General features: G+C 39.8%; 3 protein-coding genes across 7 annotated transcripts; 1 reads left to right on the top strand and 2 right to left on the bottom strand.

Moving 5' to 3' along the window:
- Positions 1-61239: 61239 nt before the first annotated feature.
- On the bottom strand, positions 61240-72793 carry LOC125390476 (uncharacterized). Its single transcript, XM_048419504.3, has 9 exons — positions 72593-72793; positions 71575-71793; positions 70110-70316; positions 67306-67539; positions 65873-66026; positions 65116-65225; positions 63927-64040; positions 62500-62646; positions 61240-61788 (listed from the first exon to the last, which is right to left on the bottom strand). Exons 1-9 carry the CDS (start codon positions 72674-72676, stop codon positions 61654-61656), a joined length of 1404 nt encoding a protein of 467 aa, XP_048275461.3. The 5' UTR covers positions 72677-72793; the 3' UTR covers positions 61240-61653.
- Positions 72794-92391: 19598 nt separating this feature from the next.
- Positions 92392-113524, bottom strand: C13H18orf54 (chromosome 13 C18orf54 homolog). 3 transcript variants are annotated; one of them, XR_007228720.3, is made up of 10 exons: positions 113388-113524; positions 112951-113224; positions 110866-111185; positions 109169-109957; positions 108746-108896; positions 105435-105537; positions 99259-99390; positions 97762-97931; positions 97243-97313; positions 93333-93441 (listed from the first exon to the last, which is right to left on the bottom strand). XR_007228720.3 is itself a non-coding variant. In XM_048419393.3 (9 exons), exons 3-9 carry the CDS (start codon positions 111146-111148, stop codon positions 93369-93371), a joined length of 1602 nt encoding a protein of 533 aa, XP_048275350.1. In that variant the 5' UTR covers positions 111149-111185; positions 112951-113224; positions 113388-113524; the 3' UTR covers positions 92392-93368. The 3 variants fall into 3 exon arrangements, 2 of the variants coding, with proteins under 2 accessions (XP_048275350.1, XP_048275352.1); XM_048419393.3 differs by lacking the exon at positions 97762-97931 and having other exon boundaries at positions 92392-93441; XM_048419395.3 differs by lacking the exon at positions 97762-97931 and having other exon boundaries at positions 92392-93441; positions 109772-109957.
- Positions 113525-113588: 64 nt separating this feature from the next.
- On the top strand, positions 113589-135163 carry Stard6 (StAR related lipid transfer domain containing 6). Of its 3 annotated transcripts, none has more exons than XM_048419399.3 (9): positions 113589-113703; positions 114202-114374; positions 115649-115732; positions 117605-117698; positions 117896-117945; positions 125132-125258; positions 129521-129638; positions 132130-132223; positions 134924-135163. In XM_048419399.3, the coding sequence occupies exons 4-9, from the start codon at positions 117609-117611 to the stop codon at positions 135123-135125; spliced, it is 681 nt and encodes a 226-aa protein (XP_048275356.1). In that variant the 5' UTR covers positions 113589-113703; positions 114202-114374; positions 115649-115732; positions 117605-117608; the 3' UTR covers positions 135126-135163. The 3 variants fall into 3 exon arrangements, with proteins under 3 accessions (XP_048275356.1, XP_085532574.1, XP_085532573.1); XM_085676448.2 differs by having other exon boundaries at positions 113593-113703; positions 117902-117945; XM_085676447.2 differs by lacking the exon at positions 113589-113703 and adding an exon at positions 113726-113941.
- The last annotated feature ends 9016 nt before the right edge of the window (positions 135164-144179 follow it).

Here is a 144179-nt window from a genome sequence, read left to right as displayed (position 1 = left end):
TTACTTCACTGCCAAAGCCCTTACACTCCTTGTAGGCTTCGAATGAGAGTGCAGACGCTGACCGTGGAGCTCTCTAGCTGGGTAGATATTAGATTATATTCTCAAATCATCACAGGGGAGTCCATCTTAGAAAGAATCTCCTTCAACTAAGATATCTCTTTCTGCAGGACCTAAGGACTGGATAAATCACCTAGTAGAATCATTTGTAGACTCTGCAGGTACAGCACCACCTGTCAAAGACACGACTTATTTTAAAATTCTAAATAATTTTTCGCAGTAGTGATGGTTGTCATTTTAGTGGGTGCTTGTTGTGGGTCAATGGTCTGTACACTGTCAGTTGCATTTTAATAAAATGATGATTGGCCAGTAGCCAGGCAGGAAGTAGAGGTGGAAAGAGGAAATTTAAATTTGCATTTGTGACCCAGACGCAGAGGAAGCAAGATGTGACTGCCTCACCCAATAAGGTACCGAGCCACTTAGCTAACATAGACAAGAATAATGGGATAATATATGTTATAAGAGTTAAAAGAAGCCTGATCTAATAGGCCAGTCAGTTTTAAAAGTAATGTAGTCCTCTGTGTATTCCTTTGGGACTGAACAACTGAAGGACCAGGTGGGACAGAAGTTTCGGTCAACAGGCGCTGCTGTTCTGATAGAAGGCGGAGCTGAAGCTGATGTGAGCATGGTAGCTGTAGGTTTAAAACTCAAAGGAAACTTTGGAGTAGTATATGAAGGTGTCCCATGGCTCTGGGGAAGTTTGGACAGTAATGGGAGCATTTTTCCTGTTATATACTAAGAACACTCACTATATTGCTGTTGTTATCACAATTGCTTCAATTACTGTTTTTATTATAGAGGCTAAGAGACAGAGTAGGAAGGATTTCCACAGAGAACCATCACTGAAGAGTTTCCATGCCACCTGGAAAAGATTATATTATTACTAAAGACAAAGACAATATCCAAGAAAAGCTAATGCCATTGATCATTCTTTGTAAATTAGATTTCCTCTAGTTATACTTCTAGATATTACTTTTAAGTTTTTATCCATTCTCTGGTGGTTTTGTAAATGCCATAAGATGAAAGTTTAATTTATTATTTCGTGCACAGTATGCCTAGGTTTCTTAGCAATTTTTATCAAAGATATTATTTTTCCAGTTGTGAATATTTGATATCTTGTGACTATTGACCATAATAGGAGGATTTGATATTTGAATTGGGGATCTTTCAGCCAATGGTGTATGTATGTGCGCATGTGTGTGAGAATACATGTGTGTGTGAGCATGTGTGTATGTGTGTGTATATGTGTATGAGGGTGTGTGTCAATGTGTGTACCTATGTGTGTGTGTGTATATGTGAGTGTGGGTGTACATGCATGTGTGTGAGAATGCATGTGTGTGTATGTGAGTATGTGTGTGTGAGCATGTGTGTGTCTGTATGTGTGTGTGTGTGTGTGTGTGTGTGTGTGTGTGTGTGTGTGTGCGGGGCTGTGTATGCTAGCAAACACTATAAAGCTGAGCTAAACCTGCAGCCCTTTATGTGTCTTTGTAAATTCCATTGTCACCCTGCTTTGATTTCTAAAGCTTTCTGGTAGACTATTGAAATAGCTCATTTCATTAAAATAATTTGTAGAAATGAAAACTAGCTTAAGAGTCTTACATAACAAATATTGGGTTCAAATTTCCATTTTCGTTCAGAAAGGCTTTTTCTTTACATTTTTTAATATTAGAAAAAGACATTTTCAGAAATGTCTCATGATTTCTCATTTTATGTCTATATTTCAAAGTTTAAAGATCATAAATTTCTTTGGATATAAAACCTCTTTACCTCTGATACCTCCTACTACCAAAGGAAGCATCTGGACGTGTGGGGAATGACTGTTGGATTCAGTTATTTAAGAGAATTAAATATCAAATGACTACAAGTTTCTTCCTGTCAGGCCTGCCAGCTCCCAGAAATTCGACTTCTCGGTTAGCTGCTTTAGTGCCCTCCACGTTCACTACACTGGTTAATGGCTTGTCAAACTGTCTAACCGTCCTTCATCCCAGCTCCCTAATCAACAACATGAAACACAGAGTCTGAAAACACATGCTGAAGTCCAGTTTCTGCCACAATCAGCTATTTTAATTAAGCAAGACTATTACTGAAAATAGATTTTAATATATTCTGATTATGGTTTTCATTTCCCTCTTCAATGTGTATCAAAAAGCCATCAGCATTCAAAATCAATTCTCTATATATTTTTAAAAAATAAAATTCATAAGTAGTTAGTCTGAAACCAACCTAAGGATTTATTACAACATTCACTTCCTCGGGCTTACTTTACTGACAGCACTGACTTCTGGCCTTATTTTTCATAGAAATTATTGAATTCAAAGAAGTCTGTATATTACTCTATAAATGCAGTCAACGGGTCGCATTCTCAAAGCAATTTCAATGCAACCAAAGCCAAATTCATCGGCTGCAACTTGAATTGTAACTGAATATTATTATTTAAAATTGTTGTTAAACTTCCATCACACAATTGTTGATATCTTAGATTACTGGTTTTTAAATTTTTAAATGTTTTCCATGCATGTATTCATATGTAAAACAATTCTAATCTTTAAGTAGTGGTAAAATAGATAAAACTGTCCTTAATGTAAGAATTTGATTAAAAGCTTCCTTTGGAGAACTGAGTTGTAATTTTTAAAAAAATTATATATATAATACATAAAATATTTATTTTGTATATAATATATATATATATATATATATATATATATATATATGGACAAGCCTTTCTTTGTGCTATTGGAATATGCCCCAATGTCCTGGTGATGTTGCACATATCCACTGGCTGCAATACAGTACACTCAATATTTGCTATGCATTTTCTGGCCATGCTTGAGCTGCCAGCATCTCATTCTTAATACCAGACACATTTTTCTGATTGTTCATCACACTTTCTACCTGTAATTTTGGGAAATACTTCAGTCGATTATATCCCACTGTGGGACATAGGTACCAGTGTAGATTAGATGAAGCATGAAATAATTATTGCTTATAAGAGATCAAGCTTAAGGGGAGATGTGAGCAAGGTGTTAACAATCATTTAAAACACAAGACGGCAAATCCCACCTTAGCGACTAGACTCCTTATACTCCACCAAGCAGCCTGTCCACTAACTGGGATCATGTGTGGCTTCCTAACATTGGTGCAGGTTCTCACTTCAATAACAGTCCAGTGCAGAATTCTGAAATAAGTGGAAATTTCATTTTGCCAGCTAGATGTGACTGACTTTTTATATGTTTGCAGCTAGCAACTTTTAGACACATCTTAGGGTTCCATCTAAACCTTCTCTAAGCTATGTCCCCGCCTTCCTTTCCCTCATCTACTCATTTTCCCTCTCCTACACTCTGATCTCCATTTGGGAAAATAATTAACCTAACTTGGTGTATAATTCCACAGACCCCAAGACAACACAGATAGTCAATGCAGTGAAGAAATCTCTGCGACTATATCCACATTCTGTGATTATACATTACTCATAATGAATCACTGCCCTTCCCTTCTTGAGGGCTCATGTTGTTTTATTAACAGGGTGGTTCTTTCAAATTTTCCGAGCTATGGTCTAAAGTAGAGGGTTTTGCTTGTTTGTAATTTTTGTAGAAATGTCTTTAGCTGGATTTTAAATGACAAGAGTTAAATCATTTTTAATCTTTGAAATAAAAGAATCATCCCTGATTAGTTTCCAAACATGGATCTAGGGAATTCCAAATAAAATGGATGCACACAACTTTTTAAGAAGCATAGGGCTTGACTAATTTGAATCTGTCTAAAATTATCCCATTAGTAGTTAATACACAGATACTTGTAAACGAAATAACAAAGCAAAAGTACTTTTGTTTTTTGGTTCAAAAGTAATTTGTCTTAGGAAGCACTGATTTGCTGACCAGACATTGATGAGATTTCACAGACCAGAATCACCCAATAGCAGAATCACAAGGTGTCTGAGTGACCTTACCCCAGATAGAGCATTTTCTAGTCAAGAAAATGTATAACCAAAGAGATGAAGAGGTAAAATCAGTTGTGGGGCAGAACCATCCTAATAGCTCACTGCAAAGAATGGTAACTCATAGTGGCATTTTACCGAGATGGATAGCCTACTAGGAAATCAAGGAAACAAACGGAGTGATGGATTTCAAATAGCTGGGATTAGAAATGATCCTTTACTGAGCCTATAATGCACCTGGGGCCGACTCAGGATGAATCAGACGCTGATAACCAGGAAGTCTGACTCTTAGTCCAAATGCCAATTGACAGGTGAAAAATATACAAAAATCGGGAGGGTGATTGTGGGGTGTTTTAATGTCTTTAGGGGAAATGTATTTGTGGAAGAAAAAACTCTAATTTTTCTAAATTTAAAAGTGATGGAGTTGCTTATTTCCTCAGTAAGCAGTGATTCTCTACTACATTCAGTCGGGATGCAAAGAGCTGGGAGGTGTGTGCGCAGCTGCATTGTTCAGTGGGGCAGAAGAGTCAGCATCCATGCCCTCCCAGAGAGTATTCCTTCAGTTTTTTATTTTTACTCTTTCGTGTTCTTTTCAGTAAACATTTTAGATTAAAGATTTTTGTTTTCAAGGCATAGTTTCTCTGTATAACAGTCTTAGTTGTCTTGAAACTAGCTCTCGTAGACCAGGCTAACCTCGAACTCATAGAGATCTGCCTGCCAAGTGCTGGGATTAAAGGTGTCTGTCACCACTGACCAACTAGATTAAAGTTTTTACTGAAATGCAATGAAGCAAAATAAAATAGCCTTGGATCTTCAGCACAGAAGGAATATTTTTTAAAAAATCCCAAGAAGAGACTTTTGTTCCCATAAAATAGCAATTTAATAAGTGATTTCATAAAGTCAATGAACAATACAATATGCTATTCAGATTGCAAGATTTCACTGTCAGGAGGCATGACCACTAAATAGGACAATGGATGGACAACTTATATGTAACTCTAGAAACCCACATGTCAGTTGGACAGAAATACGCAGTTTGTTTCAGTTTTTCTTTCTTTTAACTTTTGAAACTGTATTTTAATTACAGCATTTCTCCCTTCCCTCCTCCATCTAAACCTATGTTTGGATGTACCCCTACCCACACTCCTTCAAATTCACGGTCTTGTTTTTCAACAGTTGTTATTGCATACATATAGATATTCCTGAATATAACCCATTAAGTCTGTATAATGTCACTTGCATGTATATTTTCAGAACTGACCATATGGCTATGGACAGTCAATTGCTGGGCTCCTCCCTGGGTCCTAGTAGCTTTACTCAGCTGCCCAGAGTTCTTTGTGTAGGGTTGGGGCCTCTTGGGCTGTTACCCATCCAGTTTATCACATTTGTTGGTGTGATCCTTGTTCAGGTTCGGCAGTCATGTTAGCGGGACATTATGGGTGTAGCTTCTGATATTAGCAGGAGACAAAATCTCACAGTGAAGACCCTGATTCTCGGACCCTCACAGTCCTTCTGGCTTCTCTTCGGCAACATTCCCTGAGTCATCAAAGTGGGAATGTTTTGTAGAGTTATCCCCTGGGACTGGGATCCATAGTTCTGAATATTGATGAATTTGAGTCTTTCGTTAACCCCTATATCCTTATAGGGGTTAAACAAACACTTTGAAATAATTCACTGACAGTTAGGTAGCCATTAAGTGTGTGAAGCTTAGGTGATGACTCTTTATTTCTATAGCATGTGGCATTGAGAGCCAGGCTTATCCAGGGCTTTCTCAGAGGCCCTGAAGAGAAGACAAAAGGAACTTGGCAAGGCTAATCTGGGGTTACAGCCAGGGCATCAAAGAACTTAAGATTTTGATTCCTGGGAACTTGACTTTTTCACGGAAGAGAATGGAGCTATTAGTCCCAAGATCACTGGGTGCTCAGTTTTTAATGCTCTTGAGGTACTCTGTGTCCCCTTTATGAAAATGCTTCATGATACTTTTGCTTAGTTCATCCCATTGTATGATGGTTTCTTCTGACTGTCCCATTTCTCCCCAGAAATTGTATATAAGATGCTGTACTTCTTAATAAGTTTGCTTGCTATAAAACTTCTCAATTCCAAACCTGTCTAGCCCCTCATCTTTGGTCCTCTCTCTTAAGACCCTGTCACTGAAAAACAGCATACTAATCCAGGTCGCTATGGCATGTTTATGATCCTCTGAGTAGCAAAATGTTGTCAAGGTGCAGAATTCACTGCCTTTAATCAATGAACATTTACAAGAGTCACAACAGAATTGCAAAATAAATTACCATATGCATAACTGTTTAGTATAGAATTAAATCTTTATTTTCCAAAATATTTGTATTTGCTGCCTTACCGAACAGCAACTAGTATGCAGTGCACCTTCATTTCACAGTGTGGCTAGAAACTGCAGACATCTCTCATTGGTATGCCGCATATATCCAAGGAAACTTTTTATGTCTGCAGAATTTTAAACCGGAAAACTCTGAAAGTCTGTATTAATTGAGAATGGTTGGCACTCTTTTAACAACTAATAATTTTTTGAGACAAAAGAATTCATAATCTGTCAGTGCACGCCATCTGTCTTTCTAAAAGGAACCGTACTGTACTCTCAAAGATTGTAACACAATTGATTTGTGGGTCATGTTACCCATATTCCACAGTTGAAATTTCACCATGTTCTGATACTAATTAAGATGTCTTTGTACCTCTCCTTTGGTCTTCTTAAACGATGAAAGCCAGGATGACAGCTCCAAGTCTCTCATCTTTAACAATTTCTCAGACCTGAGTTTTTAGCTCATCCTGTTGTGTTGAGAGATTAATTAGTAACCAAGTAAATAGATATCGAAAATCGGAGACTTCAGTACCGTAGTTACACTGGGTCATTTTCATTCATTCAAACTGGAAAAGATGTTGGTTCAAAAGGTGGAGTAATTTGTAAATATCTAATCAAAATCTAAACAATCCCACATTATATGAAAAAAATTGATAAGGTAGAAGACTGGAAAACCTAATTGAACTCAACAAGAACAAAAATGGGCTTAACCCCACTGTCCTTGGCATATGGAGAAGGGTAACTGTTCACATGTAGGTGACATGCAGAGAGACAGAAGTTGCATCCCTTGCTGGAGAACATGCTGGGTCACACAAAGGTGCTGCTTCACACTAGAGGCTCGGACTCAGCCGGGACTTGTCATCCGTCGTCCTATTGGCATCTCTGTGCGGAGACGCCTGCTTCAATACATACCACATCAATCACTTATAATCCTCCTAAATCCTTCCTGAATTATCATTTCCCCGTTTGCCTCATTTAAAAAAAATTCCATAGTATTTAAAAATATTTGATCACCCCCAAGTTGGTGCCCCCCCCATTTATTCCCCAAGAAATGAAGTAAAATTCCTACCCTGGTCACTGAGCGACGTTAAATGCTTAGAAATTTTAGACGCAGATGAGAGAGAGAGAGATAGAAACTTGATTACATATGGATAAAACGTAAATCAAGAAACTCTATATTTTAATTATGTGCTCCAAGATTTATCGGAGACGCATGAATAAGAAACCTAGCCTTGTAGTCACCAATCACAGCGATGTTCAGGAGGCTTAGTAAAGCAGCAATATCTACATATCCATACTAATACAGGGACCCAAAGGGTCCCCGTCGGAGCATCAGACTTCATCAACTCAAGGACACGAACCTGTTGTCAGGGCAAAGTAGACAACGTGAGACTCTAGCATCCCAATATTCAAAATCAAGGATTTAGCTCTAGAGTCTACTTACAATCTCAGTCATGGAGGCGTTGGGATTAGAAGTCACTCTAAGGGGCTAGAATATGTTCCGGCTGGAGAGACAGAATTAAAATAACAGTAAACATGCCAAGGAGGACTCATTCATGGAGTTGGTCCTCTGTATCTACAGGTTGTACGTCATCTGATTCAAACAACCATTCCTAAAAACAATTCATTAACATCTATACTAAATATATGCACCTTATAAAATCTTACCATTATTTCCTTAAAAATACATTATTATCTGGAGGGCCATAAGAAGACGGTTCTGTGAGTGCAGTGCTTGTGTCTGTACTTATATGAGGGCCTGGGTTTGGATCATTCAAGTAAAATTTGGGCAGCCAGAATGCATGTGCTAGAACTAGAGGGAGCAGAGACAGGGGAATCCCTGGGTTTTACTGGCCACCAGTCTAGTGGAATTAATTTTGACACCAGGTTCAGTGAGAGACAATACATATGCGTGCACGCACACATATACCATGCAAATACATACATATTCACACACTCACACACTTACACACACACACACACACATACACACACACACACAAAAGCCATTTACACTGAATTAAATATTAGGAATAATCTAGAGATGGTTGCTTCTGGAGATGATTTAAAATGCTTAACATAATTTAAGAGGGATATTCTGTATGAGTTTTACGTAGCTACGATACTGTTTCATACAAAATACTTGAGTATCTTTCTTAAATGAGGTGTTTCTGTAACCACCACCACTACCCAGTCAGCCAGCCACAAATACTGATACGCATTTACACAGAGCAAAGCCAGTGACTGGAAGCTGCTTTGAGGTTGTAAATCCAGAGTCAGTCATTAAAGGGTGTCAACAATTGCGTAAGAGAAACCAAGAGCCTTTGAGACAATAGAATAGACAAACAAGGATGCTTTGGACAGAGATGCTGCAGAATACCTGGTGGCAGCGGATTACCAGCATGAGGCAGGAGCCCACTCCTGGCCTGTGCTAGGGTCTACAGCAGTTCTTTCTCTGACAACTGCAGGAGTCTCCTGCATGGCCTCCCCAGTCTATGACTCTCTTTGGAGACAGGATGATCCTTAGATGTCCTCATGTGATAGCACACAGCTCAATGCTGATTTACAAAACCTTCAAGGAAAAAAAAAATTGACAAATTCCAAAAAGCCCTTTAAAAATTTACAAAATCAACAGGTATCTACTTAGAATGCCTGTGCGCACACACACACACACACTCCTACCACCTCAGGCAGGTTCCTAAAAGTAAGGACCCTCTGGAAGAGACCCGGTTCCCAACCTTCACTAGTCCTTACACAGCAGGGGCATCATGACTACAGAAAGAGGATGTGGTTGATTGGCTGCTCTGTAAACAGAGAGATTCTCCCATGTGGTCCCAGTGACTGCACCTGTAGCCGCGGAAATCTTCAGAAGAGAAAAGAAGGGCAGGTGGCCCACAAAATGGGTCACTGTGAAAATGGTCAAAGACATGAAATCTTGCTGGATTTGCAGATGGCATTAAGAGGCTGTGAACTAAGGGATGCAGGCAGACTCAATATAGGTAAAGCAAAAAAACAGGTTCACATTTTGAGCTTCCAGGTATTCCCAGATACATTGATTTTATTTGGGTGGAATGCTGATGCCGCAGGGCAATCGGTAGTGAAAAGTCCCCAGACTATCTTACAAAAGATACAGCTTTAATAAAACAGAAGGAAGAACTTACACAGAGTCCCACCCGTCTGAAACGCTGGATCCAGGCCAGGTTGAGAGGGAGAGAGAGGGTAGTGGCTTTCACCAGTCAGGTTTATAGGTAAACTTTTGCCTAAGGGCGACACGCCCCACGAACAGAATGTGATTGGCTGAACTCCTCTATCAAAATGCTAAGGTATACTTAGGACTTCTTATCTTTAGAAAATGATGTCTGTGTTTTTGAAGTCACTAAGCTAGTGGTTTTTGCAGGAATGGCACATCATCCCTCTGGTCTTACTTCCAACCGCATTTTCCAGTTTAATCACCTTGCTTTTTATAACCTCCTAGTACTTTGTTTTTTCTTAGGGCTTATCAATTAATCAATACATATTTATTTTATGATTATTTATATAACATCTATAATTCTTTTGGTACTAAAAACATTCACAGTTAGGGACTTTGTAGTTTTTACTTTTATCTCCAGGACCTGGCACAAGGCCAGCTTACACTTAGTATCTATTGAATAAGCACGTTAAACTATTTTCCATGCCTTCAATGTATTTTATATGAAAAATAAACTGAAGTTCAGAAGTGTTCCATAATCTACTTAAGGCACAAAACAATGTCATTGCTACTTGAGAATTCAAACACCAGTAGGTCTTGTGATAACCTTCCCTCAGGGACAGTTGAACCAGACAGGATCCAATTCTTAGCATACCTCCACACACCTCCATCTCTGGGACTACTTCCCACAGCAGTCACTCTCTCTTTGAGAATAGTGTTGTCCTCAATAGTTGGCTTTTAAAGGCGACTGGGAGGTCTGCAGTCACTCAGTATCATCCAGAACTGACTGAGACCCACTGACTACAGCATCTAAACTGGGACCAAAGTCAGGTGAGGCAAATTCGGTGATTATCCACGAGGCAAAAATAGGTCATAGAATGTAAGACAACCAAAAGTCTTAGCATTTTTAAAGTGTGACTTTAAAGAAAAAAAGATAAATATTGGAAACTTTTATCATTATTTTAATTTAATGGATAGGGGCTGATCAGCCAAACAGTAATCAGTGTCTCCCAATTATCACTTGTGCATGACCTTTCCTGATTCTGAGGCTATGCATGCTCCCATCCATGCATGCATGCATCTCACAAGCATCTGCTGATCCTTCTGCACCAGGCCAGTATGGTTTAGATTCGGTATCATAAGTACTTTCTCACTTAATGCTCACAGCTGCATTTAGGAGCCTGTAAAACTTCATCCCCATGGAGCGCAGAAGCAAATGAGCTCCTAAAGTACAAGAGCCTGCCTGAAGTCACACAGCCAATGGGCAATGGATTCCAAATATCCTCCTGCCAGGCTTCTATGCTTCCCTTCCCCGCACCCCTCCCACAAAGACCAGCCTAAAAGCCACCCCTGTGCCTAGTCTCTCCATGCGCCTTCAGGAAGTCCCTCTCCTGTCTTCTGCTGGGAGCATGGTGTCATACTCACTTCCAAGTGACTCTTGAACCTGTGACTTGTAAATATTCAGGTTTCTACTTTCCCTCTCGGGAAAGAATGGTAGACTAAGGCTTTGTTGCATTTTTCGCCGTTGTTCAATAATTCAAAAACAGTATGTCATGCACACAGGAAGATGTAAGAGGGAGGACAGGTCATACAAACAGGAAAATATGAAGGGGGAACAGAAGGAAAGGAAGAAAGATGAGAAGGGGTGACGGGCTGAAAACAACTAAGTGCTTTATATATCTGAAAGTGTCAAATCCAAGCCAAAAAGTAAATAAATAAATAAAAGAAAACTTGGAAATAAGTAGCCAACCCTGCCAATAGTTCCTGGAATATTACCAATGCCACAAAAAGCTTTAAAATAAAATCTTTCTTATTGAAAAAGCGAAAGTAAAAGCTGAATATGTACAAATTCCAAGCATCTCTAAGACAAGGTATTATCTCCCTCTCCTCCCTCTATCTCTACCCCCATTCCTTCTCCTTATTGTTTCCTTCCCACCACCACACCTCCACATCTTTGTCTCCATCTTTCTGCTTTGTTTTCTCTCCCAGGGTTAGGGATGCACTTTAGACTTGAGTTATTAATGCAGTTAAATAATGAGAATGTTAAAATTAGGGAGTAAGAAAAATCTTCCTCACCTGGCACATAGTTAAAGTAAATCAGGGTTCACACTTTGCTTTCTCCACACAGAGGGCCCCAGGCAAGTACTGCATCATTACAGACCACACCCTCATCCGCAAGAAACAAGCAAAGAGAAATAGAGACAATAAAGAAAAGACAAACTGAGGGACTTATAGAAATGAGCATTATAAGAAAACAATCAGAACCACACATGCAAGCATCAACAGCAGAATGTAAGAGGTGGAAGAGAGAATCTCAAGGGCTAAAGATACAATAGAGGAAATAGATTCAATCAAAAAACACTAAATCTAAAAAAAAACCTTAACACAAAATATCCAAGACATATGGAACGCCATGAAAATACCAAACCAAAGAATAACAGGTATAAAAGAAGTCAACCTCAAAAAAAAAAAAAATCAACAAAGTCATAGAAGAAAACATTCCCAACCTAAAGAAAGATATGCATATGAAGATACAAGAAGCTTACAGAACACCAAATAGACTGGATCAGAAAAGGTTCCCCCACTACATAACAATCAAAACACTAAACATACAGAATAAAGAAAGAATATTAAGAGCTGCAAAGGAAAAAGGTCGAGTAACATATACAGGCAGACCTATCAGAATTGCACTTGATTTCTCAATTGAAACAATGAAAGCCAGAAGGTCCTTGTCAAGCATTATGCAGATATTAAGAGACCATGGTTGCCAACCCAGACTACTATACCCTGCAAAATTTTCAGTAACTATGGAAAGACAAAACAAAATATTCCATGACAGAACCAATTAACCAATACCTAGTCACAAACCCATCGCTACACAAACACCTAGAAGAAAAAATCCAGCCCAAAGAAGCTGGCTACATCCACAAAAACACAGACAATAGATGATCTCAGAGCAGCAAATCCCAAAGAAAGGAAAAACACACACGCAATAACATCACCAACAACGAAAACTAAAATAACAGGAGCTAACAATCACTAATCATTAATATCCCTTAATATAAATGGACTCAACTCATCTATAAAAAGATACAGGCTAACAGATTGGATACAAAAATAGAATTCATCCTTCTGTTGCATACAAGAAACACATCTCAACCTCGAAGCCAGACATCGCCTCAGAGTAAAGGGTTGGAAAAATTTTTTCCAATCAAATGGACCTAAGAAACATGCTGGTGTAGCTATCCTAATACCTAATAAGATAGACTTCAAACTAAAATCAAAAGAGACAAAGAAGGACATTTTATAATAGCCACAGGAAAAATTCATCAAGAGGAAATCTCAATACTGAAATCTATGCTCCTAATACAAGGACACCTTTATATATAAAAGAAACACTTATAAAGCTTAAATCACACATTATACCCCCACACTAATAGTAGGAGACTTCAACACTCCACTCTCACCACTGGACAGGTCTGTCAGACAGAAAGTTAACAAAGAAATAAAGGAATTAACAGATGTTATGACTCAAATGAACTTAACAGACATGATCTATAGAACATTCCATCCAAACATAAAAGATTATACCTTCTTTTCAGAACCTCATGAAACTTTCTCAAAATTGACCACGTACTAAGTAACAAAACAAACCTCAACAGATACAAAAACAAAATGGAATAACCCCATGTGTATTACCAGATCATCATGGCTTAAAATTAGAATTCAATAACAACACTAATTCCAGAAAGCCCACAAACACATGGAAACTAAATAATGCTCACCTGAATCACCAATGGGTCAAGGAAGAAATAAAAAAAGAAATTAAAGACTTCCTAAAATTCAATGAAAATGACCACACAACATACCAAAATTTATGGGACAGAATGAATGCAGTGTTAAGAGCAAAATTCATAACACTAAATGCTTACATAAAGGAGCTGGGAAAATTTTACACTAGTGAATTAACAGAACACCTGAAAACTCTAGAACAAAAAGAAGCAAACTCACCCAGGAGAACTAGATGGCATGAAATAATCAAAAGGAGAGCTGAAATCAACAAAATAGAAACAAAGAAAACAATACAAAAAAATCAATAAAGCAAAGACTTGGTTCTTCAAGAAAAATCAACAAAATAGACAAACCTTTACCCAAACTAACCAAAAGACAGAGAGAAAGTTATCCAAATTAACAAAATCAGAAATAAAACTGGAGACATAACAGTGGACACGAAGAAAATCCAGAGAATCATTATGTCATATTTTGAAAACCTGTACTCCACAAAATTGGAAAACTTAAAGGAAATAAACAATTTTCCAGATAAATATCACTTACCAAAATTAAATCAAGACCAGATAAGCAAATTAAACAGACGTGTAACTGCTAAAGAAATAGAAACAGTCATCAAAACTCTCTCCCTTCAAAAAAAGCCCTGGACCAACTGTTTTCAGGGCAAATTTTTACAAAATATTCATAGAAGAACGAATACCAATACTCCTCAAATTGATTCACATAATAGAAACAGAAGAAATATTGCCAATTTTTTTTTATGAAGCTACAATTACCCTGATACCCAAACTACAAGAAGACATTACTAAGAAAGAGAATCACAGACCAATCTCACTCATGAAGATTAATGCAAAAATACTCAATAAAATACTGGCAAACCAAATCCAAAAACACATAAGAAAAATCATCCACCATGATCAAGTCAACTTCATCCCAGAGATGCAGAGATGGTTCAACATATGAAAATTTGTCAATTTAGTCCACCATATAAACAAACTTTAAAAAAAAGAATTATTATCTCATTAGATGCTGAAAAAGTTTTCAACAACAACAACAAAAAAAATCCCTTCATGATAAAGGTCTTTGAAAGGGCAGGGATATAAGGAACATACCTAAACATAATAAAGGCAATAGACAGCAAACCAACAGCCAACATCAAACTAAATGGAGAGAAACTCAAAGCAATCCCACTGAAATTCGGAACAAGACAAGTTGCCTGTTCTCTCCTTATGTATTTGATATAATTCTTGAGGTTCTAGCTAGAGCAATAGGACAACAAAAGATCAATAGGATACAAATAGGAAAATAAGAAATCAAACTCTCACTATTTGCTGATTATATGATAGTTTACATAAGTAATCCCAAAAATCCTACCAAGGAACTTCTACAACTCATAAACACCTTCAGTAATGTAGTAGAATACGAGATTAATGGAAAAAAATTCAGTAGCCCTCCTTTACACAGATGATAAATAGGCTGACAAAGAAATCAGAGAAACATAACCCTTTACAATAGCCACAAATAGCATAAAATATCTTGGAATAACTCTAACCAAACAAGTGGAAGACCAATATGACAAAAACTTTAAATCTTTGAAGAAAAAATTGAAGACACCAGAAAATGGAAAGATCGCCCATGCTCTTGGGTAGGTAGAATTAACATAGGAAAAATGGCAATCTAACAAAAAGCACTCTACAGAATCAGTGCAATGCCCAGCAAAATTCTTCACAGACTTCGAAAGAAAAATACTCAACTTCATATAGAAAAGCAAAAAACCCAGGATAGCCAAGACAGTCCTGTACAATAAAGGAACTTCTGGAGACATCACAATCCCAGACTTTAAACTCTACTACAGAGCTACAGTGCTGAAAACAGCCTGGTATTGGCATAAAAATAGACAGGAGGACCAGTGGAATCAAATCAAAGACCCATATATCAATCCACACACCTATAAACACCTGATTTTTTGACAAAGAAGCAAAAAGTAAAAAATGGAAAAAGGGAAGCATATTCAACAAATGGTGCTGGCATAATTGAATATCAACATGTAGGGGAATGAAAATAGATCCATATCTATCACCATGCACAAAACTCAAGTCCAAATGGATCAAATATCTCAACATAAAACCAATCACACTGAACCTCATAGAAGAGAAAGTGGAAAGTACACTTGAATGCATTGGTTCAGGAGACTACTTCCTAAGTATAACCCCAGTAACACAGACACTGAGAGAAACAATTAATAAATGGGACCCTCCTGAAACTGAGAAGCTTCTATAAAGCCAAGGACACAGTCAACAAGACAAAATGGCAGTCTACAGAATGAGAAAAGATCTTCACCAACCCCACATCGGACAGAGAACCGATATCCATATTATACAAAGAACTCAAGAAATTGGTCATCAAAAGAACAAATAATCCAATAACAAAATGTACAGACCTAAACATAGAACTCTCAACAGAGAAATCTAATATGACATAAAGACACTTAAGGAAATGTTCAACATCCTTAGTTGTAGCACACCACACCCATCTATGCTCTATGCACTACCATACAGTTTGTGAACCAGGCAAGGGGCTGGAGATTGAAACACAAAAAGACTCACAGACAGAGACAGATCATCCTTGATGCCAGAATGCCCCTTTATTGTGTCCAGGGGCAGCTTATATAGGGATCCTTAAATGATAGCCATGCCCCAGCAAAACACACCAGAAACCTCTCCCCTGCCATCAGGAACTCCTGAGGGTCTCGTGCTCAGTGCAGCTGCAAGCTTTACAAGTTGTTTACCAGAAATTCAGGACCTGGGTGATCCACAGCTCCCAACACTTAGTCAGTCATCAGAGAAACGCAAATCAAAACAACTCTGAGCTTCCATTTTACACCTGTAAGAATGGCCAAGATCAAAAACACTGATGACAACTTATGTTGGAGAGATTGTGGGGAAAAGGAAACACTTCTGCATTGCTGGTGGGAATGCAAGCTGGTACAGCCCCTTTGGATACCACTATGGCAATTTCTCAGAAAATTAGGAAACAACCCTCCTCAAGAACCACTAATACCACTTTTAGGTATATATCCAAAGGGTACTCAATTGTACAACAAGGACATGTGCTTAACTATGTTCATAGCAGCATTGTTTGTCATAGCCAGAACCTGGAAAAACACTAAATTCCCCTCAACAAAAGAATGGATAAGGAAAATGTGTGGTACAATTACACAATGGAGTACTATACACCAGAAAAAAATAATGACATTTTGAATTTTGCAGGGAAATGGATGGGGCTAGAAAACATCATATTGAGTGAAGTAACCCAGGCCAAGAAAGACAAATATCATATGTATTCACTAATAAATAGCTTTTAGACAGAAAGCAAAGAAAACCAGCATACAATTCACAATCCCAGAGAACCTAGACAACAATGAGACATAAGAGAGACATGCATGGATCTAATGTACATGGGAAGCAGAAAAGGACAAGATCTCCTGACTAAACTGGGAGCATGGGAACCATGGGAGAGGGTTGAAGTGGAGGGGGGAGGCCAGGGAGGGGAGCAGAGAAAAATGTAGATCTCAATTTGAAGAATTCTCAAAAATAATTAAACTAGAATGACTGATGACCCAGGCAACCCCCTCTGAACATACACCGCACACAACGAGCACAGGTTTACCACAGAGATACCTGAATACACGCGTGTTCATCAGTGTCGCGCTCACAGCAGACACGTGTACATCAAAGATAACGGATAAAGGAAATGTGGCGCATAGACACAGTGGAGGTTTATTTAGATGTTAAGAAAGACCAAATGGATCAAAGGGGTGACCAGGTTAAGCCAAATAATCCAGACTAAAAAAAAAAAAGGATCATATTTTCTTTCATATATCTAATTTAGGAGATAAAAGAAAATGGCACAAAAATAAAAGAACTGTTAAAGGTGTAATGTGAGGAAAAGGAGGCAGAAGACAGACAGGTAAGGGTGAGAGGCAGCAAACATAATCAAACTACACTGTGCCCCCGAATGAAAACAGAATGAAACTCTGTAATTGGTGTAGTTAATATATGCTAATAAAATAGATGAATCAGAGCAAGACAGTTCCCATGTTCCAAAATCATACACATTTACAAAGCGCTTTTTTACATTTCTCTCTCCTCCCTTCCTTCCTGCTTCCAGTGTGTGTCTATTGTGTGTATATGTGTGCTTCTATGTGTGTGCGTGTGTGTATGTGTGTGTGTGTGTTTCTGTGTAAAGGCATGTGCCATGCATGCCTGTCGTGGTTATCAGGCATTACAGCAAATACTTTTCTTCACTGAGGCCTCTGGTTGGCCCCAAAACACTGGCATTTTTTACTGGGGCTTTTAATCAAGCTAAGTTATCAGATGATGTAAGACACCTTTCCCGGCCTTTGCCCTAACAGTCCCCCAATATGTCAATACATTATTGAAATCTATCTTAAAATCTTTTCTCAAGTGTTAGATCTTTCCTAAATGATTCTCCCACACAGCCATGGTAGAGGGTCTCTGATGTGGGGAGTTTCTGGGAGTTCATCTCGTTGTTCTTTGGTCTCTGGTATGAGGGTTCTCTGGTGTTCATCTCATTGTTCTCTGGTTAGTCATGACTTTAAGGTATCTTGTCAAATAGTTGTTAATTTGTTATGTTTTTTTCTTCAGGAAATTTTGTATTCTCTATGTGTAGTGACCCTGCTATTACAGTCCTTTAGCACCTGCACCACGAGACAGTTTGCGAGTCGGGCAAGGATTTGGAGATTTAAACCCAAGACAGAGACAAACAGAGAAATGGGCCATCCTTGAAGCTAAGCAAGAATACCCCTTTTATTGTGTTCCAGGGTAGCTTATATAGGAATCCTTAACTGATAACCATGCCCCAGCCAAACCCACCAGAAACCACTCCCTAGCCATTAGAACTCCTGAGGGTCTGGTGCTCAGAGCAGCTGCAAACATAAGAAAACAAATTGTTTTGCTCAGAGCAGCTGCAAGCAAGCATAGCAAGTTGTTTACAGGAAATTCAGGGTCTGGGGGTCTACAGTCCCCAGCACCTATGCATTTGTATGACTTCAGGCACGTTAAAATGATCAAATACAATGGTGTCAGTGAGATGGCTCACTGAATAAATGTGCCCGCCATTTAAACCTAGTGCTTTAAATTCAATTCCTAAAACCCATGAAAGGAGGCGAGAATCGTCTCCCAAGAATTACCCTCTGGCATCTACAGTATGGCACACGTATGCCCACACTCACACAGTAAATATACAATGATAATAACACTCAAAAATAAATAAATATATGTGTGAAGGAGAAAAAGCAGGCAGACTGAAGTATGCACCAGCACAGGCAAGGACAGTATTAGGGTCAGCAATCGTGGGAATGGGAATCTTGTCATTGTATCAGGCTCTGGTTCTTGAAACGCCCCTGCTGGAAACCCACTGCCCCTCCCCCAGGCCCTGCTCTCAGAGACTTTATTCAGTCCAGCTGCCCAGGCAGGGCCCATGTACACCTCCATCTCTAGTCTGGCTCTCTGGGTATGATGCCTTGCCCAGAATCTGGTGCCAACCTCTAGGAGGTGAGCTTGGCAACTGTGACCGTGGTGGCTGTCATCTCTGACTAGCAGCTGGCAGAAACCAGATCCTGTCCTTGGCATCATATGTCACAGATTCCTGTACACAAGTGTCAGACAAAGAACACTAGGCATCTGCAGGTGAGCTAGCAAGGTCTTATCTTTAACCTCCTTGCCCAGCAGACAGCCTGCCTGCTGCTCTAGTTAGGAGTTCAAAGGTTCACAGCCGATCTGGCTAAGTGAACAGAGACTGGGACTCCCAGGGCAAATGTGTTAAAATCCACAGGGACATTGAAGTAAATGATTCAGTTCTGTGTCCTGCTTATACACACAATGTACCAGGGCTCTGGCACACATCATCTCCGGGAAACTGGTAGGAATATTTCCTAATGTGAGCTCTCTGCCTATGCAAAATCCCAACCAAGCAAATCAAAACAAGCCAAATTAAGAAATATCCAAGTTTAATTAATGAGAGTTCTGTACTCTCCGGTGACCCCAAGGTCCAGAACGTGACCACCAGGAGGAAGGAAAAGAGACCACGTGTTCCTCTTTTGGGAGTTCATTTAAATACTCTTGAGAGTGGTCCTGACCCCCCTCACCCAAGGAGGGGTCAGGACCTGGCCTGCTGGGAGTTGGAGTCCAGACCAATACAAACTCTCAGGCCTGGAGGCTGGGATGGATGCAAGGGTGTACGCTCCCAACTTAACAGAAACTACCAGAATCCATAACCATACCTGAGACCTGGTCCCCCAAAGAGGGAATAACAACAAACTTTTGAGATGAACATTTGAAACATATAAAATTGACTACACTTTGAATCATAAAACCATATCTCATGTGGTTAAATTCTAATGTGCCTGATAGAATGGAAAACAGGGCCTCTAAGGAGTGGCTGCCTCAGGCTCACAAGCAAATGCACCTAGAAAATCTGTATGCTAAGAGGGGATCAAAGTCACGCTGAAGTAGCAGGTTTTCTTTCCTAGGTACTCACCTGGAAGAAATATTAGAAAAATTATCCTGAAAGAATGATGCAAAAACATCACTGTCGCTATGAGTACCAGCTCACTTCTCAACCCTGATTGCAATCATCCAACAAAGAGAAGATCCCGAGTGACTCTACCAGTAATCAGCCACTTGTCTCGTAGGAAATGACTGGATAGGAAATGGTTTGACCTTTGTATAGGTTGAGAAGGTCCAAGAAAATAATTTGAAGTTTGTAAACACAAGTTGCAAAGGTCTAAGGAAGCGATTTTAGGCTCAGCAAATCTCTCCCTTTCTCTGGTTCCTGGAGCCTACTGTGCCCTCCAGGACTTTCAGTAGGGTGTAGCAGGCTCCAGGAGCCAGAAAGATCCAGAAATGTGCTAAGTCACAGTGAAGAAGCGTAGCAGGTAGAGAAAAGGAGCAGCTGAAGAGTCAGACTCTAGAATTTAAAGAATACGGTGGATGGCAGGAGCCAGCAGAGGCAAACAATCCGTACACACCTTAGGATAGTCAAACCAGCAGCTTGGTTCAGAGAGGCCAAGGCCCTTGGAAGAGAGCTCATCTATACCCCTCCTGGTTTTCAGCACCAGATACATAAAGTAAGGACATAACCACTCCAAGGTATGGTAAAGGGGAAGGTTTTTACTGTCGATGTGAGGGAGACTACAGCCACAGGCATCTGGAAAAGGCTAGAGCAGGGTGAGAAAGCAGTACGCTGCACAGGGGCAGCAGAATGGAGCAGGCCGTGGATGGGGTCAGAGAGCAAGAAAGAGGAAGAATGTGAGAGAGTGAAAAGGAAAGAAAGCCAAGAGAGGGAGAGAAAGGACAAAAGGAGCCAGGAAAGCTAAGAGAGAGCCAGAAGGACCAAGAGGGTGCATGACCAAAATGACAGGGTGATACCGGGGAAAGGGAAGTCCATGAGCTGGAGAGGTTTTGGGTAGAGAGTGGGGTGGGAACAGCTGAGAGGAGTCACTGGTACTGAGTGAGCCTGGAAGCACCATAGTTAGCCATTTGTCCTGAGTTCCTTCAGGTATTCACATCCTGATACATGAATTGGACAAGAAAAGAACCTTGATAATGCCTTTGAACAAATAAAAGCTAGTCCCAAAATATTAAATGTCAAAGAAATCGATAATAATATGAAGAAAATCAAAAGTAATATTTTTCATATGCTTCAAAATATTAAAACATTAAATGCATCCCATTAAAACTGTTTAGAATACAGAGCCACCAGTAGTCTACTGGACACTTGTCCTGTTGTTAATGCAGGGTAAATATCAGGATTTAATGGTATGGTGTTTCCAGCTCTCTCTAAGCCTAAAGCTCCTGGACTGAAATGAAATGTTTCTGTCCTACCCCTTACAAGCCACAGCACTGTAATTTAGAACTGTTAAGACTTTAATTCTGGCAAAACACCAATATCTTTCTTTATGAGAGACTAGATGATAAATATATTTATTTCTCAGGAGAAGAAGCACAGTTGGACTTCTGTGGCAGAGATTGTGGGGTTCAGAGGGGAATGAGGTGAGAGATTAGATCAAAACTCCAGAGCCAATAGGAAACACATCATGTCTCAACAGTGTCAAGGCTGCGACGAGATGTCAGAAAGCAGAAAGGGAGAAAAAAATCACTGCTAAACATGAGAAGAGTTAGAAACTGAAAGCCCCTACAGACTTCCCAGAGGTTAGGTTACACATGTGGCAATCTGTCTTTCTGCTTCCAGTCATGATGAACGGTGTGTAAAACTGGAGTAAAGAGTTGGAACAAACTCATGTCCCTTGAGCCCTCTGCATGTGTGGTAGACACTAAGATGCATCCAAGGATCTGTCGGATCCTTAAGTATTTGACAGTGATAATAAAAATTTAGGCTCTTTCACATCCATAATTATGAAAATAGTCTATCTTTTAAGTCAAAAGAACTATATATTTAACTTCTACTTGTACATTTTAGACATCAAGAAATCACTTTTCATAAAGTATGAAATTGCTCTCCCAATAAGAGAGCTGACTCTTTCTTGCCTGATTTGTGCTTCTCTTTTGTTTCCTTTCAAACTTCCATAAGCTCAAAGAATGTATTGTAAGAGATTGTTGTCATTCCAACTTATAATATATTTTCTTTAAAGTCAAAGATTATGATGCAGAAAATATCAACTTAACACTTAATAGTAAATGGAATAGCAATACACTACCCAATGGTCATCTTTTTATCAGTTTCTGAACATCAAAGAATATTGTTCACAGAAAAAGGATTCATTATCAATTCCACAGCACAGGTGCCTCAGAAAATAGAAGGTGCCCAACGAATGTTTACAAAAGAAATAATCAATTCTACTGAGAAACACTACATATCACAGTGGACTTAGAGTCAAGGTTCCCAAATTTCCCCTCTAGGAATTTTGTTTAGCAAGCAGTATTTTTGAAGTTAGACAAAAATTGTTAGCACTAACTGGTATAGTGTGTGAAAGGTGATCTTGGTATGTTTTGCATTTTATATCATATGGTTTCTCTCTATAAATGAAATGAGCTATAGTGTTAATTTTGACGGGCTCCTAGAGGCCATATGTTAAAGGCTTGATCACCAGGATGGGTGGTGGTAGAGGTTACGAGGTATTTCCTACTGGGAGGTCTCTGCATCACTAGGATCACCGACTGGGTGGGAAACTTGGGAGCCCCCAGTCCATTCCTCTTTCGGTCACTACCTGGAAGTCCAGTGAGTGGGTTCCCCTGGGATGCAGTCCCGCTATGATGCGCTCTCTCATCACAAGCCCAAACAACTGAGCCAACAGACCATGGACTAAAAATGCAAAACTATGAGTCGAAACAAGCCTGTCTCTTTGTAAGTTGATTGTCTCGTCTATCTATTACAGAGGCAGAGCAAGTCGAGAAATATTAATTGCTTATAATTTAACTATAATTTGGGGACTTGGGGACTTTTTAGTTTTTTGTTGTTTTCTTGATTGTTTTGGTTATTTGTGTATGTGTGATGAGATCTTGCCTTGGAGCACAGATCAGCTTCCCAAGTACTCAAGCTGTAGACTGTGCCTCTACAACCTGTCTTAATTTAAACTCTGACTAGGCCAGCCACAATATATCAGGTTCTAGCCTGTAGGTACTTAATCTCGCCAGTTTAATTTCACAATTGGAAACAAAAAAGGACATGTAAGTACACACCATACATTACACACGAGAATAGACCAGTAGAACCAGCTATGTCAAAACCAAAGTAAGGATTTGTGGCAAACCACAGGTCTCTCTTAAGTTTCGGCAGCAACGTGTATTTTACATTCTTACGAAGTCTGTGCACAAAAGAATGCCACTCACCGGGCCTTTTATTTGTTTGTTTTGTGTTGTTTGTTTAATCTCTATCTTTTCTTTGGCTCTTAAAGATATATAGCTGGGAGTAAAATATTTAAGACTAAGAGAATACTTGATGAAACAGGAAGAACGGGGGAAAAAGGACTCTTCTGAGGACAGTCGTGAAGGCCCACCACCCACTGTGGGCCTCTGCAGTCACATCACAAAGCATCTTCAGGTCTTCTTCCTTAAGAAGACAAAACTTCCTAATCCATAAAACACCATGACCATCACTGTATTTTGTCCTATATGCACCTTGTCAGCTCAATGGTGAGCCTAACATACTTCCTTAGGCTGGTAAGCTGTATGTCTTATTTTATATGAATTCATTTTCAAAGAGAGTAAGTTCCTGGGGTGATTATCCTCACGCAGCCCTCTGGAGATGAGCCTGTCACTTACATCATCTCGTCCTCTTTATAAGTCCTAATGATGTGTCTAGACATGCGGAAGGAAGTCAAAAAATGAAGCAATCAACTACATAATTTGGATAGAAAATCATATTCAGCTGAAATATTGAGTTGATTGGACAAAATGAAATAAACTGCCCAGCAGTTCTGAACAGGGCTTTTCACTGTCTGCTCAGACATAATTCTTGTCTAGAATATAGCAATGGGGCAGGAAATTGGTGAAAATCTATGCAGCTCCTCTACATTGTTGACAACCACTTCATCTCAGCCTGAGACTCATCAGTCACAACGAAATAAACCAGTTTTCCCAGCCACAGTGCCTCGCCCTCCGCCCAAGTGTGTGTATTCCATATCCCCCAATAACTGGGTGGAAGTTAGCATTTTGGTTTAGTGTACAGAGTTGATGAATAGGCAGTTTCTGAGTTCTGGATCTTCAGTTTCTTGAGCTAAAAAAGCTATAAAGTAGACATAATTCCACAAATAAAGAGGAAAAATCGTAACTCCAGTCTTTGAAGGTGGATTTGCCTGGGGTGGCAAGAAGAAAAGATTCTTAGAACCCTATATAAGGTACCTCCTGAAATCCTAAAAAAGAAAGAAAAAGGAAACCCCTTCAGTCCTCTCTTCAACAAAAGGTGTTGAGTACTCAGCACAGCCATCATTAAAAAGGATCCCTGTGCTCAGACATGTCACAGGCAGCCAACAGTGAGTAAATCTCACTGCTGAACTGGGCTCTGTTCATTCTCTCTGAGTAGGTGACAGAGAAGGACAGCAGAGACAAAAGCTCTTTCACATCTTGTGAAGCACTGAGAGGTAAAGTGACTTTTGACTGGTCAGTCATACAGTCAGAAAGGAATGGGGCAGGATCCCAGAGGACTCCATCCTTCCCTTCTGCTTCACCCTGTGCTTTATCAAGAAAATGCCATGCAAGGCAGGGAGCGACCCTAAGGCCGCAAGCTGCTTTCACAGCGGACTGTACTCTGGATGCAGTTTGAGTTACAACCTTCACAAGAGTCAGGGTTTGGCATCTAGACAGACTCAAACACACGATTTCCAGACTCGGTAGCCACACTGTGGGAAAACATTTTCCCTGGGTAGTACAACTGGGGGTCATAAACACATTTTACTCTGTGTTTGTAGAGACCAATTAATGTATGAGATTTTATTTTGGTTTGTTTTTGTTGTTGTTGTTGTTTTGTTTTTCAATACAGGGTTTCTCTGTGTTGCTTTAGAACAAGGTTTTATTTTTGTGTTAGATAAACAATGTTATAGAGCGCGAAGTAATACTTAACCCAAGCCTTACTCAGTTTTTAGTTGGTGTATAAGAAATTGCAAAGTTTGATAAACTTGAACACGGATGGAACCACAGTGCCCCCTCTCTTGGGTCTCTAGTTTGTAGATGGCAAATCCAGGACTCTGTAGCCTCCATAATCAGGCCAGCCAAATGCCCATAATAAATCTCTTCTGGTTTTGGCTCTGAAAAAAAGAAAGAAAGCAATTGCAAAGATAATAGCAAAATGAAGGTTGAAAATCATATTATCAGCTTTTTTAATATAGCAAAATACTGAGTCAAGGCCCCTGGATCTCTAAAGTTAAAGGGGCAGTTGCACGGTGGCCTTGCTGGAGCCCTCCTTCTGAATGAAGCTGCATCCAGTCTCCAGTAAGCACAGTTTTCAGATCCGGTTTGCATGTTCCAGGGGAACGCCAGCTCTCTGGACTCTCACCACATTTCTAAGGTCGTCAGAAGGAATTTATGCAGCGTACTAAGTGCAGACTTGGAGCTAAAGTACACAAAACTATCTATTAGTGTGCCTTAGCTCTGCTGCTATGGGGGAGCAACTGAGACGGTAAAAAATATCGCAACAGGAGATTGTTGCCTCCTGGTTCCAGGGGCTGGAAAATTCAAGAACATCACGCTGGCACCTGTTGAAGTTCTGCCTACAGTGCCACAGCAGGGCAGCAGGGCAGTGGAGAATGAAAGGTAAAAACAAAAATAGCTCTCTCAATAACTGACCCACTTCTGTCATAATGGCATTAATCCGTTTATGAGGGCAGTGCCCTTGGTATAATCACCTCTAAAAGGCTCTGTCTTCTAATAGCGTTATGGTGGAAATTAAGCTTCTGTGGGAGTTCTACAGGGTGGTACAGGAAACACCCCATGGCTAAAATCTGCATTAAGTACGCCTTGATTATCATTATGTGTTATTCAGACATTCTCTCTTATTAAAAAGTAAAATGTGGCTATTTGTCAATAATGTGCCGTGGCTTTTGATAAGTTGCTCTTGATGTTTGACCTAAGCAGAAACTAATGTTTAACAGCTTTTTGTATGAGGAAGCAGATGGAGTCTCCCTCTCCTTTCTAACCTCACGAAAGAGAAGGTCGGTATCACTTCAGAAAGCCCTGTCAGGTTGCTTTGTAACCAGTGTCATTTTGTTTGTTTCACTCAGATGTCAACAGTCCTTCAAGGACTCACGTTCTTCAAAACTCTGGCATTGCACAGGTGCATAACTGACTTGGCTGGTATTTTTGGAAGTTAAGAATTAGGGAACAGTTAATGGACAGGAGGCTCTGTCTGAGACTGCCTGCGTTCATTGCTATAAATCCTTGTAACTATGGATTGTAGAACTTGTTGCTTTTCTAAAATGCTATCAATAAGGGGTGAGACTTAGGGCAGTTCCCACAGCCCCCACAGTGGGAGCAGTGGAAGCAAGACCAGCAAGCAACCATGTCAGAGCCTCCCCGTGTGGACGAACCTGCAGCACTCTGCCTGCCCATGCTGACGCGCAGCACCCAGGAATGTTTGCAGCAGTAGGAAGTTTGTTTCTCTCAGAATACGCTTCAGAAAATGGAAAGCTGTTTTTAAAATAATTTATTTTTAAGTGTGTGTGTGTGTGTGTGTGTGTGTGTCCCTCCCTCCGCTCCTCCCACTGCCCCATCTTCTCCACACCACACCCCCATTCTCTCCTCAGAGAGGCTAAGGCCTCCCTCAGCTGTGAATTTTTGTCCAGTAAAGTCAGCCCCCAATCTCAAATGAAAATGTAAGTTGCTGCAATACCTGCTATGTAGTCAGACCTGCCTTGATCGTGTAGGCTTCAAATATTCACAGACTTTTTCTTGCTATTGAGCCCTGAGCAACAGAGTATGACAACTGCTCAGAACATTCGGGGTGCATTAGGTAATTTAACTAATCTAAAAATGATTTAAAGCATGTGGGAGGGGCTGAGAATGGGACTGAGTGGAAATGCTCTTGTCTAGCATGAACACAATTCCCAGCAAAACCAAAATAAAATACAAATTTATAGGCAGATACTCATAGATTACATGCAAACTGTGAATCAATATTATACAAAGACTTCAAGTCCATGGAGCACCCTAGAACTAATTTTGTATACAGAGAGAAAATTTCAGATGAAATTGATAAAAGTGAGATTCTATTTTTATTTTTGTTTTATTGAAACTAACTCAAAATTTGTGGTAGGTCTTGGGCTTGAAGGACCGACTACTATCTTTTGTTTTGTTTGGTTTGGTCTTGTTCTTTGCTCTCTCATATATTACATATTCACCACAATTTTGCCTCCTTCAACTCCTCCCGGGTCCCCCACGCCACCACCACTCTCCTTCTGATCCACTCCTCCTCCATTTTCTTTCAGAAAAGAACAGGCCTTCCAGGGATATCAACAGAATATGGCATCCAAGTTACAAAAAGACTAGGTACAAGCTCTCATTAGCTACTATCTTTTAAGATGAATAAATGCCAATGCTCATGGATGAAAATGAAAGAAAATACCTTTGACACCAGTTTTGTAGCTATTCTGACTCATTCTACAAGTGAATGGTTTTATCTGCCTTCCTTAACAGGAAAAGAAAGACAGTATCATACTAACTGTTAATACAGGAAGACATTTGGAAACTCAAGATAAAGTAAAAGATGACATGGCCTGCAAATTTGACTCTAGAGAATCAGGCTTAGTGCAGAAATAGAACAAAGGTCAAAAGAAAGAGAAAAGAAAAGAGAGAGGAGGGAAGAGGAGGGGAGTCAGGTTTTAGACAAACTTTCTAACGTGTTTCTGCTTCGTGTTTTTTGCTGATGCTAATCACACACACACACACACACACACACACACACACACACACACACACTACCTAATATTCAAAAATCCAATGGTACGGCTAAAAGTTCTCTATGACAGACCATTATTCTGCCTCTGTTTTGTGAGCTGAATGCATCAAAGGTCACTTAAACACTTGCAAAAACACAATCTTCCATATGGGAAGTATGATTATCCAGAATGCAACTGTGTCACTGCCACAAGACAACTTTGATTTGCCTTAGAATTTTATTGGGAGTTTTCTGTTGTTATTCTCTGAGATCAGGGATCTTCTCAGTGAATTTCTTTTTGGTCTGAGTAGTTTGTGTGTGGTGCGGGGGAGGCCATCAAAAGTTTTGAAATTTATAATTTTATGATAGCCTATAACATGAAATGTCAGTTTAAAATGTTTACAGTCTAACATTTTTAAGTGAAATGGAACGACACTCCATAAGAAGTAGCAAACAAAGTATTTTTACAGTGTTGTATTTTTGTACTATAATGTTATTAGTGCTTAAACTTGATTAATCAGCAATACCATAATAAAATACCTAAGATAATCGATGCAGAAAGAGAAAAGGAAAAAAAAAAGAAAGAGAAAAGGATCAATTTAGTTTGCTCATGATTACCAAGGTTCAGTCCATCAACACCTGGCCCTTTTGCTTTGGGTCTGTGACAAAGTAATACATTTTGTCATCGTCACAGGTAGGCAGCGGTGATCTAGTGAGCATGTGCTAAAGAAAGAACTGAGCGAAGCATGGTGGCACACGCCTGTAGTCTTGGCATTTGGGAGGTAGAAGAGGGTGGATAAGGAATTCAAGATCAACCTAGGCTACATTGTGTGTTTGAGGTCGGCTTAGTCTATTTGAGACCACATCTCATAAGCCAACAAGATCTGAATTCTCCCTGCCTTCTACATGTACATATATTAAAAAACTCAAGCTGTGTCCCCTAAATTTGCAATCCATGACAATGACATTGTAATTTTAAAAAATGAGAAAAGCAAGCAAAAAAGGGATAAAGGAGCAAAAGGATGAGGAAGACAGGAGGGAAAGGAGAAAGGGGAAGAAATGGGAAGAAAGCAGGGAAGGAAGGCAGGGGGTAGGGATGAAGGGACAAAAGGAAAGAAAGGTTGGGTCGGCAATCACTGTTGAACAACCACTTGTAACTGTGTTTAGTGAGCCAGAGTTACTTCAATTCCTAACCCAATAAATTAATATCCTTATTCTACCTGTTAGCTGTACAAGCAGCTTATTATTAAGTATAGAGGTAATTATTTTTGCCCTAAAAATGAGTGTGTAGCAATGTAAATACCTAACTCAAATTTTAAGGAAGCAAAGGGGGTATGCTAATTAGAAAAAAATCTGGAAATACAAATATCTCGGGGAAAAACTGTTCGCAATCTGCACTGAACTCAAGGAGTAGTGTGAAAAGAAATTGGACATATGTTGTTTTTTCGTTCTGTCTTCGCAAGACCTGGTTCTGTTGTCTCCTTGTTCTTTTTTCTTTGTCCATTCTAATCAGCTGCTAAGGTAAAGCTTCAGTGTCACTCTGAAATAAATACCCAAAAATAAATCGACAGTTTTCACAGGCTGCCAGAAACAACAGACAGATTGCTGTAAGTGGTTTCCTTTTAAATTCAATAAAATAATATTTCAGTATTTTGACCTAAAGATCTCCGGGTGTTCTACGTTGAATACTATAACTTTTGAGGTTTTCAAGAGCATAATAATTATCCTGCTTTTGTAGTAGCACAGTGTAACAGTGGTTAAGTACAAGACCCGGCATTGCAACGCCCAGGATCATCTGTTGTACTTAACCTTTCTGGTCTCGCTTTCCATTCTATAAAATACAGACACTGGTGACAGTAATGGCATAATCACAAGATCCTTGTGAGCATTAAATGAGCTCTGTAAAGCAGGATATGATATTTATTCTTATTTCTTCCTATGACACACTAATGATATACAAACCAGTTTCAAGAAATCCAAGCAACAGAATTCTCTACTGGTCAAGGACCTGGCAGATGTGGACAATCCCACCAAGGAAAGTTCACCCACATTTGTGAATTTTAGTCAGAACTCTTTGCTACTGTGATATTTGAGTGGGAATTAGTTGTTTTGTTAGATTTTAGAAAGCGTTGCCGATAATTGGTTTTTGTCTAATAACAGTTCATAGTTGTTTTGACCCCAACTCTCCATGTCCTATTCCAATAAAACATTTCTTGAAATTTTTACTTTGCTCCAATTTTTCCCCCGGACAACTGAAGTTTCACTGAGATTTTCAGTCATAACTTAGGCTTTTCTCATTGTCCCTCCAAATCCAAGCACTGTGTTTCAGATCATCAAAATCTTTGTTGTAGCCAAGTGTCATGGTTTATGCCTTTAATCCTAGCACTTGGAAAGTAGAGGCAGATACATAGAAAGTTCCAGATCATCGAGGGCTATGAAATCTAATCCCAAAACAACAGCAAACTAAAAAGAAAGTATGCCTTGGCAGGGAGAAATCACTCAGTGCTTAATACAGCTTGCTGCTCTTCAAGGGCGCTTGGTTTTCCTTCCTGGTACCCATGTCATGTGGCTCACAGCTTCCTCTTACTCCAGCTCCAGGGGATTATATGCCCTCTCCTGGCCTCTCAGCACTACTCATGGACGCAAACCCACACGGAAGCACAAACATATAAAAATAACTAAAAAGTAAAAATAAAACTGATTGTTAAATCTTTGTGGATTCATCTTAATAAACCTTAAAGTTGTACCTTGGAATTGACAAAGCAGCTAATTGCATTAGATACTCATGAGACAGTACATTGGCTTTTCATTATAAGAAATTGGAATTGAGAGAAATTAAATAATTTGCCAAAGACCAGATAAACTAGTAAGTGAGCTAAAGATAAAAAAAGAAAACAAGGAGGATGAGGAAGAAAAAGAACCACAAAGTGTTTGTGCCCAGATCATCAAGGGAAGCCCAGTCTTCTTCCCACCACTCACCTCCCATCAACAGTATCTCTCCCTTCAGCCTCCAAAGCTGAAGGACCCCCCAGGTATGCCACGCCTCACTTTATTCATTTAGAGTACAGTGATTTGGAATCCAAGGTCTTGACTCTTCTATTCATGATGGGAAAAAAACAAAAACTGTACTGAGACAGAAAAAAAAAAGTAAATGAATCATTAAACATACTAACTTCCCCTTTGGTCAAGCCCAAAGCCATGACCAAAGAGATTTGAAAGCATTCAGTTTTTAAATGTATGCATTCTTTTAAAAAAAACTTGGTAAAGTTTCTTAGTTTGTATAGAAATAAAAATATTCATACAGTTTACTTCTCATCCCTTGATACACTATGCACAATTTTTATTGTTGTTTTGACTTACTCAAAAGTTTGCTTTTGCTGTGGAAGATCAATATTTTCCCTTCAAATCAATTAGCCATGAATTAATTCTAGTGTAGCAGATAAGAGTCTCAGTTCACAAGAGCAGGTGTTCAACAAATATTGCTGTTTTATTGCTTTTTAATCAACTTAACATGGCACTAAGCCTGCATCATCGTCCAGTAATTGTCAGCATACCTTCTATTCCTGGGTCATAGCAAAACCAATGATTATGCACAAAAAGGAAAAGAAGAGATGTGCTGCTGGTCAACAATTTGATTCTTCAAACCCAGGAAGATCTGAACTCTGGCCTTTGCCCTAGATAGGAATCCGGGACTTTTCTAGATCTAGGATAGCAACACCCTTTGTTAGCTGCCCAGCTGTTGATCAAGCACAGTGCATTTGTTCCTATTCCCATGCAATTCCTAGACCTTGTTCATCTTGTTGCTTTGGAGAAAATGTTTCTAGAATTTTCCAGATTTTAAAGCCTTATTGGCTTCCATTTCCTTGGTAGGACACTAATTACTTTATAATATTCAAGTCTAAAAGGAAACAAGGGAAAGAGATGGGAACAAACAACAATCTATTTCCACAAGTCACAGGGAGGTCTGGTGCCTATACAAGTCGCTGAGCCATGAAGGCAGAGCAAGGCTCTCTTCTCCGGGTGTAGACAAGAGATAACACAGAAAGGAACTGGTAACGATTCATTAATTAGTCCTAGCGTGTTGTTTTTGGTCTGGTATCTTCACAGTGTGCAATAGGTTGATCCTAAACTATAGGAAAGGATAGGCATAGGAAAGTGTTCAAATAAGGGAACAGACCTTGGTGGCTAGCTTTAGGGGTATAACCTAACAGTTTTGAGCAAGGCAGAGGCAAAGTGGGAGAAAGGCAAGGCCTGCCAAAGCCACGCTTGCCACAATCTAGAAATGTTTCTTTAGCCCTTAGCCAAAGAAAAGGTTTCCAAATACCTATAATATGATGTTGGTGGAAGGAGATAACTAAAGATGGTGGGATACAGAGAGCATCAAATGTCTCCAGGCACCGGCTACTCCAGCATCAGTTTCCAGCTAGGACCCAGAATAAAAGGGTTCTCTACGCTTTGTCATATTACAAGAGAATCCCAAACCTCAAGGTACTTGACGCTGAGATGAACGAACTCCAGGAGCGGACAGCAAGTGACAGATACTGTTTAATAGTGCCTTAAAAACTGAATGTCCTTCTCCAGCCTCCACAACTTCTCCAATAGTGAAACCATGGCAACTAAATGCTAAAACCTTCTCTGGGAAGCCCTGGGTGACTTGCTTCTAATGCTTACACTCTTTACGTTTCATCACTTGACCTGGTACTGAAAATAAAAAGAAAGAAACTGGATGCGATTTTAGGTTGGTTTGCAATTTCTCTGCAAACAGACCTGTCTATTCTCCTCTTCCCACTTACTGAGTATTTGATCATTCGTTTCTATTAATATTGCTGTTGATTTTCTACTTTCAATTGTGATATACTATCACTCTATTTACCTGGTTACCCAGGTTCTTTATGTACTATTAAAATAGCTTTAAAATGTTTATAATGTTTGAAACAGAAATTAAAGTGCAAGATCTAGATCAAGGACTCAATGGATAAAATATCTTGGGGCCCAAGCATAAGCACATGGGTTGAGATCCTCACCCCCACTTAAAATCTCAGTGTGGAAGGGTAGTGTCTGCAACCCCAGCACTACGGAAGGGGGATAGACAGGCAATCTAGGTGAAATGACAGGCACCAGGTTCAATAAGAGGTTCAAGTTCAAAAATAATCATACATATGAGACCCAGTCTCAAAACTACATATGTACATGTACATACACACACATACACACACACATATACGCATAAACACGCGTTCATGTACTAGTTGCTTTTGTCAACTTGATGCAAACCTAGAGTCACCTTGGAAGAGGGAACTTTCATTGAAGGCTTGTCTCTATCAGACTGTCTGTAGGCAAATCTGTGGGACATTTTCTTTATTAATAATCAAGGTAGAAAGTCCTAGCCCACTATAAGTGGGGTCACTCCAGGTCAGTTGGCCCTACGTGTAGAAGAAATCCAACCTTGAAAAGAAAGCCAGTAAGCAACATTACTCCATGATCTTTCCTTCAGTTTCTGCCTCCAAGTTTCTCCCCTAGCTTCCTGTGATGTTGGGCCATACCCTGCTTTCGGTCGTGGTCTTTGTCAAGAGAACAAAAACTACACTAGGACTAGAGGAAGTCATTGAGAAAGAAACCTAATGTTGAACTCAGGCCTGCAGATATACATCCGTGGGTGAGTGCACCCTGTACACATGTATACACACACACATAGACATGAAGATACACACTCAAAGACACACATGTTCATCATCGTTGCAAGGAGAAAACACTATAAAATAAAGATTAAAATTATTCATTTTGCAAAAGACAAACTGACACTTGGTGATCTCAAGAAATGGTCAAAGAAAATGATTCGAGTCCTTTAGCTACAAGTCTCTAAGACACATGCAAATTTTATACACCAGCGTTCCCGGCTGTGGACAGACAAGACCGGAGAAAGGGCCACACTCAGTGTTTATACTGCACTTAAATTTAAAAAGTGAGTGGCCTATTAAAACAAACCACTCTAAGGCAGAAACGCAATGTGAGCCAAAACGTAGTCCTTTAAAGTCATTCCATCTGGGTGTGCTTCAGATCCTACTAATTACTGAAGGGCAGGTTGATGAAAAAAGAAAAGAAAGAAAAACAAACAAAGGGCAACAAAGGGCAAAGCCACCTTTAGGGAGTAACTGAAGCAATGCTTTAGACAGCCTCACCAGCTGGCCCCGAGCTTCCGAATTTAAATAGGAGTTAACAGGAATTACTTCTCCTCCCCCCCCCCCATTTTTCTAACTGATCTATTTTTAAGCTCCCACCTAAAGCATGTAGATGGCCCAAAAGAACTAAATCCAAGAGTGAGGCTTTAAAAAGTTATTTAGGAAAATATGAACTATGAAAATATGGAAGTCCAGGTCAAGCCTAATATACATCCTGGCAGCCCGCCTGACTCTCGACCTCACCACCTACAGCCTAGTAGAAGCTTTCCAAGGTGGTGCACAGTGGGCAGCCACAGAGAAAAGGATCTGAGGGAGAAGGATGGGTCCACGCTGCTTCATCCCAGCCCTTCCTAGACATTTGGCTGGCCAAGCAGCTCTGGAGAATGGAAGCTTGAGAAGGCAAAGCTCTACTTCTGCTCCCCTCCAGGGACCCTTCCTTTCCAACAGGCTTTTCCAAAGCACATAGTAAATCTAAATCTTTTTACTTATGTGTATTCATGCTTCTGCCTATGTGTCTATGTGGTCTTGTACACACATGTATATGTGTGTCTCCAGAGAAAGGAAGGCATTCGATCCCTTGGCGCTGGGGTTAGAGGCGTTTGTGAGATGATGTGGGTGATGGGTTCTAAAATTACGTTCTCGGGATTTAGCAGCAAATGCTGTGAACGACTAAGCCTTACCTCCATCTCATTTAAACCTTCATGGGCAGAATTGTCAACTTAAAGAGACTGAAGAAGGAGGGCATCTCACCTTTTAGCCTATTCCTTTTGCACCTGTGTCCTGGGGTATAATTCAGGCATCCTGTTTCTGCATACATAGTACATACATAGTACATGAATCTCTCTTTATTTTGACTTCCCTTCCTTTGGGATTTAAAGAACTATAATCCCATTTTTCATTCTGATTTCTGACCAATCCTCATTGTTTCTCACCAATTTATTTTCTCTGCCACCCCATACATAAGTACTTTCAGAACATGAATTTTAAAAGTCACTAACCCAGAACTGTGTTCTCCCAGGAATACTTCTATGGAAAGGTCAGACATATATTCAACAAAGACCTGCGCAAAACCCCCTGCTAATCCTGGAGTCTAAGATCCATTCAAGACCAATTAACCTGGAAACCCTAAGAGTGTAAGCCTAATGTCAGCAATAAAAGCGTCAAAGCCTTTCCTTAGTGAGTCTAATGTACAACTGAGAGAAATGTGCAGAGGATGAGGGCCTGCTGCAAACCCAGCCAGGCAGGACTGGCATTTATTTCTGTGGTTTTCCTCCTCATCCACACAGGGTGCTGTTTCAAGTTCCTCTGTGGTATCTGTAATGACAGACTAACAGGAGATATATATATATATAATATATGTATACATATATGTATATATATACTGTGTATATAACATCTATCTACTATCTATCTATAGGTGTACGATAGTCTAATTGATAAGCACAAGATACTAACAGCTATTTGTTGTAGATTTTACATACAAATGTTTTTTATTTCTTTATTCATAACTAGTTTTTTTTTTTCACTTAAATGCTCTACATTATGGATTCTCCTCATTTCCAAATTGCCAGGACCACTACTTCTGTACTTCGGAGCATGATAATGTAAAATACGGTTTATTAAACACAGATAGAGCAGTAATCCACGGTAGGTCTGGTCACCAGGAACACTCAGGAATGACTCACCAGTGAGACGCTTACAAAGTGGAGAAGCTAGAGATGATTGACACCCCGGGGTGGGGGCAGCTGACTTCACATTGACCAGAACAGCATGCATGTTGAGAACTATGAATTTTTTATTTGGGACATTTTGCGTTTTATATTTTAGACTACAGTTGAGCATGTATAACTAAAATCATTGTGGGTAGCGAGGAGACCTCAGTGATGTTTCTGAAAATCAGATAACATAAGATGTGAAGAAAACCCTTTTGACTACATTTGCAGTTCTTCTATTATGTCCGTTCCACTTGCTGTTTTAACAACAAAATTCTCTTTTAGAGACAAACTATGCATAAGTGCTGAGAATATCATTGCTGTTTAATTTTCTTAAAAAAAGAAGATGTAAAAAGAAAAGCAGAAGTAGAAACAATAGCTATTTACTAGTTGGTGTTAACTCTGTATTTCTAGGCAGTGTTTCTTAAATTTTCCTGCTCTGAGTTTAGAGTATTGTTGAAGGGTGGAGCTGTCAAGACAAAACAACTGAAGGTCTCAGCTAAACGTAAATATTCAGTACATGTCTAGAAGTGTGTAAACCATCCACAGTGAGAATCGACTGTGATAAAGTCAGATGGAACTAGCTACAAGAGCCTTCGCAAAAGTCTGCATCTAACTGAAAAAACTCAAGACTCAATGTAGAGAAACCTAAAAGCATAAGAGGAGAAAAACAAGTGTAATACAAATACAGGCTAACTACAAGACCCATGCAATCACTTCCTAAAAGGAGCAAATTTGTGCTTGGGTTTTGCTTAGCGTGGAGAGAGCAGAGCCTAAACTAGGCCTTTCACACATAAGAATACAAAAGAATAGTATGTAATTTCAAATATTTTCTAAGTACATGAGGAGTCATTCTTCATAGGAGATGACCCTAAGTAGTGTGTCCTTGAGCAGGAATGCTGGACTGCCCTTTATGGGTGCAAAGACCATTCAGCACTGTGAGCTAGGTGTCTGCAAAATATGTCATTAAATGGCATTTCTCTTCTTTAATTTAGACTTGTATTCAGCAATTTAAAGTTTTGTTCCTCTAAGTGAGGGATGAGTGAGCATCTATATATGATAGTGCACTCATATGGCAACTGCCTCAACTGCGTGCTGGAGAAGTGTGACAGTATTTTGGGGACTTGAAAAGCTAGAGTCATCTGGGAAGAGAGACCCTCAAATGAGAAAATATCTCCATTAGATGCCTGTGAACACTTCTGTAGGACAGTTTGTTGATTAATGATTGATGTGGGAGGGATGAACCCACTATGAGCAGTGATACCACCTGGGCAGGTGGCTCTGCGCTGCATAAAATAGCAAGCAGAACAAGCCATAAGGAGCAAGCCAGTAAACAATGCTCCTCCGTGTCCTCTGCTTCAGTTCCTGCCTCCAAGTCCCCGAGTGAGCTCCTGCCCAGACTCCCTTGAGTGATGGACTGTGATGTGGAAGTGTAAGTCTCATGAACTCTTTCCTCCCCCAATTGTTTTTGGTCATGGTACTTTTTACAGTAACAGAAAACAAAGACAAGGAGTCGCCAAACTTTATGTCGACTAAAGTTGAAGACTGGATTGTTCTAGGTCTATCTCTTGTAGACTAGCCTAAATAAATAATTCACGCAAATCTAGAGCCAAATGCTGTGGTATCTAAGGACATTTCTGGTAAAGATTCAAGAGTAGGATGAACACAGTTACCTGGGAGAGTGGAAATTAGATCAAGCTATTATGTATTCTGTGTGTGTGTCTCTCTCTGTCTCTGTCTCTCTCTATCTCTCTCTTTCTCTCTCTCTCTGTCTCTCTCTCTCTCCTTTCTTCTATTTACCTGTTTCTAAAAGAAAGTGCACCTGAAAAGGGGTCATAAATTTTGTAATTACTACTGAACAATACCCTTTATGTGACAGAAGCCCTTCAAAATGGAACTTAATAAATGGATCTTTTTATTGAATTCTGAGAACAGCTATATGTATCATATTCAATGCAGATTTCTCTATTTTCATCACTCCTTCTACTGCAGAAATTGCTAACTATACATTAGCACTCACTATCTTCCTTTTATACAAATAGAGTCCTTGAGTTTTAGCTGGTTTCTTGGCTATACTAAGTACAGACAATATTCCTATTTCTCCCAGGAAAATGGATGGAGCTACAAAACTAAGTTCTAACTAATAGGATAATTGTGAAAACAATGTGTGCAATAGATATAACATGTTCTCTAGGACTGTTAGGATATAGACGTAAGGTAGATCTCTCAGTCTCCACATACAATTGCCTTGCAATGATAGAGGAAAACTAAACCAGCTAAAACTCAAGGACTCTATTTGTATAAAAGGAAGATAGTGAGTGCTAATGTATAGTTAGCAATTTCTGCAGTAGAAGGAGTGATGAAAATAGAGAAATCTGCATTGAATATGATACATATAGCTGTTCTCAGAATTCAATAAAAAGATCCATTTATTAAGTTCCATTTTGAAGGGCTTCTGTCACATAAAGGTAGGTCAAGACCCTCAGACTTGGTCGGTAAAAAAGGCCACTGTAGCATTTCACAGAGTCTCTCTCTCACATCTAAACCTAGCAAATATGACTTCTAGTTTACTTATTCAATCATTCAGTCATTCTTTCTGATGGTAGTGTTCAAAATAATGAAACCACATCACCACATCACCATTCTGACAAAGCCAACAACATGTTGTTATCATGATAACAACACTTTATCATAAGAACAATGGTCATATGATCTAGGAAGTGGCCATCATGAAGCAAGCAAATGTCCAGGGCCAGACAGACACAAATGGTCAGAATGGTTGTACAGAAAGATGGTTTGGATAAAATAAAGATAATCCCAACTTCTCATAAATAAGCTAAATAATGGTAAGTCCTAAATCCATGCTAATGTGTGGATTATATCTAAATTTAGACAGGCAAGGATGAAAACAGATGAGTTGGTACATAGACATTTGTGAGGGAGGAAGTAGACACTCAGTCTTTACCACCGAGTAGCTCCATGACCTTTGTTAAGTAACTTAACCTCCCCTAACTGACATTTTCTCCCCAGGAAATAGAGTTATTAACAGCCACTTCATAGGGAAATTGTGTGTATTTAGTTTAATGACATACCTTGTGATTTGGCATGATGCCTGGCACATTGCAGGTCCTCAGTAAATAGCCTTCAAAAAAATCCCTACTCTAACAAAGGAAAAAAAGCATTGCTTTTCCTCAAGATACAGAACCTATTCAGTCCTAATTTGGACTGAATTATTGCAGTTATTTCTAAAGAACCATCCATCCTCCCTCACTCATATTCCTCAGCAGGTCATTCTCTCCCTTCTCTGAATTTTATGGTCATCTTGTCTCATCTGTATTACTCACTGCAACTCAATCCCACACTGTTTTTGACTAATTTATCTTCCATTAGTGCCCCACACTTCAGAATGTGTTCCTGTCCTTCAGAACACACATCCTGTTGTGCTCCCAAAATACTCATTAAAGAGACAAATGATACCCTCCGAACAAATGTGCGTACATGTCTTCCAGAAAGCCACGTTGAATAAATGTCATTCTATTCATATACTGAGTCACCAAATGGCAGAATACCTTAAACTTTAAAAATCAAATTAATGGAATTTTGACATTTGCAATCACGGGTAAAGCCAATATGATGTACTTTAAATTTTGCCTTAACAAGAATAGTCCCCTCCCTAACAGCAGGTGAGTTTTAACTGCAAGCTCCAGCCCCTGTTCATCTGTTTCCGTTGCCATTTCAAAGCCCAGGGTGATGCTATATTGTGTTGACTATCATAAAGAATTATTAAATTTTTCTCAAGTTGTTATGTGCTGAATAAGACTTGGGACATCAAAACTAAATAATTCAAAAGCTTGCCAAGTTTGCTGCTCATGGGCATTAGTGAAATATTCTATTAGTTTGCTAGAACAAATCAGTTGGGTGTCATGAAATCTGGAGACATTCAAGATTGAAGTGTTATCAGGTAGACCTTTTTTGGGTGTTCTGTGCCAGTCTTCAGCTTTTGGTGATTTGCCAACAGCCATAGTATTCTCCAACCCAATTGAAAAAGGGCACTTGAAAGAAATCCCACACTAGCTCAGAATTGAGTATAATAAAAGGTTATTTATTTAGGAGTAGACTCACAGATTACAGTCCTCTGCTTGAAGAGGGAACAGAAATCAAATCCTGCAGCTGGAAGAGAGGCCAGACCCGTGATTTACATTAGTATTTATAGTATAACAGGCCACATCCAAATAGGCAGGTAACTTAAAGGCTACTGGCTGTAGGAATTCCTACAGTACCTCCCCCTTTTGTTTAAATAAGAAAGTTGTAACCTAATAAAAAATCATATACAATAAGAACAAATATCAAGCATAAAAATTAGAATTACAACTAGTATAAAAAATATCAAGCAAGAAACATGTGATAAATGTTTCAATAATTATCCTATCCGAAGGAGTTTTACAACTTGTATTATAAATAACTTGGCCAAGTCATAAAAGGAAAGTAACTACAATGATCTAGTCTTCATCTCCAACAAAGACCCTAGAAGGGAAATAATATTACTTGAGTTAGCAGGAAGTGCAATCAAGAAACTTTCAAACTGTGCAACAAATGACAGAGACAACTGGTTACCTGAGCAATCACCCAAAGTCTCATTTGTAACATTGGAGCAACCAACTTAGGCTAAGGCCTAGAGTAACTGACAGACCATTTTCAGAGGCAGGAAATTTTTCAAAACCATCTTACCCTGTCTTGGAAAGATTTGGCAGTCTTTTTTCTTATATCCTGCTTGTCCTGTCTAGACATTGTGCATTTTATCAGTGGTCAATACATGGGCAATTCCTTGCCCAAAGGTCAGATTTGCCATGAAGAAAACAAGCACCAAGTGGAGTGTCTTTGGAATTCTCTTAGGAATAGATCAGTGCTGCCAGGAGCAATCGTGTCTCATGTCAACAAAACCCTAAATTATTTAAATGCTATATTCTACAGTTCTTTGAAGTGGTTGAAGATTACCTATCTATGCAGAAAACAATCTCTATGTATCTAAAGAACCTGATTAGTCTAACTATAAGTAAGACAAACGTGGATGGCTATTGACCTATATTCTTTTTTTTTTTCAAAGTAACTGGGCAGGAAAGGGTTTATTTCACCTTACACTTCTTTTTTTTTTCTTTTCATTTATTTATTAAAAATTTCCACCTCTTCCCCACCTTCCTTTTCCCTCTCTCTCCCCACCTCCCTTTTCCCTCCCTCTCCCCACCTCCCTCTCCCCACCTCTTCCTTCCCATCAGCCCCTCCCTCTCTAGTCTTAAGAGCAGTCAGGGTTCCCTGCCCCGTGGGAAGTCCAAGGTCTTCCCCCATCCATACAGGCCTTTAACAGTGAACATCCAAACAAACCAGGCTCCCACAAAGTTAATCCATGCAGTAGAATTAAATCCCAATGTCATTGTCCTTGGCTTCTCAGTCAGCCTTCATTGCCAGCCACATTCAGAGTGTCCATTTTGATCACATGCTCCATCACTCCCAGTCCAGCTGGCCTTGGTGAGCTCCCATTAGGTCAGTCCCACTGTCTCAGTGGGTGGACGCACCCCTTGTGATCCTGACTTCCTTGCTCATGTTCTCCCTCCTTCTGCTCCTCATTTGAACCTAGGGAGCTAAGTCCAGTGCTCCAATGTGGGACTCTGTCTCTATCTCCATCCATCGCCAGATTAAGGTTCTATGGTGATATGCAAAATATTCATCAGTATGGTTATGGGATGAGGCCACTTCATGCACCTTCTCCTCTGCTGCCCAGGGAACAATCTATAATTCTTAATAGCTATATAACTAAGAATTCATATTAGAATATTAAACAATCTTTAATCAACTGTGCAACAAATGAGAAGAAGGACTTCAAAATGTAAACAATGTATAAATATCTTAATCAGAGTTAGAAATATATATTGAAATATGATAAATATATCCTAAAATTGTATCAATATACAAAATGTCTTAAGCAGAGGTAGAAGCATGCATGCATAAATATGGCAAAATAACTTTGCCTAGGTATACAAATATTGTTGATGAAACAGGAATATATTCAATATAATTTAAGCTTGTATCAATATACCAGAAACTATACCAATGCAAATTGCCAAAAAATAATAGCTCACAAGTATTCACTCTATTACTCACTATTATTATTATTAGTGTGAGTAAGCTCACACTAATTTATTATCCCATCTAATTTCCATTTTTTTTCCAAAGAGATCCCTGAGCCTATATAATTTCCCCCCAACCCTATAGCAATTATAATCAACTCCTAAATGATGTCTCTAACCCTGAGGACAAACTTTGTTGGAAAAGGGGACATCCATCTTCTAGAATTACTTCCAGCTGTCGTGGAGGGTGATGTTCTTTTTATGGGATCCTGTGAAAGCAAAATGATGGTTAACTTCCAATATTACTGTCTGGTATAACTTTAAATAGTCGCTTAGTATTCAGTAGGATTTTTCTGGGGTTCCAATTTCGAGTTCTGGACAGAACATTGTAAAAAACGTGCACTATTTAAACTAACCAAGTTGGAACCATCTTGAGCAGCTGGTACCCAAAAAAGGTCCTATAGTAGTACAACCAGAGGGCCAGAAAGACAGAGAGGAAGACTGAGGCCATTTGTGGCTAATATTGAAGTGACAGCTGGAAGTAATTCTAGAAGATCCTTTTGGGCCCTTAGAACTTGATGCTTTGTCAGAGTAGATTTAAGGGTAGGAAGCTAAAACCCTGGGTAAGTCATCTCTGACAACGACTGTCCATGTTAAGGTCGATGTCCCTTCTTTTCCTGCTCACCGGCTCCAACAATTTCCTCAATTATTTCAAATCTTTTTACTACTGTATTTTGTAAAGCCTGAATCTCCTGGCCTATATATATCTCTAGTGACTTCATTGAGGCACCTAGCCTCTGGTCCTTATTCTACACATGTGATTCTAAGACCTGAAGGTGTTCCTTTAAAGATAGACACTCTTATCTGCTAACCTATCATAACTTTTTAACAAATTTTGATTGTCAAATTCAACAGTATGAATTCTTTCAGATAATTTCTCAGTACCCTTCAATTTTGTCTGTCAAATTAATGTTACCCTTTTCAATAGTATTAATTTTTCAGGTAACTTTAGATTTTCAATGGTATTAATCCTGTTAGCTAGCTATTCATTATTAGTTTGTAAAGACTGTATTGTTTCTAAAAGTGCCTCATTCCTGGTTCTGTTATCAAACCATTTTCTTAAGGATATAATATGAAGAAAAAAAACTGAGTCCCACTATCCAATAAACGGATGTATCACAATAACCATATAAGCCTTGCATAATACAATCCATAGTATTAGCAAAAACGTTACTAAAATTTTCCTTGGTAATGCTGTCTGCCATTATATATTGATTTATTAATTACTTGTTCATGAGGTCCATCAAATTGTTTTAGGTGTTCTAATTTTTATTGTCCAGCAGGTGTCATGGTTGCAGAGTTGCCACTAGTGGCACAACCTGGTGCCACACACAGTCCTGAGCCGCTTTGGTTTGTTCACCTTGGTGCTGGTTAAATACTAAGAACTATGTTTTGCTTGACAAAATTAAAAGCAATTAAATCAATTCTGTATGTGGAGCAAGTCCAGAATTGAGAAGACAAGAATATAAACTGGAAGTTGCCAAGTTGCCACATGGCCGGGAATGTGGCAGTGGTGAGAGAAGCAGGGGGGGGGGGGGGGGCGTGACGCACTGCGAAATTTCCACCAAGTTGCCACATGCACTTCAGTATGCTGGGGGTTATAAAAAAAAAATCGCTTATTAGGTAAAAGCATCCAAGCGAATGGAGGTGGAAGACTTTCTTGGCTATGGACCAGTTAGAACTTTAAGCCAGACCACCCTGTAGGTGTGGAGCTCAGCCTCACGGGGTCACCAGATGAAGAAAGATGCTTAAAAGAAATCCCACGCTAGCTCAGAATCGAGTATAATAGAGGGTTATTTCTTTAGGGGTAGACTCACAGATTACACCTTTGCTCGAGCAGGGAACAGCAACCGAATCCCACGGCCGAAAGAGAGGCTAGACCGTGCTTTACATCAGCATTTATAGTATAAGAGGCCACGCCCAAGTGAGCAGGTAACTTAAAGGAATTCTTAACAGCACCCAGTCTCTTCCTCCATGCTCATATGACGTTGTCTCTGTGTGTTTATCTATTTCTAAATGCTCCCTTTCTGCAAAGACACCAGTCTCACTGGGTTAGCTGCTCCCCACCCCCACCCCCACTGCATGGCCTCATTTTGACTAATGATACCTGCAAATGGTCTCTTCCCAAATAAGATCACATGTAAGGTACTAGTAGTTAGAACTTTAGCACAAGAATTTTGAGTGGACACCATTCAGCCCTTAAGAGCTACTATACTTGTGCTTCATATTCAAGAAGCCAACCCAGTGAGGAGACATCTGCACCCATGGTAAGCCTAGCTTTATGGAAAGCATGACTGTAATCAATGTTTTCAGTGCAGAAGTCAATCTGTGTAAAACATTTACAATGGCTCCCAGCAGTAGAATAAGTACTTGACAAGTGTCAGCCATTAGCAGCACCATTCAGATTATTATTAGTATTATTTTGATCTTAAATCACAGTATTCAATATAGCATCAAAAATATGTCAACATTTTCTGTGATTCTGAATAACAGTTGAAATCTAAATTAATGGAAACAAAGAAAACAGTGAGAGGACCTTAGATGCCTGTAAACGGGAACTCACCAATTAGACTTTCATGTTCTAAAATTAATTATGAATTTAAAATTAAAGTGTAGTGAAATCATTATGTAAATATTTTTCTGATATATCTATTTATCATGCATTTTACCTTTCATTGAAAATTAGCAAAGAGGAGGTAACAATGTTATGATGGGATATAGCTCATAAATTACATGCAGTGTTGTGCTATAGAAAATATTAGGAATATAGTAATAAAGTGCTCCAGTTATTTGTCTCAGTGATGGGAGATTTTAAGATGAATATGTAGATGGTGAAGATGGTGAATTACATGTTATGATCACTACAAAATTTTAAAATGTTAAAGAATACACAAAACGATGCAGAGATCTCAAAAGTGACAACCGTTAGGTTGACACATCCACATTTCTGAATATAATAATTTTAATAATAATTGCAATTAAAATTCATGGGAAGTGTTAGTAGTAGAATTGATCATGAGAAAAACTGACTTTGAAGCAAAATGGATTAGGAGCGTTGTTGACTTTTATAATGATGAAAAGGGAGAAACCAAAAAGGCAATGTTTAACTGGCTTTAAACAGAGATGGTACTGTAGATGTGGAGTTACCTGGAAACTTTGGTTTGGGACAAAGATGGTAACTGAGTAGGGGCATGAAGAGACGTGAAGTACGACACCATAATATGTTATTAAGATCAGCTGTTCAAAACAACACATGTTTAATAGTGATGTAAATGCAGAGATTAAAAGACACCATTTGAGTTATTATTGCAAGCATGATAGAGTTTGAAATGAGAAAGGGAGAGCAGCCAAGGGCCCGGGAAAGCTTCTTTAAATATGTGGACCAGAAGTTGGATTCTTTGGGACTAACAATAGGCAAAATTTTTTTAATAATTAAAAAAAAAAATAAATGATGATGATCCTGTGCTCTGGGAAGCAGGAAAGAGCAGCAGGACTTCAAATGACAGTGGGCCAACAGAATTAACAGGAAAACCTCACACTTCTCTGGTCTGGCTGAATTTATCTACCCAGTTTCCATACACACACACGCACACACACACACACACACACACACATACATGTCTAAGTAGATATGTTTCCATGAGACCGAGTTGTGTCTTAAGATCTCCATTCTGGATGAACCCACCCAATCAGCCCAGAGAACGAGCAATGCTGAAAGAAAGAACAAGAGGACAATGGAAGATATTTTCTCCACAGTATCCCCGGCACATCTACCAACCCAAAGATCACTCACAATCAAAGTTTGAATTGCCCAACTAATTCCAGTGGCAAGGTACCACTAACAGCAAATAAGTGGGTAAATAAGAGAAGCAGGAAGTGATTGCTGGACTGTGGCTAAGCTACAATCTAGTAGAATGTCTGTTTTACAGACCTCTACCCAGTTCCTCGCAGCTCTAGGTTTGGACATCTTCCTTGGTTGTTCTCCATCAGCACAGATTTGCCAGACTGGAGCTCACTTGTTTCCCACTCCTTTCCTAGCACACTGTGGGTTTTCAAAGGCAAGACAATTGACATCGATGAGACTCGGGTCCTGGAACCAAGTTACCAACCACAGCCTCCCGGGGCGTGACATGAGATGTCTAACCTAACCTTCCTGGATCTCACTTCCTGATTTGTAAATGGTAAGTAATGAAAGCATTAAGTAATACACATGGATGTCTGCCATAGGAACCATTATTCAGGCGGTTACTCTAGAGTCTGGAGCAGCATCTGTAGTACTGGACTCCAGTAGTACTTTGTGGATGGATGGGTGGATGGATGGATGGATGGATGGATGGATGGATGGGTGGGTGGATGGATGGGTGGATGGATGGGTGGGTGGATGATCGAAGGGTGGATGGGTAGATAGATGGGTGGATTGGTAGATGGATGGATGGATGGATGGATGGGTGGATGGGTGGATGGATGGATGATGGATGAACGGATGGATGGATGGATGGATGAATGGATGGATGAAAGGGTGGGTGGGTGGGTAGATGGATGGGTGGAGGAGCATGTCGCACAGGTGGTGCCCTCAGGTACTGGATTCCCACAGGAGAGATTACAGGCCAGAAGTCTTTTCAACCCATTTTGTCCAAGCGTTTTCTTAGTAACTATTTAGTCCACCAACATATGAGCTACCCATGAGAATTTCCAAGTCTGCGTCATTAAATACCACCTTACAGGTTAACTGAGGCTGAAAGAGGACATTAGCCCAGTCTCTCCCAGGTGTTACATGTCTCTGTAACTTACTTTCTATCAACACAGAGAGAGAGAGAGAGAGAGAGAGAGAGAGAGAGAGAGAGAGGGAGGGAGGGAGGGAGGGAGGGAGGGAGAGAGAGAGAGAGAGAGAGAGAGAGAGAGAGAGAGAGAGAGAGAGAGGACAGAGAGACTGGAAGGGAAGAAAGGAGGGGGATGCGGATAATCGTGTGTCACAGAGACTGGCTTCCTATTCCTACATGGAGTTTGTGATGCTACCACAGCATCCTCTAAGAAACTCTAGATAACCCTGAATAGCAACTCATACAAGAACCAGCCTTTCAAAGTAGCAGCCACAGGCAACTGTGAACATGTCCAGAATGTTCTGGGTGAAGTGCAGGTGTTATGAATAATTCCACTTGAATTAATACCAGTGTTGCCTTAAAAGAGTTTACTCTCCACAAGATTACACCGGTGTCCTGGTTGGGTCTTTCAGGGTGTGTGTGTGTGTGTGTGTGTGTGTGTGTGTGTGTGTGGTGTTTGTTTTGTTTTTGTCAACTTAACACAAGGTGGAGTTGTCTGGGAAGAAGAACTTCCATGGAGAAAAGGTCTCCATCAGATTGATGTTGGATGTGGGTGGCCTAACCCACTTTGGGTAGTTCCCATACCTAGGCCAGTGGTTCTATAATAAAGCCGGCTGAACAAACAACTGTCAGGGCCCACCAGAAAGCAGCACTCCTCCGCGGCCTCTGCATGGGTTCTTGCCTGAATTTCCTACCCTGACTTCCCTTCATCATGGAGTCCATGAACAAACTGAGTAAACCCTCTCCTCCCCTAGTGTCTTTTGGCCATGGTGTTTATCACAGCAATAGAAGCCCAGATGAGACACTGGCTTTCTGTCAGACATTTGTACTGAATCTTCCTTGAGAACACTTAAACATAATGTAGAGCTTCCCTACACATAAAGGTGAAACTTTTATTCCAAGAACTGAAATTTCAAAAACTGGAATAAATTAAAAAAAAAATCAGAGTTTGATGTCTAGCCCCACTTTCTGGAGAACTACATGACATGACTTCAGCTATTTAGTTTCTTTGAAATAGCATACTACCTGTCTCTAACCTCTGCATGCATGCCTGCACATGTGCCACACATATATATACTACACACACACACACACATGCACGCACAGGCACACACAAAAACAATTGCATTTGCCATTGAAAGACAATAAAAAAATCAAAGGCCTTCTAGTAAATGTTTCTGTATTATTTCCTAGCCTGCTCCACAGGGAGCATCCTCCTCACTTTCATTTCCTCCACGTTTGAGAAAGACAAGAGGGTTTTTCCAGAATATTCTTACAGAGAAAGAAGACAGGAGTTGACAGTACATAGTATAAACTAACTTCCCCAAAGACCAGAAAACAAAACAAACATATATATATATATATATATATATATATATATATATATATATATCCTGATAACTTTGTGAAAAGAATGTAAAATGTTTAGGCCTGGTGACACACACTTGCAACACTGCCCAGCACTCGGGCAGCAGAAGCAGGGGGATTTCTGTAAATACAAACGGCCTTGGCCTGCGTAGTGAGTTTCAGGCTATCCAGAGTTGTGTTGCAAAATCATGTCTCAAAAAGAAGTAAATAAACAACAATCCAAGTGAGTTGTTCGCAGTCCCCTGTGTCCTTGGCCACCACTCTGGGTGGACTCCTTTGTAGATCAGTATAGATCCTGTGCTCTTAATACCATGTGGTCTCTTTAACTGCCTGCTGCCGCCTTTCCCTGTGGCCTTCCTCTCCTTCTGTTCCTTCTGTAAGCAAGCTATCTACATCGCACAAAGACCATGTAGCCTGAGTTTTATGCGTTATAAAATGAAGTTTCACTTGTGTGTATTAAACTACCCTGGGAGAGTAGAGCTGCAGACCAAAAGTCTGCATGGAATCAGTTTGTTCCAAATTTCACTTAAAGCCACAACTATCCCCATCTGAAATAGAAACTGAAGCGGGAAGGGGTTGCTGGGCTTCTCTGGTGGTGTGCGAGCGCCACCTGATGCCCAGAGGCAGAGTGGCTTCAGTCTCAGCCCTAGGCAGAGTGCACAGACGATGGCAGACAGCTCATTGCCTGCCCACCTTCACACCTGCTCTTCCTGTTTCTCCTGTTTAGCTATTCAGAAGTCCTTCCATGTGCTTTTATACATATGTTAGCTAACCTTCCAAGAGAATTCATGGTGCTACAAAATGGCATTAGAGTACCCAGCTGTCCCTTGGCTTCTGTGCAATTCTTAGTAAAATGTAATACATAATATCTGTCACCACTTCTTAAAACCTTATGTAACGCTTATTTCTGTATCTTTTCTTACAGGGATTTTATTTTCTACTAATGTCCCAAGTTTGATCAAGGCACATATCCTATTCTCTATATATTTTGTGTCTCTCATGTCCCCTCCACTCTGCTTCATCAGTCAATATTCGCAGAGCCTTCCCCTAAGCCCCTATGGACCATTAACTCAGCTAGAAAACCTCCAGGTCACCAAAGCCTTGAGAAATACAAGAAAATGCTGCCCCTTGATGGAGTCCTAAGAAGGTCAAGGAAAGTGTGGAGAGGTGAGGAAGGAATTCCTTGCTCCTCCCCTGGTGTGTGGGGAACCACAGCCTCTCAGTTTCTGTCCCTGCTCTCCAGGTGAGAACTTGCAAGTGAATGACCACCTCAGAAACACATTTGAATGGACCTGACAAAGAGAAAGAATGCCATTATTTTTCAAAACACTAAAACAGAACCTGATTTAGCTGATTGGGTTGACAATGAAGGATGGTTTTGTTAATTAATTAATCACAAGGTGGTTTGGTGTGTTGTGCCAAGCAAAAGTTTCAAAATGATGTTTGAAGTGCAAACACACGGTAGATACACTATGCAGCAATCTGGTTAGTATACCACTTGCAATTATATAAACTTATGACTTAAATTTTTTAAATGACAAATATGATGGTAGGAGGAAAATATACAGCCTTTCAAATTACCCGGGGGCAATTCAGGCCAAAACCAGAGCGGTAAGCCCTGTACTATAGCCATAAAGTGAAAGTTACTCAAACTAAGTTCTAGCTGTCAGTTTTATCGGTCCTTAAACCCGGGCCAGATATCTGTGCCTTGTGTGTATCTTAGTCTTTTACCAAATGTTCACAATCCAAGCTTCAATACAATAGACACCCTTAGGACTCTGGAATCTCTCTTTTATAGCCTTACACCAACTTTTCTGTTCATTCATAAATATTTCTCACTCCATCTATTGCTTGTATCCTTGACCTCCCTTTTACTTAGCGTTATCCGTTTAAAAATCAAATACCCACATCTCAGCCTCCACCATTTGCCCTTTCATAGTATACAGGTCTCAAACTACCCACCACAGACCACGACGGATTTCCTTTAGCAGGATTCGTGGCCATAAATGCAGGCCATTCTCCATGTTCTGCCCTCCTCCCTAGAGACTTCCAGTCCATAATTCATTGTGTCCATACTAGATTAAGTGATCCATGCCTGTGGTATCCACCATTGATTCCCAGCAAGTACCTGTTAAATATGACTAGAATGAGTCGGAACACCAGAAAACTTACATGAAAATTGTATACAAAATAGAAAATCCATTCCCAAAGAATTTCATACCAGATCCTCCCTCTCTCTCTCTCTCTCTCTCTCTCTCTCTCTCTCTCTCTCTCTCTCATGCGTGTTCTCTTGTGTGTATGTGGGTGGATATGTATGTGTGTGTCTTACTAAAAGGCTGTTTTCTTCACCTGGTGACTCCTATTGCCTCAAGCATACCTCACTTAAAGAGTACACAGACAATGGGAGGGATGCTTCCTACCTGCCCACCTGCCCACCACAGGGAAGAAAACCTGTTCTTCCTGTTTTTCTTATTTATGTTCGTATTTTCAGAATTCCTTCGGTGTGCTTTTATACATACATTATCTAGCCTTCAAAAGAATCTCATGATAGGATTGCTGTTATTTTTCAGAAATTCTAGAATAAAATTGAAATTTATAAATATGATGGAAATTTCCTAAAGTTTGCTAACTAGTAGGACACAGCCTTGTGTTTCATCTAGATGCAGACATGCAGATGAAATCCCCTCTGCCAGACCAACACAAAACTAGAGCGGAGTAATGATGGAGTAACAATAAAGAAATAATGCTTGTCTGATTGAGATACTTTCTCACGGATGTTGTGGAGTCCCATAGGAAGTTTCTGAGTGTTCTACACAGGCGTCATGCTTTTCTTTAATATCTATAACAAAGTTGATCTCTAATTTTCCTTATCATCTCATCATTCATCATTTATGCCTCAGCAATGCTTTAGCATGCGTGGGCAGCCTGTTTATGGTGGTTCTCCAGCTGTTCCTATGCTGGGCAGTCCTAGATGCTTGTGTTATCGTCATACCCAAGGTTCCCCAATCTGCCTTTATGCCGTCTATCCAGCATTTTGGGGGCCTTCCTCCAAGCAGTGCTATCTTTAGGTATTTGCCGTCATTCATCCCATAACATGGCCGAAGTATCTCAGGTACTGTTGCCGTATCCTGTAGTTTACTTCCTTCTATAGATGGAGATGTTTCTTAATGTCATCATAGTGCAGCCTGTCTCTTCGTGTGACACCTAGACTCCTCCTGAGACACGCCATCTCAAACACATTCAGCCGCTGCTCTGAGGAGCGTTTCATTGTCCAGGTTTCAGAGCTATAAAGAAGGCAACTCAAGACAAGTGTCTCATACACTTGCAATTTTGTTGTTGTCGTTATGTTCCTTGATGACCAAACCTTTCCTAGTGGCTGGAATGCAGCCCTAGCTATCCCTGTCTGCCTCTTAACCTCTAAAATAGTTCTCTCCTTGGACTGAGGTTTCCTCCCAGACAGGCTAAGTTGACCATTTGATTGAGGTCCTGGTTCTTTATTACAATGTTAACATCCTTGTGTGCCCTTCCCATGTGCTGTATCTCAGTCTTCTCGGTGTTCATCCTCCAGGGCTGTTGCTATATTAATTCCAGGAATATATTAAAGAGCAGTGGCGAGAGGATGCATCCCTGCAATTCTCCTATGATTGTCTTAAACTTAGTTCTCCACTAAATTTGACTGATTCCAAAATATCTTTATAGGCATTATCTAGTTTTCTTATGGTTTTCTCTGGATATCTATAGAACCTCATTATTTCCCCAAATCCTTTCCTCCAAATGCTATTGGATGCCTTCCTAAAGTTGATATAAGAGACATATAAATCTTTTCCAAATTCTTCATATTTTTCTGCCAGTTGCCTCAAAGTCAGCAGGACATATAAAAATGATATACTAATTGTTATGGGTGACTTCAATGCAAGAGTGAGATCCGGAGAAAGAATGGGCTATATAGTGTCATGGGAACATATGGATTCAGACAAAGGAACGACAGAGGGGAATGACTACTTGACTTCTACTATGCAAATGATTTGCACATATCCAACACAAAATTGAAGCACACCAAACCACCAAGATGCAGGATGTGGAAATCCCCTACAAACGCACGTACAGCCAAATTGACTCCCTTATCAGCAGGAAGCTCTAATCTAGCGTCTGAAACAGCCGATCATTTCCCAGTGCTGACTTAGGGTCAGATTACTGACTTGTTAAGGCCATTCAACTGAAACTTCAGAGATGCAAGTCAGGCAAGACAAATCATAAACAACTCAGGAGCCCAGGTGTAGGGAGAGAATATAAGAGAATGGCTGAAAAATAGACAAGGGAAATCATTAAACAACCCTTTACAAATATTGAAAGTGAATGGGAGAAAAACAAAAGAGGAGGTTTCAAATGAGACAGTTGTACACCAGTAGAATGGCTTCCTGCAGAGACGTTCAACCTGGCAGAACAAAAAAGGAAGCTAAAGAGCAAAGGGAGAGGCAATCCGCAGGCAGCAAACACCACAGCTATCTGTGCAGGGAGGTCAAAAGCAGAGCGGAGAAGGATGGAGAGCTGTATACACGAGATATATACATAGAGGTCAAAGAGGCTAGGCTCCATGATAAAACACAGGTGACAAACACATGATAAAACACATCTAATCTAGATGTGACACCAAGTTTTGGTTCTCCTTTAAACAAAGATGTCTGCAGGTGAAAACCCATTCCAATTCATATAGACACATAGTCAGTGTTGGAATACGCACCTCTGCCTGAAGTTCACCATTCCGATTAAGCTGCCTATTACCAGTATCCCAAAATATTTAAATTCAGATTTCCTACCTATATTCCACTTTTAAGGTCTCAGAAATTGAATATCTTATTCCATATACCTTTATTTTGGGGCTTTGGGGGATTTTTAGTACCCACGCATTGAGAATTGTCAAGATTTCACGTTATAAGTCAAGTTATTCTTGTGCTTCAAGGGGAGGATGATGCCAGTATGCTGCTTCTAAGATGGAGTTCCGAATAGGGAGCCAGTGCCAAGAATCCTAAGAAACGATTGTCCAAAAAGATTCACCGCTCTCTCCTCCATCCCCACCAACTTGACTTCCTCTTTGAAGTCACCATGGTGTTTCAGGAGCATCTGTGTGTTACTTCTCTGTCATTTGTTGTGATGAATAACATGACCCAAACAGCTCACAACATCACCGGAGGTGATGAGAACAGTGTTACCAAGCAGGAAAGACCTGGCCTTTTCTTTCCACTGCCTGTCCTCTTGGATATGTTCTCAGATAAGTGTGTGGAAGAGAAAGAGCAAAAGCCACAGCCTCAGCTGTCCAGGCCACCATGAAGACCTGACGTAGAGACACTCTATCTACGTCTGTGTCCTGGATATCAGTCACCATTGACTGAAGGTGATGACAGACTTAAACTGATTATAAAGGGGGTAAGATAAGAAGCAACAATTAAGAAAGAAGGAATGAAATGGAGAATAGTGAGTTTCATAAACATGATAATCAACAAGAAAAAATGGGCTCTATGTAGTCACACAAACAAGTACAAACAGGCACCAGAGACTTAGACATGCTGTGGTCAGGATGCTCTTCAGACAGACACATTCAGTGTGCAGAGACCTATCAAGTAATGCTCTCATGACATGTGCACTTTTACTCATGAACACTAAATACTAGGGTCAGCAGCTGTCATATCAGCTGAAGTAGATTCCACCTGATCAGGACATGTATTACTTTATGAATGCAAATGCTTCACTAAGAAAATAGACAAGTCTAAATCTTGGGGAGAAAGTCTAAGAATACTGCACCAATCTTTGGTCAAATGGTGACACTTTAAACAAACATTAAACCCTGCAGTTTTCCCCTCTGATATCTTGCAGCTCTCTTCATAGTTCTGAACTGCTCACAGGTGGGAGCCAGGTGGGAGCACAGTACTATCTACCTGCGAAACTCTCCCCAACTGATTATTTTTACAAGGTAAGATGTACTGGAAAAGCAATCTAGCTAAGGGCTTGTTTTTCTCTTCTGATTTTACTTTTCATAGCTGATAAACAGAGATGGGGCTGTCTCAAGGAACTTGAGAATTTGAGTCATTTGAGATGCACTGATTCTGGGATAATGCTCTCTAGAGACAAGAGGCATGAAAAAGTTTTGCATTGAATCACTGGAGTCCACCGTGACCAGCAGCTCTTCTTCCATTTTATCTTTTAATTAATTACACCCGACAGTACAGTGAGAATGAGTGCTTAGCACCAAGGTAAGAACAAAACTCCCTGACTATACGTCCCCATATTCCTGCAAAACTGAAAAAAGAAAGATTGCTAATTATTGCTTTATATTTTGAGGGAATGTTTCTGTTTTGTTTTGCTTTTACCATGAGAATCTGGGTTTGTTACAAGTAAAACAGTATAAATACAGTGAAAATGAAACAGTTATAAAAATTTTTCTGGAGCCCTGTGGGTGCTCATTAGTGAGTAGATGGATTTTAATGAAAAGAAAGCCTATTTCTTCGATGGCATGAGTCTATAAAGCATATACTGCTTTGGTCGCATGTTCCCACAAAAATTTTTTTCACAGTCTTTGAAAGGAGAATACTCAACTTCATATGGAAAAACAAAACAAAATAAGTGAAACAGGATAGCTAAGTAGATTAATTAAGGGAGTCATTAAGTCTTAATTAAGGGAGTCATTTAGGGTTGGCAAAAGACTTGACTCTAGAGGGATTCCCAGTGTCCAAGGAGATATCCCCAGCTTGTTTCTTGGGCAGCAGAGGAGAGGGTGTCTGAACTGGCCTTGTCCCATAGCCGCACTGATGAATATCTTGCATATCACCATAGAACCTTCATCTGGCGATGGATGGAGATAGAGACAGAGACCCACACAGGAGCACTGGACTTAGCTCCCAAGGTCCAGATGAAGAGCAGAAGAAGGGAGAACATGAGCAAGGAAGTCAGGACCATGAGGGGTGCGTCCACCCACGGAGACGGTGAGGCTGATCTAATGGGAGCTCACCAAGGCCAGCTGGACTGGGACGAACAAGCATGTGATCAAACTGGACTCTATGAACGTGGCTGACAATGAGGGCTGACTGAGAAGCCAAGGACAGTGGCACTGGATTTTGATTCTACTGCATGGACTGTCTTTGTGGGAGCCTATTCTGTTTGGATCCATATCTTCCTAGACCTAGATGGAGTGGGGAGGACCTTGAACTTTCCACAGGGCAGGGAACCCTGACTGCTCTTAGGACTGGAGAGGATGGGGGAGAGGAACGGGGGAGTGGGAGGGAAATGGGAGAAGGGGAGGAGGTGGAAATTTTTAATAAATAAATAAATTTTTTTTAAAAAAGAAACACGTTTGTGAGCAGAGGGATTAGATTTTTTTTTTTTTTACTGTCTTTTGACATGGTTACTCTGGTTGTCTTAGAATCACTATATAGACCAAGCTGATATTGAATCATGAGAGATTCTTTTACTACTGTATCTCTAGTGACTGGACTAAAAAAGTATACACTACAATTTCAAAAAAAAAAAAGAAAAAGAAAATCCATACCATAAAAGAACAGCTAGGAGTGCCACCATCCTTAGTTTCAAGCTATACTATAAAGCCATAGCAATAAAAACTGCGTGGTATTTGCATAAAAGCAGACAGGTTGGTGAGTGGAATTGGATCAAAGACCAAGACATAAATCCACATACCTATGGAACCTGATTTTTGATAAAGAAACTAGAAATGCACGTGGAATAAAGAAAGCATTTTCAACAAACGGTGCTAGTCTAACTGGATGTCAGTATGTGGGAAAATGCAAATGGATCCATAGCTATCACCTTGAACAAAACTCAAGTCTAGGGAATCAAAGACCTCCACACAAAGCCAGATGCACTAAACCTGATAGAAAAGAAAGTGAGAAATAGCCTTGAAAGCATTGAGTGAACGCTTTAAAAACATTACGTTTCTCCGTTGGCATGGCATGAAAAGTGGGACCTTTGAAAGTGTGCTGGGTCATCAGGTTCATAGTCAATTGGTAAAGCAATGCCTCAAAGAAGCAACATAAAACGCTAATCCTGACCCCTGACCATGACAATTTCCTCCCATTGACAGGAATCGCTCTGCATCCCGAGCCCAGTAATAAAGAGAACACACAAGGATATACTGCAAAAACGTTAGAGTTATTGCTGAGTAGGATCAAGTTGGGAAGTACACCATCAAGATAAGAGATATGAAAGACACCTGTTTAAGTTCTTAGGGGTTTCTTGTTAGTGACAGGAAGAAGAAAAAAAGAGCAGAATTCAAACAACCTAATCTTCGTGTTCAAATTCCAGGTACTAAAACAAAATTCCCCACTAAAGCATGTGAGGGCAAAGTAATGTTCCAAGCTTTATGGAAAAGTTGAGCACTAAATAACTATAGATACGGACACAGACATCACTAAAATGTCAAAGCTTAGTGTGGGTTCGCTTGTGTCATTTTTAAAATATTTGTCTTTATCTAATAAAATATGAATAGACAAACATTTTTGAATACTTGTGATATAAAAAGAGCTAAGTTCATGAAGTACAAGGATCGAGAAAGAAGAGAAATAGAGTCTATTTCTGTAAATAAGTCCTTTAAAGTATAATTTCTCTGGGTGTCACATCTATGTGTCTTATATAATCCTAGAACAATTCTAAGGAGGCAGCCAAGACAAAGTTTTTAAAACATTCGAATAGTGAAATTAAGTAATTGCTTGTATCGTGTGAATCCATTTACATGAGGTACTCAGAATGGGTTGGTTCACGAGACAGAATGAATACAAAGTAGACTATACCAGGGCTAGCTGTAGGGGAGATCAGAGAGTTGTTGTTTAATGGTTGTAGTTCTGTCTTATGGGAGGCGGGAGGTTTTGGAAATGGATTCAGGGATAGTTGCACCAAATCATGGATGTTTTTAATGTCACCAAAGTGTACAACTAAAATGGCAAATTTTTGCTGTCATTTATTACATTTTTAAAAAGTCAACCATGACCTTTAAGTTAAAATACGCAATGAGAGCTTGAGTAGCCAGGAACAGTCCAAAGGGGCTGTGACTATCTTGATTTAACAGTTAGCTGCCCCAGCATCTCAGAATGTTAGCTACTCTGAAAGGTGGTGGTGGTGTTGTGGACTGGCCGAGTTTTCAGGTGATAGAAGTCTATGGCCCCCACTTGAGATGGCATATTTCCCAATACAGAGTTCTGCTTTGTGAAGGATTCTCCCATACCCTTGAAGATAGGAACCCCAAACACCTTTGATCTAAAATAAAATAATAAATTAGTATCAGCTTGCATTTCTGCAAATTAAAGTGATGGCAATATATGATTTGTGGCCTCTATCAGCTCGGGGGTTCCATGCTTCTAAAGCGTGCTTTTCTCTGAATAGTTCCAATTTAAGTACAAGGAAGAAAAAAACGTGCATGTATGCTCACAGGCGCACACACACATTTCTTTAACCATCTATGTTCTCTTCTGCATTCATCAGGGTTTACCCTATTTTTTTTCCATGAGGATCAGGGCCACAATGTAAACAAGCCAGCTTCCTAAAAGTGACAGTTAGTAGAAAGTTTGCTGAAGATGTCACTTTTAACTTTCATTAGCTAAATTTCAAAAGGGCATGGTAGCTCACTCATATAATTTGAAGCACAATTAATAAAAACTCAGAAAAACTGAGGTTCAACCTGAAGGTCAAAAAAGTAAAATGGATCTTACCTTGACCTCAGTCCAAAATGGCGATCCTGCCTCCAGGAACCTCAGAATGAGGCTGTCTGAGAACTGTCTCCTCCTGTTTTATAATCCTCTCTCATTCTGGGATTAAAGGCAGGCACTGCCCGGGTTTTATGGTAACTAGTATTGCTACCGGGATTAAAGGTGTGTGTTATACCACTTCCTGGTCTGTAAGGATGGCCAGTGTGGCTGTTTTGCTTTTCTGATCCTTAGGTAAGTTTTATTTATTAAAATACAAATGAAATGCCATCACAATAATTCTAGCATTCGGGAGACTGGGGCAGGATTTAAAGCCCCAGGCTACCCTGGACTGCATAGTAAGACCCTGTCTCAAAACAAAGCAGAAAAGGGCACTTTTCTCTTTTTGTTGTTGCTTTGCTTTTAAAGCAAAAATCCTACAGCAAAGGCTCATTTCTTTTTTAACCACTGGCAGAGTACAAACATCCAGAATCAAGCCATATGGTAATAGTACCTATTTCCCTGTCCAGGATTAGTTTGGTTTTTAAAAAGCAATCTGACTACTCCAGGATAGGAAAAGATTGAAGCACAGACACAGACATTGTTGTGACCACCTTCTTTGAGCGGCAACATGGAGCGGTCGGTGCTTCTTCCCCACCCTGAAGAGCTGCAGACACTAAGCTCTTTCTACTTAGCCTATCAAGACTGCTGTTAAGAAATTTTATTTTCAATTTTTATCATTTAAGGAATTTAGTGTTCTATGACTTATATCACTTCAAAGAGGTAAAATGTAGCCAGATATTAAAAATGTTTGCGATAAAATGGCTAGGAGGTCAGTTTTAAGGCAGATTTTCAGCAGACGTCTTGGATTTTGCCTGGATGGTGTCATTAGTGTTATAAGAAATAGTATCTACTTCCTCAAAAACCTAAAACGGGTATGCGTGGGGGGGGGGGTGCGCCTGTCTCTCTGTCTGTCTGTATGCTTGTGCATGTGTGAATGTATACTCCTATTTGTGAAGGCCGGAGGACAATGTCATTCCTCAGAGGTCATTCACTTTACATGTTTCCTTTTGCTTTGTGGAACAGGATCTCTCCCTTGCCTAGAACTCTCCAGTAGTCTATCTGGGTTTGCCAGAAGACCCAGAGACACACCTCTGTCGGCCTCTCTAGCACGTCCAAGGGATCACAAGCCTACACCACCATGCCTACCTTTCCTTAGATGTGTAGTGAGGATCAAAATGTTGTCCTCATGCTTGCAAGACAGACATTTTACTAAACTAGCCCCGGCAGTTTAGGATTAATGGATGAAATAACAGTGGAGAATGAATTGTCCTGAGGAACAATCAGTGCTAACTTTTTCGGGTTGGGGCTGTATCTCAGTGGTAAAGTGCTTGCCAAGCATGTTCAAGGCCCTGGATTCAAGATCCAACAGAAAAACAAAATGATACCTCAAATACCAACAAAATACCCCAAAGATATGAAAAAACAAGTCAATATTAGAAGAATCTTAAAATTTAAAAACATATTCCATGTTAAGACAATGTGGCAATAATATGTCAATGGAAATTTTTATTAGATAATTTGGATTTTATGGTTTTTTTTTAAAACTTGACAGTTGAGTGATTCCTAAGGCAAATGTCAAGAATATTGTTATCAGGAAACCTAAAATGTTTTAACATGATGTACGTTTCTTAGAAGATAAAAAAATCATATTTCAAATGAAGAAAAAATAATAAAGAGAAGATAATAATACTTCAAATACATAAAACTATAAGAATAGGTTATATTCAAAATTAAAAGACAAGGTGATATAAAAAAGATAGACAAAACTTTTATTTAATTCCCACATAGCAATCGGATGCAGTTCTGCCATGTACATAAAGGTAGTACATGCGTGTAAACAAGCTAGTACATACATGTAAACAAGCTAATAGTATGTAATGTTTTTATATTCCAAGGTAAAATTTGCAGATAAAAGCTATGTGCACAAATTGTTTTCTGCCTTTATGACCCTCAGGGTTCGTCAGTAAGGAGAGCCACTGTTAATGGTTCAGAGATTTTTATGGGAGAGAAGCAACCTCACAGGGTAATCCAGTCATTACTGACGATGAAAACAACACATCTATCTATCTGGATATTCTCTTCCATGCTCCATGCTCTGTTTTCTTTGTGCTAGTTCCTAAATCCTTTCAACATTACTTCCCCTAACAAACACCATTAAGCCTCTGCTTGTAGCCAAGCACCAATCTCAGGTAGCTCTGCTAGGGAAAGGCAAAGAGAAAAGCACAGAGACATACTCTAAAGGATGCTGGTGTCCTCCCTGTCTGGACACTCCCTGCTCTAGCCTCATCCTTTGTTATTGGCCCTCTTGTCCACCCATAGCAAACTGTTTCTCATACTTTCATGTTTGACACTACATATAAAGGCACTACCTTCAACCTTCAATCTAGAAGAGCTTGCCTGCTCATAGACTTTATCTTCCTCTTAATAGTGTGGCAAACGGTTCATCTTCACTCATATCTACTCCAGGAAATCTTAACACCCTCTGTATGACTCCCAGAGCTGGGCTTTGTGTTTTGCTTATGCATGAATGTGTGCATTCATATATTGTTTGTGTGCACACATTCATCACTTACCACAGTGAATGGCTGCCACATCAATGTTGCCGTGTCTTGTACTGTCTGCTTTTAAGTCTACCTCAGTATTCCTTGAGGCAGAGATAATTTAACTACATCTCACTAACACCTAATGCAGTGCTAAGCTTATAGTTGAATGAACTAACAAATAACTGAAAGTAGAGGCAAGCTGACATCATGTAGATGGTGACCCACACCTGATAGAAGTTCTAACTGTATTCTTCTACTGGTAACCAGTAGAGCTAAGCATTCAAATGATGACAGAGACAGAGTGGGGTGTGGGGAGAGAAAAGACAGATTCTTTTGTATCTTAGAAAAATAAACAGTCTGAGTCTTTAAAAACAATCAATTAGGCATTAGGGTAATAACAAAAAGAAGGCATTAAAGCCAGCTCTATCACCTTCAGAATTATATATAAGGTAGCTTAGAATGATGGTGGTGATTAGCACACTGTCAGTATACCAAATGCCGGTTAAAATAAATTGCACTCAAAATTAAAGTACAGATCAGGAATACACTAATTTTTTGCATAATATCTTAAGAAAGCACCAGCCTCAAGCAGCTTCATGAAGATGATAAGGGGCCCATGAATCTTCAGACATGGCCAACACTAGCAACAGACTCTCAGATGCATTTTAAACATGGGAAAAACGTTTTCAAATGTAGACAGATGGTGAGGTTCCCAACAAAATCCAAATACATTCAAGGATGGCACTTAGTTCATATTCATTTTGTCCCTAAATATCTTCTATGGTCATATAAAATAAGTACACAACTGCTGATAGACTGGATTCCTTAAAATGTTGACATCATCAAAACTATCTCAAGCCAAAAAAGAATGAGAATCTTCAACCTAAGGCATGGTACTAAACTCCTCAGACACAGTCTAATGCACATGAATTACAGTGCCTCACAATATATATGTGTGTGTGTGTGTGTGTGTGTGTGTGTGTGTATACATATGTATGTATTTAAATATCAGTCTCCTTTTTACCTACCACACTGATGAATAATGAATAATAATTGTGTAGTTAAATGTTGCTTCTATGTATAAAAGCAAATACTTAAACAATATATTTGAAGTAACAAGACATATATATACAAGTATATACACATATATATATGTATGTATATGTTTACTAAAATGCATCAATAATGCCAATTTATCAGCTACCTCAGACACCCAAATGTGAAATGTTTGATCAGCAAGATTTTCTATACTCGGATGCCCATGGGCAATCCTAGGGCTGCTCTGTCTCTGTTGCCTCATCTCATTTTGTAACAAGTCCAAGTTTCTCAACCAGCGGCCTTTCTTTCTCAACAACTGACAAGGAACAGCATGAACTCATCAGGAAGTTAGGGCAGGTTGATGGCCTGGTCCTCTGGGAATCTGGGAATCTTCTTAAACTCACTTTGCTTCCTGAAGAAAAGCTGGGCCAAAATATGGTCTGAGGTGGCCTGGAGATAATCGTCCATGTCAAGAGTTTGGACCTGCATGATGTAAAGCAAAAATGGTGTCAGTGCAATCCTGATCCAGGTTCTGCAGAGGCCTAAGGACGATCAAGGCATTGGCAGTATGGCCTGGTGCTTGTCCATCTAACTTCATATGGGTGACAGTGAGTGTCAGTCTCCCCTGGTCATGGGGAAATCACCTCTTCAGTTCTGAGAAGGAAAGTCTGATAGGAGAATGAGCTAAGATACCTCAGGCCTTCCTTCGAAGGAATCAGTCCTACTAAGAAATGCATCTACCCTTCTGTGAGCAAGAACTAGTAAAGACTTTCCACGACTCTACATCTGCAGCCATATGACGAAGCAAGGCCTACAGCCAGGTAAATGCTCCTGGTATTCTATGGCCACGTTGGCTTCTCCCAAAAGGATAATAATCTCTGCTTCAACATGAGAATGCCTATCCATTCCTGGGGATTGATATTAGTAAACATATTTACCAATAAATATTGGTTGCATCTTCTAGTATCTGCCATACTATGATAGAAATGATTTCATAAGTATATACTGATCCCTTGGTACAAAGTTCACAAACTAAAAAAGCAATGTAATCGGGAAATGTCTTGATTATCCTTATCTTCATACACTTTTTCTCATCTAGATAACTCATCCACCCCTTCCCTGAACACGTATTTATGAAGGCCTTCTTTGTCTGAACACATGGCTTAGCAGATTCCTGATGACTCATAGTCTTACCTGATCGCCGGTGCTGAGGGCAAGAACAAAGAGCAAATCCTCATCACATGTGTTCTTGATGTAATGCTGAGTTCCGATGGGGAAAAATACCACATCTCCAATGTGGATATTAAACTCTATAGTTCTCTGAGTGTCAATGATGCCCACCTAAGGCGAAATGATGCTTTAGAACACAAAGTCACACTCTCATTTGGATAAGTATTAAATGTGAAGACTAGACATACAACATAGCTTGTAGCTATATAGAGGTTTCTTAATAAGGATATGACAGAGCCCCCACAGAAGCCAAAAAATGCAACACTGACATAAATATCCATAACAGTATGCAAAAAAGGCATCAGCCATTATGTTCTAGTCATGGTCACAATGATGCCCCATATATATCAGAGAGGATTTATATTCAGTGTTTGCCCACCTAGATGCCTTCATTTATGTCATCTTGCATCACACCATCTGAACAGTCTTCCTTTTGCAATTTAGAGACTAAATATATATACAAAAGCACTCTATCCCACAAGAAACGTTCAGATTATTGAAACGCAATTCATAGAGGACCGCAATGCCCTTCTTCAATTTTCAAAGCCTTTCATCCCTGTAAGCATGCTAGACTTCTGGTCTGAGTGAACTTCATATGATTTTTGTTCTTTCATCCAAGGTTGAAAGAAATACAAACCATCCAAGTGTTTTGTTAAAACTATTTTACAAAATTACTATGGCAGTTTCAATTAAAATTTATTTTTGTTGATTCACTTGCCCCTCTTTCCTTTCTCCTATTATCCTGCCCATTCCCTTGTGCCCCTTCACCCTCTAGAGACTTCCTTTCCAAGCAAAGCCTTGTCTGTCTCTGGATTTTATGATAATCTATAGTAACTAATGTAAGATTCCTGTAGTAACATACTACACAGCTTGACCACATAAGTGATCGTCCAAGCAAACTACTTTCTGAGGAGGGAAAGGGGTTGTGAATAGTCTCAGCCAGGCCACAAGCATACTGCGGAGCATCTGAGAGGAACTGGGCCACATAACCATCACGCTGATGTCCCCAGCCTTTCCATTTCTGTCATTTGCCTTATGCGGAAAGAAAAGGTTGTTTCTGTGTCACCCTGGCAGAGCACTTTGCATTAGGTGATGGTGCAAAGCTGAAAACCTGGCTTGTTCTTCCGGCCTCTATCATAAGAAATAAGTCTTCATCCACTTCAGAAATACCTTTGCCCATCTCCGGAATACAGACTCTCTTGACTCTTTCTGTCTCATCAAATATGGCAAGCATGCAATGAGATCTGTGGAGTACCCTCTATAGTGTCCACCAAGTCATTAGGACAGGTGCCTTTTGTTCCTGATGACTAGGTGGACATGTGAAATACCTCCTATTTGCTTCTTTCTGCATCAAAAAAAAAGTTTTAAAGAAAGGTTTAGTGGGGAATTACCTTTCCACATCCGCTCACCACATATCCCATTTCATTTGCATTAAGATGAAAATGCGGTTGTCTCAATCCATTGTTATAAATCCTGAGTGTACTCAATGCGAGGACATTTTGATGCTTTCCAAAGAAAAGGAGAAAAGACTGTTATTTAACCAACACACTGCTCAGCAACTCAACCGTTCATAAATTCATAAAACACCCAATATTGCTGCATCTCTGCAAATACCTTCCATGTTCCTTATAGGTACCTCATCACTTACTGCTTACAACAAGCCTACACAACTGCATCGTTCCCCCTACTTCACAGGTGATGAGCGAAAAATTAAGTCAGTTGCCTAGAGCCACAGAGCAAAGACGTGGCAGAACTAGACTATGAACACGAGGAACTCTGCTACATCACCAGATTTTCTTAAAAGCATAAATTGAAACTCTCACAATGCTCTACTCTCTTCACTGATGAAACAGCTTTCATCAGGGAATTTTCATGGCCCTTGGAAACCTCAATTAGAAGCTCACATGAACGGACGCAGCCCATGTGGGCTTAGTTCAGGCTTCCCTTCTTCCAGTATGAAGAAGTGTGAATCAGATCTAAATCTGATAGTTTACCTGCCTGGACATTCATCAAAAGGTTTTCCCTTTGTAAAGAAGCCAAATTGTAAGAGCCAAATGAACAGGACCTTTGCTGTGAGGGTTCCTCTTCTTGAAATGTCAATAAAGTTACACCCATGAAACCTCATCAACATAGCTGCCTGAACAAGACCTGAACAAGAACAAAACATGCTAACAAGAAAGGGGAGGTCTCAGGAACCTCAACCCTTAGCAAAGAATCACAGGAAACTAGAAATGCTGAGAGGTAGAGAAATAGTCTTCCTCAGGGATAGCTAATAGAAGTGATATATGCACTAAACAGGTTTTATTTATATATTTAGGATTTCATATGTATATCTGTGTGTATATAGGTACATATATATATTTGTTTGTATAACAATAATTTAAAAAATAGAAGCCATGCTCTTGAGAGAAAACAAGGTGGGTATGCATAGGAAGGGTTAGTGGAAGGAAAGGGAAAGGAGAAAATAATATAATTATACTTTAATTTCAAAAGAAAAAAGAAAAAGAAAATAAATTAACATATTTAAAAATCTTTAAATGTTGTTTAATGGCAACAAAGAAAAAGTTCTTCCTCAATTACCTGATGTAGAAATTCATTGAAAATTTTCTCATTGCTGCTTAGTTCATTTGCATCCTTCCAGTACTGAGCTACTTGGATGGCTCCCCCTGGAAACTTATATTCTTTTGAGCCTGAATCAGATGAAATTTGAAGCATAATAACAAATACTTCAAAATTAAAAGCTCTTCTACTCACAGGTAACTTACATAATGTGAATTGGTGACCCCAGTGGACCAGTTGGGGGGAAGAGTAATGAATAGAGGAGCCGTCGTGGTCCTTCACATAAGGGATGGTATAGTCCTACACTGTGGCCAATATATGGTCCTTCTAATAAGGGATGGTATATTCCTACACTGTGGTCCACTCTAATCATTCCCTAAAACCAGATACATTTTCACTTCAAAGAGCAAGATTCATGGTTTCACACTTATTTAAAATCCTCACTCACTCTAATTTTCAGTTAAGATGCCATACAAACTCCTTAGCATGGCTTTTAAACCTTACAAGGCTGGGAACGTTCTCTGCCACCAGTGTCTGACCTGGCAGCATTTCCTAGGTCTCAAACATGCCCATCCCACTTTGCGATCCTTTGTAACATTCACTTTGGACTGCAGGACTTTCTCTACATTACTTACTCTGCTGAAAATGATGACATTTTTGTATTTTTGTTTTTATATTTCTCTTGGCAATAGCCCACCACCAAAAATACATTCCAAGCCAAAAATATATAACCATATATACAAATCTTAATGAAAAACCTTCATGAAACATGCCATACCTTTAAGGTCAAAAAAATATCTCCACACAATGCTGTCAGGAGACTGTATATAACTAGCATCCATAACAAGCTCTGCCAAGTTGGAAGGAAGATTGACCCCCTGATCCTCTGTTTGCTTCTGGAATCTTCTAATGAAATTAATTCCACCTTCAGGCTGAAACACAATCATAAATCACATGGATGGCTATGAAACACAACAAATTTTGATAACAACACAAGTAAGTGGCAGAGGGTGCAGTCGCGTGAGCGAGGATGGTTTTCATTGACTCAGGCAGAACAATTTCTGATATTTGTGAAAGTTTCCAATGCATTTTGGTTTTGAATGGTTCGATTGGAATGGTCAATGCAAATTGCTGCAAAAGCATACATTGTTTCCCGTGCTTAGCAGCATTCTCCCTAGGCAGCCATGCCTTCGACCTCTCTCGAGAACACTAGAAGCCCCAACTCCACTTAAAGGCAATCTCACAAGTTTACTGTGCAGAGTCCTATGCTTGTTACTGAGTCGTCTCCAGCTGCTAGCTGCAGACCCTCACTAGCTCTCCCCCATTAGCCCTGAGCATCTATGCCTGACCTTCCGTAACCAACAACATTGGTCATTCCCCTGTGGTAATGTATGTAAATGTCTGGAGAGGTCATTCATGATTATAGGACTAGTTTGCCGGAGCAAAAGGCTACGCTCTGCTATTGTACAGTAGGGCGACAGCAGCAGGCTGGGAAGAATAGACTGTGTGCTTTCTGGGGTTAGAAGGAAAGAGTTTCCACTGTAATGGCTACACGTTTAAGGAGGGGGACATGTTTGGCCTGATTAATATCACGTCATGTATACATGCCCTGAAACACCTTGGTACCTCGTTAACCGTTAAAACTTCGACAGATTTATTTCAAAGTGCCAGTTATTCAGGAAAGGATGGATTCTCTGCTGGAAATTAAGAAAACACAATGCCCACTGGGTGGTGGCAGCATGTGTCTCTAATCTCAGCACTAGGAAGGCAGAGACAGGTGAATCTCTAAGTCCATTATCAACCAGGTCTACAGAGTAAGTTCCACCACAGCCCAGGCTATGCAGAGAAACCCTGTCTCAAAATAAAAAAAGAGAAAAGATACAAAATTCTACCATATGTAGCAAACTTCTCCCCACAAAAAGGACAAGTGATCTTTTGACTCTTCAGGACTGTAAGAGGGAGTAATTTTCCATTAATTATATCACAGTCTTTTTATCAGTACATTCTGATTTCACGTGAAAGACATTCATAAAGGAATACCAAAAGAAAGGCAATGTCAACTTTGGTCATTAGTAGAAACACAAAACACACTTTTGAGTGTGTTGTTCAATCTCTGCTGCCACTGTTGGCGAACCTGTGGATCTATGAAAATTGCTAGATTTTAGAAACACTGACAGTCGTAATCTTCATGATTTTACAAACATTACATACCTTAAGTGACCTGGAAGCAATGTCTTCAGGTGTAGAGAAAAACACATCATCAACATCTAATGTCTGTAGCTCATCATGTGTGGAAAAGAAGAGCAAGAAGAAGCAGTCTTCATGACCCACGTTCTTTATCCAGTGTAGTGTGTTTTTAGGAAAGAAGATCACTTGGCCAGCTGTGACATTGTATGTGGTCGCGACCTCACCTCCATCATCAACCACCCCGATCCATGCTGTCCCCTAAAACAGAAAAACTTTAGTTTCACTTAGACTAATGTTTCTCAATCGTCTTTTATCACCCATTTTATAAGCATAGTTTTCAAACACTTTTCCTCCTGTTACCTTATAAAAATTTAATACAATAGTTATTTGATGCCGTGTGTGTGTGTTTGTGTGTGTAGCAACTTTTATTTTTTTAAATATTTATTGTGTATACAATATTCTGTCTGTGTGTATGTCTGCAGGTCAGAAGAGGGCACCAGACCTCATTACAGATGGTTGTGAGCCACCATGTGGTTGCCAGGAAGTGAACTCAGGACCTTTGGAAGAGCAGACAATGCTCTTAACCACTGAGCCATCTCTCCAGCCCTGAGAGATGGCTTTTGCCCCCCACCAAGAATTCATTTTTCCTCTTTGAGGGAAACATGGCTCCCACTAAGATTCTATATTTTAGAATTGTTTACATGTTTAGAACATGTTTTAAAAGACTGAAGCAATGCATGCAAAATCTGTGCAGGTAATTACACAAGCACATATGTTTGCATATGCACTTTGTGCATATGTGGAGACACACAGATACATGTAAATTGAAAATAAGAAAAATTCCGTATATAATTTTAATAATGGAGATGGCAGCATATACTTAATACTTATTATATCAGGTACCTATCAAAGCACTTTACTTGGTTGAATTCAATTTCTATTATTCTTATTTTGTAGGTGAGAAAACTGAACTTGTTTAAGAAAATACATTTTCTTGAAGTTACTCCAGCTAGTTGGTGACAAATATTGGATATGGGCCTAAGAAAGCAAACCCCAAAGTCGCATTTTTTTTGTCCATCCTACATCATACTTGAAGTCTTCTACTACAAAATTAAAGTAAGCTAATGAGTGAAGGTATTACTAAGTAATGTAACTGAATCTAATTAAATCCTGGATGTGAGCATACCATTTAGTTTCGTTTATTTTGTGACAACTAACATACTACCCTGAGGACAAATCATGTTTGTTTTCATTTTCTACTCTCTTCTTCAATATTTATTCATATTATTGTCATTATTTATATCTTATCAGACACTGATGGTCATATAGTGAAACAAATAAAGGATAGATTAAAAACAGAAGGGTTTGTTCTATCAAAAGAAGTTTTTGTTATATCTGGACAGGCAATATGAATCTTGAATACAAATGGGTGTTAAAGAAAGATAAACATAGTCTAAAGAAGTGGTTTTCAACCTTACTAATGTTGTGACCTTTTAACACAGTTCATGTTGTGGTGGCCCAAGCATAAAATTATTTTCATTGCTAGCTACTTCATAACTGTAATTTTGCTAGTGTTATGAGTTGTAATGTAGATAGCTGATATCCAGGATATCTGCTATGCAACGCGTATGGGGGTCTTGCCCCACAGGTGGAGAACTGCCTCATCCACATGCAGGCTACTGCACAGATATCCATCTATCAGGACATCAGCCTCTGTATAGGTAGATCAGAGGCAGCAGAGGAGTCAACAGGATGGTCACTGTTGGGCCAGGCTCACCAGCCACCTCATCTACCAGGCTCCCCTCAAAGATGGTGCCAAGGCCTCCAGCAATTTACTCAGAGGCAAACAGACACAGACTCTACAGACTTGTGGGTAGCCCTGACTGATGTGGAACTCTCTCTGTAGACCAGGCTGGCCTGATCAGAGATAGCCTGTCTCTGCCTCCCTAGTTATGGACTACGGGATTGCACCAAGGGGAGCCCTAACAACAGAAATTATGCCATACAAGTAACTAGGTTATGGGATCAGACAGTTCTGGAAGAACTTAGCCACAATTGTTTCCTCCAGTTGGGAATACCAGAGATGACTGACAAGCCACTTTTGAAACAGAATAAGCTAAAACTCAAGTAACTATACCCATTTCACCTGAATTCATCTATTTCACTTGAATTGAGAATCTTCTGGAAGGTCTAATCAACAAAAGCTCACGCAATGGCCTGATATTGGAATCTACACAGAACGTCAGTTTACTAATTTGTTACTCCAGCTGTGGCTCCAGTTCTCTTAGGAGAAGCCCTTGTTTTATTGATCTTTAGATCAGAGTTACTACTTTGTCTGTGGCCCAATGGACTAAACTATTTTATTTTAGCTTTAGCAAAATTTGCTGTTTCTGTAATAACATGATATAAAATTGAAATTAAAATGTGTCATCAAGCCTTATGTATACAGCTAACATTTATTTTGAGAAATAGGTGTGTGTTACATATTCAGCTAGTCATTCAATATTTTCATCCCTTGCTGAATTAAAAAATGCATAAATATGTAAATAGTACTAAATAAAAATACATACTTAACAATAGTCATATAAAATTGGTCTCTTAAAATATTAAAGAAAAATTTTAGAGGAGTCTCAAGATTTATAGGAAAATTCAACAGTGATTTTAACAATAATTAGTTGAACATGACGGCAAATTCTCTAAGCTAGCTAATCTAACTGAAAGCCAGATGCTTGTCTATGGCTCACTTAGGAGACTTGATGACAACTGAGATAACACGCAGAGGGCATAAGTATAAAACTGAAGAGCGGAAGAGGGCGAACCGCTTCTACCTGCACGAGATAGCCATGCTCGTTGGCATTGAAGTGCCAGTGAGGAGCCCGGAGACCCTTGCTCTTTATTCTCAGTGTCCCCAGCGTCATCTGTGATCTCAGACTGTTCAAGCTGGTGCCAAATGCCTCTTCTTCAACACTGAGATAGTCTTTAATGTTGTTCCTGTACCTTGCCCACTGGATTGCACCACCAGGGAACTCAAATACCTAAAAAATCGTAAGCAAGCAAACATCAGCATTGAGCCTATAGTACACGTTTTTGTCCATAAAGAATGTGACCCCACTATTATTGACAGAGTAAGCAGGAGTCAAAACGAAAAGGTGAGGTGGGGTGAGTTTTAGGGTTCCCAAAAGGACACACTGCTGTAAAAGTCTAGGAGTTAACAGTTGTTTATGCCATGCCACCAGACGAATCCTGCCATACACACACACGCACACACACACACAAAAAAAACACACATATACATACACACACCACACAGAAACCACACACACACCACAGATACCACACACACACCTGACACATCACACACACACCACAGACACATGCCACACACATATTACACACACACCACACACATCACACACACACCTCACACATCATACACACACCACACACAGCACACAGATACGCATGCCACACACATCACACACCACAGACACATGCCACACACACACAGCACACATACATACGCCACACATACACCAGACACACACATGCACACCACATACCACACAGACACACACCACAAAGACACACACCACACAGACACCACCCATACATCATACACATACCACACACACTACACACACACCAAAACACAACAGACACACCATATACAGACCACACACACATCATACACACACACCACACACATATATCACATACACACGACAGACAGATGCCACACACATATCACACACACAACACATATACATACACACACCACACACACCACACAGATACACATGCCACACACATCACACACCACAGACACATGCCACACACATACACCACACATACACCACACACACATGCACACCACACACACACACATGCACACCACACACACACAGACACATACCACAAAGACACACACCACACACACTACACACACAACAGACACACCATACACACACACCACACACATATATCACATACACACCATACAAATTCACACACCACACAGATACACATGTCACACACAGAGACATACACATCACACACACATACATAGAGCCTTCCTTTCCATCTACAAGTTGGCACTTTTCTAATTAGAACACGAATGATCTACTGAAATTTTCTGCCTGCTGCCAACATCAACCCAATTTTCTGCTCCTCTAGTCCCCACCTCCCTTCAACCCAATGGCCCTTCCCTTGGAGGACAGCTTAATACCACGAAGTGCAAGCATGGTTTTAAAATCATCCTTTGGAGAACAGTTTTCTGATCTGCATTATTCTTACCTTGGATTTGGGTAAATGATTAAGAAATTGAAATTTTGGATCAATAGCCTTCTGTACTTGGGGAACCACTGTGTGTGGAGGTGAGGCGTCCTGTTCAAAGCGAGGTTTGGCGTGGAGGTAAACCAGGGAGAGAGTAAGCACGCCTGTTGCTGTGGTGATGAAACAGGCCAGCAGGCACAGCAGGAAAACGCTCAGCAGTGACCACTGTCGCCTCTTCTCCTACAAGAAAATTTGAAGCCATCATCCTCCACGTGTGAAAAAACAGAGGCATTGTCCCCTTCCTGGACTTGTATTTTTTCTTTCTGCTAACCTCAACATTGTACTCTGAAGTCTATGTCTTACCTATTGATGCTGAGTCAGGAAATGATCAGACACGAAACATTTAGTCCTCCTTGACCTTTTTTTTAACCACATCCACATTAAGAAATGTATTCCTAAACTTATCTAGTGTAAGACACTTAAGTCTTAGATAATACACACACACACACATCACCATCATCATTCAAACAAAGTTTTCTTAAATAATATTTGCTGTTCTGCTAGTTTTAAAATACTATTCCTACTCGCCATGACTAGTGGATGCAGTCAGCAGTTTGCTTGGTCCTTTTAAATAGAAAACAGAACAGGTGTTTAAACTGACTCCTAGACTGGCAGAGAAAAGGGGCAATATAAAAACCAATGAATAATCAACCCAACAAAAAAAAAGTCTTCCCTTTGATTTGTTTTAAGCTACTTGATCAGCATGTATGAAAATGTTGCCTGTGGGAAGCCCCAGTTAAGAGGCAAATTTATTTTAACCTAGTGATAAAACCCAACAAGTCAAGAGCATTTGTTGATATTTTGAGCAATAATTCAAGGATAATTGGCCTTTAAAGAAGCAGCAGTTAGGGGTTTATAAGAAAAGACAGAGCATCAATGAGAAAGGGGTCTCATTGGGAGCACTGATCTAAAGAAGGATTCTCTCTGAGCTTCGCACAAGTCAGGGCACATAACCCCGGCATGCAAACCCCCACCTTACCACTTTGGAAAGAGTACTGATCTTTCCCATGGATGAAGCCTTCTGTGTTCCATCTTCTTGCATTTCAAATGCTAAGTTGTCCATTTAAAGGAGCAAGCAATTCACTGAAAAAGAAAGGAAGAAAATGGAGATCCCAAAGAAGGTGGAATGAGAAGTCTTACGGAAGGAAATACTTATATAGAGCTGACAGCTAAGGGAAATAAGGAAGCGGTCTCCCAAATTACAGTACTGCTTTAAAAAAATTGCTCTGGGAAGAGATGCAAAACTACTTTAAGTGTCCCCAGCTCCTTGACAACTGGTGACACATGCTGATAGCGACAATCACAGACAGGCTTTACTTCCTGCTACCGTTCTGCGTCAGATGTGGGGTATTTAATAGTGTCTGAGTTCATGCTTACAGTAATAGTGTCAGTGTCTCTAGTGCTCATTTTTCAAAATGGGAAATTGAGCCACAGAGAGACACAGAAACTACCCAAAGTAAGAGCCAATTTCAGAGCTGGGGCTACGCACCTAAGATTCTCCCATGATACCACTTCTCCTGGGATTTGATGATAGACATGCAATACAGTAAAGGATTTTCTTATGCAAATCAGCTGTGTGTCTAAATAATGTGAACTGTTTTTCTAATGCTTATGAAATAATCTTGTAACCAAACAGTTTTTTGTATTTTTATTAGCACATATTATTTATATAAATAATGGATTTCACTAATATTTGCATATATACAATATACTTAAGTTAAACTTTGTAAAATTCACTTTGAATCACTTTTCTTGGTTACGAGTGATACGTGACTAACTCTAAAATCAGAAACTGTAATCCAAGAAAGCATGACCAGTTCCTGTTTTCTGCCCATCTTCCTGCCTTTATTCTTTCTATAAACAGGACCAAATGTTTTATTCTAGGCTATATTCCATTAAGAAGTTGAGGCAGAGGGAATCCTCAGTAGCTTTAAATACAGCATAGAAAAAGGAAATATTTACAACAGAACGTGCCAAGCTTGGTGCTCTGAGTGTTAGAAGTCTGTGCAGGGTCCTTGGAAATATAAGAAAGAATGGCTGCCTGAAGCATGTGCTCAGTAAAATGTCGTTTGGAGCTGAGCTCTCAAGTCTCAGCATAGATGGATGAGAGACAGGCTCAGTCAATTACAATAGATCCCAAGCAGCTCTACCGTAGACCAGGTGATAAGAACACAAACCCTATATGAACCAATCAGCCTATGCCAAAACCAGGCTGCTTATACATCTATACTTGACTGATGAAGAGTCGACTTTGAAACTTACCTACTTGGATTTTCAAACCCAAGGAGTGTGATTTACTAATCTGACATCTCTGTAAAAGGAGGTGTTTGATTAATCTTTTAGAATCACTGAAAAATAGTTTACGCAATTATATTACTGTAATTACAATGGTAATATTCAGATCATCAGAGCAAATTTTACACAATTTGTATGTTCTTCTCTCTTGACTATGAGAAGACATTGCCCTCTGACACCAGCACTATTTAGAGTCTGTGGGGTTTTTTTTTCCATTTATCTAAACAGGAGGACAAGCAAATCATCAACCAAGCTATACTAGAACTTACTGATAAACAACCGCCATAGCTAGATAAGGTCCCTTTGATCTTTACAATTTTTTTAAATGAAGGTTCAAAGAGGCCAAGCTATTTTTTCCAAGCTAACAGAGAGTAGGTCACTGGCAGAGCAAAAACTAGCCAGCTAGCCCACTGCCAGGCAGCCTTCTTGCCATTGCTCCCCAGAACTTGTGTTTGCAGCAGGGCATCATTCTTTTGCATGCATTAAATAGCAGAGGACAGCCTAGATATAATAGTGACCCAGGAGTCACACAGAAGCAGTAGACTCATTGCCAGGTCACAACTAGCCTCCCACACGTCTACACGTGGCAAGTTCCAGGCCAGATAGGGATACACAGCGTGACACCTCGTCTCAAAAAAAAAAAAAAAAAAAAAAAAAAAAAAAAAAAAAAAAAAAAAAAAGAATTCAAGATAAATTGAAGAAGGGCATCTGAAGGCAGAAATACTGTAAACATCACTGTGAGGCATATGAACGTAATTTTATGGTACAGAGCAGAGATCCCACTACGGAAGTGTGGGTACCAACCATTCACATTCCCCCCAGAGGTAAAGCTGCTTTTGTTAAACTAGAAATGGTTAGCAGGCTGAGAAGAAGTGAGGCAACACTATAAATTAAGCAGACTCTCTAATAGAGCCATATCACCAAGCGGTATGAATAGAGAACTTGTGAAAGAAGAATTTCTACTTCTTTGAAGGTACCTAATGTCAGGTGTAACAAGCATGCTTATATGTGCTATAGCCAAGAAAAACAGGAACTCAAGATGAGAAAAAGAAATAGTTGACAAATATTTCTATTAGTTGTTGAAGTCGTTGTATCTCCAAGTATAAGTACAATCACCAAACAAATTTGCTGAATTCACTTACACTGTCAGATCGAAAACCCACTCAATGTAAGCATAATTAGAAAATGCTGCATATTCACACCTATATGTAGGGGCTAAAAGCTGATAATGTAAGAGTTTCCTTTCCAGTGGTGGTTCCTAGAGCCTCAGAAGGCAGGGAGAAGGCACTTGACCGGAAGAGGGGTGTGGTTAGATGTCCACTGGAAGAGGGGTGTGGTTAGATGAGAAGGCACTCGATGGGAAGAGGGGTGTGGTTAGGTAAGATAACTTATGATGTTCTATGGCACAAGACATCCATGACTAACAACAAAGAACTGAACACTCTAAATTAAGTAATAGGATTTATTTTATTTTTCTCAGAACAAGGAAATGGTGTCACAGGGTGATGGCATATGCCAATCATCTTAATCAACCATGACACGCTGTCTACATGAAACACAATGCAAGCATCATCTCTCGAAAATGTGTCAAATTGTCCTATGTCAATTAAAAAGATAAAATGGGACTTTTAAGTCAGGTGATGGACTACACAATATTACCACATGACTCACTAAAGGAGAAGTACGGGGATAAGAAAAGCTACTATTTCCCAGAAAGCCAGAGAGGAAGAGTCCAAGAAACTCATAAAGTCAGTGATGGGATATCTGCAAAGATTAAAAAAAAACCAGTATATATGTATATCTATAAATAGATATAGAGATAGATACAGAGATAGAGATATAGCCACCGAGGGCCATGTCTGCGTTCACGGTCCTGCTGCAGCTAGGGTCTGTGTTGATGTCTGCGGCCTGTGTTACCACCAAAGGCCTTGCCGATGTCCGTGGTCTGTGCTGCAGCCTGAAGCCACTTCGCTATGCTTCCATAGGCTGTGCTGCCCCCGGGGGCCATTGATGTGGGTGGCTGCACTGCCACCTGAGGCCATGTTGACACCCGTCATCTGGGCAGCCTCTGGAGGCTACAGCAGGAGGCGGTGATTGCAGCCTGCACTGTGGACAGAAACCAAGTGGAGGCCCCTGATTTGTGTCCTGGCTAACTTCAAAGAGCAAAGAGACTACTTTTGCCATGATGTTAATGAGTAGAGATGCAGTTGAGAAAGGGAGACATGGAAGGCCCTTGTGACAACCCCCTATCCCAACCTGTCCCCCACAAAAGTAACAGCCAAGACAGGAAGCCACCAAAGAAAACCCTTCAAAAGTGAGACAGAGACACCAAAGAGTAGCTCTCTATAACTGAAGGCTTCTGGCGGAGGTGTGGGAAGAAGAGACTCAGTTCTATCTCAAGGGGCAGGCTGTTAAGAATTTGACCATCCTCCAGATAACACAAAATGGCCTTTTTTTTTCTTTTTCTATTTTGTTTTTTAACCTTTTACTTATTTTGCCTGGTGATGGGGGGGTGGGTGGCAGTCAAAAGGGCAAGCAGACCTGAAAGAAACAGAAAGGGATTGTGATCAGAGTGCATGATGCGAAACTCCCAGAAAAATCAATAAAAATGTTATGTGAAAAAATTTTATATATAATTTATGTATTCTGTTATATAATGTATAATTACTATAGAATATATTATATTTATTATTTATATTATTATGTATTATACAATTTTGTGTAATTATATACTATATCATGATATGTAACGTAATTGTATAATATAAATATATTATATATACTGTATATATAAATCTTTTAAAACAAAATCAGAGAAGAACCTCTTCATAATATCAAAAATATGAAGCAGAAAACCTCCAAACAAACTAGACCATAATAATAAAAGCAGTAAGGGAAAACACCAACTTAACCACAAAGGCAAAAACAGCACAGTATTTCAAAATCTCCCATTAGTGACCTTAAAATCAGGGAATCCTGGAACAACATGTTCAAGGTCAGATATTTCACTCCCAAAGAAGCTATATCCATTGTAGCAATCTTGTAAAATTGTCCAGAATGGTGGTGCAAGCCTGAAATTTCAGCTCTGGGCTGAATGAGGCAGGAATACCACAAGTTCAAGGTCTGCCTCAAATTCAGAGTGAGTTCAAGGTCAGCCTGAAAGACTTAACAAGACCCTGTCTTAAAGGCAAAACAAAAACAAAAGAAAGGAAGGAAGGAAGGAAGGAAGGAAGGAAGGAAGGAAGGAAGGAGGAAAAAGAAATAAAGAAAAAGAAAGAAAGAAAGAAAGAAAGAAAGAAAGAAAGAAAGAAAGAAAGAAAGAAAGAAAGAGGGGGAGGAAGGGAGGGAAGGAGGGAGGGAGGGAGGAGGAGTGGAGGAGTAGGGAGTGGAGGGAAAGGGAGTGGAGGGGAAGGGAGTGGAGGGGAAGGGAGTGGAGGGGAAGGGAGTGGAAGGGAGGGGAGTGGAAGGGAGGGTAGGAGAGGAGAGGGAAGGGGAGGGGAGGGGAGAGGAGGGGAGGGGAGGGGAGGGGAGGGGAGGGGAGGGGAGGGGAGAGGAGAGGAGAGGAGAGGAGAGGAGAGGAGAGGAGAGGAGAGGAGAGGAGAGGAGAGAGAAGAGGAGAGGAGGAGAGGAATTAAGTGGTATATCTGCATGATGGAATTCTATTCAGCCATAAAAGATGAAATTATGATATTTGCATCTCCCTGTGTATGTCTACGTCTCTGTGTTTATATGTGTCTGCGAGAAAGAGAGAGAGAGAGAGAGAGAGAGAGAGAGAGAGAGAGAGAAAGAATATATAGAAATGTAGAGAAAGGGGACTGTGAAAGAATACCTACCCTAAGGACGGGGGAAGGGAAGATAATGAACTGTTTGTGACAGGAGAGCAGGATGGGTGACTATGGACAGTGGTTGATGGGGGAAGCAAAATAAAGCATGAAAATACTATAATAAAACTCATACCTCAGATAGTAACTTCAAAATCATATTTTTTGACTTCAAAAAGAAAAATTAGATTTTTCAAAGTGCTAAAGGGTTAACTGTAACTATTCCAAAAGGAAACAAGACTGAGATGGGATGAACCCTGTAAGGAAAAAAAAAAGAAAAAAAAAACCTCATGAAATCTGGGCGGGGACTCTACAGTTAACAGGGTCCTTGTGGTATAGGCGAAAGTCATCCTATGGTATACAGACGTTAATTTAAGAAGAAGATATGCTCAGGAAGTGTCTTTGCAAGTCTGTACTCTCCACTTATCCCCAAAGGAAGTTTAGTAGGGGAAGAAGAGAAGGAGGAGTGATGAGAAGAAAATTACTTTCTTTAATCCCAGCAATCGAGGCAGAGGCAGGGGGATCTCGAGTGAGTTCCAAGACATCCAGGGCTACACAGAGAAAGTCTGTCTCAAAACAATAACAACAACAACAAAAATTTATTCTTTCTTTTTCCTAGGCAAACAACGAGTGTACATTCCCCAATATCTCTTACAGGTGCTGCTGTTTGATTACATTAAATAGAATTATTATCAGAAACACTGTGGGCCACTTACAAGCTAAGAATTCTTAATTTCTTGGGGAGGAGGTAATTTTTTAATAAAATTTTTTCATTTATTTTACATACCATCCAGTTTCCCCTTCCTCTTCTCCTGGCCCCTCCCCTTTCCCATCTATCCTCCTCCCCACCCATTCCTCCTCCATCTTTGTTCAGAAAGGGGCATGGACGCTGGACCAACAGTCAGGGAGCCTGCATGGGACTGACCTAGGCCCTCTGCGTGTGTGTGACAATAGTGTAGCTTGGTTTCTTAGTAAGACTTCTAACAGTGGGAGCAGGACCTCTCCCTGGCATCTAGCTGGCTTTTGGTAACCTGTTCCCCATGCTGGATTACCTCGACCCTCCTCAACATAAGGGGGAATCGGTCCTGTCTCAATTTGTTGTCATGCTTTGTGCAAGACTTTATTTTTTAATGAGGAAATGTCCTTAGTCTTGTAGCAGCTGGATGCAGAGATACTTGGAGGGGCATCTTTGGGAGGAGCCTAGGTGGATGAATCTGAATCCGTGTAAATACAGTCAGTGAAAACAATCCATCTCCAATTCCTGCATCTGTGAGTGGAGAAACTTGGTAGTAATTAACTGTTATGTGCTTGGCCAATCTATTTTATCATCGAGCAAAAACATTTACAACCATTCAACCACTTCAATCCCACTGGGATTTGCTGCAGACTTTATATTTTGGGATGCCTATCTCCATCTCAAGGGGTAGGCAATGCTCACAATAACTGAAGCAACTGCAAGAGCTGATTATATATTTATATATATAATATATATATAATATATATTATATATATACATACACATATACACACACACTCACTACATGGGTTTTGATACTAGAAGGGGGACCTTGAAGAATAGGGAAGAATAAGGAGAGATCATGGGCTGGGTGGGATGTGTTTATAAGATTTCTGTATATTTCCCTTATCAAGTCACAAGAGAATATTCTTTTCCTTTGAAAAACTGGGCCACATAGATGATTCCATATGCCATCCTGACAGAGAAAAAAGTGCTGTGCTTCTAAAGTCTAGTAATAAGTCATTCCCACTTCTGTTATCAGCCTTTCTAAACCCAACAGGAAATACTTTATTGACTCATAGCCTGGCTTTTCCCCGCTAATATTTAACAACCTGAAGGGTGCAGACACTGACCAATCAGAAGTCCCTAATTGTACTGCCTTAGCCTGCCAAGTGTATACTGGAGTGGTCGAGAATATGAACTCTGGAGCAATTAGTCACAGTACCTGGGAAACTGTGACGAGGCTGATGAGGAAATGTTGGGCATGAAATGTCTACCAGTAACAAGATTCACTAATGCTCTCATTATGTAAATCTTTCTTATCTGCTGCTTAGCTCTCAGAGGACGAGAAGCTGTCAGAGGCATGAGTGGACATCATGGACCTGACAATGTTAACAGTTATGAGGTCAAGAAGGGACACAGACCTGTACCTCAAATATAATGCAATGATTCACTCTGGCTAACAAATGCACATAGGAAAGCAAACATTTTAAAGCATGTCTCATACCAAGACAGAAAAAGGCACGTTACTGGCCACAAAGAAAATCAATGACATACGTTGGATTTGTCTTATTGTGAGACAGAGATCAATACATATTCTCACACCCACCAATACTCCTTTGAGAAATGCCCTTGCTCTTATGAAGGACTAGCAAGCATTGGATGAGAATCAACTCCTGAATTAAATGGAAGAAAGTCAGGGCAGCCTTGAACTTTTGAAGCTAATATAAAAATAGTTCACTGATTCAGCTCTATCCTCTATACACTTGCTAAGTCAGTTTCCTCGCATGTATGAACTATTAAAGTTAGAACAAATGACTTACCGTGTGTGAATATGGATTATCAAGCAAGCATTCACAAGATAGACATGTGTCTTCCAGTGTGGGAATGCTGTGGTGGCAGAACCCCTAAGACGTGGAGCTTATTGAAAATTAATTAGGTCACAGGGTCTCTACCCTCAAGAATGGATTAGTGTTGTTGAGAGCACCGTGTCAGCTCTCCCGTGACTGAATTTCGTCTGCTGAGTATGAATTGTCAAAAACCAAGTCCAGCTGCCTTAGCTTTGTTTTTCACTGATCCCCTTCTGCATATGAAGTGAGTCCCTTGCCACTTTCCTGCTATGCTGCCTGGCGTTTTCAGTCACCAGAATCACAATCCATGTAAACTTGCCTCCTTTATAAATTTCCCAGACTCTGCTATTTTGTTACGCAAAACAACACGGAATATAATAGACACAGCTCTACAACTTGGGTTAGGGACAATGCTTTGAAAAATACCAAATTGTTACCTTCTCAACATTCCCACTCTTTCAAGATTCCCACTGGATTATGCCAAATTAATCTTGTTTTCTTTTGGCAGGAAAACAACCCACTTAGGTTTCTCACACTTCAGCGCTTGTACATCAAGCTTCACCGACCTAACTGGCCTTGGATCCATTCAAGAAGTGTTAAGCTCTCGTAGATTCAATTCTTTCCATCTGTAAGTTGAAGACTTTTAGGCAAACCTTCTCATATATGTTCTACTCAGACTTTCAGAAGAAAAATTATGTTTAATTTTGGGGTTTTTTTCACTTTTTATTTTTCTTTCAAGTGCTTATGTGTATTAAGTGCAAGGGAAGGAGGGGAGAGAGAGATTGAGAGAGAAGGTCATATGTTACCCAAACTTACCTCAGATTTCCTGCTATGCTGTCAAGGAAGATGCCAAATTTCCGATTCTACTGTTTCAGCCTCCCAGGTGGTCAGATTACAAGCAGGCACCGCCAGCCAGGATTCATTAGGGATGAAACCCAGAGTTCAGTGCATGCTAGGCAAGCACTCTACCAAGTGAGCTGCATCCTCCGCCCAAGAGGATTTTTTTTTAACAGAACAAGTCTTTAAGAACTGTACCTAAATGTCTTCCATTGTTCCCTCCAATACTTGCAAGGCTTTTCTCCAGGAGGTTTCCTGGTCTTTCCCACCGACCCGCCAAATGTTCCAAATGCCAGTTTCCTGCTTCCATCTTTCCAAACACCTACATGAGTGATACATTACCCTGGGCTAGATAAGTGCTCCTGAAGTTCATTCTTAGAACTCTTTGCCTGTTTCACCTAAGGTGCTTATTTCAGGTGACAATGTGTCACGTTTTTCTTTCTTGCATAATTGTCAGGTCTGATTACACAGAGCAGACACCATGGCCATGGCACTCAGTAGACTTAAATAAACCAATTATTGGTTCATACATACCTCTACTCAGCCTTCCATAGCTCCCATAGCCAGCTTTTGACAATCTGGACTCTGAGTATTACTTACCTTGCAGTTAAATGGAATAAATTGAACCCATTAGTGACCATAAATTCAAAACGTTATGCAAAAGAAAAAGCATACAAAACATCGCTACCTGCAGCACTAACATAAAACACAAGAATGCATGCCATGTTAAAACAACTAGAAGAGTAGCTATTATTAATGACAAATCTAGATTACATATTTTTGTGTGAGCACAATAAGCACGAGGAAGAGAACAGTGAGTGAGCTGAGAGCCCTAGAGAGCAGATGCTCCACCCCCATAAGAGGGACGCATTGTCTGAGTAGTCACAGACAACAGGGAAGAAAGAGAACTTGAGGCTTATTAAGACTGGAGTCAACCACAGCCGGCATCTGCAGTGTTCAGCGCAATGTGTGACCACAGGAAAATACACAGTTTCTGTTGCAACTATGTGGGGTTAGAAAGGCAGTGCTAAATCATCCACAGAAGACAGAAATCCGTGGCCTCTTTTTATTATATACATGCACATATATGTCGTGTGCATGTGTGTGTGTGTGTGTGTGTGTGTGTGTGTGTGTGTGTAACAGCTGAGTCTATTTTTGTTATGTGGACGTTGTTTCAGAGCTGACCACTTTGCTTTAGGTAGCCAATTAAGGAGATCATTTCTGGGAGAGAACTCTCCAACTCGAAATTATCATTTGTTGCCTAAGGAGACTTATGCTAATGTGGAAGGGGAAATTCTCATGGGGTCATCTCTAGATGTCTATTGATATTGTCATTGCTTAGGAATTGACTGGGCAGCTGTTTCTGAGCGACACTCTCACAGCACACTTCTGGCCCTCTGGCCCTCACAATCTCCCTGCCCCTTCTTGCAGAGAGTTCCCTGAACTGTATATAGGTGCTGGAGCTGTGTTGTAGAGGTACTACTTTGGGTTGAATTACCCGTGATCCATTGATCTCTGTATCATGTCTAGTTGTGGTTTCTGTCATGGTCTCTGCTTGTTGTGAAGAGGCTTCTTTGATGAGGGGTAAGACCTAAAGTTATCTGGGGTATAAGGATAAAAATATTTAGACAGTAATTGGGAATTGCATTGGTCTAAGAAGAGATAGTGGTAGGTTCTTTTCTAAAATCCATGACCTCACTAGCCCTGGAATGTGGGCTGGGTTTCTAGTACAAGGCATGGTTTCCCTCCTATTGAGTGGGCCTTAAGTCTAACAGAAGAGCTGTTGGTCACTGCCAACATGAGTATCAACTATTGTAATTTTGGGATGTTTTGTCATACTGGTCCATTTTTTGGTTTATAAGCATCATGGCTGAAAAGGACTATTGTTCGCTTCCCTCCTTAGCAGCTTGCACAGCACTTTCTGGTAGTACTGAATTAGGCTACAAGGAGGAGGCTTTCGGGTTAGATCCAGCTTGAACCATCCAAGTCCTCTGTCCTAAGGATGTAGGGTCTTGAGCAAAAGGTACTCACCTTCAGCCTTTGGAAAGCAATGGAGGACAACAGCAAGATCCTATGTTGTTTTGGTAGTCTCTTGGACTCCCCTGGCCACTAACTCAAATAGAGGTGTCCCATATATGGTACTGAAATTTTTCTTAATTATGATTCTTATGGGGGTATTGTCAGGTCAAGTGGCAAACAGTTTACTATACATCTTATATATAATAATATATACTTATATGCATTGCATATAATTTTTGGTAAATAAGTGATTTCCTGAGATTTTAATGACCTTGATGTTATTTGTCCCCCTCCCTCCCTTTCCCTTTCATATTGACCTCATTCCCCAACACCCGATTTGGAGTTGTTTCCTGCTTAGTCACAGTGTAATCATACCACTTTCCTCCTTCCCTTTTCTACCTCCAGCCACTCCTAAGTTCTGTATCCTGCTATTCCTCTCACGTCTCTATCCCTTTTTACTTTCCTGGCTGCTGCAGTTACTCCATGAAATAAACTCACATCTGAAGACGTGGAGCTGAGATGAGAAGATTCAGCATTTACCTTTCTGGGTCTGGGTTACCTCATTCAACATAACTTTTCCTGGGTCCATCTACTTACCTGCAAATCATGGTATCATCTTTTCTTCACTGCAGAATAATATTCCCCCTGTGAACATGTACCATATTTTCATTATCCAGTCATTGGCTGAACAATTCAGATTGTTCCCATTTCCTACTTTAACTTTTTATTCAACCATTTGAAAAACATTACTTAGCTGGGCATGGTGGCACACATTTTTAATCCTAGCATTTGGGAGGCAGAGGCAGGCAGATCTCTAAATTCAAGGCTAGCTGGTCTTTAAAGATCCAGGACAGGAAGGGCTACACAGAAAAACCCTGCCTTGAAAACTAAGAATAAATCAATAATAAAAACTACCCCTTTCTGATGGGCTACATAAGGCCCACCAAAAGGTCTGTTTTGCCCCTAAACAAAAATAAAAGGATTGCAAACGTGCAACTTATGACACTATTGAAAGGAAATTAACTGCCATGATTATCATTTATAAGAAACCAGCTCCTCGGCTGAAAGAAAATGTACTTACTGCAAGCACAAGTTAGCACAGTAACTAACCAAAAGTCAACACTCATAGTAAGATACACCAAAAATTCCAGTCTTCCTTTGCCTGCACAATACAACATGGACAGAATATACAGAGGTCTCAACTGGACCCTCAAGCCACCTTTTCTGCCTCTGCTATTCAGTAAATATTCATGGGGCATTTTACTGCTAAGCACTATTCTACCTGGTGGAGACAGATCAATGAATGAGATCAAGCCCCTGCCATCAATATCAAACGAAGAAAAATAAAGGAATATAGGACAAATGACAACTGCAGAAAGGCTATTTGGTCAGGGTGGGCCCTGAGCAGACACCTAACGGTAGCAAACTTGGAGTGAGTTCGAGAGAATGGTACGAAGGTCTGGAGGAGAGAGCATATCTGCAGTTCTGCAAAAAGAGTAAGACTGAGTCTGGGTCACAGAGCAAAGGAAAGCGAGAAAATGCTCTGGTTTGTGGAGACGAGGAAATAGCCGTTGCCATGTCACAGAGGGGTTTTCTGCTGTTAGAAATCTGTCTAATAATAAAAATGAAGAGATGCAAGAGCATCTGATCTTTGTGATGTTATGTGTTCTTGGTAGAATGCATCAGGGAAGCACAAGGGCAGAAGTAGCCTTGACTTATTCCTAGTGCCTCCCTTAATGAAATATATCACAGCACAGCAGCTAGTATTTACTGAGAACACAGGTGTCAGCCATGCCTTCTCTCCTTAACCTTGAAAACTACAAGGAGTGGGAGAGCCAGGGAATAGCTCAGTAGCCCAGAATCTGCCTAGCACTAATAAGATACTGGGTTCAAGCCCCATCACCAAAAGGAAGATCAAGTCACTTGTACACAACTAAGGGCTTGTAAATAACATAACCATAATAGAAATCTGCCTGATTGTGAAGTCAAGACTCTTTCCCATAAAACTCAGACCATACCCTTTTTAAAAACCACTGTATTTGTATTGGACGTTGTCCAGATCTTTTTATGGTGTGTACTTTTACCCAATTCCTTTAGGGAAAACCCAAGTTTTGTCTCCTAGATAAACTCATGCCTCTCATCCTGGATGACTGTTTTCCCAGGTGACTTAGCTGTTTGATCTTACATCATCTTTACCTTTTAAAGACAGGGTCTAGCTATGTGGCCAAGCTAGTTGGGAACTCACATGCCTTCTTATGTGTTGCCCCCTCACCCTCTCCTTCCCTCTCTCCTCAGATATCCCCATCTGGCAGAGTAACAAACTATTCAAGAATCAAAGGCAGAGTCTCTACTTCATTCCACCTCATCTTAAATTTCTGGTGTTGCATTTCAAACAAAACCCACAACACTGAAAAGACAGGCAGCAACTGAAAAAAAAGTAATATAGCAAAATTTCACTCCATGAAATAATTTAAATACTAAACGTTTAACCTGAACATTACCTGTATTAGGAAGATTGAAATATATATGAGATTCATCTTGAAAGGTAAAATTGTAAATGATCTATAGATGGCATAGAAAAGCAAATCATTAACTGATGCAAGAATAAGGAACAAAGAATTCCAATTACAGAGAATTTTCCATTTCTAGAAATATTTACAGAAAAGTTAAATGGCCACCTTAATAAAAGGGATGCTCTGTCTTTGGATCTGATGTTTTAAGGAAAACACTAATGTAACTGTGAGGTACACAAGCAGGGGAGATAATTTTGTACTTGGGACTCTCATTTGATTTTGGGTTATGCACATTCCTACTCTTGTATACACTTGGAAGCCTAGTTCCTTCACTTGCAACACACTTAGCAACCTTGGAACCCTCTCAACTTCTGATCTATCAGGCTACACACAACGGCCATCTTTGAACAAGGGTAGTTTTGCCACTTCTGGAAATAATTCGATTTAGAGCATTCAAGTGTACTCCCCCAGGTATCCAGGTATGTGTAGATCAGAAGGGTCAATTCAACTTCAGCGCATGAGCAGTAAAAAGAAAAACTGTCTCCATCAGTAACCTTTTAAGGAAGAATCTTGTTTATCACCACATGCCTATGCATAACTGGGCATGCGTATGATGAAAATCAGATGCATTATGGGAAGGGACATACATAGTGCAGAAATGACTACATAACCTAATCGAACCAGAGAACCACTCAAACTATGTCCCTTATTAAGCATCTCTTCCTCGAGTCCATAAAAGACAGCTGTAATGGTAACTCGGGCTCTCGAGTATTCACTCACGTGGCTTGTTACCAATCCTTACGGCACATCCTCCTTTAATCTGCACTATCGCTTATGTCCAAATCAAATTACCTAGCTCCATTTGCAAAACTGCGTGAACCGTATTTTCAATTATTTGAATATGAGGACAAGAACATGGAAACATCAAAAACTCAGAATTCTTGCACTGATCCAGATTGCTATGTCATAAATTACTTTCTTTTACGAAGTTATTGGATTCGTGAGTGCTAGAAAACACTAGCGCAAACTTTTCACCGTTCTTTAATTCTACTAAGTTAGCGTGACGCTTTTGTTATTACTTATTCTTGGGTATTATGTTGCAAAACAAGGAGGCAGGAGTGGACAGCTAAGACATTTTGTTTCCCCCCAGCAATACCCACTAGAACCTGAGCAACTGCCCTAGGGAACATTTTAAAGGCCTTCTGTGCAAATTTATCCTGAAGGGGCTTTTCCTACTGATTTCTGGCAACTACACTATGAGTAGAGGAGGTGTTATATTAAGACATGGGACAGCACTCTGTTCCAGTCTCTATCCCAGAACAGGCTGTCCTTAATGACTTCCAATGCCAGGCTGGAAGTTTTGCTCCAACTCTAGCCAGCTCCAGTTCACTCTCCATGGTTCTCTAAATGCTCACTCACTCACGGTGTTGGTCGGTATGGTCAACTCAACAGGATCGAGAATCCGAGAAATGGATTTCTGAGCATGCCTGGGGGAGATTATCTTAATTTATGCACAAAGACTCATCTCCACTCTAAGCAGAGGATGCTAGACTGAATGAAATAAGACAGCTCAGCGGCAGCGGCATACATTTATGACTCTCAACTTCTGATCCTGGGACGCAATGTGACTAGCTGCTACAGTTTCCTGCTGCCCTGACTGTCTGTCGGTGGCGGAATGCCATCTCGAACTCTGCGCTAATACAAACCTTCTTTCATCAGACTATATTATTACAGCCACAGAAAAGGAGACTGGCTATTGCCCAGGGACTGAAGAAGAGATCCAACATCGCCAAGACAGCAACCTCCATCTGCCACCTAGTGGACTCCAAGCACTTCAGTAAGGTCGGAACTGACTTGTGCCTGTCTTTTCTGAGTTTGTCTCTCCAGCTCTAGCTTACCAAGTGGGAGTTCTTGCACATCTTTTGTTTAAAACTTTAGAAATTATTAAAATCCCCATGTTTTCAACCACTATACAAATTTACTTCTATATTACATAGACCCAAACTGATAGTTGTCACCAAGCCAGGTTCAAAGCAGTATAATGCAAAAGCAGTGTTTTGTTCTGTTTGAGTTCCCCCACGTCCATGAACTCCCAACTCAACAGCATTAGCAGACAGGGCCTTACAAAAAGTATTGAAGACACAAGAACTTGTCTTCACGAATGGATAGACGAACCCCCTTAACACAGGGCTTGCTTGACACAAACAACTTGGTTCCGTTTGCTCTCTGTCATTTGCTACATGCAGAAACAGCATTCCTCCCCCCTGGAGAATGCGGCCAGGCATCATCTTGGCAGCAAGGCAGTCCTCAACATAGACACAGCTAGGGATGGTGGTATTTTGATGACCTTTCGCTCTCCAGATCTAGAAAAGGACTTGATGAACTGCCCAGCCTTGGACACCCTCTCACAGCAGGACAGAGCAACTAAGACAGCCAGATATAAAAAATGGACTTTCCTTTAGTTCTTCATTTGGAAAATGGGTTGCCTATCTAGTAAAATGCAAAATATCAAAAACCTTTAAATCCCCCCAAGTGCTCAGAGCTCAAGTAAGCAGAATAGCTATGTCTAGCTATAACAGTTAGAAAACTTTTCTGATCCTATTAAAAGATCAGTAGGAATATTAAAAGGAAATAAGGCTGAAGTAGGTCTGATTGACCTCATTTTAAGATGGCTTTGCATGGGTGAAGGTGATAAATAGGATGTACAGAGGACCTGAAGGGGGAAAAAAAATCCCATGATACTTAGGATAATGGTGGCTCCATATCATGTGATTGTCCAAACTCAGAATTTAAAACCCCAAGCGTCAACCCTGTGCTTGGCAGCACTTACTCCACCAAGTAGGCTTTGTAATGTATTGTGAAGGGTGCAATAGAAAAAAAATAAATCCAGTGTGAGAAAACCCAGGTATTCAAAACACAGGAAAAGTAACTGTCATGAGGAAGATGGGCACTCTCATTGTGTCTGACTGCAGGAGTGAACGCCGTATGTGTGCAGTGCCGTCGGAGACCAGGAGGGCACTGGGATCCTCGACACTGGATTACAGATGGTCGTGAGCTGCCCAACCTGGGTGCTTAGAACTAAACTTAGGGCCTCTGTCATCTCTTCAATTTTTGAGAATTTTATTTTATAACTGCATGTAATAAGATATTAGCCTAATCCATTAAGTACAAAATAGCAAAATAGTAAGTACAAGAAAACCCCCTAACTTACAAATGTTGCCATGAAATAACCTGACTACAGAAACATACCCCAAAGCAAATTCAAGGCAACGGCTCCTGGATTTGGTCAGAAATCCCTGGAAAGCTGAATGATGAATTAATACTGATACTGAGGAGAGATATTTGTCTTAACTGCATTTTTTTCATATCTTTAATTCATGATGTCAAATATTTTGAAGTTATCTTGAATGTGAGCACATGTAGATGTGGAGGCCAGGGGACAACCTTGGTGTCATGCGCAGGAATGTCTGTCTCCCTTACTTATTAAGAAAGTATCTCTGACATGGAACTCACTCGTTAGACTACAGAGCTGGCTGGCAAGCTGTAGGAGTCAAGAAGAGCTCTCTGTCCCTCCAAGGCTGGAATTCAAGTGTGCTTTACCATGCTTGGCTTCTTTGTTTCTGTTTTAACATGAGTTAAGCATGAGTAGCAAGTACTTTATCAATAGAACCATTAGAACCATCTTTCCATACCCTTTGACTTTTTTGCTCTCTTGGTTTTGAGAGACAGCATTTCATTATGCACATCTGGCTGCCCTGGAACTCAGACCAGGCTAGCCTTGAAATCAGAAATCAGCCTGCCTCTGCCTCCCGAGTGCTGAGGTTAAAGGTATGCAACACTACACCCCACCATACCCTTTGATTTTTAAAGTCTTTTATGCTCAGAAATTTGAAGCCCCTTCCTTTTTCCTATTTAACATTTTCCCAACATACCTTAAAAAGTTGTGAACGGATACAATTTTACGTTTATAACACAGTTTTAAAATCTAACTTTTTTCATTATCTACTTTAAATTCTCAATTCAGCAATCTCTGTATTGACATTTTCATCCAAAATCTCTAAAGAAAAATCTCTGAAATATCAATTATACATGTGACTAAATGACTTTTTTGCAGAATTTCATAAGCATTTGGGTTTATTTTTCAGTTGCCTCACCTATATATATTTTAAAGTTGGGATTAATAACTGGTTCAATGAATTCCCTTTATTTAGGTAAAGCCTACCTTTCTTCATGCATTTTATAAAAGTAAAAAGCAATGCTCCTTTGGTAACATAAACTGCTTTAAAATATAAGTTGTAACATAATTTTAGAATGAGCTGGTTATATCTAGTTCTTGCAGAAGGAACAGTGATCAAATGAATGCTAGTCAGTCATTACAGAGCCATGTCTTCACTGACGTTTGCAGCAATGGTATGTATCAAGTGTTGTGTGGGAGGTTACTTGTTTGTTCCTGGCTGCCTAAAACTGAAATAACCACAAAGAAACCATATTATTTGTAATACTGTTTGACCAATAGTTTAAGCATATTTCTGGCTAACCCATCTCCATTAATCTATGTATCACCACATGACTGTGGCTTACTGGGTAAAATTCTGGCATCTGTCTCTGTCAGGGTTACATGGTTTCTCTTTACTCCACCTCCTTCTCCCAGCATTCAGTTTAGTTTTCCCTGCCTAGCTCTACTCTTTTGCCCTATCACAGGCCAAGACAGTTTTTTTATTAACCAATCGTATTCACAGCATACAGAGGGAAATCCCACATCACTTCCCCTTTTCGATCTAAATAAAAAAGGAAAGTTTTAACTTTAACACAGAAAAATTAATATTACAAAACATGTATCAAGCAAGAATTAGTTACAATATTTATATCTACTTTATCTTTTATCAGAACTAAGGAAAACTATAACCATATATTCTTCAACTCCATCAAAGACTCCAGAAGGATATAATATTACTTAAGTAAACAGTAAATACATTCTAAGCAACTTCCAAAACTCTAGAATTGATGGAGACATTGCTGCCTGGACAATCACCCAAAGTTCTTCTGTACCGCTAGGGCATCCATCTTCAGCCTACAAGCCCATAGTATCAGGCAGACTTTTCTGCAAAGCAGGAAATTTTAAAGATAGTTTCACCTATATTGGCAGTTTGTCAGTCACTTTTTTCTATGTCCTGCAGAATGTCTTGCAGACTCTTTCATGAAGCAGCAACCATCTCAACCTTTAAGTAAGTTAAGCAGTCATTTCCCTGTGGGTTTTTCATATTCAGTTCACACAGCATACCATCAAGCAGTCCAGGCAAGAGCAGTTTCTTGCCCAAATGGCTAACCAACTCCATAAGGAGCCTCTTCGATGGCCATCATCCTCTTGAAATAGACTGGTACTGCCAGAAGCAGATGTGTCTCACTGTCATGAAAAGTCTTAAGTTCTTAAAACATTTAAATACCATATTCTGAAGGTTTCTGAAGGATTTGAAGAATATCTACCTAATTGAAATATATCTCTTACATCTAAAAAAAACCTAACATGACTACAAGCTTGACTATTAGATTTTCTATTAAATGAGCTGTATAAACACAATACCTTAATCAAGAGCAGATATATATATTGACCTTAAATTTGTATCAAAAAAAACCAAGATCCATACCAATGCAAAGTATTCACCTCTATATCATATTTATTTAAACAGAAAAGGGGAGGTGAAGTGGGATTCCCTCTGTATGCTGTGAATACCATTGGTTAATGAATAAGGAAATCTGCCTTGTTCTGTGATAGGATAGAGTCGGGCTAGGCAGGGAAAACTATACTGAATGTTGGAAGAAAGAAGGTGGAGTAAAGAGAAGTCATGTAGCCCCACCGGAGACAGACACAGGAACTTTACCTTGTACGCCACAGTCTTGTGGCAATACACAGATTAATAGAGATGAGTTAAATTAAGATGTGTGAGTTAAATAGGCTTAAGTTATTGGCCAAACAGTATTGCAAATAATATGGTTTTTGTGTGATTATTTCAGGGCTGAACAGCCAGGAATAAACAAGTGGCCTCCTACAACAATATATGACAAACATATAATTAATACATAATTGTAACTTACAGCCCGGATCTCTCTTTAGAAATTGTCTACAATGAAATGACTCTCCCAGGCATTTCTGACATAACCCTGTTACAATCTTCCTTTTGAAAGCCAGGTATAACTTAATCTACAAAGTAATTCTATATTTGGTTTCATCAGCCATTTGCTATACAGTAGAATTTGTAAAAAAAAAAAATATAATGTCAGCAGCAAAGTGATCTTCTTAGTGCTAACAACTCTACTGGTAAAAGCTTCTCAAACTAGTCAATCAGATAAATAGGTGGGAAACTTCATTGGCTAGGAACACAAAAGACAGGGTCTACTCTATAGCATCTGATGTTAAATAGTGCCTTAATAGCTTTAGCCATATGTGCTTAGAAATTCTATATAACAATAAATTTATTTATTAAAGAGACAGTCATGGGCTGGAGAGATGGCTCAGGGGTTAGGAGCATTGCCTGCTCTTCCAAAGGTCCTGAGTTCAATTTCCGGCAACCACATGGTGGCTCACAATCATCCATAATAAGGTCTGGTGCCCTCTTCTGGCCTGCAGACATACACACAGACAGAATATTGTATACATAATAAATTAATTAATTAAATTTAAAAAAAGAGAGACAGTCATTTGGTAAATGTTAACTTGTAGTACTTGATCATAAGCGTTCTTTAATTTTGTTGCTTTTAAATGCACTAGTTATGTGACATTACATAATTTTAGCCTCATTGATGCAGATCTTTTCTACTTATAAATATTAATATATTATAAATATACTCACTAATAGAAACTGCAAAACACAGCTCTGTTCAGTTCCATCTAGAGACAAATTTGGACAACTCTCTATTACAATCGTTTCTGGATTTTCCACACTCATTTCTTGTTTAGTTTTACATTTGTCATAAAATTACAGCTTTTAATAGATTAGAATTAATCTAAAACTAAAATCTAGACAATAATCACATAACAAATATTAAATTCTCAAATATACCCTAAAACGATGTGTGAACTGTTAAGTATTATCAAGATTATCTACAAAGAATCAGAAGTATTAATTAAATAGGAAGGTTCTGTAGTATCACAAAGAACATTCCATTAGCATGGAGTCACCAACTACTAGAAATCAATGTCATTTACAAATATAACATCCTAAATATTAAATTTATGAAAGCTTAGAAGTGACAAAATCCCATATGACACAACAATTTAAGGTATTCCTTAAACTGCTTAAATATATTTAGTATACACACAAATATAAAATTAAGATAGAGGTTAAAGAGCTCCTTAACATCAAACAAAGACTAAATGACAAATGATAAGACTGTCAATAAAAGCTGGGTCCAGATGAATGGCAGGAAAGGAAATTGTCCACTTTTGAGTATTAAATATTTTCTGGTCAGAAGATCCAAGTGTTACTTCGGAACATACCTTAGTGTTTTCCAGTTCTGTATAAAATTAGGCCTATAAATATTTCCAAGTTTAGATTTTTAGAAATACACTTGATGTAGCCATAGGAAAATATATGGCTTATATATACTTTGCTATGTATGTAACGGTAAAAGTACATATTGAGCTGTATGGTGACTGTTTACTGGGGTTAAAGCTTTATTTTCCACTTCACATTTTTGGTGACTGTTTCCCACTGGTGTCATCGACCAAGTCTCTCAGGCGTGATAAGTGTTGTAAGGCCCTTTATTAGAAAAACAAAAAATATATTATAAACCAATAGTGAGAACTGACTAGTCAATGTAGAAAGCAAGAAATAGTGATTATATATTTATTGACTTCAAAATTACTGTAAGAAATGAAGTTACAGAAAAACATAAAACTTTAATAACTGTTTCTTATAAACTCTGACATCTCAACAAATGAGAGCTAAAATAATTTAATGTTCTATAAACATTTTCTTGAAATATCTATGATATTCAATTTTTAGCAAATCTGGCAGAACCTAATAAAAACAGCATCACATGTATCATATTTAATAAAACATTTTTCATATAATTTTCCCAACAACTCCGCAATAAAGTTTTTTCTTTTGTCATGCTATATCATGGAGATATCATCTGGGAGACAAGGCACGTAATTCATTTAATATTTACCATAACGATAGCTTAAATTTTAAAAATATCACTTAATATCAATAAAAAAATCTCAGTAAAACTCATTATTGCTAAGAAGGAATACAAGCAACTTCTTCAGTAAGGCTAAATAATGCATACACTAACAACCTAGATCTTTTTGAAAAATACACATTAGATAAAAGACTGCATCTTCAGTCAAACTCAAAAGTTACATGTAGAAGAATGGACATCAATCTTTATCTCCTACCCTTCACAAAACAATTCCAAAGACATCAAAGATTTCAACATTAGAGCCAATAACCTGAGTCTGATAGAAGAGAATTAAGAAATATGCTTAAACTTATAGGCACTGGAAGAAAACTTTCTGAACAGGAAAATCCAGAAGCACATGCATGAACACTAACAACTGATAAAATGTGCACCTTACGAAACTCTAACACTTCTTTATAGCAAAGGACACCAGCTTTTAAGTAAAGAGGCAGCCTATAGAGGTGGAAAAATATCTGTACCAGCTATATGGCTGACACAAGAGCGTCAGAACATGTGAAGACCTAAAAAAAACCTAAACAAACAAAGAAACCCAATTAGCACTGGACAGACAGCTCAGCAGTTAAAGAGCACCAGCACCCTTGTAGAGATTTGGGGGGAGTCCGTTCCCCAGCACCCATACAGTGGCTCACAACCACCCATAACTCCAGTTCCAGGGAATCCAATGCCTTCTCCTGACTTTCACAAGGGACCAAGCACACATGTGGTACACATATACATATGTAGGCAAAACATTCGTACACATAATGTAAAAACAAAAGTAAATTCAAAAATTAGTTTTAATTGAAGCATGTAATTATAACAGTCCTCAAAAGAAGAAATATAAGCAGCTGATATATAAAATTTATAACTTTCCTAACATCCTTAGCCATCAGGGAAACAAAAAAAGTACTTTGAAATTTCATATTACTTTAGTCAGAATGGCTAAGATTTTAAAAAAAGACAACAAATGATAGAATGGATGCAGAAAAAGAAACATATGCATTGTTGGTACCAGAGCATATTAGTGCAGCCACTATGGAAATCAATATGCCGGTTCATCAAAGACTGATAAACAGATGTACCATATGACCTAGGTATACCACTAGTAGATATACACTCAGGACTTTATATCCTGCTATAGAGATATCTACTCATCCATGTTCACTGCTGCTCTTTTCACAACAGCCAGGAAATGAAATTAGCCTAAAAGTCTGTTACCTGATGAAACAGATAGTGAACATGTAGTGCATTAGATAACAAAATATTATTCAGCTCTTAAGAAAAATGAAATTCTCAGATAAATGGATGAAGTTGAGAACAATCATCTGAGTGAAGTCACTCAGACCCAGAAAGAAAATTGTCACACGTTCTCTCAGGTAGACAGTAGCTTTGAATCTTCAGAGGTGTTTCAACTGGAGTACCACAGAAGCTGGGAAACTCATACGGAGTCACGGACAGAAGAGATTTTCAAAGGAAAGGAGACGGGACACAGGTGGGGATGAAGAGGGAGTGGGAACTAATAGAGCAAAATGATTAAGTGGGTAGTGGATGGGCAAGCAGGGTGAGGAGGACTGACACCCAAGAGCCTTGAAAAGCTGTAGAAACCTAACATGCAGAAGCTTCCCAAAATAAATACACGGACATAAAGAGCTTCACTGGAATCACCCATTTAGAGTGGGACAATGCCTCTCCTAGACACCACAGGCTATCAAATTAAAAAAAAATCCCAAAGCCAGATACGAGTTATCTCTTTCAAAAATGTTTGTCCATGAAGTTCTACAGTCTCCCTCAAATATTAGGCTATGGCCACTGTTCTTGGTTACCCTCCAGAAGTCGATGGTAAAATCCTATTGCTAAAAACACCACATACTTGAATCATAGAACGTAAAAGAAATCCAACTAGTCCCAATGTGACAGCTTCATCCCTACTGCTTAGCAGTCATAGTACTGAAAGATACTACACATGTTAAAGAGAAAAATAGTTATCAAAGCGACCTAATTGTGAACCCTATGAGCTAAACTATCAGTCTGACACAATATGCCCCTGACTGTGGCATGAATGTTACAGGAGTAACCAAACACTTCTTGTTAAAGTTCACTAAATTAAGACACGATTCAAGAATTCATGGCTAGATGGCCACGGGCCTAGGGGAACCAAAATTATGTAGTATCACACTGACTCCTAATGACCCATCACTGCACAATCTTCATCAGGGAAGATTCTTTTTGTAGTAGATGGGGATTAACACAGAGGCCCATATCTGACCAACATGCAGAAAATAAGAGAGTGCCCAAACCCAAATGGGGCATCTATATCAAACTCATTCCTCCAAATGCTCAGAGATCATCACATTTCATTTCTATAACCAAATGCAAACATAATGAACCTTATTGCCTGATAATAGAAACAACTTGCAGTATTCACTGAATTATTGTTTAGGCCAAAAGGACTAAGAAATTAATATACTGTTACATAAAACATATTATTCTGCGTCAGATGTGTATCCTTTACTCATTTGTGTGTGTGTGTGTGTGCGCGCGTGCATAGCCTTGGCACTTGTGTAGAAATCAGAGCATAATTTATAGGAATCAGTCTGTCTTTCACTACATGGGTTGCAGGAACTGAAATCAGATCACCAGGCTTGGCATAAGTGCTCTTACCCACCAAATCATCTAGCCAGCCTCATATATGTTAAATGATGATGCATTTATGATTAGATAACTCATTTCATGACAAATTATCATTACAGTGTATCTACAACAGTACTGCACATCTCAAATTGCTGCTTTTATTCTAGGATGAAAAGAGAATTTGAAGCCGGGCACACGCCTTTAATCCCAGCACTCGGGAGGCAAAGGCAGGAGGATCTATGTGAGTTCGAGGTCAGCCTGGTCTACAAGAGTTAGTTCCAGGACAGGCTCCAAAGCTACAGAGAAACCCTGTCTCAAAAAAGGAAGGAAGGAAGGAAGGAAGGAAGGAAGGAAGGAAGGAAGGAAGGAAGGAAGGAAGGAAGGAAGGGGAAAAGAAAAAAGAATCTGAGCCAGGCATGTGTGTTATATTTTAAATGAGTGTCTTTTTAGTCCTTAGAATTATTCAAATAGGTTAAAGAGAAAGCAGTGTCCCTAAAAAATAATAGTGAATTCTATGAATAAGGAAGAAGACACTCAGTGTTGACCTCTGGTCTACACACACAAACACATTTAAATAATTTTAAAATACCACATTTTAAAACACCACATTTTAAAATAATTTTTTTAAAAAATGTATGTGCTACAAGAAGTTTAGACATGCCTACCATGCATCTGAATTCCACCCTGATTCTTGTCACATGAATGACTAAAATGGATTTGTGTCCATCTTAGTAAAGAATACTTACTTTTGAAGAGACCTAGTAATCGGAAGCATATTTTCCTCCAATTGTAGTTTAGAGAAATCATCCTCTGATACCTATTATTAAAAACCAAAATATTGAAAATATTTTGAATAATTAGCTATAACAAACTATTTTTGGAAAGCAATTAATACTTTCATTTTTCCTTCATTCTAAAGCTACAACTACTTAGATTCATTGTTCAATTCTTCTAAAATATGCTTCTAAACATATGCCCATTAAAGAACCTTATGTTTGCTTGAAATTGCATCTTCACATAAAAGGTTATGTGTCAATGATGTTTAAGAGAGTAAGTGAAGCAGGGGTTACCCTGTACTTTAATGCTGTAATTAGGGTGTCAGGAGGAAAAAATGAATACTGTAATTTAAACAAACAAATTGGGATACTAATCTGAGTCACTTGTCATGTTCAGTGATTGTAATAAAGCTCTGCTGAAGGGCAATAAAACTGATCAGGAAAACAAGCCAGGCACAGGAGAATCAAGCAATGCATAATCTCACTTACATATGGATCTAAAAGGTACAACTGTTAAAGGCCTGGGGTTGGTGGTACAGGCACTTGTGAGTCATCCAACATGGGTACCAGGAACCAGATGTGAGCCTTCTGGAAGAGCAAGCCTTCTCAGCCACTGAGCAATGTTTCCAGCCACTGGATCACAGTAAATTAGAGGCTGGCTGAGCAACGACAAGTGAGATGCTGATAAGTATATAAAATTACACTCTGGAGGGGTGAGTTCAAGATAGCTACTATATAACTATGGTGGTCATAGCTAATAATGTATAATGGGCTTGAAATTTTCAAAGAGATTTTAAATGCTTTTACCATAAAAAAAATACCTATAGAAGATGATATGCACCAATTGGCTTGATTCAGCTCTTCCATAATCCATATCTACCTTATTATATATGATATGAGAAATATCAAAATTTTGTTTGTCACAAAAAAGAAAATAAAACAGAAAGTAAAGAAGTTAATTGGTTTATATTCATATCCCACTTGCTACTAAGTGGCAGTCAGAATTCACTGCCGGTAGATATGGAAGAATATAAAGTCCATTGTCCTGTATTTTGAAAATTCATCCCCTACAGAACAGTATGAAACAGAAACAAATTTTTCAAAGTTTCCAGGAAATACACAAATTAAAAAAGTGTTGTATTCGAAAGTGTGAATGAACACATAGCAACAAAAATAAATTTGCTTTTCTGAAGTATGAAGGTCCAACACTGAAAATGTTTTTTAGGCTTCACAATCCTGAAAGAAGTTTTTGTGTTTGGAAGAAGTCAGACAGATTAATTCTGCATGATTTTAGAGATGGCATTGACGCCTTTCATACAATAACTGTAGCAGCAGTATCTCTAAATAAGATGCTGGATTTTTGTAATAAAATAAGCAGAAAAAATACTCAGAAGCAAAAAAAGGGAGGACCACTTTAGAAGTCTAATAATACTAGTTGTGGGTAAAACAGTTTCTAAAAACTGCATAATTATAACACAGTTCTCCAGCATGGACCGTGTTAGCATGCTTATGCACACGGAACTAAAGGTAGACCGAAAACAACCTGGTGAAATCCGCTTTAAATGTGAATATGAAATGCTCCTACAGCTCAAGTGTTGGCCCTCAACTGGTAGCACGATTTTGGGAGGTTGTGGAAACTAAGAGCCTGGACTTAACTGCAGGAAGCTAATCAATGGGGCCCGCCTTCAAAGGTTACACTTAGTCTCCAGTCCCTTCCTCACTTTATCCCTTAGCAGGACCATGAGATGCACAGCCATTCCCCAGCCTACTCCCTCACACCACTGCTCCTGCTGCCTTGACGTTCTGCCTCACTGTGGGTCCAGAATCAGTGGAGACAAAGATTATGACCTGAAAGCTCTGAAACTACAAGTCAAAATAAACCATATTTATGTCGTGTATCCTGCCACTTGATAAAAGAAATTAACTAATAGATAAATTTAGATTTTAGATAAAGTCATGCATCTCAATTCATAAGTTCATGCTTACTTGTTTAATCTCTTCTTCTGGCTCCATATTTTTATTCTGATTAAAACTTTCTTGTACTGCTTGAAGGTTAAATAACATTTGTTTCAAGGCTTCAACAGGACCATGATGTTTGCCCCCAGATAGGGTAGAGCTCTAAAGTTAAAGGAGATGATAAAATTAAACTATTCAAGTATAGACGAAAAAATTCAAGTATAGACATTGTTTGTATAATATTCCCCAGCAAAGAATTAAAGCAAAAATACAGACAATGTACTAAAACTGGAGTTTTAAAAAATCAAATCTGTTATACCTGTGGTCTTGCCTAGCACTGGACACTGCATGTCGCAATGCCAACCTTCCAGAAGAGATGTGCTTATTGGTCTAACAGTGCATAACTGCTGCAGGGTAGTGCTGTCTGACTGGATTTGAGGACTGCTGCTTCACAGAAGGATGATGTCTCATCAGCAGTCCATGGCCAGGTGAGTTCACAGGTTGAAGACAGAACTTTACTATTGTTATAATTATCAAGCTGTCTAAATTGCTTTCTTAACATTTATATTTATAACCACAGACATGAGAGCTGTTCTCAGCCTTGGTCAGGGCAGCTTCTTTTTGTAGTAGACAGAAGTCAATGGAGAGACGCAAAACCAGTTCAAATGAGGAGACCACAGAGTGAATTCTCAGCCATGATTCAGTCATCTATATTAGTGGCACATGGCTAAGGGAACACCACAGAAGAGGGAAAGAAAGAGCTGAGGGGCAGGGAGGACTGCTGTGGTGTCCTCTGGAACTCACAACAGCTCTGGTTACGTGGACAAGAGCTACAGAAGACAAACCAGCCAACATCCCAGGTTGACGACAAATGATCACCAGGTCCCATCCTTTGCTGAGGCATGACTAGAGATTGAGAGTTGCTGGGAGAGGATCATTCTTTTTTGAGGATGTGGCCATTAGTAGGTTTCTCTGCTTCTATGGATGATGTCACACCCATCACATATGGGCAGCACTAACTGGATTTAGTGTTATTAAAAAAAACAATAAGAGCAAAAGAAAAGGAAAGTGAAAGAGGGACATGTTGGAGGCACGTGGGGAAACTTCGGAGGTTGAAAATGGGAGCAGATAAGATCATATTTTATTTTATATATATATATATTTCTCAAAGGAAAAAGTGTGTGTGTGTGTGTGAGAGAGAGAGAGAGAGAGAGAGAGAGAGAGATGGGGCCTGACTTGCTGACTTGGAGTGTCGTTGACATACCCAGTCACTCCACTGGAAAAGACTGATCAAAGAAAATGTTTTTACAAATCAGTGCTACTAACTCACCCCTCTCCACACCTGGGCTCCAGGGGAAACCACTTAGAAATAGTAACAAGCAGTTTCGCATACTCCTCCTAATCCTTGATACTTTAAAATTAGTATCACACACCAAAAGATCTGGAAAGCTTATTAGTTTCTTGTCTGCTGTGGAATAATCTTTTTGCACACTGTGAAAATATATCTTTGCCAAGGTGCCTTCTAATTAGCTTAATAAAACAAAAATGTCTTCAGAATCCAGGTAAACCAAAATGTTCTTTTAAAATGTCTAAAAATAATTAGTTATCAACTGAGTGAGGCCTAGATTTCAAATCAATTTTCCTCAGCACACTTTCAAGTATGTTTTCACTTGTCAGGATAAGGGAAAGAGGAAGCCTTACTCACTGGCTTGTGAAAATGTACAATTTCTGCAGTCACTATGTAAATGGAATGATTAGTCTTCAAAAACTAAGAAAAGAACGACCATATAAACCAGCTACTACTCTTGGTTACAAACCCAAAGAACTACATCAACATGCCCGAGAAACTTGCACATCCATGTGGACTTCTGCACTACTCATAACGGCCAGGAAATGGAACCAACTTTGATGTCCAGCAACAGATGATGTATAAAGAAATTGTGGTACATAAACACAATAAAGTCTATGCAGGCAAAACAAAACATCAAATTACATTTACTAGCAAATGAATGAAACTGGAAATCATGTAAAATAAGACAAGCTAAATTCAGAAACACTACCTTTCTTTCCTCTTATATAGACATGAGATTTAAAACTAGATTTTCAATTACATATGTGAGTATACATGTGTGTACATGCATGTGTATATGGTTTCATATAGAGATGCTGTTTTTTTACCTCTTTAAGACCTAATAAGCAAACGTGCTAACATTCCATGTATTCAGTACTTAACTATACAGGGTGGTTGATTCTTTGAGGATAGTCTATAAGAATATTCAGTTTACTCATCTATTTGGGAATTTATACCTTATGCTGGCCTGGAACTCACAACCCTACTTCCACCTTCTGCGTGCTGTTGGCTCATGACATTTCTTAGGAGCTTCCTAAAGCGGCTACTTCACAGTTAGAGGAAACAAGATATTCCTTCTATCAGGAGGTGGGGGAGAAGAATAGTTAGTGCTAAGCACTAACTAAGAAGAAGTTAGTGCTTAAATGGCAATGAGATCTAGTTTGGGAAGATGAAAAGGTTCTGGACACACTTGTTGGTGAAAGCTGTAATAAAATCAAGGTACTAAAACGTCACTGAACTATATACGTAAAAGTAACATAGCCCATTTTATGTCATGTATGCTTTACTACAAAGCAGTGTAAGATTCAGTTAGGCTGAAAATCAGTACTTATCATTTAATAATCTGAGATGTACCAATGAAATCTAATAGTGAATGTCTCTGAGGACATCATTGTTGTTCCTCTGATTCAGTAATGTTTCAAACATTCATAAAGCTATGTAAACATCTTCTAAGTAACAGACTGAAAATATAGCCTCTGAGTGAGCTGGTTACAGAGCAGTCAGAACAAGAAAACAAACAAACAAACAAACAAACAAAAAAACGACTCTATCCCAAAGAGAACAAAGACTGGCCTATAGAAATTGCGGAAATAAGACAGGACAGCCAAGCAGTGCAAAGAAGCAGAAAGGGAACTCAACTCAGTGGAAAGAAGTAAGCCAAAACCTAAGAGCTCTCTGGTAAAGAGTGGGAAACAGAAGCCTTATCAGCAGGTGAGGCGGTCCTAGTGAACATGGACAAGCAGTCTCACCCTGAAGATAAGATCACAGCCCTCTCACGCTTCAGAAATGGCTGAAGCTTTTGTTACCTTCTGTTGTAACTTCTCCTACAGGACAGTAAGCCAGGGAGAGCCCTGCTACACTGCCACACTGGCATCTCGGCAAGACACTCAGGGCACGAGTCTCATTTATTTTTCCCCTGTGATAGACACCATGACCAAGACAATTTATGAAAGAAAACAATTGTCTGGGCCTACAGTTTCAGAGGGTTAGAACGTATGCTGAGAACTCACATCTTGATTTACAAGTAGGAGAAAGAGGAAACACACTGGAAATGGCAGAAGCCTCTCGAAACCTCAAAGCCTAAGCCCAAGAGTGGAAATGCCATACTTCCTCAACAAGTCCACACCTCCTATTCCTTCCCAAACAGTTCCACCAACTGAGGACCAAGTATTCAAAAATATGGAAATATAGGGGACATTATCACTCAAACTACCACAGTACCTATGTGTTTAAATTAGGATACCTGGGAGCCTGACAACTGGGAATCTAAATTCAATTTGGTGCTGAAATAGATGCTGGGAGAATTTTATTGACAATAAGAGGCCCTGATGTTGATAAACCAAACAGACAGACAGACAGACAGACAGAAGACAGATGAGAGAGAGAGAGAGAGAGAGAAAATAGACAGACAGATAAGGTAGATAGGTAGGTAGGTGGGTGGGTGGGTGGGTGGATGGACGGACGGACGGACGGACGGACGGACAGACAGACAGACAGACAGATGATAGACAGACAGATAGATAAAATGCAGACATCAGTTGGTTCAGCCCAGGTAGTAAATGGTACAGGGAGAAGGAGACCACCTTATGTAGTTTTATCAACTGAGGAAAACAATGGAGTTGGATAGTCCAGAATCTGAGGTCTGAAGCAATGAGATTCATTGTAGAGTCCATGAACTCTGAAGCTCCAACAAACTAATATCCAGTCTTATACCAATAACAGAATGGTTAATGTTTAAGAGTTTAGAAAGGCATCAGCCTACACAAACTCAGTGTAGAAGCTGCTTTCTGTCTGTACTCCAAAAATATTTGCTAGGTTCCTCCAAGCTGAAATATTAGTCACCTTGAAGAAGAACTGGGAGTAGCTGAAGGGTGGGCAAATCTAACACACAGACGGCAGATCTAAGTACAGGCAGCAGAGTTCCAACACAAGGGAGTTACAAGACAACTCTAGTAGACATCCCACCCTTGAACCACACAGCTCAGCACCAGCACCAATCACAGGAAAGACGCTAAGAGCCCAGAAGTTCAGCTGACTCTCTACCCACTGTATCTCTACCCACTATACCCCCATATCTGACCACCAGAAAGCCATTCCAAGCGCAACCTTATTTTCCCTTTTCTTCTTTCCTTTTTCCTTGCAGTATTCTTAGCTATTACTTTTACTTTGTTTCTAATTTTTACTCTCCTCAATATACTAATCTTACTTATGTATTTTTTCAGAGACAGTTTTTGCCTCATTTCCCCTTTATATATTTAGTACTATTTGACTTTATCTTTTTAAAAAAAGCATTTATTATTTTTATTTTTGTTATTCTACCATTACATTTGTCTAATTTTAGTTATGAAGCTCTTCATTACTGGGAAATCGTTTTCATTTTTTTCTTTCATTTTATTATTTCTTTTTAATTTCTTGGTCCTTTCTCCTTCCAAAAGACTCTTCCTTACTTCTCTACTTACTTTTCCTGTCCTTTATTTCACTTTGCTTCTCCCCTTTCCCCTCCCTCATTTTCTGCCTCTACACCTACTCCAAGTAATTTCTGATCTAATAGCACAGTCTATTGAGGCCGTTATCAGTGACATAATAATGGACTTTAGTTGACTTAACCTGTCTTTCTCTATCGTTGATGGGTTACTATTGTTGATGCTACAATGTTATCTCCTCACTACTTAGAGCTACTGGTGAGGGATGGGGAACTTCCTGGAAACTGAAGCATTTCCTCCAGCAGGGCTAAGGAGACTCCTGAGACCCAGAATTAGAAGGGAAGAAAAGGTCACAGCTGTGGAGAAACAGACACCAATGGAAGAGACCAGAGTGTGGCTGGAAGAGCACTGTCTAGGACCTGCCCTAACCTTACACATTCCCCCAACACTTGTCTCTACCAGCCATCCTTTACTAAGTAATGTCATCACCCTAGCAGTTGGTATAAACTATCTGGATTCCTTCAGGACACATCTCAAATCTAGCACTTGCTGGCCCACTCTAACAACTCACTGCCGTTCTGCAGATTGCAATGATCTCCACACAAGTGCTCTACTCCTTCTCTAGGGTCTCACCACATTTTCTACATCCTAAATCTCCTGGCCCTGCAGCCACTTTCTTAGCCATTCTTTCGTTTGTTTCCTCTGATGGAGCTACACTGACTCATCCTGATAGTCCTTGACCATATCGGTCAAAATTATACTTCTAAGTCAAATTCTGTATCACTTCTTAAATGCATACGTGTAAATTTGTATTTGTAAAACATATAAAGTGACTTTGTAAAATAACGCAATAATTTAAATTATTATGGTGGGCATACTATAAGAGAACTGGCTTACAAAGAAAGATAATTTCCTCTAGAACGGTCCCCTTTATGTTTTAGGGGGGAAGGGGGAGACAATGTAATGACAAGTCAAACTGTATGTATAATTTGACTCTAGTTTCTTGTACTTTAGAATATTAAAAATCATGAAAGTGGTCATGGTTTGTGGGTATAATCGGGAGAAATGGATTTGGGAACTTTTTGTTATTGTTTTAAAATACTAAAAAACAGAAATGAGGATGCACAGAGATGAGGATGCACAGAAATGGGGATGCACAGAAATGAGTATGCACAGAGATGAGGATGCACAGAAATGAGGATGCACAGAGATGAGGATGCACAGAAATGAGGATGCACAGAGATGAGGATGCAGAGATGAGTATGCACAGAGATGAGGGTGCACAGAAATGAGGATGCACAGAAATGAGGAGTATGCAGAGATATGAGGATGCAGAGAGATGAGTGTGCACAGAAATGAGGAGTATGCATAAAAACGAGAATGCACAAATTAACCACAGACTTTCTTCCACTATAAGCATTAACTTTACTTACCTGCTTCCCATCACTTAAAACGTCCTCAAGAATCTCACTAATACACTGCATCCTGGAACTTTGCTGAGGACTGTCATCGGCTTTAACAGGGACAGGAGATTTGCTAAACAGGATTTAAAGGATACAAGCAGTAGTTACGCTTCCCAGGTTTAAAAAGCAGGCCTTGTATCACTTGAAATTTTCACTTAAAAACAAGTGAGGCTGCAGAAACAGCGCAGCACCTAACAGCACTTGCTATGGTTGCAGAAGACCCCATTTTTTTCCCAGCACCCACATCTTGGGGCTCGCAACCACTTGGCACTCCAGCTCCAGGAGATTTAACACCCTCTTCCAGCTTCTACAACACTATAATCGCATACAGGAACGCACACACTTAACAATTTGTTCAAATTGTTGTGACCAAAAAAATAAATGTTGTGGATACGATTCATATTATAGTTATGCAATAATTCCTCCATCTTGTCCTTAAACCAGTACCAGAATTCAGTCCTCCTGTATCCCCTTGCTTTGTTTTCCAGCATTACAGACAACACACATATACAGTAAACCACTATTCCTCAACTGACTCTCCCGGCTACGGAACAGCTTCCCATGGACTCTCCAGGCTACAAACAGTTTCAGAAGCCCGTCTGTGACAAGTACCTTTTGTCAAGTAAATACTGAGGGAGAGTCTGGGTTCAATCCCCATGCCATCGGTCCACACAAAAGGTTATTTATCTAATGATAACCAGAAAACTCAAAGACGCGCAGTCTCTACATCAGTGGCTTCCTACTTCCAGACAAGACAAACCCACCTCCAGAACTGCTAAATTTTAAAATCTAAATCCCAAACTGAAAATTCCAATCTGAGTCCCACCTCCTATGACTGTAGGTAATTTGCCTGTTTAATCCTGAGTGTCTACATGTATTGTCTTTATTCCACAGAGGTACTGTAAAATAACTAATTCTCTATGTGCCTCATAGATTTAGTAGCCACTTCCTTCTTGATGTTCTGAGTAGTAAAGTACTCACGGCAAAAGTAAGAATGTTCCCAATTTTAAATTCTCAAATTATCCCATTTTTATATATCACAAAGTTAAATTTCTAACTTAAAAATAAAATATCCAGTAATCTTTTTATAAAATTTGAACATTGCATGCTAATCATTTTCTTAGGAAGAAGCACTTCTTTGTTGACATATCTTACTTACACTTTGCTATACACTTTTTCTCAGTCTAAGTGGTCTTCACTCATCACTCAACAGTATAGTTTTATATATCCTTTGAAGATACAGACCACAGAGAGGCCCACTACACAATCCTATTTTTATATTTAAAATTTTTACAACAAAATTGTTTAAAGTACAATTAGCCGATTTTGACTATATTCTACCTTTTACTTTGTGTTGGGGGCCTGTGGGCGTGTGTGTACATGGGTGTGCATGGTGTGGGTGTGTGGACATATCTGGGCCAAGATCAATCTCTATGCCTTCTGCTATTACTATCTTATTTTTCAAGATCTCTCACTGAACCACGATTTTCCAGTTCAGCCAGAGACCATCTTGTCTGCCCCAAACCCTGGGATTCCAAGTGCACACCAGCAGACCCAGCTTCTTACACAGGTGCTGAAGATCCACACCCAGGTCCTGCGCAAGCACTTTACCAACTGACCCATTTCTCTGGCATCTATGTTCTGCTTTTTAGAACACTAACTGTATTGCTTCCTATTTCATTCTGTTTCATCCTGGAATACTTTACCAGTCTTCAACTGAGATCTATTTATTCTTCCCAGCAAAATATCTTTTCTTTTTCTATAAGTATACTTGTAGGCTAACTCTCCAAATACGACATGCTAGGTGCAAGTTATTGAGTCAACTCATTGATATGACTTGTACAAAACACAAGTTTTAGAGTCTAAATGCAAAACATATATAGTTGGGGCTGGAGAGATGGCTCAGAGGTTAAGAGCATTGCCTGCTCTTCCAAAGGTCCTGAGTTCAATTCCCAGCAACCACATGGTGGCTCACAACCATCTGTAAGGGGATCTGGTGCCCTCTTCTGGCCTGCGGACATACACACAGAAAGAACATTGTATACATAATAAATAAATAAGTAAATAAATAAATAAATATTTTTTAAAAAGATATATAGTAAATATATTCGAAAAATCTGCTCTTAATCAGCTCTAGTATTTATTTCTGAAAACAAAACATTGTATCTATTCTTTACTAACACAAAGACTGATTAGGAAATAAAAAAATGAAGTTAACATTAAATAAGCTAATCATCAATTCCTTTTTTAAAAGATATTGCTGAAATTACTTGGGAAATAAAACTAGAAGGAGAAAATAGTTTTATGAGCAACACCCTTGGTCAGAAACTAGCCTCAGTACTTCTATTTTCAAATCAACTGAATCTATCCACAACCCTACGTAACTATCATTTCCCCATCTTCAAAATGATATCAGAGCTTACACTGGTATCAAAGAAGAAAAGTAAGAGGTGAGAAGGATGAGAGTCAACAATGGCATCCCAAGGCGAAGTATTCAACTCAGAAACAATGGAGGAGAACCCACTTGGCAGGCTGACAGGGGAGGATTGAGACTTGAAGGCCAGTTTAGACTACTGTCTCCAAAAAGGAAAAAGGATCCAGGGGTTCCACAAGAAAATCAACTACTAGAGCCTAAAAGGCAGACCAGATACAGCTTAGCAAAACTGTGTTTCTGAGATCTCAGACGGGGTAAATACACTAAGGAATGAACGTCCTCACAGAAGGAAGCGCTGATCAACACCATGCCCATCTTAGGTGTGGAGGCGCCTTGCAAGTTATTCCAAAAAAGAGTAACATAGGAAAAGAACCCTAGAACTACAACAGACCATCTCTAAAAATGTATTGTCATCTCAGGAAGGCAATGACTTAAAAGAGAAAATTAATATGTAAACAAGCAATGAGTAACAAGTGTCAGGAAGACATACCATTTAAAAAACGTAAGAACTCAATAACGCTACTCCAAATGTAAAATAAATTTTGTCAAGTTCCATTATATATAGGCACACAGTTATGAACACATATATGTTATATATATATATATATATATATTAGTTACATGTTTTATATATATACAATCGACACCAAAACAAAATGAACATATACAGCATGTATTTTACATAAGTATATGAAACACTATACCATCTTATGCTAACAAATGAAAAGTACAACTTAAGCAATACGAAAGTTAGAGCATACCACTGTTAATTATTAAGTCACACGGAAAGCAAACCTGACGCTGCCCTAGCACTTTTCCACTGGGCACACTGACGTCACTTACTTACAAAGTAACAGGGACATTTTCCCATGATCGTTCTGCTTCAAGTTTATCTAAGGAGCAAGGGCTGTCATCCTTCACCACAGGCTTTGGCAGGTCGTCAGGAGGCTGCCTGAGAGTCTTCTTAGCCTTCAGGATAAGCAATTCGATTTTGTCACCTAGTTTTAAAAACACTCTTTAAGAAAAAAAAAATTGAAGTCTCAGAAAACACTGAACAGGAAGTAGAATATTTGGAATGTGCACAACTACGACAGCAAATGAGGACAAAGTGTGATACTTTAAACAAAGAAAACAGAGAACGTCTGAAGCTTTAACGTGCTAATTGTTCACATTATAAAAATACGCTAGTACAACATAAAGCTTCTACAGAATACATTAAATTTTAACATGGCATTTGTTTTAAAATAAAAGACTAAAAACAAAATATTACCACAGAATGGCTTTGGGGATTGTCCTGGGAGAAGTGGATTCTCACACTGACACTGGCTATTTTCAGGATCGTATTTATATTCATTAACTAATCCTTTATTCTCACTGATGGAATCTGTAAAGTTTGGAGGTTGAAAAGAATATTCAAAGCCATCTACTCTATGTGTAGGCGGAGGAGCTCTTTGTGTCTGGTGACTATGCACGGGGGAGTATGCATCTTCATTAAGTAACTTAGAAACCCTCTGAGTATTTCCATCAGGTAACAAGTCTTGACTGTGGAGCCAAATTGGATACTTAAAATCAGGTATACTAGTTACCCCTGAGACATTAAGATCAGATTTCTGGCTCGTGAGCCATCTTGGATAGTTCTTTTCAGGACCATACTTTGAACAGTCCTTGAAAGATGATTCCTTAGGAAAGGATAAAGATGACTCCAAAGCACATTTATTATTTGTAGTCATTGGTTTGGGGGTTCTGGGCCTACCACATTTCTTTCCATTTACATCTGTATATACATCAGAAGTAACTACGTTATCCTTGCTCTTGGGAGTAGAGGCTACATGAAAACTTGGCTTCTTTTTAACGTCCGACAAATCCCGTCTACCAATGTATTTCTTGTTTCTCTTGCTTGGTCGGTGACCAGGGACAACACAAGTGAAGGAAAAAGAGCCGTCCGCTGGCAGTCTTAACAAATCATCAGTTGTAAGGCTGACGGTGTCCATATCAGTGATCGTCTCCCTTCTATAGGCCAAGGAGTTTAAGTGCTGCTTGTGATCAAGGTTTTCAAAAGCTGAAAAACAAAGGATAATTCTACTTATTTTCTTTATCATATGCAACACTTAACAGGAAATGAGAATTAAAAATTTAGGAATCTTTTTGGCGTTTTCCCTTTATTACTAATTTTGAATAGAAATAGTACACATAAACATATAACCTGGTAAACATCAAACGTGCTTTTTCAGACCTCTTCAGTATTTAATTCCCATGTGTATCACCAATCAGCTGAATTTGTGTGTGTTCTCTAACTTACTGTTTCTTCAACTTTTTCAATGCAGACATTCCTTTTAATTAATACAATCACTAAGGGCTGATTACCGAAAACTGACTACCACATAGGGAGAAGTGTGCTACTAAACCAGGTAGAAACACAATTTGCTTTCTGTCCTGGTCACCTTGCAATGGCATAGCCACACAGAGAATGCTGTTCTAGGTCTCTTCTAGAATACATCACCCACATCCTTCCCACTCTGTGCTTTTCTGGAAGTGTTCAGTACAGTGTTTATCAACATCTCATTTTTCCAATATGTCTTCATGAAAGCTTTTGAGGACAAACTGAGTATATTGTGACTACTGATCCACAGAACAAAGACAATAAAAAAATAATATTCCTATCTGACCAGATAAAACTGAGCAAATATAAACTCAGAATGACTGGGATGATTTAGACATTAGCTTGTTAAGACAATAACAATATTCTTTCCATCATGCCACAGAAAAATGACTTACGAGTTTGCTATGAGCCATTTACTATTGGTAATTATATTTACTGTTGCCCTCTCCAAGGTCAAAAGATCTTAGGAAAAAACTCCTGGCAAAATCACAAAAAAAAAAAAAAAAAACCAACTTTATAAGGCACATTTCTAATATGCTAATCACTGGACATGAAAGAATGCAAGAAAGCCTAAGAATACAGCGTACCGTCAGTCGGTTGATGCACATAGCTGGAAAACCGCGGCATGTTACCAGACGTTCCATCAGTCTTTGCTCTGCCAGGGTTCGCTGCAGGATATTCTCTGCGTAGATCAAAATCATCAATGTAGGCCTGTAACGCCTCAGAAGCCGAACTGTACAATCTGTCCTTATACCGAAAGGAGCCACCAGAGTTGGGGGAGCTACTGCCGCTCAGGCTGCAGCTTGCCAGGAGAGAGGAAACTGAAGACTCCCGAGAACAACGTCTGTGTTTGGGAGTTGATTTTGCCATGGTTTTCTCAAAATGAGTTATTTGTTTCCATTAAATACTGCAATACAAAAACAAAATGTTACAGTGCCAATGAATTATGACTATAAGCAATAAAAACGATTAAATAAGTAAACATTAATTTGTTCATTAATAAAATTAGTTGTCAACAATAAATGTTCTTATTTAAGCTCTGAATGTTTCCCATTACCTTTTCTATTAGCCATTTCATAAATGATTTAGAAAAAACTGAATACCTACCATGGGCCTGGAAATACATATACAAAAACTATTTCAGCATATACTCAGAATACCAAGGAAAAGATACTCACTTTTTAAAAGTCCTAAAAGCTGCTAATGAACAGTCCTTTTTCATTTGGTGGTACTTTCTATGACATCACAATTCCTAGCATTCGCCAACAGACAGTATTTTGTAAGACTTATAAGCCTACTGCCTCCATTACAGGCAGCAGGTAGTCAATTTTTAAGCCATCAAATAAAGCATTAGAAACAAGGAACAGGAAAGACAAGCAACAATATAAAACTTTAGCCAACTCTCTCCCCCCAAAAAGTAGCTAGAGAGAACAAAATACTTAACAAATTTAATTGACAAATCTTATTTTAGAATGAGCTAGCTATAAACCTTTTTAAAAATAAGAATCTCCTCTTGACCTTCATATCCTCAGTACTTTTAATTCTTTTAAATCTTATTTTGTGTACAGGTTTTGTGCCCACATGTATGTCTGTGTACATGTGTGCCTGTTGCAAAGGAAATCCAGAAAGGGCTGCAGATCCCCTGGAACTACAGTCACAGATATCTGTGAGCCAACATGTGGGTGCCAGGAATCGAACCTGGGTCCTCTGGAAGAGTAGCCAGTGCTCTTAACCAGTGTGTTTCTCCAGCTCCTGTATTTACAATTCTGAAATAGATGCAGTTCCCCTTTCTTAAGCAAGTTTAACTGATTTGGAAATACACTTAATGTATTCAGCTTTGTTTTTCCAGTAAAATTGAGAGAACTCTTTAAACAAAAACAGAACAGACAGGTATTAACTCCGAGTACAATAGTCACTAAGAACTGAACAGAACAGAGAGGTATTAACTCCGAGTAACAATAGTCACTGAGAACTGAAGTGTTCTCTATACTAAGAATTTACACACAGGACTCGTGCTATGATGCTGCAAGGTCAATGCATTTAATTCTGGCGATAATTCTGGAAATATTTTGTTTAGTGTAATACTAGCAATGACAAATTGGACTTTAAAACGTAACAACTTTTCTAATTAAATAAAAGTCGGAGGGCTGCAGTAGCTCCTGCTTGTACTCCTAGCACCAGGGGCTGCGGGAGGAGGTAGCATTGGTTAGCAACAGCAGAATATAACATTCTTGGTTGCTCAACAGCCTGCTGTAGGCTTTTCTTTAAAGAAGTACTCGGCAAGGTCGATTTTATGCGTTCTTTATCTTCTTACGAATCTTTAAATTAGCTCGACTAAATCCGCTTGGGTACCGTTTATGTCTTTTCAGAATACAAATCAGGCTGCCAATTCTACACAAAACCTTAAAAACAAGCAAAATCTTCAAAGGGAAAAGCTGTTGGATTTTTCTCGCTGAGTGACCAAGGGTTAACTCCATTTACATGACACAAAAGGAAACCCGCAATTCGTATGGAAAGTTTTCAAGTCTGTGAAAAAGTAGAATAGTTTAAGAAATCCCTGAGCTTCCAACAATTATCAACATACTTTAACTGTTGATGATACTGTCCCTCCCATTTTAACCACGGGACTGTTTCCAAGCAGACATATTTTAAGTAAACCCCGTCTATCTTACCATTCCCCTTCGCGAGAGCTTCGGTTTGAAATCTCCAAAACGAAACCCATCGTGTCGAACGAGATCAACTCAGGGCAAGAAAAGTCAACTCCCTTGATTCAAAACACAGACGACTGTGCCAAAGGGTGCAAGGGAGCCGATCGCTCTGGGAGTTAAGAACAACGCCCCGGAGACCGCAGCGGCCGAAACTTCTGAAGCCGGCTCAGTCCGCAGAGGGAGCGTCATGGATCGGGCACACGGGGACTCCCGGGTTGGCGGGGTGGCATCAGCGACCCTGTGGACGGCGGTGACACATCCGTGAGCACATTCGCCCTGCAGCCGCCGAGACCTCCGGCCCCCGCCCCGAATCCGCGGCCCGCGCACCCCGAGACGCCCCTCCCTTGGGCGACTCCTCCGCCTCCCTCCGTCCCGCCGGGGAAGGATGCGCGACAGCTCACCAGGACGCTCTTTAAAGCGCCCACTTCCAGACCCTCGGCCGAAAGCCCAGGCCTTCTGCAAACCGGACGCCGCCGCGACAAAGCATCCCTGAGCCGGACGCCGCCCTCCTCGGGACCGCTATCCGCTAGGCGGCCCCGGGCCGGCTCGACGCCCGCGCTTGCATTCAAACCGACCCAACATGGCGCCGGCCCGCCCGCCGGGCGCATGCGTCGCACTGGGCTGGCGGAGGTTGCTTGGGAGAGGTTCGAGAGCCCCGTGGAGAGTTCAGAGGTCAAAGGGCGTTGAGGGGCGTTAGATCGGCGTCCCTCTGGGGAGGTGGGGTTTCTCCCTTGTCTTCTCTCTGAGTTGGATGGGAAGGTTCTAGACAACATCTAGGTCCCATGCCCTCCTCATCCCGGCCACTGCTCTTCTTCCTGGGCTGTGGGAGGGATCTGGGCTATAGGAGATGTGGAGGCGCCCTAAGATGCGGGTCTCTTTTCTGAGACTCAGATCCTCTGCCCAAGTCTTTACAGTGAGCTTTGTGCGACTTCAGCGCATCTCTCTCCCAAGATAGGTACCGAGTCAGCCCACCAAGTCCTTCCTCCTTCCTCAGGGATCTGGGACTCTGACCCACCTGGGCTTCCACCTAGATTTAGGACTGGGGGAAGAAGTCAGATGGACCTGTGATGGGATGTAACAAACTCTTTGGGGAACTTGGTCCTCAGGAAAGAATGGCAGTGACCCAAAATGGATTAGGGACCCGGTCTGGCAGTACAGAAAGAGGGAAACAATACAAACGTAAAGATCACTAACTTGTGTGAACCCGTCTGTCAGGCCGGGACAGGATATGAGGTCAGAAGAATCAAGTTGCAACCGAGTGCTCTATCAAAAAAAGATGCTATCTCAACACTAGTCTAAGGTGGTTTTCCACTGACCCTATGGCTGAAGACATCGTTCCTTGACTTCTATCCGAATACATTCTAGTTCATTCAGTGTTACATCATCAGGTAATAGAACTATAATTTGGCTGTGTCCTGCACCTTTGTACCATCTCTGGCCCTCTAAACGTTACCTTCCTGTTTCTCTTAGCAAATGAAATTGTAAGACACCGTAAAATATAGTTCAGAGGTTCATTAAAAACACATCTATTGTGCAAATGTGAAATTGTTTTAAAATAATAATACAGCCTATGCAGAAACGTAAAGCTAGTGATAAATGCCAATAATTGTGAAATGTCTAGACCAATATTAGGTCACTGAGAAGTAAAACCTGTGTTTTATATGCTAGGAAAGCCCATATTGGAGACCAGCCAAATGATGTTTATGCATGGCCTTAGTAAAACCAGATTCTTTAAAAACCTAAATTTCATCTAGGTATCTTTTTAACCTGTCCTTTTCAAAAGTTCTTTTTAAGCAATTGCTTTGAGTTTCTTGTCTTTGGGATGTTGTACATGAACATAATAAAGTAGTCCCACACTACATAATAAAGGGTTTTTTATTTAGGGGGAGACTTACAGATTAACACTCTGCACTAGCAGAGAACAAGAACCAAATCCAGCAGCTGAAAGAAAGAGCAAGTGACTACACAAGCTTTTGATCTGCATTTATAGTACAGGAGACCATGCCCAAGTGGGCTGGTATCTTAAAGGCTATTGGCTTAAGGAGCTCCCCCAGCAGGATGTAGCTCAGTGGTAGAACACTTTCTTAAGGTGATAGGTTCAATCTTCACACTGAAGGGGGAAAGAAAAAGATTACTTTTCAAACAACTTGATAGTGGTTTGAATTAGAATGGCCCATATGCTCAGCTGTTTGAATTCTTGGTCTCCAGATGGTAGACTATTTGGGAAATATTAGGGGGTGTGGCCTTGGTGGAAGAGGTGTGTCACTGGGGAGTGGATTTTGAGACTTCAAAAGCCTTGTGCCATTTTCAGCGTGTGTGTGTGTGTGTGTGTGTGTGTGTGTGTGTGTCTGCCTCCCACTTGACAATAAAGATGTGAGCTCTCAGCTGTTCTCGCTACCACGCCTTTGCTCTGTTGTGATGTACTCGAATCCTCTGAGACCATGAACTCCAAGCTAAAGCTTTCTCTTATAAGTAACCTTGGCCAGGGTGTGTTCTCACAGCGTTAGAGAAGGAAGACCTATCACTTCCACTGAGGACTATGTTTTTAATCAAGATATAAAGTGCTAATGAAGGACTTTATGGACTTGCAGCAGAGTTTATGAAATATGTTGACCTAAGTCGTGCATCATAATAAGTCGACCTCCCCCTTATCCCCTTGCAGGCTAACAAATATGGAGATCTCCACCAGGACTTGGAGAATAATTTCAATGGGCACTAAAGTTCTGGACTAGAATTGTTCAGAAAGGTAAAGAAACCAAGAGAATAAAATGGTTCTTCTAGTATAAAAAATATCCCCCTCGTGATTCTACCTTTCTAGGAAACTAAGCAAGAGAATACAGAACTGTTCTCTGTGTTAGGCGAGAGCTAAGGATCTTGTCAATGTAGTGATACTTGCGTGCGAAGGTGTATCAGTGTGCTAAAGAGCCAGTTATCTAAGGAACATTTTAGTGACAGCTGTAACCATTCATTATAAGAAACTAACCTGATTTGAGCACCGTGAGCAAAACCCCTCACTGCTTCAAGCACGCCTGCATAGAATAACTCTCTTAGCTTTTATGGGTCCCATGAGTATTAGTATCTTTTTTCTATAAATGTAGGAAATTGAAATGCGAAGCCTAAGCATTTTACCAGCTTCTGTGTCAGAGTTGGGCTTTCAACCCAGATATGTTGCTGTGTTCTCGGTAACATCTCTCTGGCTTCCCCAACTGAAAACTGGTTGGTGGGCTGAAGGACCAATGACATCCCAGTCACCTGAAGGTGTTCAGGGCAGACACTGTGTCTTAATTGTTTTTTTGCTGTGCTTGCTGCTGTACTTAGTTCCTTTGAGGGAACACTACCTATTACCATAGGCTAGGTGGTTTATGAATAGCAAACATTGGTTTCTCACGGTCGTAGAGGCTATTCATCTGACCAGAGTGCCCTCATATTTGGTTTCTGGTCAGAGCACTCTTCTGGAATACAGATTACCACTTCATGGCTGTGTCCTCAGGGCAGAGGGGGCAAATGCGCTGTCTGAAGTCACTTAGAAAGACACACTGATCTTATCTATTCAGTCCCTGCTCTCCTGACCTAATCACTACCCAATTTCAGTCTGGGGATGTAGCGAAATGAAAACAGTCATTTGCAGTACTTACCAGCAAGGAGAGATTTATTAAATGTGTTTAAACTGAATTGCTTTGAATATGATCTTGTCTGGATAGTTGACATTTAAGCAAAGGGTTCAATGAAGCATAATCTCTCATGAATTACACAAGGAGAGAGAACAGTAAATGCAAAGGACCTTGAGAAAGGAAGTTTCTTGGTTGTACTTGAGGAATATCCTGGAGATGGTAACTAAGTAAGTGGATAAAAAGATAGCTGATTGGTGTATGCATGAAGCAGAAATCATATATGACCCCTGCCACTCACTTTAACAATGCTAATACCACAAACATATGATGAGCAGAGTGTGACACATCATAAGGAAAAAAGGAAGCTGTTTTTTAAGATTTATTTATTTATTGTGTATACAGAGTTCTGCCAGCATGTGTGCCTGCAGGCCAGAAGAGGGCACCAGATCTCATTACAAATGGTTGTGGCTGGGAATTGAACTCAGGACCTCTGGAAGAGCAGCCAGTGCTCTTAACCTCTGAGTCATCTCTCCAGCCCCCAAAAGAAGCTTTTTCGAAATAATGGTTTATTGAACGACTGTAACATGTTATGCTCTGGGCATTTAACACATTTATGACTTTAATACAATGGCTCTACAGGATGTTACATCTATGCTAATTTCACATCAAGAAGGAAACGGGAATGTAGAAATATTATATATCATACTTCACACAGGACAGAGATGGATCTCACCCGGGTCCCTGATTCCAAAGTCTGGTTTTTTACACAATAGCACATTTTCTCATTTAAAGAAAGGTTTGTGAATGCAAGTGATCAAGTAAATTGTGCATGGCTAAAAGACAGATGCAGTTTAAGAAATAGTATTAAAGTGTAAACGAGCACAGTAGTTGAGAGACAGGGACAGAAGAGCAGCTTCATTCTGTGAGTTCAAAAGTGTCTGTACCACAGCATTTTTCTTGTTTATATGATTATATTTTACCGACTATTTGTTTTTAAATTTCCACAGGTAGATGGACTTTAAGGCAATTGCCCAAAACTCTGCTGAAGAGGTTTTAGCTTACAATCAAGATATATCTGACTGGAAAGTGGTTAAATCTTCAGTAAGAGAAAAGTATTTTTCAAGAGTTTATTTTTTTAAATGATTGTTTATCGTAAAGACATTTTAAAATAATGTTTTTTTGTAAGCCAGAAAAACATAATTTCACTTTTGGTTTGTTTTTGATTTGTTTTGTTTTCGGTTTGTTTTGCTTTCTGTATGTGACAGTTAATTTATTTCTGGATTTTATTCCCCTTTGAGAAAAAGGTAACTGTTTCCAGCAAGACCTCTAGAAAGTTCCTCGGAAATCTGTGAGTACATTTTCCAATTTGCAGTTTTCAATTCAGTGGCATTGCCAAATCCGAAAGTCAACACCACTTCGTTAACTAGAACAAACTACTTTCTAGTCTCCGGGAAGTGATGCATGAAGTCATGTGATTCTCATAAAATCGAGCGGTCATGTGTTGTGCAACAATTTTCCGACATGAACACAGTCACAGAGCAAATCCTTGCTGGGCAGTGTTGAGTCCTTCACCCACGTGCACAAGGCCCTGAGATCCATCCCTGATGCCAGAAAACTCCTAATTCATCAGGACGGAAATGTCGTGCAAAAGCGCATTGACATTTCTTGCCAGCAAAAGCACTTTTATGATATTTGGAACCCTTCACTTTTCACTCAAATCCCTAAAAAAAAAGAGAAAAAAATCCCCATCAATTTTTTTTCTCAGTCTTAAGTACAGATTGTTTTTCTATAGAGTGCCTTGAAAACATGTTTTTGAGATTCAGACGGCTTCAAACACAAGTGCACGCAAAGTGAATGTCGTGTCTTTTTTTAGGTGTTCATTTAGAGTTCTTGGCATAACACCTGTTCCCTTAGATCACTGTGCTATTGAGAAAACCATGACCAAATTTTTAGAAAACATTTCTTTGAAAACTATACTTATACCTCTGGCTGTCAGTGTGATTTTTGTGACGTTGGTAGTGGTGCTGGTTTTTGTTTGTTTTTGCAAAACAGGTCTCACCAACTCAGCTTTGCCTGCTTCAGCCTCCTGCATGCCATTTTTTATTAATAGAGAAGGATGGCATGAATTTCTCTTATTTACGTTAGATGACCTTAGTAGTAGAACTTCCTTCCTTTCTTCCTTTCTTTCTTTCTTTCTTTCTTTCTTTCTTCCTTTTAGAATTTTCAAAAGTAAACTGAGAGTGGGAGAGGGGGAGGTGTACTCAAGCCTAGGCATACCGGGGAAGTAAAACCTATTTTAAAGGTCAGCCTGATGCAATATAGCATCCCTTAGGAAAAGACTCTAAATAAGGATTTTCTAGAATGGTTGGTCTGTGGTATATCTGGGGCAGGGGTTGTCATGATTAATTGTCATACAAAGACCTAGACTACTGTGGGTAGCAGCATTCCTTTAGCCTGCTTTTGTCATGGAAATGTCTTCATTCACCCTCGATTATGATATACTCAGATAGTTTGGCTGGGTATATTACACTAGGTTGACAATTGGGACCTTTTAGAGTCTGAAAGACATCAGCCCCATCTCTTCTGAGTTTGGACTGAAAAGCTAGTGTTGTTCTGGTGGCCTGCCATTGTATGTGACTTGGCCTTTCTCTGTCACAACTTTTGATATACTTGCTTTATTCTGTAAATTTAGTGATAATGATTTAGGGAGTTCCTTTCCTGGTTCAGTCTATTTGGTGTTCCGTGTGCCTCTTGTGTTTGGATAGCCTTCTCTTTTCCTATTTGCAATATTTTCTGCTAGAAGTTAACCCACTATGAAAATAGACTAGCAAAGCAACCCTTGCTAAATACTGATTAATTTGAGGAGTCAAGATACCCTGGTAGTATTGCATATGCTAATATTTTAGTACAAACAGAAAGGGGGGCAATCCATCCCGACACTAGAGATAGGTCCTAGGTTGTTAGGTGGGAAGTTGGGGAGAGGACCGCACATAGGAGTGGGAATGATTGCAGAAAAGGAAAAACGGCGTAGGGAATGTGTACCCAGATACCATAAACCAGGCCAGCCTCTGGACTTCAGGAGGAGTAACAATAGGAAGAGAGAGTACAGAAAAAGAGCAAGGAACCTAAAGGGGGAAAGGAGGGGATAGTACAAGTTCAAACAGTAGGTGGCAGTATTGTCCTGTTTGTAGGCATCCTGAACTGCAGCTAAGAAATAACCCTAGCAGGGAAGTGGGGATGGGTGGAGTTGTAGGATTTGAAAGCACTGGCTGAAGACTAGCTTGTTCTCACAGGGTTGGGAGCATCTGGAGGCTGCATGGTGCCCAAAACATTGCTCAGTTCCGTAACTCACCTTCGTAGTGCAGTTGTTTCTTCTCGTGAAAGATGTCTGCTCAGTTTGTCGGCCTTGTTGATAGGCAGGGAAGGTTTGGGTGTTTAATTGTTGCGGTAGCTGTTTCAAGGTGTGCCGCTGCTCTGGCTACTTACTGTGCTGCCCGGCTTCTATTCTAAAGTTTATTTCCTAGACCTGCATCCTGAAATGTTTCCTTTTCTGGTTTCAGAGTTTCAGACCTTCCATTAAGGTTTAAAAAACCTTTATCTAATTTGAATTGATTTTTGTGCAAGGTGAAAGATACAGACCCAATTTCATCGTCTGCTGGCTAATATTCTGCTTCCCCAGCAGCATTTATTTCAAAGGCTATCTTTTTTTCAGGTGTATACTTTGATTAATCTTATTAATTTGAATTGCATTACTCCTTTGGTCAATTTGGCTAAGAGTTGGTCAATTTTATTCTTTCCCAACAAGCACCTCAGCTGCTGAATTTTCTGTGATTTTCTTTGGAGCAGTGGCCCTGGATTGCTGAGCCATTCTCTTTTGCTGGTGACTTTCTCCTGCAGTTGGTGTTCCCATGGTGCCTGGGTCAGATCCCTGTCTGCCGTGGACTGTAGTAGGAGAGGAGGGTTGTGAGCATTGATTGTCAGTTGCAGATTCGTGCCCCTCCTTTGTCTCTTCCTGAGATAGGTCTGCCTGATCTGGCTTCCCAGCCAGCTGCAGCGCTGCTGAATGCTGGTTCCTTACAGCGCTTTCCTCTGCGGTCACAAACACAAGCTGGCTTACTAGTTCTGTTTTCAGTAGGAAGGTGTTCTAAAATGGGCGAGAGAAGGGTCATTGGTGTCATGTTGGATCCATGTCGAAGCCCTGTGTAACCAAACACACAGAGATGTGGATAGTTGGCTTTTATTAGCTCTTGCGGTTAACCCTGCTGCAGCCTCCACCTCTCAGTGGATTATGTGATTGGCTCCTGGTCTCTGTTCCTGAACATCCCATTGTCCACCCGGAGCCTAAGCCAAGTCTTAAAATATAATTTGGATTTTGAGACTCACCTTTATAAAACCCTTTAAAGGATTGCTTTCCTGGCTAAAATGAGATCCAAACATTTTGTCCTGACCTCCAAGTCACTCCTGGGCCATCATTTCCTGTCACTTCATCCTCTTCCTCCCTGTATTACATCCTCAGATACGCTGCACTGGACTCACAAAGCCTTCATGGTTCTTTTGCGTGGCACCCTTTCTCCCCATATCTCTCCAAAGCTAATGTCAGCTTTGATCGGCAGGTTTTTGGTTCTCATCTTCAGAACGACCTTCCTGCCCACTAGGCCAAATGTCCCACATGTACACAGTCCCTCTTTAACTAATTATTCTGCTATTGTAACCTACATAGGTGGCACTATATGGAAATTTTTTTTACCTCATCCTGTATGTCTTATTAAAATATGAGGTGGTGTGAACAGGAACTTGAATAAGAATGTGCCTAGAAATAAGCCATCCTTATTTTTTGTGGTATTCCCTATACCAGGACACTGCCTGCCACAAAGACTTATGTTATATTTATTTAATCAATCTATGTGCTTTAGTTATATTGATTACCAAATAGAAAGTTAAATATAAGCACATTATTAAAGTAATTTAGTCCCATGGTGGTGGTGCATGTCTTTATTCCCAGCACTCAGGAGGCAGAGGCAGGCAGATCTCTGTGAGTTCAAGGGCAAACTGGTCTACAAAATAAGTTTACAAAATAGGCACCCAGGACTGTTACACAGATAAGCCCTGTCTTGAAAAACAAAACAAAAGGAAACAAAAATAGAGGTAATCTATATATTTTATTAGCATTTGTGCTTTTTGTTAATAATTTACTGCCCCCAAAAGAGCCTTTAGTGGTTAGTTTTGAACATTTGGTTTAAAGCATCAGAAGGCAGGCACATCTTACCCTTTCTGTCCTCAATTATACATTCCTCTAATGCCCTAATGTTATGTTAGGCATTACACCAAATAAAATTTTAGTTTACTCCCCACGTATTCCACAATAAAAACACCATTATCCCCCACCTCCAGGTGAATAAAGGCCTACCCAGGTGACTATCCCCAAGGTACCTACATTGTAACAGTGAAAAGAGAACTTTCAGAAGCCAGGACTTAGCTTCAGAGGTTGCCTGCATTACCTTAATCATCATTCCTTCTGAACCTAAATCTTTCCTGTGCATGTATGGAATAATTGAAGCACATTATCCACAGAAGGCATGTACCGGAGTCTGCCTTTTCTGCTTTAACATTAATGTTTATTTATCATTACCAAAGGAACATGCTGTGTTCTTTTCCTATCAGTTACTTCCATTCTGTTATGGTGATGATCGCTATCAATACCTTATAGTGATGAGCACTATCAATACATCTATGCTGACGGTCGCTATCAGTACATCTATGCTGATGGTCGCTATCAGTACATCTATGCTGATGGTCGCTATCAGTACATCTATACTCATGATCGCTATCAGTACATCTATGTTGATGATTATTATCAATATATTTAATCCTTTCTTAAATCCCTATGGAAGACACCTGAGTTATTTATATATTTTATAACTAACATCAGTCAAATTTAGACGAGTTTAAAAATTGTATAACAACAAAATAATGGCTAAAGTTGCTGTGACCAAAATGAAGAGCCCAAATTTAGCATTTATTATGGTTTATTTCCTAAACCAAATGGCCAAGATGCCACAGTCATTAAGAGCACCAGAGGATCAACATACAGTTTCGAGCACCCACATCAGGTAGCTCACAAATGCCTTTTACTCAGTTCTAAGGAATTCCATGTTCTCTACCTCCATGGACATCTGCATACATATGGTGTACATACACTCATACAGGAACACACACACATTATAAAAATTCTAAAAATTCAATCACATAGTGTTAATAAGATAATTTGAAAAGTAACATTTAAACCCTGTCATCTATATATAACAAGGAAAAGAATCAGTAATGACAACAGTTCAATATCATCTAATAATATTATCATAAATAATTGTAAAACAGACTTCCAAATCTCCCCAAAAGAGCTTTGGCACAGTGTTCCCCTCTACTCTCCATAGTCCCGTGCTTTCTCGTGTCCATACTGACCATGCTTCCCAGTGCGGCCTTGGATGAAAGTCTCGCTGCCCAGCAGGATGCAGTGCAGAAGGGTAGAAAACAGATCCGCAGAAGTGCACTTCAACAGTTTGCACTGGTGACCAGCTACTGCTGGTCATCATCGGTAATTACATTTCCGGAAGACTGCTTTATGAAAGGGCTAACTAGGTGTTGTTAGGTGTAGCTTGTCTCTATCATTAGAGTTTACAGAGAGACTTTAGTTAAGTAAAGGACAACTGTGGTGGCATGTGCAAACTTCTGAACAAAATTTGTGCGTAAATCTTAACTGTCTCGTGTCTGACATTGTTGCATTACATGGTGACTTTTTGGGTTTATTTCTCCCCGGTTTAAAACTGAGTGCTCTTGCTGTCACTTCTCTCTCTCTCTCTCTCTCTCTCTCTCTCTCTCTCTCTCCCCTCCCCTCGCTCTCTCTCACTCACTCTCTCACTCCCTTTCTCTCAAATAGTAGCCTCTAGAGGGATGGCTCACTGGTTAAGAGCACTGGCTGCTATTCCAGAGGTCCTGAGAGGTCCTGAGTCCAGTTCCTGTGTGCATATGTACATGCAAACGAAACACCCATATACATAAAGTACATAGATAAATAAATCTTTAAAAAAAAAAAACCTTTCTGAAAGGTCAGGCAGTGGTCTTGCACATCTTTAATCCCAGCACTTGGGAAGCACAGACAGGCAGATCTCTGTGAGTTCAAGGCCAGCCTGGTCTACAAAGCAGACAGCCAGAGCTATGCAAAGAAACCCTGACTCGAAAAAACCAAAAAAATAAGATAAAATAAAATAAAGAATAAAAAATAAAAAAATATTTTGACATGGAGGAAGTAAACCTTACATTAAGGAATTTCAGGATATCTCAGAAAGGAAATTGGGAACCAGATAAGCTTTTAAAGAAAAAGTCAAGTATACAAGGACGTCATCTAAAGAATTCCTTGTCTGAACAAATGGTGGAAGCCAGCCAGGTGCAATGGCACATGCATGTAATTGCAGCTCTGGCGTTCGGGAGGCTGAGGCAGCAGGAGCTTAACTTCGAGACTTTCTAACTCCATAAAAGTCAGGGTCCGCAGCTCGGCCGGGCCTCCGTGAATACAAAGCAAAAGTTGAGGGCAGTAATTTTCCACACACGTGACTGCTCTCCTCTCTAGTAATTACATTTTTGTTCTTTTCATGCTCTCTGAATAAATTTTAATTCTTTAGAAACTTAAAGGTTTTACCACGAAACGTCTGTTCTCCTTCTTTGAAAGAAATGAGCGTTAAGGGCGTGGCCATATTACTCTGATTGTACTTTCAGCTGTTGACCTGCTAAAGTGGATTTGAATCCGGCGTTCTCCTACCACCTTAATTTTCCTGATGGATAACAACATCCACAGAATTTAAAAGTCACTGTCTATAAAAATTGATCACTACACAGACACACCAGGGCCTAACCCACGCTGGGAAAGTTCTCTACCACTGAGCTCTATCCCCAAACTCTTTGTACATTTTGAGATAGGGTCTCACAGTTACCCAGTCTGATCTTGAAGTCACCTTGTTTCCTAGACAAAAATGATACATGATGATTCTCCTGCCTGCTCAGCCTCCCAAGTGGCTGAGATGACAGGCCTGCACCATCAGCCGGGCTAGAAAAGTAAACATTGAAATAATTGCTGCAATGCTTCTTTAAATAAACTATGCTAAATCACATTCAATACACTGTATTAAATAAAATTAGTTAAATTATTATATAAAATTCCCTTTAGAATACATAATATAAAGAAGCTAAAGTACAAATGAATTTTCTTCTGAGACAGATCTCATCCCCAAGATATCTCATTATAGATATGCAAATACTCAAAAATAATATAAATACCAATAAATTATATTTATCTATTACATAGAAAATATAATAAATTTAAAAAGGAATCAAAATAACAAACATTTTTGGTCCCAGGTATTTTAGACACCAGATACTCAGTTTCACAATTTCCTTACTGGGTTGCTCTCTTTAATCTCAGTAGCCTTCTATATCCAGATTAAAGTCAATTTTTTTTAATTTTCTTTACTTTGATGACATAGATACCGTATTGAAGGAGTAATTCGAGAGTCAACAGCTAAGGTCTCCAATTTCCTCTACCAACCTGAAAACAGAATTACATGGGATAAATCATTGAAAGGATACAATGTGGTACACAAGATTGATTCGGTAATGTACTGTTTAATAGTAAATAATGTCTACTGTATTACTATATTTTTAACTAGTGTGAATTATTAAATATATGTCTTATAGATTTGAAGTAGCTGTTTTTAATTACAGTGTGGGGGACTGAACCAAGCCACCTGCATGCCAAGCCAACACGGCACCACTGAACACATAGTCCACTACTTCTGTTAAAATTCAGTTTGAGATCAGATCTGACCTACTTGCCCAGGCTGCTCTCAACCTCTATTTTTTGAGTGATGGGATTTTAAGCATGAACCGCTACACCTAGCTGGAATGTTATAAAAGGTTTAAAATAGCTATTTTTATTAGTCAGGAGTTTAATTCCAATTAGCTTTGTTCTGTTTGTAAATAATTATCACATTTCTAATCTGCCAGTCTCTTGTTGATTTGTACTTTTTGGTTATATGGGGATTAAATTTAGCTATTCTCCTCTATTATAAGGAAACGAATTTAAACACGCCTTGTTGATGAGGAGTCAGAATCTATATTGGGTGGAAAGAGAGCGTGGATACACACATGAGTGCAGATGCTCAGAGGCCAGAGGTCTAGAGTCCCCGTGGAGTTGCAGTTACTACTGGCTGTGAGCTGTCTCATGTGGATACTAGACACCAAACCCTAGTCCCCTAAAAGAACAAGATGTGCTGTGATACTCTGAGCCATCTCTCAAGGCATGGGTTTCTGGGTTTGTTGTAGTGTTTTGCTTTCTAAGAAACCCACCTGTTCCCAGTGCCTACACTGCCTGTACTGGCCTGGAACTGGAGATTCGCCTGTTATCAGTAATACAACTCCAAGTGTCCTGGCAGAATTTAATCTATAAATATGACTGTAGAAAACAGGTATAATGTGGATCTTCACCATAGGGACTGATGAAGTAACAGTAGGTACTGTTGAAAATCAAAGACCAGGACTGGTGAGTTAGCATGAAGAACCTATGTTTAAAAAAAGATAAAATAAATTTAAATTTAAGAGAAGGTCAAAGTAATAGCTGTAACCCCTGCACTCCCGTGGGGAGATGAGATGTGAAAGCAGAAGTCTCAGAACTCATGGGCCAGCTAGCTTGTTGTATACAATAACAAACAACAAAGATGTCTTGATTCAATTAAAGTTGTCCTCTACCCTCCACACATGCACTGCTGTAAACACACACACACACACACACACACACAAAAGAAAATCAACACATTTCTGAAAGACTCAAGACAAAGTATAAACTAATGAAGGAACATCTTATGGCAGCACGTATATTAAAACCATTCAGAGAAACTGCTATGACTTCTATGCAAGCATGACATAATACAAACTCATGAAGTGTTCCATATTCTAAAATATGTTCAGATTCCAGTGTACATAGTTAAGCAATGTGAAAAACAAAATAAAATATCTTGTCTGAATATCATCAATCCTACAGTAATAGTCCCAAATGAGAACAACATAAACAAAATATCAAAAAATGGTTTAAATTATATAAAACATTCAAAGAAATGAATAAGGACACAAACACCCAAAACAATTTGAAGACAAGAAATAACTCTCCAATGAATGCCAAGAAAACAAAGCAAACAAGTTAATGTCAATTCAGGATATGGAAACAAAATTCAATAAGGATATAGAAACATTAAAACCTATGAAGCTGTGAAGTGAAAATGAAAACTCAAATTAAAAACACACTAAAAGAAACCTAAGCAATAGAATTGTCATTCAGAAGATAGAATAGGAAAACTTGAGGATAAGGTGGAAAAAAAAATGAATCACTCAGTTAAGAAATGACATTTGAGTGTGAATGGAACATTTGAAATCTCTTTCAAATTATGGACACAGTAGAATTCCATGCCAAAGGCCTAGAAAATATTTTCAATTGATATCATAGAAGAAAAATTTCTAAGTCTAAAAAAAGGGTGGCTATCCAGATAGAAGAGGCTTATGGAACACCAAACAGATCCAGAAAAGAAACACTCCATGTAGTATTGTAGTTAAAGCACTAAAAATACAGAAAAAAGGAGTGTATTCAAAGCAGTGAGAAAGACTGAGTCACACACAAATGTCGTTCTATAAGGATGGCATTTCAGTGGAACCATTAAAGTCCAGAAGAGTAGGTTCTCAAAGACCACAGATGGTAAATCAGATGATGATGCCCAATAAAACTTTCCATCACAACTGAGGGGGAAAGATAAAATTAGTGAGAACAGCCAGGAAGCTATAAGAGCAAACGAAATAGGATTTTACAGTGTTTTATGCTAGGGCAATAGCAATGTGGAGCAAGGGAAATCGAAGGATGGAAGACACAGCCTAGAGATGGAGTCAATAGGACATACTGAAGGAGGAAGAACCAAAATGAGTTCTATCATGTGTGAGAACTAAACATGTTTTAGTAACTATAGAACTATGTGCTTAAAGTGCTTCTTTCTGGCAAGTGAAGCATTCTGGCCTTAAGGGAAGCTTCATTAAGACAGGAAGTAAGCAACTCAAAATAGCTTCAGGAAGTCCCTGAAACTTACCAGGTTATCTAGGCTTCTTCCTCTTCATGAGTATGTGAGTAGTAAAGACTGCTGAGAGTCACTCAGACAAGCCAAGCAGCCAGAAAGAAGCAGAGAACTTTCCAGCTGCCTAGAAGAAGCAGGCCATCTGAGCCACCTGGAATGGCCACTCTCAGACCCTGAACTGCTTGCAGGAAGTGCAGTGAGCTCCAGGTTTCTGACTTTTATGAACTGTTCTACAGTGATATTTTACTTGTATTTTAATAAATAAAGCTTGCCTGAAGATCAGAGAAAAACAGCCGCACTGATCAGTCTTACAGACCAGGCTGTGGTGACTCACACATTTAATCGCAGTAGACACACTAGTTTGCCATAGAAACCAGGTGGTAGTGGCACAAGCTTTTCATCCCAGTGCTAGAGAGGAATGTAGTAAGATGGGAGGAAACAGCTCTCAGACACAGTCTCATTCTAAGGTTTCCAGAAGGCAGGATTGCCATTTCGGACTAAGGTAAGAACCAAGCGGCTGGTTGTTTTGCTTTTCTGACCTTCATGTTGAACCCCAATATCTGTCTCTGGGTTTTTATTAATTGTGCCACAGTGTTCCCCATGCTAGGGTGGGCTTTGTAGTGCAGCTGTCTTTGAGTAAGTAACTTCCCAGTCATATTCCTGTAAGTACCCCTAATAAAATTCATTGGTTCACCAAGTTGGATTTTGGTGTATCTTTACATTGCTCTCTCAAGAACTCCCTTACTAGCATGAGCAGACTTTTCCTCTCTCCCCAGGAAAAGCCCATCATGCAATCCAGGCCAATAGAGAGCAGAAATCACTGGAGGGGATGAGTAGTGATAAGACTCCTTTGAGTGAGCTGGCTGTGGGACTTTGGGGGTGGGGGTCTCATATGCAGGCCCAGAGTTGGAGGGATTTGCAGCTAAGCCATTCTAAATACAGTGTCACCAGTGGTTCCAAACACTGGTCAGTAATTTTAGGTCTTATGCCATAACGTGCCAAATCAATATATGTTTCAGAATATTTACCAACTCCACAGAGGGACAAAATAGTGCTGTACAGAAATCAGAAGACTAGTCGGGTGGTGGTCGTGCATGCCTTTAATCCCAGCACTTGGGAGGCAGAGGCAGGTGAATCTCTGTGAGTTTGAGGCCAGCCTGGTCTACACAGTGAGTTCCAGGACAGCCAGAGCTACACAGTGAAACCCTGTCTCAATAAAAAAAGGGGGGGGGAGAGAAAGAAAGGAAGGAAGGAAGGACAGAGAGAGAGGAGAAAGAGGGGAAAAGAAAGAAGGAAGGAAGGAAGGAAGGAAGGAAGGAAGGAAGGAAGGAAGGAAGGAGGGAAGGAGGGAGGGAGGGAGGGGGGAAGGAGGGAGGGAGGGAGGGAGGGAGGGAGGGAGGGAGGGAGGAAGGAAGGAAGGAAGGAAGGAAGGAAGGAAGAAAGATAGATCAGAAGACCTTGGCTCTAATTCTGAACAGCTTTCTAGCCATACATAGGATTTCATCTTCGGGCCTTGTCTCCTCATCTACAAACAGAACAAATGCTCTTTGGATTCCTCGTGGAATGTTGTGCACGTGTAATTGTGACTCAGTGTGCTCTAACACTAAAATTGCAGGCTGATATGGTGAGACTGCCTTAACACTTCATCTTAAACCTTTTTGTCCCCCTAAAGGCAGGCTAAACATACATGATGAAGTTCTTGGGGAACAATAAATCACTAACATTCAGTACCTTTTGCCATCTTTATGGTTTGATTTCTTGCAGGACACATTTATATGCCATGCCATGACACAAAGTTTTGCCATGGGCTCAATTTCCCCTAGAGACTTTGTCGACGTAGTCTGCATCAAGCACTATGAAGGGAATATCGACATTATCAGTAGTAAGTTGAAACGTTTGCCCATGTTTTAGAATTACTATGTGTCGTTAAAAATGCTTTGCCTTTGTTGGTATTAAGGGTTTAGAAGAAACTGTAGTTCCAAATCCTTTTGTGTTTGTTTGTTTATTCGGTGCAACCAAAAAGCTTGTGTCATGTACACAGGTGAGGTTTTCCCTAGCCCAAGAGTTGCTGCTTAGATAAGTTGTTCCTGGACTTTCACAGTGTGAACTGAGGAAACAATACAGACAGAGATGTAGCTAAAATTTCAGTGCATGCATTTTTAATCCTATGAAACAAAACTAGTTTTTTATATACAATTTTATACTTGTTTAAAATGGGTATATATAATAATTGTTACATCACTGAGTATAAAATATATTGCTGGGTGTGTCTTTCCTTAAATGTGCCTATATCTCTTCTAGGGAATGCAAGTTTTACTGTAACCCTACTCTGCTCTGCAATAACGTGACTATGAAATATAAATGTATGATTATTTGCTAACTTGTGTTACTGGCACAAAACCTTTTCACAACACAAGGGTGTGAACTCTGCAAGCTTAAACTCATATACGATGAAAGTTACTTAGCTAGTGATGGCACACGCCTTTAATCCCAGCACTCAGGAGACCAAGGCAGGCGGATCTCCATGGATGCTCCACTAGTTCGCAGCCAGCCTAGTCCACTGAGTGAGTTCCAGGACAGGTTCCAAAGCTACACAGAGAAACCCTGACTTGGCGGGAGCCGGGGGGGGGGGGGGGATGAGGAAGGGAGAGAGGAGTGAGAGATAACAAACTTTGGCAGAGTAGCAGCAACGATCCCAATTTTCCTCTTGAATTTGATTTAATCCTATAATTTCTGTAAGGACGTTTCCTCTCCTGTGAGATCCTCGGGAACAGACAATGAAGCCGTGTTATCACTTCCCAACACTTAAAAAGGGATGACTCCGGTAGTCTGTTTCACAAACAAAACTTCTCGTCCCTCTGACTCAAAGCCAGCTTTTCGGATCTTATAGCAGATTATTAAAGATGGAGGTCCTCAATGTATACATAGTTTAATCATTGGTTTTAAAGTTTTAGCACATAAAATGTTTTCACTACCTACCATATGAAATTTTGCCTTTTCTAGACTTAGGTCTGTAATTTTCCATATCTTGAAAACAAGTCATTTCTAGCCTCTATTAATAGTTAGAGGGCAGGTAAAATAACAGCTACAGTTTTAGCTCAGGGTCACGGTGCTGTCATAGCCACACGAGGCCCTAGACTCCATCCCAGCGGAGCAGAGTAAGAAGATAATTTTAAAAACGAGGCAGAGGCAGGTGAAGCTCTAAGAATTTGAGGCTACCCTTGTGTACATAGAGAATTCCAAGCCATATAGAGACTACACATTGAGACCCTGTTTCAAACAATAATAAATAGATAATTAAGTATTAATAGTGTATAAGTGTAAACTAGTGACTAGGAATATCTATTCACTTTGTGCAGCAGCAAAGCTAACGTTTCACACATTTCCGCTGAATACATGTTCGGTGACTGGCCAGCTTTCTCCCTAGTCCCTTACAGCTTTTCTCTGTGCCTTGCTTGGAGCTACATATTTTGTCTGTAGAGTCTCATTAAGGTTGCAACTCAAGTTTCCAGATATTGAGCATAAAAAATATTGATTTACCTGAATAATAAGCTCCTGAACTTAAAGCTCTAGTCTTTCAGGTCTTCAAAATAAATGCTCACTGCCGCAGTACCTGCCTCACCAAAGACTCATACTGTTTGGAAAACGGTAGCAGATTTCACAAAAGAAAAGAACTACAAGCATAGCTCCATGTTTTAAGTGGAAACTATTCTGTGTCACTCTGGCACCCATCCTCCCAGGACAATGGGCTCTGTGCAGAGAGCCATCCATAAGTGGGAATGCATTGGCCACGCCGCTCCTCTGCACTGGAGCTGCGCTTTGCAGTGTGCACGGACTTGTGAAAATAATTCAGGACAATTCCTGTGCTCTGGCTGTAGTAATAGTTACGTATTTTTAAACTATTTAAAAATAAGTAATCACTGTAAATTTATTGAATCACTTCCCTCTGTTCATTACAACATGCATATTCTCTGTATAATTAATTACTAAGGCAAATTATACTAAGTTTTCATTACACTTTGAAATTAGTACATGGGATTAACAGAAGAAAGCATTTGAAGTGTCTGAGTACTCCAGATATTTCATGGAAAATAAAAGTATTAACAAAAATCAATGAGTCCCAATAAAACAATCTCTTTTATGCTTTGTTCTTTTGTTCCAAACCTCAGAAAGTAACTAAATGATGCTTTGGCAGAGCTTTCTTGCATAAAACATACCAGCATCTTTAGGAATACTAGAACTACCAGTACACGTACACTATAAAACTAGTGTTAGCAATGAAGTCGAATGCTATCATAGATTTTAAGATTACGCTGCTAGAAATAATTTTTGTCTCTGTGAATTGGGTCTCATTTCAGTTTCTTTAATCACAGCTAACAGTGTGGACTTCCCAGGATATCCTCCATCTCCGCATTATATCCGTGGTTATAATCATCCTTCTGGCTATGTATGTTCACCTCTCAAAGAGTAAGTGTTATTTATACATGTTTGCTTTAGCAGGGTTTCTGTCTTCATCTTAGGATTTGCTTCAGGATTCCTAGCTCATCAATAGAAATTTGTACCAACATACTGTGTTGGGAGAAAAAAATTGCCCCTAAAAGCAACTTTAAAAATAACTTTTTATATTTTTGTCTTACACATAAGAACTATAATTTACTATAAAATTTGTTTATAATTTACTATAAAATATGTTTTCAGTCTCTAGGCATAGCAAAATACACAAATATTTTCCCACAGATAAACCTTCCATGATGTTTCTATTTCTCCAGCATCAATTAAGAGATCTTTTAAAGATATGCATATATGCGCAGCACTAGGTGGACTCAGTCGGGTGTGTGTGTGTGTGTGAAACAATAATTGAGGAAAAGGTCACAAATTTGATAGGGGTGGGGAGAAGGATATAGGAAGAGCTGGATAGGGGAGAGGTAGAAATGATGCAGATACAGTACTACTTTATTTTCATGAACAATTCTAAAACAACATTAAAATTTAAATTAAAAAATAAAATAGAACTCCCTGAAATTACAGGACACATTTATGAATCATGAATGTTTTACCTTGAGTAAATTATTTACATGGATCACCTGCTTAAGATATCTACGGAGTGAAATATCCAGCAAGAATATTCATATAAAAACTGCCAAAATCAGGAATGAGGTACTGCTGACAGGTGGTCAACCAAAGGACAAAATGGTACTCTAAAATATATTCAATAAAAGCACATACTTCATTGAACTGGAGTATATACATGCTTACAAATCACCTCCATTATTTTTAAATTATGCTGTTATTATTAAATCACAATATTGACATATACATATAAAGTGAACATAAAAATTTTGATGGCAAAATATAAATTTATAATAAGAGACAATGTATTTGTAGTTTTAGTACTGTATTCCTTAATGCTTTTTCTACTGAAAATCTATTTTAAACATAAGTGAACAGAGTTAATACTGCACATAGTCAGAAGAGGAACAGTAACATGGGGTCTTCCACTTCTTGGTCAGTTTTAAATTTGTGACCAATATCTTATGCTCCCAGCAGAACAAAATTAATCAACTGCTGCTCCCAATGAATGAAGAGAATTGACGTTTGGCAGGATCTCTGATGGTGTAGCTAACGTGTGTAGGGTCAGACTCTGCCCCCATCCGACTGGGGTAATCTTAGTCGCGTTCTCATAGAACGGAAAAAGAAACCATGGTTCTTCGTCTTTTCTTCCTATGAAGTCTAATGTTGTAGACAGGGCATTTGGAATGGAGCTGTGCAGAACATTTGTCCAACACTGTCCATTCTGAATCACTCGCTCAAACAGCAGATGTGTGTGATCCCATAGTAAACTCCAGTCGAGCTTCGGGGCTGACAGAAATCATCTAAACTCTTTGTAGGGAGATGTAGATGTAACACTCCTGTGACCGCTTACTGCGGTCTTAAAATAGTATTGTGAACTTCTGCCTCCATATTTTTAAGCTGACATAGAATTTAACATAAACAAAAGGTGAACATTCTAAAATATCCTAAATATTGCTATACGTACATAGATCTGTAGCCCGTATAAATTAATCCAATAGAACCTATATGCCGTAACCACCTGAGTCCACTATAACGCTGCTCCTACCATAAAGCCTTCCCTGCTGTGCTGGTTAGTGCCTTTTGATCACCACTTTTCCCCTTGAATTTGCATTTAGGATATTTCCTCTCACATGGTAATTTGCTAATGGAATAGTTGTATAGCTTTGAATTTTTCAAATCACCTTATAATTTTTTATAAAACATAGTATGAATTAAAAGTTTTCAAATGTGTTTTCTGTGACCATAGTATCTAAGGATTAAAACTGCATGTGTAGCTGGGCGTGGGCATTTGAGCCTGTAGCCCTAAAACTTGGGCAGTGAAAGCAGGAGGATTGCCATGAGTTCAAGGCCAGGCTGAGATGCAAGGCCAAACTCTGTCTCAGAGAACGGGGAAATTAATAAAAGTAATTATATAACTATAAACATGATGTTGGCCTGGCCAACTTCTATATGATGGTTTTCATTTTATCTTGTTATATTTTATTTTGTTATGTTTGTCGTTATCTTCTAGAAACCTGTTCTTTCCTAATGAGGAAGGAAGGGAAAGTAGGGAGGGCTGGGAGAAGGAGAGGGAGGGGAAACTGTATTCAGATTATATTATACGAGAAAATAATCTATGTTTAATAAAGGGGAAAATATAAATATATCTCAGTGAAAACTACACATATATGCAGTAACAAATGGATATAATTTTCATTTCACTGTGTTTCATTTTTAATAGAGGCAGATATTGTATTTCTTATTAAGTAAACAACCTACATGTATAAAAGTGCACATAAACAGGAGTAGAGCAGATGCTCAGAGAAAAGAAAAGGCGTGCATTCTGAGGATTGGATAAATAGCAAAAGAAAGGGTAACTAAAGCTAAGGTTTTAGTATACATTTTGGCTACTTAATACTTTAAATAGGATTTTTATTTTATAAGGATGTGACGTCAGGTCACTGTCCCTTCCCCCTTTAGGTTAACTGTCTTTGTCATATGCACAATAGAAAGAATCAAAAAGGATAAACTTGAGACTTCTGCTCTCTATAAACTTGTCACTTCATAAGGTCAAGTTATGAATGCTTTATCTGTTGTAACTCTATTTGTTTACAGAAACCCAGCATATTCCAAGCTAGTGATTTTTGTCCAGACAGAAATGAGAGGAAAACTGCTTCCATCGATAATTGAAAAATCTATGCCTTCCAACTTAGTGAGCTTCTTCCTCAATGCGAAAGATGCTATAAAGGCACATAAAATCCCATCAATACGCGGACGTCACAGTGGGCACCCATCAGTTACACCCATCAGTAAATAAAGCCATCTGCCATTAAACCAAAGAGATTTCCCACCGCACGAACTGCTGGCATGTGTAGTTTGTTACTGCAGGCGATTTCCAAGTCTATATGCATGCATCTGTTGTACATCTCTAGACACCAGTTCTGTACAGAGTTCTTGAAACATTTTGTCAAAAGAAGAACTTCATTTTACAAGAAAACCCCATTAAATAGTTTTTCATCTCACATGACATTAAATAATGTGCTATTAATACACTTTGCCCACCTGAATATGCTCCATATTCAGATCATAAACAAACACATACAGGCTGGGCAATGGTGGCACACACCTTTAATCCCACACTCAAGAGGCAGAGGCAGGCGGATCTCTGAGATGGAGGCTAACCTGGTCTACAAAGCGAGTTCCAGGACAGCCAGAGCTGTCACACAGAGAAACTCTGTCTTGGAATAATAAAAACAAGCAAAAAAAAAAAAAAAAAAAAAAAAAAACAAATACAGTCAGCAACCAGCATTAATTAGAAATTAATTAAGTATTCGTCGGGGGATGGTGGCAAGCACCTGTAACCCTGGCACTAGAGAGACTGAGATGGGCTAGCACAATGAGACCAGCCTGAGCTACACAGAAAGACCTTATCTCAAAAATAAATGAAAAGTATATTTTAAATTACTTTTCCTTCACTTACTGCTTAATTGAAAATTATGGAGGTTTGAACATAAGAATTGAAAAGAACCCCACTCGGGAGCTCAGACTGCATCTTAAGGGCAGAATAACTGCCTACCACTTAATGATCCTGGATGACCCTGAATTCCATCGTTAGCACCGGAAAACAGTAAGCGCTCCGTTCCAGTACATGACCAATGATGCTTATCTGAGCCTCCGTTTCCACTGGGGGATCAACAAAGTTGAGAGCCACAGAGCTAGTATCCTTCTATTTCCATGTCCTTCGTCCTGCGGTGTCATCTGTGCCACCTGGAGAGACAAGCTCACACTCCCACTGCAAACGGAACGCACATATGTAAATCATTGGCCACTTCTAAGAAGGTATCAGCAAGGGCCCGATAGAGAAAAAGCTCCTCTGACCAGCTCCTTTGCTAATTACAGCTAACAGCGATGCTGCTTTTTTTTTTTTTTTTTTCCCCAAGACAGGGTTTCTCTGTAGCTTGGGAGCCTGTCCTGGAACTAGTTCTTGTAGACCAGGCTAGTCTCAAACTCACAGAGATCCACCTGACTCTGCCTCCCAAGTGCTGGGATTAAAGGTTTGCACTGCCACTACCTTCTTAAAGGACCCATCTGACAAAGAACCCTCCCCTAAAATAGACAGGAAGCTTTCCAAATAGGGACTATAAAAGCAGTTCAGTTAAAAACACCGAGAAAGATATGTGATTGAAAACAAACTCAATATATATATATATACATATATATATGTATATATATATATATATATACATATATATATATATTCCACAACACTAGCCACTAGGTAAATTAAAGTAACATTCAAATTGAGGTGTCAGCACACTTACCAGAATGGCAGGAAACCTTAAAAGTAACGATAGAATCAAGTGTTGGCACACATTCAGAAAACGCCAACACCCTTATTTCGTTGTTGTTTTTTTTTTTTGAGTTTTTAAAATATTTATATTTTTGATAATTCCAAACATAAGTACAACATTTACATAATTTCTATTTCCACATTGCCCCTCCAATTCCTCCCATGTCTCCCAACTGCCTTTTTATTTTTGTTATTGTTGATTATGTATATTATATATGTATAATGATATGTATATGTAAGTACAATTGGTGAGATCATTTGGTGTTGCTCATACATACATGTATTTAGGGGTGACCACGTGGGGTTGGATAATCTCTCAGGGTGCCTATCTCTAGAGAACGCTGATTCTCCATCTCTTAGTAACTATTAATTGCATATCACTCTTCATCTGAAGGCGATGACATAAATCTTTTGTGAGATTTCCCCCACAACTGTGGGATGTTAACTAATTGTGGAGGTCATGTTTAGGTGACGATATTATTAAGATTTTGTGACTACAGCTCCCTGTCATAATGGAAGACATTAGCTCCTAGAACACTTGCTGGCCTTCTGGTTCATAGAATCTTTCCAGCCCTTCTGACATGTTTCCTAAAGCTTATGTGTAAGTTTAGATGTCTTAGTGGGGGGCGGGCACCCCAGTTACTTCTCTGCACTTTGACCAGCTGTAAATGTCGGCCACAGCTGTGGTCTACTGAAGCAGAAGCCTCTTTGATGAGGACCAAGAGCTACACTTGTCTGTAGAAATAATTATAGGTATTGAGAATGTAGTTGGAAATTCTATTCGTTTAGGAAATTGGCAGCAGTAAGTTTTCTTCCTGGGTCCATAATATCACCAATCACAGTTAGTTGACTAAGTTTATACTACCAGACACAAAATCCCTCTTATAAGAGCAGCCTGAAGTCCAATTAGGACCAACACCCTTATTTCATCCAGCTGTCTGGATACTCAGGACTCTTCCAAGAGTTTATTTTCTTTTTTAAATTCATTTTCTGAGACAGAAATCTCCGCTTTCATGGAGGCCAATTACTGTAGGAATTAATACAAGAGGGCAAAGATTGACTTGGTTTTTTCTGTAACTTGGGCTTTTGTGTTGGGATTTGCTCACTTGGTGTTAGATCATTGAGTATTTGAATTAATTATTTGATATTTTTGCTCACCGTTGGCACTGTTCAGGGGTACCAGGTTACTGCTAATGCCCTAGGAGATGAGACATATGGAGCATCGGTGGGATGCTGGGCTCACTAGACTGACTGACAGGGCTCTCTGGAATGCTGTCCTCATTGAAGCAGCAGGCAGGACCAAGTCTTCCTGGGTGTGCTGCTATGCTGGCCTGGTCAGTGATGGGGCCAGATCTTCCTGAGCACACAGTCTCCATTTCTCCCTTCAGATGGTTAGAAGAAGGCAATGCACTACACGGGCTCTCATTCCCAAAGCCACCCTCACCCTTCATCAGTTCAAGGCTGGTCCACTGAAGAAGCGACCACTGGGACCTCTCAGCCTCCAACCAGGTGCATCAGACTGAATCTTCAGACTGAAAAGAAAGACAAACATACCAATGGGGATGAATAAACCACTCAATAATAGTGAAAGTTAAACAAGGGAGGAATAAGGAAACACCAAATACTACAACATCAACAAAATCAGAGGAAACTATACACATTTTTCAACAACTCATCAGTGGTCTCAATTCTGCAGTCAAAAGGCATATATACTAGTATACAGGATCCTTTTGCTATTCTGAGGACACACAAAATGGGGGAGTCCCTGAATTAAATGCCATAATAGACCAAGTAAACTTAAAGATATCTGCAAAGCATTTCATACAAACACTTGAGAATATGCAGCTCATGAAACTCTCTAAAACACACACACACACACACACACACACACACGTCCACATAGAGCAAATCTTAACATGTATGAGAAGTGAGTTATTCCTTGTATTCTGTCTGAGCACAGTGGAATAAAGCCACAAGAAAACTAGAACCTTCAGAGAGTCAAGATAAAACAGCGCAGAGCTGAATGGGGAAATCAAGATGAGAGCATTACACTCCGCTGTGCTGCCTTCAGAGCATGGCTGGGGTGAAGTCTTCACAAAGGCCATCACAGCCAGAGACGTCTCAAATGCTTTTCCTGTCTGAGCTCGAATTTTCGGTGATTGCACATTCAGAAGCCTTTCACTATTGCCAAATTAGTGACGCCCACACAGCGTCAGTCATGTGGACTCTGTGTGGACTGGAACCCACAGTTTAAGGATGGGTGGGGGAGGATCTGGGAGGAGATAAGGGAAGGGAAGCTATAACCAGAATACAGCATATGGAAAAAAATTCAACAAAAAAGTGAAAGGAAAAGGAGAAGAAGGAGAAGACGACTGTGAGACTGACAGACACGACGGCAGACACTTGAACAATAAAGCTGAGGAAAGGAGCCTCTTAAAAAAGCAAATTTGATTCGTTAATCCTATGCAGTTAAAGGCCACTAGGGGGCGCGCTTCACATTTTGCTTGTAAATAGCTTAGGCCCAAACCAAAGGTTTGGTCTGTTTTCCAGCAGCTTCCTCAACGTTATTACAACTTTTACTAACAATTTCCTCAAACCCTTGTTACTTAAAAGCCTAAATATGTCTTTTATTTTAGTGGGGCAGCCCAGCATTTCTAGATACCAACCTTTGTGCGATTACTTTCAAATATCCGTAAAAAAAACGTTGTTCCATTATAAAATGAACCATATAATGCATTTTCTGAATATTTTGATATTACCTGTCAATTCTAATTCTTTGAAAGCTCATATTTTTGCATAAAATTGTTTTACATTCATCATTTCAATATTTTGCAACAAAAGTTGTTTATATGTGGTAGAATCTGATGAGGAGTACTCACCAAATATTAATCACCATATTCTAAAGTTCCAAATGGACATCATCGTTTGCCAGTGAGACTGGAATCACTGAGAAGACATCGTGGGAAGCTGCAATGGTTACATGACGATTGCACGCACAGTTTCCTAGGATACCACTAACAATGCTGAAGTATGATTACTCAGTCATCCAAAACTAAATACCAAACTTAGTCGAACACCAAGGCTAAAACACAGTAAACAGGGATACTACAAGTATGTGCCTCCAAACTCTTTTCATTACGAGGGTAAAGTGTAATCATCAAACCAAATGACCTGAGGACTGAGCTGTATATAGTTCAATGGTAGAGTGCTCCTTCGCCATGCTGGAGGCCCCAGGCTCAGTCACCAGCACCACCATCTCTCGCAGTAACTCCTCCCAAAAAGCAAGCTGGCGTTCTACCAACTGAAAGACAGTCTGTTCTAATTAACATCTCAAATATGTTATCTTTGCTGTTATGAAACTACTGGGTTTCATCTCGATAAATCAGGCACTTGCTGAATTTTCTTCCTTTTATAATTTGAAACAAATGACTATTGCAAAATGACCATTTTTAAATGTCTAATATCTACATAAATAACATATTTGATATGTATCCTAATGCATACACTTATTGTGATAAATCGTCTGTGGAACGGATGCTTAAAAGAAATCCCACACTAGCTCAGAATTGAGAAATAGATGGTTATTTATTTAGGGGTAGACTCACAAATCAGTATCCTCTGCTGAAACGGAGATCAGAAACCAAAATCCGCAACCGGAACAGAGGGAGGCCGGGAAAAGAGGCAGGTAGCATGCTCTGCATCAGCTTAGATAGCATAAGAGGCCACGCCCCAGTAGGCGGGTAAGCCCTGGCTGTAAAACTTCCTCCAGCAATTGTCTTTACATTTTCCACTCTACTCTATACAACTGCTTGCTACCTGGGGAGGAGGTGTGTGAGGTGAGGTCTGGGCAGGCAATGCAGAGGAGTAACTAGATGCAGGCTCAGGCACAGTTCACTGGTGGAGGGGGGGAGCAGAATCCACTCCCAAAACGTAAAAGGTCTGCTGGCACTAGTAGCTCTCCAGTAGCTGATAGGACTTCACTAGCTCTGGCTAGCCGGCTGGGTTTCCATTATCAGTCATGGTACCCTCCTGTTGAGCAGGCCTGCCGTCCAATAGAGAGCTGCTGCTTCCCACAAAGGAATAAGCCCCACTATTGCACCTTCAGGGCTACCTTGTCATGCTGGTCATTGTTGTGGTTTGTAGGCATCACACTGGGTAGGGCTACTCATTGCTCCCTCCTGTGCAGCTGGTACAGCACCTCCTTGTATTGAAAGCTTGTCCTCGGTGTGGAATTAGGAAGGGCGTGGGAAGCTGGGATTAGAAAGACTCACCAGGCCGGGCCACTGTGCAAGTTGTTCTGGGCAGGTCTGGACCTGGTAGATGGATGTGGTTAGGAACCGATGACGTCAGATGGTCACAGGGTAAGCTGTGCTAGCACACATAACTGATTTTTACACTTATGTTTGCTATTTACTTTGTTATATTCATCTGAATATTAAAAACTTACTCGTTATTAAATACGTGGCCAATAAATACTTGAGAAAGTGTTCAACATCCTCTTCATCTAGGAAATGCAAGTTGAAACTCATCTCAGGTTTGAGCTCACCCAGTCCAAAGGGTATCAAGAAAACAAGTGACAACCAATGGTGGCAGGGATATAGGGGTGTAGGAGAAAGGAACCCTTACACATCACTGTTGGTAAGTAAAGGGTTATAGCAGCTACGGAGATCAGTAGGGAGCTTCTCCAAAACAACAAAAGACAAAACTGCCGTATAACCTAGCAACCCTGCCTGTAGGTGTATACTGGAAGGACTGTCTGTCGACAGACCACAGAGACAGTTGTCCATCCCTCTTTATTGCTTCACTACACTCACAAGAGTCAGGAAATGGATCCAGCCTATATGTCCAGCAACGGATGAATACAAAAAGCAATGTGGTACCTATGCACAATAGCATCTTATACAGTCATAAAGAACAACAAAATCATGGCATTTACAAGAAAATTGATGTACCTGAAAATCATTAAGCAAAATACACAAAGCTCAAATATCACATTTCCTTTGTGTATGCAAACTACGTTTAAAAATATAAATATGTCTGTGTGCATACTTGCGTATATATTGCCAAGTGGAAAAGAGACGGGAGAAATCTTTATGAAGGCGGGAGAATGTGGAAATAAAAAGGGTAATGGAGCGCACACGGTAAGAAAACTGGTGAACTCACTAGGAGAAAGAAAGGAGTCAGCTTGGGGGGAGCGCAAAGGAGAGAGCGGGCGCGGAACAAGTGGGAACAAGGCAGAACATTATGTCAAGAGGAAAGCCTTAAATTTGTATGCTGGTGTTAAGGAAACAACAGAAATTAACTGATCCTGATGGTGGACACCTGTAATCCCAGCACTCAGGAAGAAGCAGCAGGAAGATCTCGAATTTTAAGCCAGCCTTGTCTATATACAGGACAGTGGGAGCTATGTAGAGACCCTGTCTCAGAAAAAAATCTAAGACATTAAGAGTACAAAGGGCTAAGGGGAAGGTATAGAAGAGATTTACCTTACACTATCAATCAGGCCACGTCTACTTGGCACCCAACTGCAGTAACTTATGCCTTATATAATTATTTGAGGCCTAACCGCTAATGGCCCATGCACCCTACTCAAACGGCCAGTCTGGAGTGTAGTTGTGCGGTGAATTGTACCTGTTAACAAAACAAGATGCCCAGATATGGGACTCACACAATTGTCCCACGAGATATCACCAAGTAATAGCCCCCATAATTTAAAATAAAAGAACTACTCATCTCAACTGTGGTCTGTAACCAAATGTCTTTTTTTTTCTGTCTCCCCTGATCTCGCTGGACCGGTTTCTCTCCCACCCGTTGGTTCCTGCAGTCGCTTATGAAATAATCACTCAGAGGCTAATATTAGTTATAATTGCTTGGCTGATGTCTTACGCTTATTACTGGCTAGTTCTCACTTATAAATTAACCCATTTTTAATAACCCGTGTACTGCCACATTGCCAAGGAGTTTACCTTAGGTGTCCTGGCATCCTGTTCTTTCAGTGGCTAGCTGGCATCTCTCTTCTTGGGTGGCTGGCTCTCATTTCTCCCTACCCCACCCTTCTCCTGTATCTGTTTGAATTTCCCATCTAGCTATATTCTGTCTTCCCATAGACCAAAGCAGCTTTAGTCACCGAACAATGGGAACAACACACATTTACAGTGTACAGAAGGACATCCCACCTCAGATGCCCCCTCTCTGGTCCTCTTGACTATGCTAAGCCCCTCTCTGTTCCACTTGATTGTGCTAGCCCCAATCTGGTCCTCTAGACTGTGCTAGCCCCTCTCTGGTCCTCTAGACTGTGCTAGCCCCTCTCTGGTCCTCTAGACTGTGCTAGCCCCTCTCTGGTCCTCTAGACTGTGCTAGCCCCTCTCTGGTCCTCGGGGAGACCCACACCACCTTGCAAGTGTCATTTAGGAATGTCTATCATTTCATGTTCTAGAACAGTCAATCTTCCTGATTGCATGCGTCACTGGCTTTCTAGATGCCCTTTGCCACAGCAAAATATTATCTACTTTGGAGATTAAATAACTAGCAGTCTTGTATTAATGCATTCTGATTTTGTGATATTTGGAAAGCGGAAGCAGAGATTTATCATTTTTACAAGTTTGTCTTAGGGTTTCTATTGCTGTGAAGAGACACCATGACCATGACAACTCTTAAAGAAAACATCTAATTGGTGTGGCTCACCGACAGTCTCAGAGATTCAGTCCGTGATCATCACGGTGGGGAGCACGGTAACATTCAGGCAAATGCAGTGCTGGAAAGATAGCTAGAGTCCTATATCTTGGAGGCAACAGGAAGTCAACTGAGGCACTGGGCAGTATCCTGAGCATAGGAAAGCCTACCCCACAGTGACACACTTCCTCCAACAAGGCCATACCTACTCCAACAAAGCCACACCTCCTAATAGTGCCCCTCCCTGTGAGACTATGGAGGCCAGTTACATTTACAATACCAAATTCTACTCCCTGGTCCCCGTACATTTGTAAGAATATCATAATGCAGAGTGCATTTAGTCCAACTTCAAAAATTCCCCATAGTCTATCACAGTCTCAACAATGTTTTAAAGTCCAATGTTCAAAGTCTCTTCTGAGATTCATAGGCTCTCTTAACTATAATAATCTGTTGGAGAAATTATTTTAAGGTATAAAGATATGTTGGTTTCATTTATGCTGTTTTTGCTTAACTCTGTGAAGCTATGATTCTTTCTCTGTCTAAAACATCTGAGGGTCTAATAAAGAGCTGAAGAGCCGATAGTGAGGCAGGAGAAAGGATAGGCAGGGCCGGCTGGCAGAGAGAACAAATAAGAGGAGAAATCTGAGAAGAGAACAAGGGGAGGAGGACGTTGGGGCCAGCGACCCAGTCAGCCAGACTCAGACTAGGAGTGAAAGTAAGACACACAGAAGGAAAGGAAAAGGCCTGAGGCAAAAGGCAGTCAGGATAATTTAAGAAAAGCCTGCAAGAAACAAGCCAACCCTAGACCAGGCGTTTATAAGAAAGAATAAGGCTCCATGTATATTATTG

The sequence above is a fragment of the Myodes glareolus genome, chromosome 13 (genome assembly GCF_982192425.1).
Source record: "Myodes glareolus chromosome 13, mMyoGla1.1, whole genome shotgun sequence".
In the NCBI taxonomy this organism is placed as follows: domain Eukaryota; kingdom Metazoa; phylum Chordata; class Mammalia; order Rodentia; family Cricetidae; genus Myodes; species Myodes glareolus.
The sequence above is the reverse complement of the archived record's forward strand: the minus strand, read 5'-3'. Positions and strand labels throughout refer to the sequence as shown.

What these genes read in the sequence shown, in the direction of transcription:
- LOC125390476 (XM_048419504.3), bottom strand. Translation starts at nt 72,676, where the DNA reads ATGGACAACTTAGCATTTGAAATGCAAGAAGATGGAACACAGAAGGCT. An exon ending in AGCATGGCTATCTCGTGCAG is followed by an intron (nt 67,540 to 70,109) that starts GTAGAAGCGGTT and finishes TTTCTGTTTTAG; the next exon opens with GGGACAGCATGGATCGGGGT. An exon ending in TCAATGAATTTCTACATCAG is followed by an intron (nt 64,041 to 65,115) that starts GTAATTGAGGAA and finishes TTCTTTGGAAAG; the next exon opens with CATCAAAATGTCCTCGCATT.
- C13H18orf54 (XM_048419393.3), bottom strand. Translation starts at nt 111,148, where the DNA reads ATGGCAAAATCAACTCCCAAACACAGACGTTGTTCTCGGGAGTCTTCA. An exon ending in GAAAATGTCCCTGTTACTTT is followed by an intron (nt 105,538 to 108,745) that starts GTAAGTAAGTGA and finishes AATCCTGTTTAG; the next exon opens with CAAATCTCCTGTCCCTGTTA. An exon ending in ATTACTAGGTCTCTTCAAAA is followed by an intron (nt 93,442 to 97,242) that starts GTAAGTATTCTT and finishes TTTCTAATAAAG; the next exon opens with GGCCTTACAACACTTATCAC.
- Stard6 (XM_048419399.3), top strand. Translation starts at nt 117,609, where the DNA reads ATGGACTTTAAGGCAATTGCCCAAAACTCTGCTGAAGAGGTTTTAGCT. An exon ending in AGAAAGTTCCTCGGAAATCT is followed by an intron (nt 117,946 to 125,131) that starts GTGAGTACATTT and finishes TTGATGACATAG; the next exon opens with ATACCGTATTGAAGGAGTAA. An exon ending in GAATATCGACATTATCAGTA is followed by an intron (nt 129,639 to 132,129) that starts GTAAGTTGAAAC and finishes CTTTAATCACAG; the next exon opens with CTAACAGTGTGGACTTCCCA.